This window comes from Coptis chinensis, chromosome 3 (genome assembly GCF_015680905.1).
Source record: "Coptis chinensis isolate HL-2020 chromosome 3, ASM1568090v1, whole genome shotgun sequence".
NCBI classification, from domain to species: domain Eukaryota; kingdom Viridiplantae; phylum Streptophyta; class Magnoliopsida; order Ranunculales; family Ranunculaceae; genus Coptis; species Coptis chinensis.
In genome coordinates, this window is record NC_141458.1 from 93,544,705 (window position 1) to 93,688,883 (window position 144,179).

General features: G+C 35.1%; 9 protein-coding genes, 2 long non-coding RNA genes and 1 pseudogene across 20 annotated transcripts; 8 read left to right on the forward strand and 4 right to left on the reverse strand.

Moving 5' to 3' along the window:
* Positions 1–8,845: 8,845 nt before the first annotated feature.
* LOC147511727 (uncharacterized) lies at positions 8,846–10,363 on the forward strand. The gene has a single exon (XM_086603387.1). The coding sequence runs from the start codon at positions 8,941–8,943 to the stop codon at positions 10,213–10,215; it is 1,275 nt and encodes a 424-aa protein (XP_086459513.1). The 5' UTR covers positions 8,846–8,940; the 3' UTR covers positions 10,216–10,363.
* Positions 10,364–19,870: 9,507 nt separating this feature from the next.
* LOC147511728 (uncharacterized) lies at positions 19,871–21,192 on the forward strand. 2 transcript variants are annotated; one of them, XM_086599412.1, is made up of 5 exons: positions 19,871–20,073; positions 20,156–20,279; positions 20,363–20,416; positions 20,629–20,822; positions 20,904–21,192. In XM_086599412.1, the coding sequence occupies exons 2-5, from the start codon at positions 20,222–20,224 to the stop codon at positions 21,153–21,155; spliced, it is 558 nt and encodes a 185-aa protein (XP_086455538.1). In that variant the 5' UTR covers positions 19,871–20,073; positions 20,156–20,221; the 3' UTR covers positions 21,156–21,192. The 2 variants fall into 2 exon arrangements, with proteins under 2 accessions (XP_086455538.1, XP_086455537.1); XM_086599411.1 differs by having other exon boundaries at positions 19,871–20,279.
* LOC147511729 (protein IWS1 homolog 1 pseudogene) lies at positions 21,157–22,032 on the forward strand (annotated as a pseudogene).
* A 1,622-nt stretch (positions 22,033–23,654) lies between these two features.
* On the reverse strand, positions 23,655–24,319 carry LOC147511730 (uncharacterized). Its single transcript, XR_015217061.1, has 3 exons — positions 24,184–24,319; positions 24,030–24,095; positions 23,655–23,919 (listed from the first exon to the last, which is right to left on the reverse strand). It is a non-coding gene; the product is annotated as an uncharacterized LOC147511730 (long non-coding RNA).
* Positions 24,320–56,134: 31,815 nt separating this feature from the next.
* Positions 56,135–69,830, forward strand: LOC147511731 (Tetratricopeptide repeat (TPR)-like superfamily protein). Of its 5 annotated transcripts, none has more exons than XM_086603389.1 (24): positions 56,135–56,267; positions 56,452–56,560; positions 56,688–56,749; positions 56,859–56,951; positions 57,295–57,367; positions 59,423–59,716; positions 59,789–59,841; positions 59,927–60,058; positions 60,179–60,220; positions 60,304–60,837; positions 60,940–61,094; positions 61,610–62,120; positions 62,838–62,900; positions 63,000–63,101; positions 63,485–63,805; positions 63,938–64,030; positions 64,128–64,229; positions 64,313–64,417; positions 65,812–65,945; positions 66,188–66,371; positions 66,507–66,638; positions 66,824–66,936; positions 67,020–67,101; positions 67,775–69,830. In XM_086603389.1, exons 2-24 carry the CDS (start codon positions 56,491–56,493, stop codon positions 69,422–69,424), a joined length of 5,100 nt encoding a protein of 1,699 aa, XP_086459515.1. In that variant the 5' UTR covers positions 56,135–56,267; positions 56,452–56,490; the 3' UTR covers positions 69,425–69,830. The 5 variants fall into 5 exon arrangements, with proteins under 5 accessions (XP_086459515.1, XP_086459516.1, XP_086459519.1 ...); XM_086603390.1 differs by having other exon boundaries at positions 56,141–56,267; positions 56,473–56,560; XM_086603393.1 differs by having other exon boundaries at positions 56,163–56,560; positions 67,775–68,351; positions 68,433–69,830.
* Positions 69,831–70,266: 436 nt separating this feature from the next.
* LOC147511732 (EamA-like transporter family) lies at positions 70,267–73,769 on the forward strand. The gene is made up of 8 exons (XM_086603394.1): positions 70,267–70,627; positions 70,722–71,102; positions 71,181–71,398; positions 71,716–71,786; positions 71,864–71,965; positions 72,866–72,983; positions 73,067–73,202; positions 73,445–73,769. Exons 1-8 carry the CDS (start codon positions 70,541–70,543, stop codon positions 73,505–73,507), a joined length of 1,176 nt encoding a protein of 391 aa, XP_086459520.1. The 5' UTR covers positions 70,267–70,540; the 3' UTR covers positions 73,508–73,769.
* Positions 73,770–74,953: 1,184 nt separating this feature from the next.
* Positions 74,954–79,456, reverse strand: LOC147511733 (ubiquitin C-terminal hydrolase 22-like). Its single transcript, XM_086603395.1, is given in 4 exon segments — positions 74,954–76,236; positions 77,809–77,933; positions 78,392–78,423; positions 78,425–79,456. Coding segments are annotated over 4 exon segments (1,734 nt in total). The 5' UTR covers positions 79,232–79,456; the 3' UTR covers positions 74,954–75,466.
* Positions 79,457–92,211: 12,755 nt separating this feature from the next.
* On the forward strand, positions 92,212–97,166 carry LOC147511734 (ER membrane protein complex subunit 7 homolog). Its single transcript, XM_086603398.1, has 7 exons — positions 92,212–92,451; positions 92,571–92,614; positions 92,768–92,876; positions 93,782–93,845; positions 93,940–94,056; positions 94,155–94,263; positions 96,723–97,166. Exons 1-7 carry the CDS (start codon positions 92,357–92,359, stop codon positions 96,812–96,814), a joined length of 630 nt encoding a protein of 209 aa, XP_086459524.1. The 5' UTR covers positions 92,212–92,356; the 3' UTR covers positions 96,815–97,166.
* A 480-nt stretch (positions 97,167–97,646) lies between these two features.
* LOC147511735 (receptor-like protein 14) lies at positions 97,647–102,817 on the forward strand. The gene is given in 7 exon segments (XM_086603396.1): positions 97,647–98,174; positions 98,272–98,358; positions 98,482–98,622; positions 100,651–102,215; positions 102,217–102,285; positions 102,287–102,382; positions 102,384–102,817. Coding segments are annotated over 7 exon segments (2,697 nt in total). The 5' UTR covers positions 97,647–97,789; the 3' UTR covers positions 102,738–102,817.
* Positions 102,818–103,642: 825 nt separating this feature from the next.
* LOC147511736 (glycerol kinase-like) lies at positions 103,643–106,364 on the reverse strand. The gene is made up of 4 exons (XM_086603397.1): positions 106,060–106,364; positions 105,748–105,969; positions 104,528–105,502; positions 103,643–104,015 (listed from the first exon to the last, which is right to left on the reverse strand). Exons 3-4 carry the CDS (start codon positions 105,248–105,250, stop codon positions 103,770–103,772), a joined length of 969 nt encoding a protein of 322 aa, XP_086459523.1. The 5' UTR covers positions 105,251–105,502; positions 105,748–105,969; positions 106,060–106,364; the 3' UTR covers positions 103,643–103,769.
* Positions 106,365–116,095: 9,731 nt separating this feature from the next.
* On the reverse strand, positions 116,096–120,482 carry LOC147511737 (uncharacterized). The gene is made up of 4 exons (XR_015217062.1): positions 119,083–120,482; positions 118,879–119,003; positions 117,458–117,549; positions 116,096–116,390 (listed from the first exon to the last, which is right to left on the reverse strand). It is a non-coding gene; the product is annotated as an uncharacterized LOC147511737 (long non-coding RNA).
* A 4,833-nt stretch (positions 120,483–125,315) lies between these two features.
* LOC147511738 (uncharacterized) lies at positions 125,316–136,457 on the forward strand. Of its 5 annotated transcripts, XM_086599415.1 has the most exons (7): positions 125,337–125,672; positions 126,749–126,866; positions 126,983–127,188; positions 127,273–127,300; positions 128,023–128,137; positions 128,511–128,575; positions 136,205–136,457. In XM_086599415.1, exons 1-7 carry the CDS (start codon positions 125,460–125,462, stop codon positions 136,231–136,233), a joined length of 774 nt encoding a protein of 257 aa, XP_086455541.1. In that variant the 5' UTR covers positions 125,337–125,459; the 3' UTR covers positions 136,234–136,457. The 5 variants fall into 5 exon arrangements, with proteins under 5 accessions (XP_086455540.1, XP_086455541.1, XP_086455543.1 ...); XM_086599414.1 differs by lacking the exon at positions 136,205–136,457 and having other exon boundaries at positions 125,316–125,672; positions 128,511–129,448; XM_086599417.1 differs by lacking the exon at positions 128,511–128,575 and having other exon boundaries at positions 125,350–125,672.
* Positions 136,458–144,179: the final 7,722 nt, after the last annotated feature.

Below are 144,179 nucleotides of genomic sequence, written 5' to 3' on the forward strand. Positions count from 1 at the left end.
CGCAATGTGAGTAGCTATTTTGCTATTTCACCGATTTATGGTTTTCCTCAGATCGGAGTATACCGACTAAGGTTTCGCCTATTAATACCGCTCGCTATTATCTTGTTGTGTTGGACTTAGTGTCTTTGTATTATTCAACTTGGTTAAATTTCGTTTTACGTAAATTAAACCGGTTGAACTCAAGAGAGCAATGGCTTCTCTCGTGTGTAAATTCTACGGGATGTCGGGGATGTAGCACAAAACATCTTTGATGTTATAAGCCCATACCGATTGTGCTCGACTTTTAGGATTGGAAACTTCAAGGACGCCATAATGGGGGCCAAGTTGAATGGGGTGCGAAGTTGATCTTTGTGATACCGGGGTATTGTTGTGGTGGTGGGGTAGGAAAGATTGAGCGGTGGTAAGGTGTTATGGGTGGTTGAACGGTCGAGCGAGCTGGGTGGGAAGTCGTGGAAGAATTTGTGCGCAAATGGCGGTCGGGGGTCGAAGTTTTGGAGGTGAGGGAAATCGTTTTGTGGGTTTTGTGGTTTGAATTGTTTTGATATTGATTTGTGGGTTGTTGATGTATGTGTGAATGTTGGAATTTGATGGGGCCGTTTGAAGCTTGAGCGACCATTAATGGCTAGCGGGATTGATTCCTAGATCTAGTTTTGGTGTGGGGTTGGTTTGTAGGATTTGGGGTTTTGTGTTTTACAAATGTTGTTTGGTTTTTGGATTTAGAGTAAAACGCGCTGTTTAGATTGGTGGTTGTGTGTGAGGTGGTGGTGGCCTACGATTTTGGTGGTGGTGGAAGAGAATCAAGTGAAGGAGATGACATCGTTCACCGATTTGGGCTTAAGGCCAAATCGGTTGGGCCAAAAATCTATTTTTTGTGGGCGGTTCTATTTATTTGGTTGGGCCCGATTTTAAGTTATTTTTGGACCAATTTAATTAAGTTTAGTTTGGGCCCGGTTTAAAGTAAGTTTTGGGACCGGTTCTAATATTAGTCTATGGGCCCGTTTCATTTGTATTTTTGGACCCGAATCTACTTAACCGCTTTTGGGCGATTCAAAGATAAAGTTTTGGGCCCGCTTCTAATATTGTTTGGACCACCATTGGACTTAAAATAGATCTTTCCTCGTCTTTACATGTTTAAACTTTCGGGTTCTAAGGTTTTGGGCTTCGCCATTAAGGTCCGAACCATGACCTCGTCACGAGCCCATGAGCCATGCACCTTTGACCTTAGCTAGCCCATGAACCATGGCTATGACCATGAACCTGTCGAACACGAAAACGACAGTTTGACTTTGACTAGGACAGTTTGACTTTGACCATCGACCGTTGACTTTGACGGTTGACTTTGACCTTTGACCATGGACGGTTGACTTTCACCTTTGACCTTTGACTTTGACCATGACATGTTGAGTTTGACCTTGACCATGACGTGTTGACCGTTGACCATTGACGGTTGACTTTGACCGTTGACTTTTCCAGTTTTTCACATATTTGTTCATATGGATATATATAGTAAGAAAATATTGTTGATATTGTATAACTTGGTTGGTCATTATCTAATTAAGATTTGACGTGAGTAGTGTGTAAAATATATAAATATTGGGCTTTGATTGTAGACTTTTTGACTGTCTAATTGTGCTACGTTTTATGTTGTATATTGTATGGACAAGCCATAAAATAAAATGGTACGGAAACCCTCGCATAATTGGTTAGTCACCGCCTAAAAAGAAAAGATTTGACTAAAGGTATTTTTGACACGTGGCGATATTGAGATGTTAGGAGACATTATATTCCTAATACGCTATAATAAATAATGTATGATAATGGAAGCATTGTGACATGACATGATATAATACGTTATAATATATTGATGCAATATCTTGGAGAAATGTATATACACTCCATTATTTTATATGTGAGATGCTAGTATAGCACTGGTGAATATTTGCCCACGGGAGTGTGGCGTTGTGCAATAATATATTGGCACGTGAAAGAATGAAAGTGACTATGAGATATAATTGAGATATTTCTAGATATTATGGCTTAGTGCAATAAGGTAATTGACCGCGCGTATATAGTAGAAATGTTTATGAGTCATTAATGTATGACACCTAATAAATTACATAACGAAAAAATCCTAACCCCGACTACCACAACTCATGTGATTGGCCCTTTCCGGGCGTTTCGATTAAAGTTTGAATGGCCTTCGGGGCGCCCTTCCGGCGTTTCGTTAAAATTTGAATGGCCTTCGGCGTTCCTCCGGCGTAAATGAATAATTAGCTTGATTATTCCGCTCGCAAAATAGAAACGATGATGCATAATATTTTATGCCGAATAGTGGCGGTCTTACATAGATTTGGCTTCGGTGTGAGGATTTACGGTGTCGCGGCATCCCGCCAGGGGTGGTTACGCACGGAGTGGCTCATTATGTAAGGGAGGCATGTGGATGTACATGTTCGGCGTTGGGTTGCGATTGTGGTAGCCGGGAAACTAGGTAAGACATAGATCTGACGTGATTTTAGGGACACACAAAGAAAGCCCCAAATAATCTAATTATGGTAATATGTTAGTTAATGATGTATCTTTAGATAGATGATTGTATATGCTTGGCGGTTATAGTTTAGTTAACCTAAAGCCTCGATGGAGGAACTACATGCCTTATTTATTATGAGTATAGGTTGTTGTGGTGGTTAGTGGGAAGTTAAAGGCGCTCGGTGAGGAACTACCGCCTTTAGTTATTGAACTTAAGGATGTTGTATTAGTCGCCGAAAGTTAAAGGCGCCTCGGTGGAGGAACTAACTGCGTTATGGATTATGTATATATTTGTATAAGTATATGTTGTTTTTTAGGGCTACTCACACCAAAGATTTTTATAATGTCAATTGACCCGATTTGCATGTTTGCTTATCGGGTGTGTTCATTCAATGAACATAGTTGATAAGTTTTGACAGTTTAGTGTTGAAGAAGAGTGGTTCTTTAAGCTGGTTTCATGTTAGCATTAGATCTCGTGTCAGGTTTTGTTTTCCCAAGGTGATATAGATTTTCAACAGATAATATTATTTGCATTTTCATTTGTAAATTGTTTTATAATGAAGAGGACTTTGTTTAAGTTAAAATTTTTATTGGTTTTAATTATCCGCATATATTAAACTGGGTTTTGGGAGTGGAGAGCGTCGCCACACCTCGGAAATCGAAGAGTCGGGAACAAATAATGTTTTTTCCGAATTCTGTCGAAATTCGGAGTGTGACATTTGGTCTATTTCCATTAATCAATGCCCAGACTTATTTTTGGCATGTAGTCGAGTAGGATAGTTATACCGGGGCAGGAAGCTACCAATTCTCAATAAATAAAGGGTTGCTTCCAGTGTCCTTCTCTCTCTTCTTTTACTAATTTCTCTATAAGTCCAAACAGAGCAAATTCTCTAACTTCTTCAATTCACCTCTTCGGATCATATCCCCAACTCCCTCTAAGAAATTTCTATTTTATATTTGGGCTAAATTAGTTATTTTCTAACACCCATTTCTACTTACTCTTTTGTTGCACCAACTGAAATTGTTTGGAAAAATACATTCTCTTCATATATTTTTTGCAATAAAATTAAGTAAAATTAAGTTATATATCTTATTCAAAAATTCAAGTAACCTGATTTATTTGAATTGGTTACGAATACACTGAACAAGATCATCATATGTACTTAAGAATGTGATGCATTTGCCTCCACAATTGAAGTCATATATACAATTTGCTCAATTTACCATATTATAATAGAAACGAGTTTTATTCTTATTAATTAAAAAAGAAAAAAAATGTTTATCAATTATAAAAGTTTTAGGAGGGAAAGATGGAAATGGGATACGAGGAGGACAAAAAAATTAGAAGTTTGTTGTGGCATGAGAAGAAGAAGAAAAAAGAGTAAAAATAAAAAGAGAAAGACAGACACTTCTCTAAAAAAAAAAAAAAAAATCTGCCTAGGTGGACCACTAGTTTTGATTTCGCAATTATATTTTTGTGCATAGGACATGTGTTGTAGTCGTCCCAAAAAAAAACTTATATAATCACAAATACATTTGCTAGTTGCTACTGTGAGCACGTGGGTAGGTGAGCCATTTCATTTACGATATAATAATCTTCGGCGCATGTAATTTACCATGTGCCTGACTTCTTAAACAATCACTTTAAAACAATCACTTAAAATATAGACGAATTGTGACTGAGTTACATTCCAACCCACCGCAATTTGTGGTATTGACTAGTTTTTCTTGTGAGCAAGATCTTCATACCAATTTTAGTTTGTTGGCTCACCTAACGCTTAAACATCTGCTATATAAGAGAAAATTAAAATTGGCTTTCTTGTGCTCCATTTTAACTTACAATAATCTCACGCACCATAGATTTAGCCATAAATAAATAGATAATGTTATGCTCCATTCGTGATTTTTGTATATTACACACAAAGAAATACTAAAAATACATATTTTCTTTTACCTACGACTACTTCTAAAGGTTGTCTTAAGACTGGCAAAAGAACGGCTTGGCTCCCCTATTTCATTTTTATTGGATCCTGTCAGTACCCTCCACTCTCAGCTATTCGTGGCAGACCACATATCCAGACTACAAGCAGGTCGTGCATACGACTTAAGGTCAAGTCGTCCAAACGACCTAGAAAACGTAACCGCTGCAAGCTAGTCAACAACATCATTAATAACAAATCATTACTTCGTAATGGAAAGAGTAAAACAATCATCAAGACAGCGCAAAAAGGGGATCTACGCCTATAAAAGGAGGCGTCTTCTCCATTCTCAAGGGAGGCTGACATTCTCTCAATCTCCAACTCAATTACTCAAGATGAACTACGTCTGACTTGATTCCAGCTCATCAGAGAACTGGATACGTAGGCAGCTCAGAACACCGACTTGAGTTCAGTCAAACATCTTATACAAACCCTATTCTCTGATATTGTAAAGTTATGACTAAAATTTACCTCTACATTGGCACCGTCTGCAGGTTCGTTTTCTTGAGAAAAACATTCACACCATTTTCTCAAGCCCAAGAAACTTGGTAAAACCACCATGGAAGAACAGTCAGCATTCTTCCATTCAACTATCAATGGCAACAAGCGAAAAGTCAGCGTTCTAAGAGATAAGTCTACATTTAACTATCCTTCATTTATACTAATATTTAATCTTTTGATCAATTCGGATAATCTGTGCACACTTCTATGTTGCAAGATATACTTCATATTTACATATCATTTGCAATCGATCCAGTACCAACCCGAGGGCTGCAACTACCAGTCTACCACCATGTCACACATTCCTTTACAGCGAATCGGTGACAATACAAATCCAGGAATCCAGCTTACAAGTCGCTCCTTACCAGGTCAACTAAGGTGTTGATTCAACCAATCTCAAATAAAAATTTCAGAGCATGCTAATATCAATGAGGAAAAACGCACACTAGCACAACTCATCACAGAGCTATATTAAAACCTCAACCAGATCTCATGCAAAAACCTCCGCCAGGTCGTCCATCAGCTCATTCTCAGCCAGGTCATCCATCATATCAAGTCATCAAGTCATCCTCAGCTAAAGTCATTCTCAGCTCAGGTCATCCTCAGCCAGGTCGTCCTCCAAAGTCAACCTCTGCCAGGTTGTCCTCAGCCAGGTCATCCATCAGATCAGCGCATCATCAACTCAGGTCGGACAAAAATAGAAAAAAATGAATTTAGAGGGGAAAACAGTGGATTTTGACCTCGAAAATGGAGACCACAGAGCGAGGCTCGATGGTGACAGCATGCGCGCCGCCGAGATCTTTTTGAATTGGGCTCACACACGTGATTTTGACAACAGTAGCCAAAGTTATGGCCAAAATACCAAAACACATCCAAACTTAATTCAATTAGTTAAAGATCAGCTCATCCTCATCTCAGGTCGTCCTCAAGTCATCTCATCCTCAGATCAGCTCATCCTCAACTCAGGTCATCATCAAGTCAGGTCGTCCTCAAGTCAGGTCATTCTCAGCTCAGCTCATCCTCAGCTCAGGTCGTCTTCAAGTCAGGTTATCCTCAAGTCAGCTAATCCTCAGATCAGCTCATCATCAACTCAGGTCATCCTCAAGTCAGGTCATCCTCAGATCAGCTCATCCTCTGATCAGGTCGTCCTCAGCTCAGGTTTTCCTCAGCTCAAGATGAACTACGTCTGACTTGATTCCAGTTCATCGAGAAACCGATCGTGAGGGCATCTCGAAACACCGACCTGAGTTCAATCAAACATCTTATACAAACCCTATTCTCTGAGATTGTAAGGTCGTGACTAAAATGTACCTCTACAGATCCCTTATGATTTTCCTCTACCTAACCATGGTTCTTCTTTGCCGCTCTTTTCTCACTCCACCTTATACACTATTCTTCTCTCCATTAAAAACTAATTTTCAATTGCAAATCATTTTTATTTGGGATGTTAGTTGATGATTTTGCTTCATGTTTAATATTCAAAAACCAATGTTAGTTCAAGTAATTCTAAAAAGTCTTCCATGTAAGTGTGTGTGTGAAAATGTTGCATGAATTCCATATCTATTTTCTCTTCATTTCTAATTTGGTTTCAACCAATTATTTAAAAACTCCTAATAATATCTTAATTTGTGTTATCCATTCATAATATTTTCTTTGTGCTTTCAATTTGTTGTATTTTTTAGTAGTTTACTGATCTTTAGCTACCAAATCCTTGAATTTGAAGATTCCATAGTAAGAAGAATGGATATATTGATCTTCTACAAATTCCTTTTTAACACAATTAAGCGAAAAATGTGAAAAAAAAGAGTTAAAAGTTGGGGAGAGGGGAATTTTCGGTTAGGGTAAAGAGACTGACTGAAAAAGTAATACATTAACATTTTTTGTCTTTTAGTAGCGTGTTTCCGAGCCTAGCACGTGGTTGATGGGCTCGCTAGCATTCCTCACATACATATATCCTATAACCTTTTTCTTTTGGTAATTTGCTCAAACAATATAATATATCAAAGTACTGTTTGTATAGTCTTAGAGCATTCTCAATGCAAGCGAGAGTTTTTCACCTCCATGTAAGCTCAATTTATCTTGTTTCTTACTGTTTTAGGGAAAAGCAAGGTGAGGCTGTCTAATGCAAAGGTGAGTTTGAATCTCGGACGGAATGTTTGATTCCGTCTAAATGTAAAAATCGAAAAAACGCGCCGGATGGAATGAAACATCCTGTCTGAAGTTAAAAAAAAAATCGAAAAAACACGCGAAACGGAATGAAACATTCCGTCCGGAAAAAAAAAACGAAAAAATTTTAAAAAAACACACACACAAGACGAAATAAAACATCTCATCCAAAGTTCACAACTCAGCTACCTTCTCAGTAGGAACTGCTACTCTCGTTTTCACTTAGTCACAATTGACCGACTTTGTCACCCTTGCATTGGGCAAAGGTTTTTTTCCAAAAAACGGTGAAAATTGTCAATTTCCCTCTATATCCATAATGACTGTGATTGGAAATGCTCTTAAATGCATACTGAAAAACTTATGGACCACGGAAAATCAAGGGAGGACCGAGGGCCAGAGGTATGATATTGTCTGGCGTTGATGGGTATCCTCAAGTATATTCCTATAAATAACACATTTTCCACACCGCTGTTTTGGTCAGTTGGCTCACCAATGTGTTTCAAAGAAAGTAACCTGGATATACAAAGAAGTCGGACCCTCGCTGAAATTTGCAACGTCGTATAACAATCCAGAAAAGCTGGCGTAATACATTACGCAGTAGTTGATCTGGAAGAGTTTCTCTTTTATTACTGGTCCCTGGCTGTAGCACAGTGTTTGTAACTCTAGTCCTTCGTCAGGCATACATACATAGTAACACACCTACAAGCCATCAGAAGGCTCACAACTTCACAAGTCACATTACAAATTAGGCGCACAATGCCCTGAAATCGGCCAGTTCACTTCGAGTCGGTTCTAGACAATCAGATATTCACATTTCAATTTTTCTACAATATAATGATTGATGAGTCATGACTCGTGACTTCAAAAGTTATTCTTCTTTAGCCAAAACAGAATGTTGTGGTCGGGTCTCCCTAGTGTGCCTCTCAAAAGGTATAACCTGATAACCAATATGGTTTATCAGTTCCGTTGTAATATCAAAGCCCATAATAATCAGAAACATTTTTCCTTCAATTTGGTATCAATATCATTGACTTCGGGAAACTATTTGTAATGTACAGAACAAATCTCACTTAGGCAATGTCACTACGCTTATAATTTGGCCTGAAAACCGAATCCTCTACAAACCTGATACAATGATACACTCTCTGCAACCGTTACAACCCACCACAAACATCTACTAACGACTGATGTCACATGATTTTATCATAATACACAACTATAACTATATATGAGAGGAGGGTTTCAACTTTCAACGGTTGCAAAAATTAGATTTCTGTAATCGGTAAAAACGCCCTCCAATCTATTTTAACACTTTAAAGCAAAATAATAAAACTTGAGGTTATAAAACTTGTTATTATTATTGATAATTATTTGTAAAACTCGTTATCATTATTAATAAAATATCTACTTGACTAAAAAAAATAAAAAATAAAATAAAAATAAAAATAAAAATAAATAACAAACAACAAAACAACTTACACTAAAAACGAATGTTAGGAAATTTTAGCTTTTTTTGCTATTAGGAAACTATGCCTAATTGTTTTATTTCTATTAGGGTCGAGTCCAAGCATTAATAGTTGTAATTTTTTAGGGAGTTCAAAATAATAATAATAATGTTTAAGAAGGTTCAGGTAGATTCTATAATAAAAAAAGATCAAACTAGTGGCTGTGATTGCCGATTTAAACATTTGTCTACATAATCACCCTTTCCTGGTCCCTGGAGCGGAAAAAAAAGTTAATAAACCAACTACCATATAAAAAATGAAGAATGGTCGCTGCGTCGACTTCCAAACTTAAAATAGATTCTCATTTTCTGTCTTCGAGCTTCAAATCAATGGAAGAAGCTCGAAATGAAGAAAACCATCAAGTTCTAAAAGTCTTGGAAGCATTAAAACAAGCTTCACAAGATTTACACAACAACCCCACTTCAAAAAACCATAATTCCAACTCACCCGCCATCAAAGCTTTGTTAGAACTTCAAACTGAAGCAGACAACATACTTTCTAACGACCCAAATCTTTCTAACCTCTCTAACCAAATCTCCATCCTCAAAACACTCATAAACAAGCTCAACAGCTCACATGGTCACAGTTTTAGTTCATTTCTTCATCGTAGAGTTAATAGTTTCGAGATCTCCCGTGTTGCCAGTTCTATAGAAACAGAGATTCAAGCATGGATTGATAGAGAAAATATTGAAAACCTCGTGAAATGTTTACGAGAAGATTCAGCAGATGAAGAAGAGAAGATCAAGCTGTTGACTAAATTTGAAGAACGTGTTTCACAAGGATTTAATTTAGATTTACAAGATATGGTATTGAAATCTAAGGTGTTTTCAGTTCTTGAATCAGTTCTCTGCAGCTTAAACTGTTCTAAAAGGATTAGAGAACGAGTGGCGTTTGTTATAAGTGCTTTGGTGCAATTCAACAAAGATGTATTTGTCGGGGAAGTTTTAATGGGGTGTACAGTTAAAGTTTTGATATCTATGGCATCAAGTTGTACAATACAAGTGCTCTGTTCTCTTATCAGATCAATTAAATCACCACTTGTTGATGAAATCGAATCGAATGGAGCAATACCCAAGCTTATAAACTTGTTAGATTCTAAAGAAGTATCAATCAAAGTGATCACACTGGATTGTGTACTTGAAATTGGTTATTTTGGAAGAAAAGAAGCTATTGAAGCTATGTTAGAAGTTGGTCTAGTGAAAAAACTAGTGGAGCTGCAAAGATCAGAATTGGGTGGGGATTTAATTGATATGAGTGGATATGAAGAAGAGAAAGAGAGTAATGAGGTTTGTGTTGGTGGAGTTGAAATGAAAAGTAAAGGGAAGAAAGAAAGTAGAGAAAAGAGGTTTTTACAAAAACATCCATTTGCTAGCTGTGTAGCAAGATTTGCTGTACAGTTAGAAGTTGGAGAAGGTTTGAGACAGAGAGAAAGAAGAGCATTTAAACAAGAAATTGTTAAAAGAGTTAGAGAAGCTTGTGTTTCTGATGCTGAATTTGCTACCATTGTTGCTGAAGTCTTGTGGGGGTCTTCACCTTGAACTCCTTGAAGTCTTGAAGAGAGAGACAGAGAGAGCTATTTTTCTTTTCTTTTCTTTTTTTTAAAAAATTAATTTGGTGTAATCATAGAGGATATATATTTTGTGCTGTGTATAATTTGTTGGAAAATATAATGAAAAGTTAGTGGAATTAGAGCTTTGATGACAAAGTTGAAATGATTGCACTTGGGGAAGCAAATTGTTTTAGTCTTCCCTACGTTTTGTTCCATTATTTCGAGACTTTCAGTGTGTAGGACGGCTGATGATGCACAGAGTTACACATTACACAACACATATAGAGATAAAATAGTAATTCACATCTATTATAAATTTAAAATTAGAAAAAATAATAATAGTGGGGCTTGAGATTGTTCAGGCATGAGGCTAGTAGATGATGAAGTATTTGAAACTTTAAGTTTTACTGATTTTTGATAATTTTTTGGGTTTCCAGTGTGGAAATCTGAAGGATTCAAATCCTGAAGTATGTTTCAAACGTTGCAAGACGTCATATTTTGGATTTTATGTCGTGTATATAAACCCAAGGCTCAAAATTTCGATATCGGTTAATATATCGGTGTACCCAAAAACCGAGATATATCGGATATATCGGATATCTCGGTTTTTTTGGTGACAAAAGTTTCTAAAATATCGGATATCTCACCGATATATCTCCGGATCTCTCGCCGATATATCTCGGATATATAGGATATTTAAATTTCAATATTAAATTATTAACAATTGGTCAAAAAGTCAACCGATATATATCGATTATCTCTAAATATCGATTATCTCGATATAAACTTTCATATTCGGAAATTCCGATATATATCTCGAAAAAAAGGGTTCAATATTCGGGATATATCTTGGAAAAATCGATATCGGTGTTTGCTAATATATCGGCGAGATATCGGATATCTCGGCGATATTTTGGGCCCTGATAAACCAAGGTGATGATTTCTTAACTTTGTTGAGGGATGGAAAGGACACAAATTGAGAACAGATTTCAATCTATGCTTGATTGCTTTAACAAAGCCTGGCAAGAGAGCTAGCCTAACTAGGGGGTGATAAAAGGGCGGGGCGCTAGCTCCAAAATCTCAAATCATAAAAGTCTTCAATTGAGGGCGGGTCACCCCGTCCTATTTGATATTGAGGGCGGGTCGATCGAATAGGGTCAAGCGTAAAACTCGAGCCCTTAACCCCTCGACCCTCATTTTGAGAGCCAAATGAGAGGCGGCCTGGACCCGATCTAATTATACTTCACTAGTTTACTATTTTTTTGTTTTTTTTTTTTTTTTTTTAATTGATTTAATAATATGTATATAAGTATACAAAACTAATTCTTATATCTTTAGAAAAAATAGATAGAGATGGTGGAAGAGATGATATTAACTTAAAATATCTACATTTTTTAATACTTAACTATGTTGTTAGGTTGGATTTGTTTTATGTATGAATTTATATACATATCATTAAATCAATTACAAAAAGTCATATATTATATTATGTTATAATTTATCCCCTATTGAAAACTAATTAATAATTTTTTTTATACAATTTAGATAATTATAGTATAATATATAAATATAATGTAAAATAACAAGAAAATATGGTTTTCTTTTAGGGTTTATACAAATATATAGTATAATACATAAATTATCACCTCTATTTTGGGTTTACACAAAATAATCATAATTCACTTTTCTTTTTATATTTGAACTCTTTTACTCAAATTACAAAATACCTCATATGATATGTGGTAAACTACTATTATTAAACATTATTTGTATTGAAAATATTTAGTTCAAATAGGGATAATTGTGGTACCTTACATATATAATGTAAAAAAATAAAATATATCTTATCGAAAAAAAAACCGGGGCCACCGAGGCTTTTTAAATGTGGGGCCGCCTATGCTCCATTCCCAGACCCTAGCCCGCCCTTAACAAGCATGAGGGGCGGGCCCGTCCCCTCAAATCTGTGAGGGCCAACTTTTGAGGGTTTTGACGAGCATTTTTGAGGGCCGGGTCGGGCCGGGTTGAGGGCCTGAGGGCCAAATTATCACCCCTAAGCCTAACGATAGAATTTGGGTTTCAAATTGGTTTGAAATGGGCCGGGCTTGGACTTGGCATTTGCTAAACTTGCAGCGGGCCAGGCCGAAAACCAAGAATTTTCTTAATGGAGCTGGTCCACTGACAACACACATTCCTATGAGGATTTTGACTGTTCTAAAAATCGGTCTAGGCGGCCACCTAGGCGGTGCCCAACTAACTAGCCTAAGCCCTAGTCGTTTAAAAAATTGGTGGACCGACTAGGCGGGTCTAGGCGGACCAATTAGGCAGGCTAGGCGGCCTCTAGGTGGTCCAATCAAGTTTTTTTTTTTTTTTTTTAATGATTAAATGTCGAAAATAAAAAGCCCCTATTTTTGAATGAGTTTAAAAGACTTAAGTCTAATGTAAATTATATGTCACTATAACAAAGAGTATGTTTTTATATGAAGTCAATATTCTTCAACTATTACGCATTTTTTTAATAAGTATCTTTGTTTGTGTTTATTTTTTGAGTTATTGTAAATGATTTTCTTCATTTCTTGTACTATATGTATGCATTACTATATATATCAGGAAAAAAAACCGCCTAGCGTTTAGCTCGTCTAGCCACTGCCTAGAAGGCCTAGGTGCTAGGTGCTCTCCCACCGCCCGACTACCGCCTAGCGTTTTTTTGAACATTGGGATTTTCAGATCTTTCTCTTAAGTAGTCCGATTCCACTTTTGTCTGCCCAATTCCCATAGTTGTTAACCATAGTGATTTTTGGAATTATTAGAATTCTGATATTTCCAAAAACCGAAATTCCGATATACTTTGACTAAAATTGGAATTTTGTTATGAAATCCGTGGGCTTATAAGGATGTCCACCATTGATCTATGTTTATCTTGATAGTCCTCTATATGGTGTTTATCCTGATAACTCTCTATCTGGTATTTATCCTGATAATCCTTTATCTTGGAAAGGAGGTTACCTAGTTGTATATAAAGATAATTTCCTCCTATTTAGACTTACCTCAATGAATAAGAATTTTCTCTATCTCATTCTCTCAATGATTCAATACATATTAAGTTAGTGTAAAGTTAGTGTGGTGTTCTCTCCAAATCGATTTAATTATAACACGTTATCAGCACGATAGTCTCTAGCTTTAAATTAAAGGTATATGTTTTACTTACGATTAATGGTATATGTTTAATTTGTTATTATGAATTGTAATCGATGCTATTGAATTTAAATTCGTATTTTGGTATTAAATTCGTTACTGTCAAATTTAAAGTTTTAAGTCAGGGTATGTTATGTTGGCGTTTATCTTTTAAATTTTTGCCATTCACGACTATTAATCCATTCACGATCTTCTTTTATTTCTTTGTTGGGAACATACCTACTTTACTGTTAATCCACTATACCTTCTCGAATTAGTTCTTGAAATGTAGGAGTCCACTCTTATTGAATACTGATAAATAATTTGGGCATATGTTGCATTATTAATTGCAAATAATTGCAAATGGCGGGTAAAAAAATGGAGAAGGCCAATGATGGAGAGAGTTTCTTAAAAAAACCATCCCCTATAGGGATGAGTGTTTCGAAAAAATCCTAATCCTTAACAGTCCGAAAATCAAAAACAAAAAAGAAGAGAGAGAATATGGGTTTGTTTTTTATTTTCGGACCGTTAGATCTCGGATCCAACGGTGTCGGCTGGTGTACCTATAGGGATATCCTCGTGGTAGACGAACTCTTTTTCTTATCCTTTATGAAGTATAGTATGTGTTAACTGTAGTTGATATTGAGTGTGTCAGGTGATATAGTGCTTGTGTGTGCGAGTAGAAAATGGTTATATATGGATTGTTAGGTGCCACTGCAATTCACTATTCAATCAATTTTAGCCATATATCGTGTCGATGACTTAATTTCTACTGTCCTTGTCATCTAGTATAAGAATGGAATAAATTATTAATTAAATAGTAAAAGACTAGAAGCTCAGGTTAGGATAGTGAGCTGGTTTTCTTGATACAGTGTTAAAGTTTGTCATGGTTGTTGTATAATATATTTGACCTTTGTAGCTTTATTAATGAAAAAGAGCAAAAGAGATTTTACTCTTCTGATCTCCGCCATATGTTTCATGGTAGAAAACTATTCCTGATAACCATTTTCAGAGAAAAAAAAAATCGCTCGATAAAGGGCCTAATAACCAGTGAAAAGACGATGACAACATGTTATATTTTGCTGGATAAAGGGCCTAATAACTTTTAAAGGTCAAAGCCCATATGTTTTATTGATTATGGGCCTTAAGTTAATAAAACCCAGCTCATGACATTAGCTTCGAAATTCAGAATAGAAAGACACTTCTAACGAAAACAGTTGTAACTTTATACTCGGTGATCGGTTTTGCAATCCGCTTATTGCATTAGAAAGCTAACTCAGAGATGTTTCCAACAGTGTATGGCTTTGAGCCTAATTCGTCCAGAGTTGATTCAGTTTTACAGTTCTTTATGGGCCAATTTTTCGTCGAATAGCGAAACGTGGTAATCTGATTTTTCAATCGGATAGGTATTGTATTCCTTACCAAATCTATGTAATTATTTGTTTTATATTGTGAGATGGATTAAAACATAGAATTACATGCTAGGGTTTTTAATTTAAGGAAATTTTTTTCTTTTCATTTTGTTTTTTTTATGTATACTATTGAACAATGATGTAGACCCTAAAGTTCTACGATATATTTGGAACTCGAAGTTCCAAGATCTATTTTTTTAGGAACCTAAAGTTCCAAGAATTAAATTGTTAGGAACCCGAAGTTCCAAAATCTATTTTTTTTAGGAACTTGAAGTTCCAAGATCTAATTTTTAGGAACCAGAAGTTCTACGGTCGAATTTTTAGGAACCTGCAGTTCCAAGATCTATTTTTTTTAAGAACCTGAAGTTCCAAAGATTCAATTTTTAGGAACCTGAAGTTCCAAGATCGTCTGGTTGACTATATCGACTTGGTCATGTCCAACCCATAAGGACTGGTCCGGTTTTGGCCCATTACAATGGTCATTTATGTAGGCCCAATTCGGTTTTATAGCTATTTTGTTTTCAAGAACTTGAAGTTCTAACATAAATAAGGGCTTGCAGTTCTAAAAATCATGTATGTTTAACTCCATGTATGTTTAATCTGTTACAATTACTTGAAAGATGTCAAACCTTACTAAACTCGATTTTCAAGTTCTTTCAATTAGAGGTGACAATTATTTATTATGGCAGTAGGATGCCAAGATCCATTTACAATCTAAAAAACTTGGTGATGCTATTAAAGAAGGAAACAAAATGAGCCTAGAGGAAAAGGCCACAACTCTCATATTCCTACGTCATCATATTCATGACGACTTAAAGAATGAGTACCTAACAGAGGAAGACCCAGCAGGTTTTTGGAAATCCCTGAAGGATAGGTATGATCACCAGAAGATGGTCATACTACCAAATGCAATGGAAAAGTTTGATGAGCAAACTATCATCCTTGGAATGATTTATTTAGTTAATTATATTTTTATTACCAATTCATGGAATGTTTATCGTTAATATTGTGTTTTCTTCATGGATAGTCTAGGCCAGGATTGTCGTTAATATTTTGAATTTCCTTATTATGAATCTTAAGTTTTATTTTTCTTAATATACTTGTACTAGTATCAATCTTTACAAATTTATTTTGCTTTATGTTAAAATGTATGGATATATAAATGGAGAAAAGTATTATGGATATATGTCCAGTAGACTATACCCATAAATGAGAAAGACATTGTGTATCATATCTAACGTTGGGAGCAAGACGCTCACTTAGACAGTATGTACTACATAATTGTCAATTTAATGAGACAGTATTCCCGTCGTTAGGGGGAGAAAAGCAATGGTTGCTATAAGGAACAACGTCAAGCAACTTGGATCACGTCCTCTGTCTCATTAAGGATCCAAACAATGAATGTGACTATATGAGATAAGAAGAATGATATAATTGCAAGCGGTTGCAGAGAAAATGCCTAAGCATTTAATGATATGGTAAAAGTAACCATGAATGTGTCAGCCATAATTGATGTTCCATTTGGACAGGTCCAAACATGGCGGCAAATGAATCTACTATACGCTAAAAGCGTGGTAGACCTATAGGATCCAAAGAGAGTGCTCCTAGGAGAGGAGAACTGAGGAACAATCTTGTCCAAATAATAGCCAGGTAATGGCTGGAGCTCTATAAACAAATAATGAAAATGTGCAAATATCCAAATTCACTGAAATGCCTATATATGGTTGCCCATGGAGAGGCACAAGTACCTGAAAATGAAGAGATTGATCTCAATATTTCATGCATGTTCAGGTGAATTGTGGGATAGGAAAGCACTTGTCATAGATGACATATTTAGCTCTGGTATAGCTATTGGAACATCAAAGGACAATAATGAAAAATAAATGAACCACGTGTTTTGTCGACAAAGGAAAGATTGACCAATATGGAATTTACTATTCAAGCATAATTAAACTCTTTGAAAAATGTGGTGTGGACCTATAGTCAAATCCGAGGTTGGATTCAATATAGTAGCAGCAAATTTGGTTGGTATAAACTTGATTGGGGCTCCTAACGAATTAGAGAAAACTACTGACTATAGATTTTTGAAATGAAATGGACAAAACACATGGTTGTGCGAAACTTGGATTTGGATAAGGATCCATTTCGACTAAAGGAAGAACATGAGGAAGTTCTTGGTCTTGAAACTACTCTACTTGAGTGATATTGAAGCATTTATGTATCTAGCACAATATGTGCACAAGATCAGACATTGCATTTTCTATTAATTAGTTTCTTATCAAGATATAATTGGGCACATACATTTAGACACTGGAATGATGTCAAACACATATTGAGATATTTTTATGGAATAACTTGTATGAAACTATTTTATTCTTATGGTTCCACTAATGACTATGATCTAGTTGGCTATGTAATCTTTGGTTATCTATCTGACCCTCAGAAGGGTCACTCCCAAACAGGTTATGTATTTCTTAGTGGTAATACTGCCATTTGTTGCCATTCCACTAAACAAACTTTAGTGGCAACTTCCTCTAACCACTCTGAAATTTTAGCTCTTCATGAAGCTAGTCGTGAATGTGTATGGCTAAGGTTATTAATTGAGCATATTCGTAGTTCTTGTCAATTACCTTTTATAACAGGTGTTTCCAGCATTATTTATGAGGATAATACAGCTTGTATAGCCCAAATTCAAGAAGGATTTATAAAAGAAGACAGAACAAAACACATTGCGCCAAAATTCTTTTACACTCATCAGCTTCAGAAGAAGAAGTAGATTAAGGTCGAGCAAGTTCATTCCAGTGACAACCTTGCTGATCTCTTCACTAAATCACTACCGAAGCATACATTTCAAAAGCTTGTATATGGGATCGACATGCGCAGAGTTCACCACCAAGCCATATAAAGACTTGTCTTTATTAGGGGGAGTACTAGAACATGAGGAGCATCCTGAAGAATGTGTCCCAGGACATATGCACTGTACTCTTTTTTCTTATCTAGGTTTTATCCCACTGGATTTTCCTAGTAAAGATTTTAATGAGGTAGTATTAAGCAAGTCAAAATGATTCTGAGTAATGTTGTACTCTTTTTCCTTCGCTTTGGTTTTTTTCCATTGGGTTTTCATTTGCAAGGTTTTAATGAGGCAACTGTCATTAGATAGTTATAGAGCATCCAGAAGAATGCTACAAAAAGATGCATCCACCATAATTTCCATAAAAATGGTGGACATCCAAGGAGGAGTGTTATGAAATCCGTGGGCTTATATGGATGCCCACCATTGATCTATGTTTATCATGATAGTGTTTATCCTGATAACCCTCTATCTGGTATTTATCCTGATAATCTTTTATTTTGGAAGTGAGGTTACTTAGTTGTATATAAAGATAACCTCCTCCTATTTAGACTTACCTCAATGAATAAGAATTCTCTCTAACTCTTTCTCTCAATGATTCAATACATGTTAAGATAATGTGGTGTTCTCTCCAAATCGGTTTAATTCTAACAAATTTGTATTTTTCAATTCTAAAGTCTAAACACTACTATTGGTTATATTGTCATTTCGATTTCTTCAAAAACTGAAATATTCAATGGAATTCCGAGATTCCATAATTAATCACGAACTATGGTTGTTAGTGAATATTCATCTGTCCTTCGAAAATTTAATTAACAAAGGGTACTGTGAGTATGTAACTACTTTCTTAGTATACATATGCTCACATTAAGGGAAGAAAAATAGTAAAAACGTACACGGAACACCTCGAATCATTAAACTCGTATCAATCATAGATAAGGTTTATAACTGATGTTAGTACAAGATGGTATGGGGTTACCAATACCATATCACGTTTTCAACAACAACTAAGTCAGCTGGTCACATGATATTGATTTTTCGTTTAGTACATGAGGCAACACTCAACCTCCTTAATTCAAACCAAATCGATCTTGTTTGAATATCCAACCACATATGAATGTGAAGATTGGGTTCGCACACAAAAATCAGTGATTGATAATTCCAAATCACTACATCTGACCACTTAAAATTGGAATAATTAACAATCTAAGCAGCCTGGAAAAAACATAAGCCACGTGGTATTAATATTTCAAAAGAAGGAGCACATATGGGTTGAGCCGCTGAGGCATATAGCTCACCTGCCTTGATAATTATCATTTTGGAAACGATCTTGTATGGTGAGAAAAATGTGCTCCTCCAGCCTAAGAACAAGTCCAATGCAGAGCTACTATAATGGGCTGCTATATAGTACCGCCATGTAGAATTTTTAACATTTTTGGCTGCCCAACTAAATTTGAGAGGTAAAAAACTCAAAATCAGTTCTAATGGTTGGAAGCGTTGAAGATGGAAGTGCTAAAGGGATACGGACGACACAGTTTCTATCGTCCGTCCATTAGTTGCAAACTTAAGTTGAATTTTTTTTAATAGACGACACAATTTATGCCGTCCGTCGAAATCTAACAGACGGACAATAGAAATTGTGTCATCCGCCTCCCAAAACTTAATTATGGCAGCTGCTAAACAAGACTACAAATTTAGTTGGGTATATGACATCATTCAAATTTATGACCTTTTTAGCAGCTGCATTGGAATGATTATTTGGTTTTTGGGGTGTTATATGGCCTTTAGCTAAAGGTGGAATTCGAGCTAAACGAGCTGAGCTTTACCATGTTCAAGCTCAACTCGTTAATTACATGAGCTTTCAATTGAGCTATAAATCTACATTAGTTTTCAATTGAGCTATAAATCGGCTCATATAGTTAAACGAGCGAGCTCAAGCCGAGTTTAAACGAGCCAAGCCCGAGTGGCTCGATCATTTTACACTATAAATATACTATTTGAGTTAAATGAGCCGAGCTTCATCAAGTTCATTTGTTACACGAGTTTTAATTTGAGCTCAAGCTCGGCTCATCAAAGACCATTAATACTGAGTAGTTGAGAATGCTCCCAGTGACCCACGTCGGCCCTTTTTTCTCTCCGGTGGCATCAGATTTTATCTAAAAAATGAATTACGCCCTTTTTGGCGATTTCAATTGTTCGTAGTCAAAATACATAAAAACCCAAAATAGATAAGTAGATAAAAACCTCATTCTTAAATCTTATCTCCATTCTTCTTATATCTTATCTCCATTCTTAAAACCTGGAATTTTTATATCATCGAATTGGACGAAAGAAAATCTCCGGGCGATCATCGAGAATGAGCAGATGGTTCCCAACAGCGTCCGCACATGGCTCAAGCGAGCGAATCCCATGGGTATCAACCGTTACCTCTCCATTATATACATCGACTTCAACCCCTAATGATTCGAGAACTAATATCATAGTTCTAATGTCAGAAACATTAGGAATGTTATGAAGTTTTGAATTTCCAGAACAACAAAGAGTTCCGGCAAGAACTGCCAATGCTGAGTTCATCACAAAGAAACTACCAGCCCCAAGCAAGCCTAACAGCAAGAGAAGGTAAGATAGCTGAATACCCAATTCAAATAATTCACCAATCTCAAAAACCGGGTCGAATCTGATCTTTTCACTTGACTGTGCAGTTTGTGCAGAACCCAACCACGACATTGCTCCCCAAGAGAGTGCAGATACCCAAGGTAATGGCTCATTGACTTTAATACTATCCTCAATAGTCAACATATTCAAAGAAAATTCTGCAATAAGATGACAATAATCATTAGTATCATTGTCTGTCCCTTAAGCATTCGAGAAAATTCGCACTTTCGGAATACTAAAGTATAAAGCATTGCTTTGAGAACCAAGCTATGAGACTATGGCATTAAAATTACAACGAATGTGTCTATGACAGAAACGCTATGGAATCTCAGAATTTCCATTAAGGTTGTGCCTATGTCTTTGCTTTTGGAAGATAGTAATGCTAAGTCTTATTTGTGTAATGTTATGGATACTCTTGGTCATGTTAATTTCTCGGATGAGATGACTGCTGCTTTACGACTTGCTGATGGTGCGGTTTTGGTTGATGATGCTGCTGAAGGAGTTATGGTGAGTGGAGTTTTATCTGTTTATGTTATACACACACACGCCACTTTTGTGTTTAGCAACTTAAACAGGAAGAGTAAGTAGGTATTTGCAGTTGTAAACATGGAATACGCAGAAGCAAAAACTTTGGGGGGTTTGCAAATGGGTGAGACAACTCCAACTTCCACCACCAAACGGCTTATAGTGAGATTAAAACTTCGGAAGAAGAGTGTGAACAATGGTAATCCTCAAGAAGAAAATGGTTCGGTTAAGGATGTTTATGAGCGTGTGAAACCGTCGTCAAACAAGGGAAAAGGCTGTGAAGGGGGTTCCATTGATCATAGAAAAAGAGGATGAAGAAATAAAGGATCTATTTAACATGGGTAAGAAACAAAAAAAAAGTTGAGAAGACGGCTGGGGAGATAGCTTTGTGGGTGGAGAAAGTGATGGCCGAGCTTGAACTTACAGTCAAAGAAGATGGAGAATTGAACAGAAAGTCGATGCCTGCTGTGAATAAACTTATGAAGCTACCACTACTAAAGCAAGTTCTTTCAAAGAAACAGTACCAACTTGAGTTCTTAGATCATGGAGTGTTGGGCGCTTCTAAAATATTGGCTTGAACCCTTACCCGATGGAAGTCTACCCAACATCGCCATCTGAACTGCGATACTGGAGATATTATCTGATTATCCAATAGGTCTAGAGGAATCCCATAAAAGGGAGGAACTGAGGAAAAGTAGTATTGGCAAGGTTATTATGTTTCTCTCAAGTATAACGAAGAGAGTACTGGAAACAAAATGCTTGCGCGAATCTGGTTTACAAGTGGAGTCGGTTCATATTCTGTAATAGTACACGTTATGATGACATGATACATGATGATAATGAGGAAAGACTACTCTACAAGAAGCCAGTGAAAAGACCAGCAACCGGACCTGCTAGATTGGAATACAGAGATGATGATTTTGGCTTGGCTAATTTCCAGCAGAGGCTAAAAATCTAGCCAACCTTCCTCAACGCAATGCGTTGTGAGGCCAGAAGCATTGCCACTGGACTTTGTTGAGTCCTGAATCCAAGATAAACCCAGCAGAATTTTGAGCAAGGGCAGCACAAATGGTCCATGACCAGATCGCCTCAGAGTGGGTAAGAAGCTGCAGAATTTGAAAGCTAAAACAAAAGGCGGCTCCAAGCTATGAATCTCAGCGTTGAAGGTCGGCACAGCTTGCTTTGCATCTAATTAGGCAATTTAGGAAATCTGTACTTTTTTATCATGCTGGGAAAAAATGTTGTAAGCAACCTTCATTGGATCAATTTATATACAGTTATGTTTTATCAACTTAAATTTGTCTTCAGCCAAGTTTTATATATCTTTAATATCTTTGAACAGGTTCAGATCAACACTAGAACTGATTTAGATATATATATCTAAAAGGATCAACGAAGTGGTGCATACCTCCAGAGTCCTCCAAAGTATTATCTGCTCTGTACCACTCTGTAACTGAGAACCAAATCATCGGGTTTCTTCCATATATAAGCTCGAACTGTGGCTAAGCTCATTTCTGGGGACAAGACCTGGAGAAGCAAAATGAGACACATATGACCTTCAGCTTACAGACAGTGAATGTCCAGATACACGGCAGCTAGATAATATTTACTAGCAACAAACAAACCTAAAACTGTCTATCAATACTGAAGTCTGCTTTCAACAGTTACCTATTAAAGTAAACTCAGAGGTTTTCTGCAGCAGCGAACTACTTAAAATTTTCATTTAGACATTAAAAATCAGAAATGAAGTCTCATACACATCATATAGCACACAAAAAGGTGAACTCATATACAAGAGGTCAACTGTTTTTTTCCGATCCCACCCTACATTGCTCTCAGTCGTTACCCATAGAAACATTTTGCAACAAACATTGGTGCAGCTTCAGCACACCCTGCACCATATGCACATGAGTATGTCACTTCAGCATGGCTCTGGCATGTATATTCGTATTTTAGATTATGGTAGTAAGGTCTCAACCGCACACTACGTATCTGCAGTCTATGGGAGTGGGCGAGTGAGCACAACCACAAAGTTTTAAGATCACACTTTTTTCTTCGAGAATCTAACCCTATTTCGTGCATATCAATTTCGATTTACTCCTTTACCTCAGCTGTAAACAACCTTTAGCAAAATTGTGCCCTTCCTTGACTTCACTATTGATTTTTTTTTCAAGTGTAGCTCTGAGTGTTTTATATTTCTACAACTCCTCAGATTCCTTCTGTTGGAGTATTAGACACTCATACAGTGAACATACAAAAAAAAGGTGGTGTGGATTGAACACAATTAGGTTTTGATGTTCAATCTTCAGTGACGTACAAAATTGCACCTATATCGTGTTAAGATTTCATTTTGCAGTGAAATCTTAACACGAGCTAGCACAAACATGAACAGAGCTATTATATAGGATCTAGGAATAGGATCCTGTTTTATCTTGATGAAACTAGGAATTTGATTTTGTTTCACACTCTTTATTCAAATAAGTAAATAACCTAATAAATTACTACAACTCAAATGTCCAAGGATAAATTTAAGAAGTCTTATACAATTAAAATTCTAAAGCTAACTCAGTTCTTACACAATTACAAATCCTATACAATTAAAAGTTTAAAGGTAACACAACACTAACAAAAGTTGTAAGCAAATTGTTTTTTTTCTGCAGCTCAAGATCCTCTTGATGTCACATATCTTCACGGTAAACAAATTGCTCTGCCCGAAGTAGTAAACTCCCCAACGCCTTTAGCACCTCCAAGAGTTTTAACACCCCAAGCACAAATGTCAATATAAATAATTCCCCCAAACACCTGCAACTTAATCATAGCACTGATTATATCCTAAGGCTTCCAATATAATATTTATACTAACACCATAAAATCAGCAAGAAGGGCACTAGAAGCCAACCCAAACTTAAAACAAATCAGCGTCAAAATCGGCAAAGCAACACAACAAGCAATCACTCTCGGCGTAACAAAGTAATCTACTGGGTCAGTACCAAGAACTCTCAATGTATCAGTCTGCTCCAAAACCTACATTGTTCCCAACCCCGATGCAAATGCACTTCCTATACGGCCCAAAGGAGTGCTGTCCAAGAAGACAATTTCTAAATCATTATTAGCTGCAGTGAATAAGAGCAGCAGCTATAAGAAGAGTTAAAGCTTTAGCCAAAGAGAGGAAGGGTTGTTCAGGTTTACCTTATGGATGACGAAAAAATATATACCTCCAGAATTGCTCGGTACAATAGACGATGTATTCTTGCACTGAAAAAGAATAATGGTACAAAGTGTTAATTTTTATTTTACACACTTGATAAATATTCTAACAAAATAATATATTGAAGGGTCTAACCTTATGCGAATATATTGAAGGTTCTAACCTTATGCGTCATAGAAGAATTATGATGTCTGCAAATACAAAGAGCAACCATAGAGAAAAAGTGTTAAAAGAGCATAGAAGAAAACATCCACAGCTAATGGAATATCAAAGTCACACTGGTATGTAACTTGAGAAATAAAAAAATACCGTTTTATACTCTCATTTGATTTTAAGATATTGTATAGATGTAAGTAACTGATATCTATATTTTTCTTTATGCCTTTATTATAGAGGAATTGATACACAGACAGGAATTAAATGAGCAACAGAGCAATCATTTAAGCAATAGTACTGGTATGAACTTACTGATTTTATAATGACACAACAATTTTAATCTCTTTTCCACAAGAAATGGCTAAAGTTGACCCTTTTTTGGTAAAATTCTCAAACAGTCAATGTTGAATCTACAAAGGAAATTTGCTAAAATAGCTTCATATTTAATCGAAGTCGTTTGTTGGCTTTAAAGAAACGTAATCGTTTGTTGGCATCCAAGGAAAACAACTTGCATTCAAATAAAGGTAAAATTGTATTTTATATTCCGTTGAGGATTAATTAGAGTTTTTGAAATTTCATATTTTTATTACACAGCCAAATAGGTACTTTGAATCTTACAGATGCTATGCGCCGTATAATGACTTCAATATCTCAAATCACAAATATCAGTGAAAGGAATAAACATTTGCAAAAGCAAAAAAAAAATTCATCGTGATCTAAGCAAGTATACTAACAATGATGGTATGTGTTTTCTTCTTCAATTTTGATATTTTATTCAAAATGTTTGCCAAATTCACAACAACTTTTTATATTTTAGGAGTTCATGACTTTGGACCACCAACTGAAGAGTGTATGTACTGTGGAGCAATTCTTTGGGAAGAAGAAAGAAATAACAAAGGAAAATCATCTGTTCAACATTCTCTATATGTTGTGGAGAAGGAAAAGTTCAACTTCCACTATTTGAGATCGCTCCCCGAAGTTTCTTAATAAACTCTTAGACTTGCAAGGAGGAATAAGATCTACTAAATTTAAAAGATATATACGGACATACAACTCCATGTTTCAATTTACTTCTGCAGGAGGGAAGATAGATAAGACTATCAATGATGGAGGAGGTCCTTTCGTTTTCAGAATAAGTGGGCAAAATCATCATAAAATTGGATCTCTTCTTCCATTCGAAAATAAGCCTCCTCAATTTGCCCAGTTATATGTATACGATACTCAAAATGAATTGAAGAATATGATGCAAATATTCAATAAATATAATGAACTTCCTGATCCTGCAATTGTTGATGGATTGATCAAAATGTTTGATCAACACAATAAAGTTATCTGATCTTTTAGGATGGCTAGAGACAGATTTAAAGAAGATGAAATGATTGATGTCCGCCTAAGACTTATTAATTCTCGGCAGAGTGATGGAAGACAATACAATCTGCCAACTGGCAATGAAGTTGCAGCTTTAATTGAAGGGGATGGGTTTAATGTTAATGATTTTAGGGACATAATTGTTGAAACTAGAGGAGGTTTGGAGAGAATAAATGAATTGCATCCTAAATTCATGGCTTTGCAATATCCTTTAATGTTTCCCCGTGGTGAAGATGGCTATAGACACAGGATTCCTTATAGAAGATTTCCTAATAGTGAGGAAAAATGAAAGAGTTTTAATATAGATGATCATAAAAAGAGAGATACGGTTAGTATGAGACAATATTGGGCTTTTAGACTGCAAAGAAGGACACTAGAAAGTCGCCTACTCGGATAGGTGGACGCTCGTCAAACAGTCATTGTTGATGGTTATACATGTATAGAAGATCAAAGAATGTGTTGGTATCGAACACACCAAGAAGAAATTAGGGCTGATTTATACAAAGAATGTGATGGATGCAAAGGGTCGCAGGTATATAAGTAATATTATTTAATTTTTAAATTTTATTTCCATTAGCTTATAATTTGTTTTAATCTATCAATAACCCGCTTTTAAAATAAACACAGGTGATACTACAAAGAAGATCAATTGGTAAACGTTTGATCCTTCCATCAACATTTACAGGAGGCCCTAGATACATGATACGAGACCTACCAATATGCTATTGCCATATATGGGCGGACCACCGATCTTTTATTACTGTGACTTGCAATCCAAATTGGAATGAAATTCTTAGTTATCTACAAAAGACCCGGACTATTGCCTAATGATGTTCCCGACGTGTGTGTCGAGTATTCAAAATGAAGTTGGAGTGCATTATGAAAAGATTGCATTATGGAAATCATTTCGGCAGAGTCATTGTAGGTTATAATCACATACCTTTTTTTTTTTTTTTTATAGAATAGATAATGTCCAGTAAGACTATAAATTGACGTAGAGGAAAAACCTACAAAATGTGAAACAATAGTTAATAATTTATTCATAAATGTGGAATTCATGTTTGCTATTAACTGTAAAATGTAAATTTATGTGTTTTAACATCCTATATTTAGACAGGGGAGAACACACATACTTTGAAGTCCGAGCACCAATTGAGCTATGTGTTTTTTATGGAAAATAGTGCATTGTGGCTAAGATAATATATAGTCAAAGTTGTTAGAAACCAGATACGTAATGAAGAGGAGATGGGAGGAAAAAAGAAGGAAGCTACCTTCACCAGTGAAAAAACACACTAACTGTTATTATTTTGAAGTCCAAGCACCAAATTTTAGAAGTAAGAAGTCCGAGCACCCACTCTGGGCATAGTTGGTAAATGCTTCAGAGATACTCAAGAATAACTCCCCAATGAAATGAAAACTGTCCTCATAGAACTCAGCCACAAAAGCAGAACTAGCATCCATCTAACAGAAAACTACCCATTTTTTTGTTGTGTCCAGGTGTCATTTACTTAGTTAATGTACTTTAGTACCCTTTTAAATTCAATTTGTCAAGATTGATGCTTACGGTTTGTCTCATTTTCTGAGTGATCCATCTATTTCACTTCTTAATAGGAAGATATATTTCTTACTTATTGATAAGATCATATACCTTTATAATTATTTAAAGACTGCTACTAAATAAATTTTTCTTTGTTGTGTATAGTATTGTATGTTATTGAATTTCAAAAACGAGGACTGCCACATGCTCACATTTTATTGTTTTTACATCCGGAAGATAAATAAATTTTTCTTTTTTGTGTGCAGTATTGTATGTTATTGAATTTCAAAAACGAAGACTGCCACATGCTCACATTTTATTGTTTTACATCCTAAGATAAAGCTAAAAGTGCTTCGGATATAGAAAGATGATATCAACTGAATTGCCCGACAAAGCCAGTGAACCTCTACTGTATGATATTGTAGTCCAAACAATGATTCACGGTCCGTGTGGTGAGAAGAAAAAAGGGTTCTCCATGTATGGACACTAAGAAGAAGAAATGTACAAGGAAATTTCCAAAGGATTTTTGCAGTGAAACGACATTTGATGAGAAAGGTTTTGCAGTTTATCGGCGGCGAGATAATAAAAGAACTCTGCGGTGGTGGGCGTCAAAATCCGGTTGAAATTGACAATCGAGTGGGTTGTTCCTTAAAACCCCTGAACTTACCAAAGAATTTCAGTGTCACATCAATGTTGAACATTGTAACCGCCACGGATGATTAAGTACTTATTCAAGTACATTTCAAAAGGGCAAGATTGAGCTCGTATTGTTGAAGAAAATAATGTCTATGACCAAGATAACCGTAAGCGGTCGCATACATCAAGTTGATGAGATTAAGCACTATCTAGACTTCGATATATGTATCCGCATCGGGCAAGTTGGAGGATTTATGAATTTGACATCCAAGAGAGATCCTTCATTGAAAGAATGAGTTTCCATCTTGAAAATCAACGGAATATTGTTTTTCGTGCAAATGGGGATCCAAATGAAAAAGACAAAAAACTATGTTCACCGAAAGTGGATGCGTATTAATGAAAAAAGACCCGAGTGGAAGACATCTTACATATGTTGACTTCCCTTTACAATTTGTGTGGGACAAAATGCAAAGGTTTCAATACATTACAATTTCCAAAGAAAAATTTATATTTGAAATTACATATAAAATTTATATTTATTCATAACATACATATTTTTAATTTTTTCGGAATGGAAAAGAAGAAGCCAAGGATTGAAGATTGGAAGAATATTCTATGCTCATCCAACACAAGGGGAAAGATATTATATCGATGCTTCTAAACATTGTAAAGGGAGCTAGAAATTTTGAAGAAATCGAATCAAGTAATGGTACTCTCTATGATGATTACAAGTCACTTTGCCGGCGCTTGGTCTTTTACAAGATGACAATGAATGGCATCTTGCCATTAAAGAAGCAAATGAATGGTCTTCCAAATCCATTCATTACGCCAGCTTATTTGTAACACTCTTAGTGTTTTGTGAGTTATCCAATGCTATTGATATGTGGAACTGCCATTGGGAGTTACTATCCGATGATATCTTAAGGGCTAATCCAAATTTATCCGAATCGAACCGAAAAGGAAAACACTTCTTGAAGTTGAAATTCTAATGAACGGAAATGGGTGGAGTCTAAAAGATTATAAGTTTGATATCCCGTAAGCATGAAGTTGAGAACATAATGATACAAGAGGAACTAAATTATAATTGCAATTTACTTTCCTCCACAAGTATTTACACTTCATGGTGGATTGAATGTCGAACAAAAACTGTTTTTGATGATTGTCATAGCCACCATTGAAAGTAATGTTGGAAGTCTCTTCTTTGTATATGGAAGTGGAGGAACAGGAAAAACTTATCTATGGAATACAATAATTGCAAAGTTAAAACCGAAAAGAAAAATAGTTCTACCCAGAAGCATCATCGGGCATAGCATCTCTTTTATTACCAGGTGGTCAAACTGCCCACTCGAGGTTCAAAATTCCCATTCGATCAGATGAATCTACAACTTGCAATGTTACACTAAAGATGCACTTGGCAAAACTCATTCAGAAAACATATTTGGTCATATGGGACGAAGCACCAATGAGTAAGAAAAATGACTTTGAGTCTGTTGACAAGACATTTAGAGACATAATGTCTGTGATTGATAAAAGCTTGAAAGATAAACCATTTGGCGGGAAAACAGTTGTTTTGGGAGGTGACTTCAGGCAGACGCTTCCAGTTATAGAAAAAGGCTCAAGAGAAGCTATTGTATCAGCTTCAATAAACAGATCCTACTTATGGCGTCACTTCAAGGTTTTTCGTCTTTCCATAAACATGCGTTTGAGTATAATAGATTCTACATCACCAAGTACCCAATCCGATGTAGAATTTAACAATTGGATATTAGCTATTGGTGAAGGAAAACTGCCCAGTCAATCATTATGCGAAGGGGAAGAACCATCATGGATTGAAATACCTGAAGATCTAATTATTCGTTCAGAAGGAGATGGGATAGAAGAGATTGTAAATACTGTTTATACAGAACTTTCAAGGAACTACAAAGATGTAGAATACTTGAGAAGTCGATGCATTCTGACACCTACGAATGCTCTCGCAGATGAAGTTAAACAAATACGTTCTCTCATTAATTCCAGGTGAAATACATGAATACTTGAGTGCAGACACATTAAGTGCGGCATCTGATAAAATCGCAGATCAAGACATTTTGTATCCTACAGAGTTCCTTAACACTTTTCAAATATCAGGGATTGCAAATCATCAAATTCAACTAAAAGAGGGAGCTCTTATCATGCTTATTAGAAACATAAACCAGAGTAAGGGACTTTGCAATGGTACTCGGATGAAAGTGACAAAAATAACAGATTATGGATTAGAAAACCAGATAAAGGAACCATTTATTGCAGTTGTTGCAACAGGGAGAAGGGGAAGTAATCCGTCTATCCATTCCAGTCACACAACGCAAAGCAGTACTTACACAGAAGTCGGGTTCTCTTCTTGAAGGCTTCTTTGATGGCATGGATATCGATGCAACAACTATTGATGGTTCTAATGTCAAGCAAATGGAGAGAACTCTTCCTGATGGTTACTTTGCCAATATGGATTTTGTGACTTACCAAAAAGGTGGATGGTTCAGAAATCAAGCAAGTGAAGGATCCTCTTCCTGAAGGTTTCTTTGAGAAGGATGATGCCCACACAAAGAGGGACGTTGTTGGTTCGAAGTCAAGCAAGTGAAGGGTGCTCTTCTTCCCGAAGGCTTTGATAACAAAGATGCAGATCAACATGCACGTGGCATTGAGCCCTGTTAAAATTGATATCAATGAAGTTCTTCTTCTTAGTCTCGAATCTCCTACATGCGTGTCGATGTTTGTAATTACAATTTGCTCATTCAATTGTGTAGCACTTTGAAGTAATGCCAAGTATTATTGTAACGTAAAAAGTCGGAATATTAACTTCCATTAATAATTTTACTGTGATCATGAGTTTTTAGCCCGGCTTAAAGCCTTTAGGACTATTTTTTAAAGGTTAAGTATTTATGTATCTTATTTTGTATAGTCATGTCTTTTTTTTTCGTTATTCTATCTGGTATTATTTTTAGAATTGTAGTTCATTTGATTCTCTATTGCACTTTGTGTTTGTGTGTGTATGTGTATGTGTATGTGTATCTCACGAATATTCACCCGATTATGTATGCACTATGTTAACTTTAAAAGGGCGCATCTGTTACATAGTGTCTTGATCTGTTTTCATTTAGTATATATCGTTGTTATTTGCGAACTGTATAATGCCATTAACTTTGGAACTATTTGGTGTCTAACATTGTGTCTCTATAATATTATTATATTGATATCAATATATCAAATTAGCAAAGTCTGCCTTTCCGTTTCAGTGCTTGCTTCCCTGAATCCCTAAGCTTTGACACTTCAATTTTTTATTAGTTACTTTATTCTCTTTTTCTTCGTTACTCTATTCTCTTTTTAAAAAAATGTTTTGCAAATAAGTGCATCCAATCTATGTATGTAAGGTATGCGTGTTGAAGTCGATCATATTTTATATTGTGTTAATTTATCTGGCATTGAACTTTTATATCTGTTTCTTCTTAACTTTATCATGTTCTCAATGAGTTGGGCGTTTATGTGTTTGTCAAATTAATTGTGGTATAAGTTATCAATTTCTTTTTCTATTAGCCTTTTTAGATCCTCAGCTTTTCCTTTGAACAACATGAGAAGTCCATATTAGATATAGTCATGTCTCAAATAAATATTGAAATTTTCTAATGTTTCCCATCTTTTTTAAACCTCATATGCAAGTTCAACCATTGCTTTCATTATAATAGATATATACATTTCAAAAAAAAAATCCTCATGTAGGATTGAACAACAATTCTACAAATCCTATCAGGATGCGTCTTTCACATATTCACCGCAAGCAAGGAATAAGAGTTCTCAAGCTACAAACATATTACACAATGTTAATATTGTGTAGCAAAACAATTTATTCACGAAACATAAATTTGTTGTTCTAAAGATAGAATAAATCTTCCAAGCCCAACAACACCTAATGAACTAAAATAGTTGTTTCTTGATCAAGATGAATGTGGACAACATTTTAGAGAAAATATACGTTCTTTATCAGGTATTTGATGATTTTGAAAAACCAATAATTCTCAAGTTTGGTGAGAATGCTCCCAAGAAGCCACATTACCCCACATTACCCCGTTTTATCAATATAAATATATTATTTATTCAAGTGGATTTTAGGCTTTTGAGTTTTTAGCTATCTATGTAGCAAGTCCGGCCATAGGCCGGGCCAAATGGCTAGTATAGTTAAACAAACGAGCTCGAGCCGAACCCGAGACGCTCGGCTCAAATTCCACCCTTTCCTTTAGCACTCCTATTGGACTTGCTCGAAGTAGTTTAGCATATGTTTTAAACTGTACGTTTTCTTTTCTTTATTTAAGATTTAATTATTTCCGAATCTCAAGTGAGATTACGGTTCAAATGGATTCATCGGAGGCTAAGAGCCTAAAATCACACGCACATGTGTGCGAGATATATATATATATATATATATATATTCTTAATTTCACATCACAAATAGCAAGAAGTGGTCACTTTCTCAAACAAATACACGTTTTTTTTTCTCGTTAATATACGCCATATATACACACAGAGACAATGTTGTACTTGTACAACTGCAAGTCAAATACGAAAATGAGCAGCGCCCTTTGGACCAAAACTAGTGATCCGGCGCTTAGGTTCATCAGCTTAATTGTCAATGTCATGTGGTGTACTTTCTAGGCCAACTCGACCATACTAGTAGGGCAGGGATCGGGTCGGGTTTGGAAATCCGAATAGTTTTATAATATTCGAATCCCATTATATCCGAAATTTAATATCTGAATCCGACTAACCCGATCCGATAACACTAAAAATTCAAAAAAAAATCTAAAAAATATATCCAAACCCGAACCTAAACCCGATAGATCCAAACCCGACCCGAATAAATAAATGGATATAAATATCGACCCGAACTATTTGGGTTCGGGTCAGGTCAAACCCGACCCAATATTTCCTGCCCTAAATACTAACATAGTACAAAATGTCACGATATATATCGATATATCACAATATATATCGGTTCTGCAGCCAACTGATATATACCTGAGAAACTCAACTTATCAGGAATGGTAAATTTCAATATTTCATTATATTATCAAATTTACCGGTTTTGTTTCTAGTGGATATTTGGATCACATGTTAGAAAAGGTGGGCAGAAGAAGAGATCGTGAACAATCAGCTAGCATGGGGGAGGCTGACCGGCATAAACGAGGTGGGGATGATGTTGAAGGAACCGATGCTTGGAAAGTCCAGAAGAAGAACAAAGATGCTAAAGAAGAAGAAGATGACCTTTCTACATCTAAGAAGCCATGTGTAGTTTGGTCAGTTGATGTAAGACCCCTATTTTATTTCTACATTATTTGCGTAACAATATTTAGTATTTATGTATTTGATTTTATTTTTCTGGTTAACGTGCTAGTATGTGGGTTTGACTTTTGATAGAAAGAGAAAGGAGGGAAGACCAAATAGTAATTTCGAATAATGTTACTATAGGAAACTAGTATTTGAATTTTGAATGTTGGAATATAGATTATTCTTAATATTTGGAAAGTTTTAAATAAAAAGGAAACAAGACATTAACCTAAGGAACATAATATATATAATACTTTTAATAGAAATAATATTTCATAGTTATGATATAAGAATATTTAGTAAAATAGGAAGTTGAGCTAAATATATGGTGTCTACAGAGAAAGGAGGTTTTTCTCAAAAACACAAACAGCACAGTCAAACAAAAACGAAGAAGAACGGCAGATTTTGCGAGCTAGCTGATAACCCGTAAAAACTCAATTAGATTACTCTAACCTTATTCTTACGGTATCAATAATTTATTTCCTACTCTCACATATATATTCATGCAATATATAGAGTACGGAATCGTTCCACTCTTAACTCTCAAGACTTAAACAAATTCAATTGAACAAACACAAAGAACAATGGTGAGAGTAATGTGTTATATGAAATTTCTATTCTACGATTATACTACGGATTCAATTTATACTAACAAGACATTCAAATAACAAGGTATGAACTAAAATGATTCAATGATAAGGAATTAGGGGGGATTTGAATCCACCTTAACTCAACTTAATTTACTAACGAATTAAATCGTCAGAATCCGAATTGAATCGCTACGAACAATTGGTTCTTCCTAATCCCTAGTGTTCATGGTAATCTCTACCAACTAACATCTAGCATGTGAAGTATTCAACCCCATTCTCATGGTGGACTAATTACTTCTAGAGTTGAATGGGAAATTACTTACTATTCTACGCTAATCAAATCAAGCTTCATCAAGGTTTTTCAACCCCTCTAATGGAGGTTTAGCCGAGAATCATAAGACTATCATTTCTCATGGAATCTAAACAAGACATAATATAAAGATTTGAACTTTACTTGTTTAAACTCAATTCGAAACTACTCATGCAATAATTGAATTAAACTAATAATGACAAATAAGTAAATCTAAGGATTTAAGCTAATAAATAAATGAAAATGAAACTAGATTATGAGAACTAATTAACTTTATTTATCTAATGAATAGAAATAACAATAATGTAATACTGAATTTAAGGCAAGAATAAAAACTAATTAATTAATCTAAAACTAGATCTAGAACTAAGGTTTAATGGCTACTTTTCTTATCCTAACCTAATTTATTTTCTAACCTAACTATCTACCATTAACAAAGAGTCAAGCTCTTGTTTTTATACTTTCAGATCCAAAAATCGTGCATGGGCTTGGAGCCATGTTTTGGGCCAGAGAATCAGGCCCAAAACCCAATTCTTTCAGTCCAAAAAGGCCTCTTCAGCTGCAGTTGGCTTCCACAGACTTTTCGTCCACTTCTGCTCCTCTGATTGGGTCAAGGCTTAGACCATTGGAAAGCTCTTTCCGAGCCGGTCGTTTTGACATAAGGTAGGCCCAATTCGAGGTCTGAGTCCAAAGATACGGCTTTGGAAGTTCTCACGACTTGTGTCTTTGTTTCGCCCGGTGTCGACTTTTCAGCTTTTGACCGGGCTTTAGGAAGGCTTTATCTTCTTGAATCTTGGCCTTTAATCATGGAACTCCTTAGTAACCGACCTTTTCTCCTTTATCTCACTAAAGTGGCACATTTCTCACACATAATGGACTTTGAAGCCTGAAATGCATAAAAACACGTAATCAGTGTTAACTCTTAATTATTACTCACATAATTGGTCCAAAAGTATGACTGTTAAAGGGTTAAAACTACAGTTTTGGGCTCTTATCACTAGCTGGGATTGGTTCTCGCGTTGTCGTATTCGATATTTCTTTTTCCCGATAACACAGGAGGTGAGTAGTTTAGTTTCATTTTTCTTGTATATACAAAGAGATAACTTTACTGTAGTACCATGTTTCATTCATTTTTTTCTGCACTTTTCTCTTCAGCCATTATTCATCTTGTTAGTGTTTAAAACTTGTTAGATTATAGGACTGTCAAAACTCTTAGGTGGTTATTAATGGAGGTGCGATCCCCAAACCTCCTCCTCTGTCCTGTAAATGTTGGAATGATAATACTGTGATACTGTGGTGGTGTTGTTATTGTATTTTTGAACTGCTATTTTGTATTGTGGGTTGGTGGATTGATGAACGGTGGTAGTGGGGAGTTTGAGCGTGGTTTGAAAGCTTCAAGGCGATGTTAATGGCAGTCGGACTGATGTTGGGGGATGAATTTTCGAAGTTAGGTAGTAAAGTTTTGGCTTTATTAAAGTGGTGGGGGTTTTCTCCAGGACCAAAACCGCTGGGGTGAAATGGCATGAAGAGGCGAGATGGTGGTGGCCGGATTTTTGTGTTAGTGCGCTGGTGAGGATGAAGGGGATCGGTATCTAGTGCTCCTGGTGCTTTGTTTGGGTTTCTGTTTTAGTTGGGCCGGACCACACCAGTTTGGTTATTTTGGGCCGGACCACATCAGTTTTTGTTTTTGGGCCAATACTATTTATCTTTTGTTTTGGGCCATTTTAATATGTTTATGTGGGCTGGTCCAGAATATTAAGTGAACCACATAGGCCGGGTTAAATAATTTTAAGGTCTGTTTCGGTTAGTTGGGCCAAATCAGTTTATGGGTCGGGGTACTGCTTAAGTTATGGAACCGGGTCAGCTTAGCCAAGTCTGTTAGGACCAAAGTTTGATTTGTTTTAAATATGGGTTTGGGTGAGGACCAGTTGGGATGACCACCGATCGACTGGCTGACTGTTGGTTTTACCATTGACCCGGCCGATCGCTGACTTTTTTTTCCAAAATGTTATAGATTGAATTTTACAGACCAATCCGACGATAGGATGTTGGTGACACTTGTATAAACTTGTTTGTCAGTATCTAATATAGATTTGGCGTTGATCTTGTGTGAATATTGACACGTGAAGAGAGGGAAATTTTAAGATGCATAGATGTATAAATTTGAATAAATTATGTAACGAACATCCTAGAACCTAGCTACCACAACTCATGTGATTTGCCCTGTGTAGAGCGTGTGCAATTTGATTAGCCCTTTGGGCGTTTCAGTGAATCTGAATGGCCCTTCTGGCGTAGCCGAATAGTGGCTTGACTATCTCGTTATTTTAGAACGAGACGCGCGTTTGCCAACTTTAGAACGAGTCGCGCGTTATTTTTATGCCGAATAGTGGCATTACTCACATAATGGTTTTCATGTGAGGGTTACCTAGTATGCGATATCCCGCTTAGGGTAGTTACGCATGGAGTGGTCTAATATGTGAGGGGAGGCATGTGGATGTACATGTTCGGCGTTGGGTAGCGATTGTGGTAGCTAGAGAAACTAGGTAAAACATAGAGACGACGTGTTATTAGGGACACTTGATAAATGTTACTGATATGATATTTTCCTTTGGTGTGGTTATTGATTTAAGACTTTCAAGTTAAGTTTCAATTTATGCTATGATTATTACAAATTGTTTTGCAGGAGAGTGGGTTAAACTAATTATTCTTGCAGAGAGGACCCACTTTGCGATAGAGTATGCATAAAGGTAAGTACTAGGATACCATACGTTTGATTTACTCTTAGTTAGAAGCTAAGGTGCCTTTATGAAGGAACTAACTACCTTAAGCTAAGGCGCCTCAGTGGAGGAACTACCTGCCATATAAAGAACAAAATTTTATGTATATCTAAATGGTTTTTCTAAGGCTACTCATACCAGCATTATTTATAATGCTGACCCGATTTGCATGTTTGCTAATCGGGTGTGTTCTTATATGAACATAGTCGATCAGCCTAGACATGGTTAGTTGATGTTCGAGAAGGTGACGTGCTGCTCGTGATTGATGTTAGCATTTATTTTTAATAAGATGTCGTTTCATTTTCCTCAGAGATGTAGTGGAATTTGTTGGGGACATATGTTTTAATTTATTTTTCCGAATTCTTAAGTGAGGAAGTTTGTAACTTAATTTTGATCGCAAGTTTTCATAATGATGAGTTGATTGTTTTGAGTATTTTATTATTTAGATTTCATAATTGTTATTATTCATTAGGGTTATGAAATAGATTGGGTTTTAAGGTTGTTGTCACATCTCAGATATCGAGGAGTCAGATATCATTTATATTATCTGATTTATTGAAATTCGGGGTGTGACAGTTGAGCTCCATCAACAATTTGTTACTGCTGTGAACTAACTTGGAATTGACAATATGAGCTTTGACAAATAATTCCTTTTCATGTCCTATTTTCTAGATACAAGTGATTCTAGTTGTCTTGAAGATGTTTCTTTTCTATTAGAATATTACCTTGATTTTGTTTATTTATTAGTTAGTGACGATGTTCGCCGCTCTGATTGCATAGGCTATTCCGAAGAGAATCCTTGATTGATGAATGTTCCAGGTATTATCCATATAATATAACTTTGCAAATATATATTTGGTTGCACATGCTGGCGAGTTTCAGTAGTTTTTCCAAGGTCAAAATTAGAACTTGTTGCTCTACATGTTAACATGACATTGGGTTGCAAACAAATGTGGTTTTTATAGGTTTCAGAGTAGTATATAATTCTTTTGTTTTCAGGCAGGAAATATTCATCTTCCCTTCAATCAGAGCTCCACCTTAACAATCAGCACCTTGAATTACTACAATTTTCTTTATTCTCAATTACATAATGTTTCAGTGGGTTTTGGGCAAGTTCCTGTTGCCAATAATTAAAATCTAACATCAATAACTACGAAATGACTAACAACCAAGAAATGAAATTAGATCTAAGCAATAGATAAATGGCAAAATCGAATTTGATCAATAATAAACTACTTGATTTATCTAATGAAGCAATAACAATATTTTAATACTTTAAATTAAAACAAGGGAAATGAAAACTAATAAAAATGGAGATTCAAAACTAGATCTAGATCTAAAAACTAATCTAGATCTATCTCTTTCTAACCCTAAACTCCATTAACATTAGCTTCCTAACCTAGCTCCCTTAACAAAGAGTCAAGCTTTTGTTTTTATACTTCCAGATCCAAAAATCGTGCATGGGCTTGGAGCCATGTTTTGGGCCGGAAAATCGGGCCCAAAACCCAATTTCTTTAGTCCAAAATGGGCTCTTCAGCTGCAGTTGGCTTCGACAGATGTTTCGTCTACTTCTGCTCCTCTGATTGGTCCAAGGCTTCAACCATTGGAAAGCTCTTTTCGAGCCGGTCGTTTTGACATAAGGTAGGCCCACCACGCAGGTCCGAGTCCAAAGATATGGCATTCGAAGTTCTAATCGACTTTTGCTCCTTTATCTCGCTTAAAGTGGCACATTTCTCATTACATAATGGACTTTGAAGCCTTAAAATGTATAAAAACACGTAATCAATATTAACTCTTACTTATTATTCACATAATTGGTCTAACAAAGATGATTATTAAGGGGTTAAAACTACAGTTTGGACTCTTATCAAACCACCCCCAAACAAAGATTTTGTTTGTCCTCAAGCAAAGATGAGAAATTAGAATAAGTGACCAAAAATAGAGTTCTAACTACTCTCGCTTTACTGAAAAGCGATTGCATTGACCATATGCAACAAGGCTTTTAAACCACTAGGAATTCCCTAGTGGACGAAGTTATAACCTCGTGAGAGTTTTCTAGTGAAGGTACTCACAAACTTCATCTATACTACAATGACTAAGAAATAAAACTATTGTTTCCTCATTCATGTCTCAACTATCTATACATCTCACTAGCAATTGAATACAGAATAATCATGTCGAAACCTAAGCTAATATATACATAATAATCAATCATCTACGAATAAACATATATACAATGAGTAATGCTATGAAATGCTTAGCAGGTCCGTTTCTGAAAACTCGGAATAGTGTCCTTAAGTAGGTCCTCACATAAAAGTCAAGACAAAAATCACTCGATTTTTCCGCTCAAGTTCATACTCCGATTAATGCGGTGGGCACACTTTACCTAATCTCAATGACACACAAGGAAGCTCCTGAGTCGATCAAACACAACCCACACTTTACTATCACACTAACCTATTCCTAATTGAGCTAGAGGTCTTTATTAGGTGTTGTGGGATTTAGGAGATGGTTTAAGAAGGAAGGAAATGGATATACAAAAGGACAAGTCTGAGATAATAGAGTCTTCATATTATATAACTTAGAGAAAACCTTTGTCATTTTTTTGCTTTCTATACTTTGTTTCCATCATTAGCCATATTTTTCTTTTTTTTTTCTTTGGCTTTTGACTCCTTTTATTCTATTTTTGGAGTTTTTATTTATTTCTATTTTTCTTTTTTTTCTTTTCTTTTCTTTGGATGGAAACTTCTTTTCTTTTCTCAAACAACCGACTAATTTTTGTTTACATTTTTCTCTTCTTCTTTTCTTCACTCATTCTATTCTCGGACTTATTCTAGATTGGGTAAGTTGAATTTTTTATTTTGTTTTGTTTTTGTAACGGGTAAAGGAATTGTGGTTTATGGAAGGCTAAAGAAAGGCTCGAGGGGCTTACTAGCGGAAAATAATTCATAGGTTTGAATTTTTGGCTATATCGATCCAAAAGGGCCTAAATTCTCGCTTAGGATATGGCATAGTGATCAAGCAAGTGGACGTGTGATTTCTCTATCCGGATTTTACTTCTCCCTTGTGTCATTTCTCAAATATTTCGCCATATAAGGCTTTAGGCTATATTCTCACAGGATTTGTAGAATAAGTACTTCTAGCCTAGATTTCAGAAACTTACTACTAACAATCATAGATACTCATATAATATATTTATAGATAGATGCAAAGATTATTACCTACATATTAACCTAAGTTTCTAACAATTATTCCGATGCAAAAGCTACGCGAGACTTCTAGATTGTTAAGAGCATAGAAAGAAAACAATACCAATATTCCTAAGTGTATAAAGATAAACTTATTTATTTATATTTTTGAAATTTTTAACTTGAAAACAAATGCATATTATACATATCTATATCCTAACAGATGCCTTAATTACACGTGTTTCTATGCCCCCCAAACAAGAAACATGCTTTGTCCTCAAAGCATTTAAATAAAGAGGGTAGAAAAATACCATGGAAATGCGGAAATTCGAACATCCGCAAAACAAGCTTAGAATATACTAATATAGGAAATATAAAAAAAAAAACGCGAACTCTATAAGAGTTCCACCCATTATGGGGTTAATGTAATTAAATTGCTTGGGACATAAGCGCACAATTAATGAAACTAAAACTTACCTCCACTCCAGCGCTTACTTCGTCATCCTCCTCTTCTATAAAGAAGTGAGGTTCCTTCGCATCCCGCCATGCCATTATAATTTGCCAAGCTTGCCGCCATTTATCATCTACGGATCCTAACCCCGTTAAAGCCACTTGGTCGGATGGGGTGTAAGGTGCAACCCGATGAGGTTGTATCCTCCACCCTTTCCAAGTCATTGCACGGAAAGATCGAATAATAGAATTGGTGGATCTCACAATGTCGACCCCAACCCAAATTGTCGTGAAACGGGCACAAAAATAGGGAAGAAACATAGTATAATACGGCAAACTAAAATAGGCATAAGAAGATACTTATGCCTCATGCTATGGGCTCGTGCTAAACTAGACATCAAAGTTCTGGGAAGGTCATGGCACATACGCCCCGTGGCTAAAGCAAGGAAGACGCCGCAAGTGGCATCATTCACGTAAGAAAAAATGTCATTCCCCTAAAATGTTTAGCATGATCCAAAACATAACAGCCTTATGTTCATGGACGTGCTACCAAGAGGCGGCGTTATATTCCCCTTGGTCCTCGATACGGAAAATGCCCGCCCCATAATGACTCATGCAAAAAACTCATAAGTGTAGACATACATATTATCTACCCAATAGCACCATGGGTCTTGTATTTCAAATGCGGGCATGGCAAGTCCAAGAACAAATGCTAGCAAGAACCATAAGCGGTTCCCAGCCTACGTGTGTGATCACCTCACAAACCAAGCACCATAAGTAGTGCTTTGAAACAAATCTTTGAAAGACTGTTCCGATATTATTATAGGAGATGTCATCTCGAACTACGCTTCTAGAACAGTTCCGCGAATGAACCGGAACAACCCGCTGAAAACCGGAATTTTTCTGGTCGACGAAGTCGCGGTGGCCGAGCCCAACTAACTAGAGTCGCTCGTGTTTTAAATTCAGTGTTTGAGCCGAAGTCGCTATGGTGGTATGGTCGGCGGTTAGAGTCCAAGATAGTCGGCGGTCGCTACCAAGATGAGGGCGGTCGCTACCTCGACAAAATTCTTCAAAAAAAAAAAAAAAAGCGCCTCGACAAAAGCGCAGCGCTTAAGTGTACCAAACCGGAGTTTAGAGCAAAAAGAAGGTAAAACTTGGAGTGGAAAACGTTTTTTTTTTTATCAAGGAGCCGAGGTGGGGGTAAGAATAGGAAGTTTAGTGATCAAGCATGGAAAAACCAAACACTTATTCCCCAAACAAATTTTTGAAAACAGGTTTGTAAAAATTTGTTTTAAAACGCGGGTCTTTTAAAGTCGATTCCCTAGACTTAAAGTGATATATATGTATTTACATGCGGTTTCCCATATATCAATAATCTAAAAGTTGTGGGTCTTTCCACAAATAATTAACATGGAATGCACCATCAAAACGTAATTAAGCACCAAGATTTCCTATGACGAAATTTAGTGGAATGAGAGTAAAGCCTTATAGATCTAAAACCTAATCGAGCATACAGTTTCTTCTTTGTCCTCCCAAGGGGAATGCCAAGTAAATGAACATGAGAAAATTGATGGTTGTGGAAGATAATGTGGGATGTGGATAATTTTGAGAAGGGAAAAATGGAAAAAATGAAAAAGTGTCCGGTTTCTTGTCCCTGGGTGTTACTTCTTCACTAGTTGGTTTTAGATAGTTATGAAGCATAGGAGAAACACCAAGGTCAAGTACAAACTCAATGGTTCTTTGAAAGGTAGAGGCGAGGAACATTCGTGGATGGAAGGTGAATGAGTGACATGAGGATGTGAGGTGGGTGAATGGTGTTCAACTAGTGTTCTTAGGTCTATATCATCGAGGCTTTGAGATATGCAAGACATTCCTCAATAGGTGGGTAAGAAGAATCAATCGGGATAGGGCAGGCTAAAAATTCTTCTTCCGTCAAGGCGTCAAGAGATGAATGGATGTCAATAGGAGAGAACTCAAGGAGTCGAAGGAAATCTTCCTCGATGTTATCTACGCCTAGGGAGTAGAAATCAGTGATCCTTGTCTTCTTCCATAAGAGGGGTATCTACTAGTGTGGGGACTAAAGTGTCACCGCACTAATGTGAGGTACAAAAATCTCAATGGACTTCACTTCTCCTTCTATAGGCAAACCTAGTTGTCCCCTCGCTTTTGTCTAAACATGTTAACTTCTACAAAAAGATTTCCAAAAGAAAGAGTCATTGAGCCATCCCGACAATTGATTTGGGCATTGGCGGGTTGCCAAGAAAGGACGCCCTAAGATGATGGGAATGGAATCATGAGCAACTTCGTGTCGAGAATAACAAAGTCGGCGGGATAGTAAAAATCCTGAACTTTAACAAGAATATTTTCAACTACACCCTTGGGATACTTAATAGAACGATCGGGCTAACTGCAAAGTCATTTTGGTTGGTTGAAGTATTGTTAGACCAGTTGTTTATATAAATAAAAAAAAAGTAAGTTAACACTAATCTAATAAAGCAGTTGTTATGAAGGTATCACCTAAGGTGCATTATACAATGGGGCGACCGAAATCCTTGTACTTAACAATTCCGTTATGTTCGATAAAGAGGGATATTGTTGAGTTAAGAATGCTTCGGGGGTATGTTGGTTTTCCTCTTGATTGCACAACTCTTTTAGAAACTTAAGCGTGTCCAGTAGACTTTTTATAGCTTCTAGAAAAGGTAGGTTTATAGTCAAATTTTTAAACACTTCCCTAATCTCATCAAAATTCTCGGCCCTTTTAAACACAACTAGTCTTTGGGGATATGGTGCTTTATCGCTATTTTTAGCGTAGGGATAAAAAGTTTTATTAGTCTTTGCTTTATCTCTAGCCGCTTTTCCAACTAGGTGTCCATATTGGAACCTCTACGTGTAGGGTCTTCACTTTCTATTATTAGGTCTTGTAATGTTTTCCCTTTTGGTTGTGGTTTAACCTGGTACTTCTACAACCAGGGTTTTCAGTTTTCTATTATAAAGATTTGGTATGGTATCATTTTTAGTTTGGCGGTAATCTTTAGGCATAGTCATTTGGTTATCAACTACTACTTAGTGATCACCAGAGGTCCCCTTGGTTTATATTACCATTACCGTAAATACCGCTTTATTTCAAAGGCGGTGGTTGTTGACTTAGGATTAGGCAATTGACTTGGAAACACGCCGATTTGGTTATTATTTTGGTTAAAGACATGTCAATAACCTTTTGGCACAAAGACTGCATCATTTGCATCGTTTGTTTCATCATATTAGAGTTTTGATCATGCCGATCTTTCATCAAGTTGGAGTTTTGTTGCATAATTTGATTTTGTTTCTCCAACAAGGTCACTACTACTTTGTCCGTAGATGGTTGTATTGGAATTAAAGCTTGTTGAGCATTCATGTCTTGATGTTGATAGTTCTCGGGTTATGGGTACTAAACCTCTATTCTTGGTCACCTAAGTTCCCTTGTCCTTGATGTTGAGTTAACCTGGTTGAAGTGTGATGGTTGTGGGTGGTGTTTGTGCATAGACAAGAGGACAATAGAAGTCGGAATGCTTCAAGACTACAAATGCATTTACAACGAAGTAGAGTTAATGTTCATGACCGAGTTGGTTGTTGTTGAGCGAGAGATGGCATCTACCTTTTTAGTGAGGGCATCGATAAGAGTTTTAAGCTTCGGGATCATGTTTAACCTCACGAAGAAGAAGGAGAGGAGGGAGGGAGGAATCGTTACCTCCCCAATTGTTGTTCCTCTTAGATTGATCTTCTAAGAATGTATAAGCCTCCGCTCCTTTACTAAGAAAACTACCCCCGACATGATATCTAGAACCTCCTTATGATAATGTGAAAGCCCCTTGAAGAAAGAACGAACAAAGCGTGTCTTTCGCAAGATTATGATCTTGGGCATTCAATGAGAAGATCGGTGAAACGATTCCGTGCCTCCGAAAAGGATTCATGAGGATTCTCGGGTGAAGAAATGAATCTTGTGAAGCATTTCATCCGTCTTTAGTGGTGGGTAAAATTGTTCCATGAACAATTGAACAAGTTGAGCCCATGAGTCCACGAGTTTGGCGTTTGGGCAGTTAACCAAGACGCCGGCTTTTTTCGGGGTGAAAGGAAACACCCTAAGTTTAACTTGATCCGACTTACGCTTAGGATGATGGAATGTAGTGAGAACTTGGTCTATCCCACGATGTGCTTGGTAAGGCTTCTCGTGGTCTAAACCATGAAAAACCGGGTAACAAGTTAAATATATTAGGGGATTCAAAATCCCCACTAGGTCCGCAAGAACGATGCACGCGACTTAGGGCCATCGTTTAGGGCTTATAAAAATCGAGAGGAGTCTCTTGTTCTTTAGCCATTGATGCAGGTGTAGTGTGTGAAATTCTAGATAGGCGTGTTATATTTATTTCTACGAAAAACAAGCCTGATTATACTAGAATTAAAACTCCTCCGGCTGTAAGAGGCGAGGAGTGGAAGAAGGAGTACCGAATGCCTCCTTGCTACAGCGTTTGAATAAATACTTGATACGCGATTTGGGTGTTTTTAACAAGTTAGAAACACTAAATAACTTTAAGGAATAAAAATTTGCATTTTTCTGTGAAAATTGGGCTGTTTACACTGAATTTTCCCTTGAGGGCACGAGTGGGCGCGAGTTGGGCGCGAGTGCCCTCTGTTTTGTCGAATGTCCAGTGTTTTGGGCGCGGGTCGCGCTCGGTTTGGGCGCGGGTCGTGCTCCAGGGTTTTCAAGTTTTAGGCCTTTTATCGTACTCCAAAAAATCTGAAATTTTTATAGTAATTTTCTAAGACGTCTATCAAGTAGCCTGTAAAATTTCAGATCGATCGGAGTTGTGAAAGTCCCTCTACAGCCCTTCAAAATTTGCGTAACGGTTTTCGGACACAATACAAACAACCGAATGGTTAACCCATCAAAACAAATCCAAAAATTTCCAAATTTTACTGTAGACTCCTGAGAGATTCTAGTTGTTCCTGTAAAAGTTTAGAGCAATTGGAGTTCTACAACCTCTCCTTATTGGATGGTGTTCCAGATATTAAGTGTTTGCAACACTGCAGAAACACACTGGAAACACTCTACTATTTAGGAGGTCAAAACAAATCAAAAACTCATCAAATTTTTACTACAAACTCCTTAGTTAGGATAGATACTCCTGTAAAAATTATAGAATTTTTAGAACTCCCTAAGTAACCTTTACTCGTCTGTTTTTCAAGAACATACGGTGTGAAAACTGAAATGCAGCACTGTAAAGATCGTATTTTTTTCACAAGGTAAAACAACTTTGAAAAATCTGAAAATATTCCAGTAAATCAACAACACATTAAATAATATGTATGAAAATTTTCAGAATTTTCGAAAATTTAGAAATACCTTCACCGCAGTGTTTTTTCTCTGTGAATCCGCAGCCCCTATGCCCCAAAATTGAACAAGACCCGAAAATCAAGAAATAAGAATGAAAAATTAAAAGGGTGGGTGGGTAGAGAATGGGGGATTGCCCCTTGGATTCAAGCAATTGAATTCTTGTCATGAACGAGATTAAGATGGCAGCGGCGCCATTTGATAGTCGTAAAAATAATAGAATCCTACATATTAATGATTTGCAACACTAATACGAAATCCTACCGTTCTTACGTTTAAATCAATTCTTCTTACTCTCAAAACATATTCATGCAATACAACGAGTAAGGATTTCGTTCCACTCTTAAACCCTCAAGACTTAAATAGAATTCAATTATTCAAACACAAGGAACAAATGAGAGTGATGTGTTTGGTGTTTAAACTAAAACTAATTATAAATTTAAGACAACTAAATCTAAAGATTCTAACTTTATGAAATTTAACAAACAATAATTAAAATCTAACATCAATAACTACGAAATGACTAACAACCAAGAAATGAAATTAGATCTAAGCAATAGATAAATGGCAAAATCGAATTTGATCAATAATAAACTACTTGATTTATCTAATGAAGCAATAACAATATTTTAATACTTTAAATTAAAGCAAGGGAAATGAAAACTAATAAAAATGGAGATTCAAAACTAGATCTAGATCTAAAAACTAATCTAGATCTATCTCTTTCTAACCCTAAACTCCATTAACATTAGCTTCCTAACCTAGCTCCCTTAACAAAGAGTCAAGCTTTTGTTTTTATACTTCCAGATCCAAAAATCGTGCATGGGCTTGGAGCCATGTTTTGGGCCGGAAAATCGGGCCCAAAACCCAATTTCTTTAGTCCAAAATGGGCTCTTCAGCTGCAGTTGGCTTTGACAGATGTTTCGTCCACTTCTGCTCCTCTGATTGGGCCAAGGCTTCAACCATTGGAAAGCTCTTTTCGAGCCAGTCGTTTTGACATAAGGTAGGCTCAATTCCGAGGTCTGAGTCCAAAGATATGGCATTCGAAGTTCTCACGACTTTGCTCCTTTATCTCGCTTAAAGTGGCACATTTCTACACATAATGGACTTTGAAGCTGAAAAATGTATAAAAACACGTAATCGGATTAACTCTTACTTATTATTCACATAATTGGTCTAACAGTATGATTATTAAGGGGTTAAAACTACAGTTTTGGGCTCTTATCAGGAGGCGCTGGTGAAGTGAGGAAGAAGACCACGCACTGTTCGTGAGTTTTGTTTAGGTGGGTTTGGGCCAAGCTAGTATGTGGGTTTGTGGGGTTTTTTTTTTTTTCTTTTATGGGCTTAAGTTATGTTAGATTGGGTTTGGGAAAGACTAAACCCTTTGGGCCTTAGTCTTTGGGGTTTTGACCAAAGTTGAATGTTGACTGTTGACTGTTGACCAAAGTTGACTTTGACTATTGACCAGTTGACCCAGTTTGACTTTTAACTCGGATTATGATTTGGTCTATTAGGATAGGTCTAGGGCTATTAGCATGCTTGTCTTTAGGCTAAGACCCTTCTATATACGTGTGTACGTGTATTAACTAATATGTGATATTTCAGTATTTTATGATATGTAACGTTATGACACTTAGACATCAATCTAATTAATAACGCATAAACAATAATACGTGAAACAAATTACTCGTCCGTTCTCTGAAATAATATATGCAATAAAGTTCAATAACGCGTAAACAAATTTACTGCACCCGGCCTTTTAGAACTCTCCGCCAAGTTTTGGAAATGAGTTTTATGACTGATGATGTCATATGTTAGGTAGGCATTTATTGAATGTGTCATAAATGGCCCGTTAGCGTTATAAATTGGTATTCATTGAATGTGTCATGAATGACTAGATTGTTTGGACTGCCCTAGAGAGGAACTAAGGTATTCGCCTTGCGGGTTAGTTGTATTCCTTGATTGTGCGAGTGTGCTTGGGTTTACATTTGAATCCCTATAGGATATCTACATATGTTATATAAAATTTCTAACTTTTTTTGCAAGAGGGTAGGACTTAATAATATTTTGTGCAGGGACGCGGTCCTACCCTTATATAGAAGTGGATATCGATAAGTTGTAATTCAATTACTTAGTTATTAAAACAAGTTATTATAGCAAGTTAATATAATAGAAGTTTTGCTTGGAAAGAAGCTATGCCGGTTGAAATGACGGAACTACCTGTCTTCCAAGCTGAGAATGATTATATTATGATATATTTAAAGTGTTAGTTGGATAAGTAAAGATTGAAAATGTTTATATGTGGTTAGTCTACTAATACCAGCAAATTCCATTTTGATGACCCATGTTTGCTTTGTTTTGGCAACATGGGTGTGTTATTGGGAACATAGGTGGAAGACAGTGGAACCGCGGCGTGTGATTTGGATTCTTGCCTGGAGTAGTCTGTTAGTTCTTTTATTAGGTCTAATTCTTATTGAAATGATGTAATAACGTAGTTTATATTTTTCAGCATGACATGAGAACATGGTAGTGAGGACTATTATTCAGAGAGTTTGTTTGATGTTTTGTTTGGACGGGAGATAGCTTAATAAAGTGATGGTGGAAACTTCTGGGGTTTATTTATTTTCAAGTGGTTTCTTTTATGATGTGGGTTTTAGGTTTTGACATGTGTTGTATCCACCCCATCATAGCCTAGGTTTTTAGACAATAACATATCGATGTTTGAGATATTTATATTTCAAATATTCATTGTGTAATTGTTTAGAAATTCGGGTTGTGACATGATGGGCTACTCCATTCCAGGTGTAGGAGCTTGTTGTGGTGTAGTGTGTATCTGCTACTGTAAAAGAACACATTATTAAATAATTTTGAACAACAAATTTCAGTGCACTTGCCACTAGTATATCGTCCTCCCTATACCACCAATTTGTGTTGGTAAATTCTGATATTTATCTCTATATACCAAGAATCCAAACTTCCCACACCTCATTTTACCCACTTTAGACATATGATATATATCAAATATATCAGAAAATGGGTTGTCCGATAAATTACTCTGGCACGATATGTTGTACTATGTATATTAGTATGAGTGTTTTTTCATAGTAAATTCATAAATAAACAAAAGTATAGGGGCCATTCTACTAAGCTAAAAAGTAAATTTATTTTATTTGTTAAAAAGTACATGTGGGCCACATGTGTTTCAGGAAAAGTATGTTGAATCTAAATGACATATTTGCCCTTATTATTAAATCAAATTTTCTTGAATTTTTTTATTTGAATTTTTATAATTTAATAAATAGAATAGGGGCAATTCCCCCAAAAAAAAACTGTTAAAGAGTTGCATAAAATGATATATTTCACTATTGCGGGACTATAGATGGGGGGCGCAATTTTTAAAATAGTTTAAGATATGACGTATGTTTTTTGCATAGCAAATTCTTAAATAAACAAAAGTATGGGGCAATTCTACTAAGCTAAAAATGAAATTTATTTTATTTGTTAAAAAGTACACGTGAGCCACATGTGTTTGGGAAAAATTATGTTGAATCTAAATGACATATTTGCCTTTATTATTAAATCAAATTTATTTGATTTTTTTTATTTGGATGTTTGTAATTTAATAAATAGAATAAGGGCAATTCCATCAAAAAAAATTGAAGGGTTACATAAAATAAACTTTACTATTTAAAAAATCCACCTCCACCTACAATACTACAATAGTGAAAAAATAATAAAAAATGAGACTCTTGGTCACTTTTTCCTCGACGATTTTATCCTTATTTTATATTATTAATTTATAGAGCACTATAAATACATGATTGTAATAACTGTTTTATTGTAGGGTCAAATATGTAATACAAAAGTAGTAGGTGGGCTCCATATTAACATTTCCACACAACATGTTCCTTTCCGCATGTGCTGATGTCATCTTTGACTTTTTAACAAAACCAATTATTTTACCATTTCTATTTCCATAAATTTTACAAATACTAAAACTCTATTTTTACTTTTTTTTTCTTCTTCTATCTTTTATTTGTTTCCATTTTTATTATTATTTTTTGTTAAATTATCCTTTTATTTCATGTTTAAAAAATATATATATATATAATACCTTTTTTCGCGAGCCAAAATGAAGTAATAATAATAATGTATTATAATGTCATGTACAAATTTTTTTAAAGTTTTTTGTTGTATAAATATATTAAAATTAATCCAATATAAATTTCTATATGATACATAATATTTCGGTTTTTGACAGAATTTGGTTGACAAGTTCACGCGTATAAGTACACGCTCATAGAGCATAGAGCATGCATAATACTAGTATATTTAACTATTGTGAGACTTTAGATGGTCACCGTGATTTTTAAAGTAGTTTAAGATGATCAGAATCAGCAATGGGCTTTAACCAATGCAAGTGACAATAAACATTTTCACCTCAAAGGCTTGAAGTATAAAGTATGTATAGTGGTTATTTTTTTTTCGATAAAGGCAATAAAAAGAACAACAAGTGTAATTGTACTAACCAAAGAGATCTTCTTTGATTGAAGTGTTGACTAAGAACTGTCACTAGCATGAACAACGTGACAAAGGGGAGGAGTTATTAACATTTTTGCAGATTCTCTTCCTTTGTTGTATATACAGTGCTGGTTCCAACTTGTCGGATTCTTTTAAGCAATGTTTTGAAAAGAATAACTTTTGTTGCAATGATCGCAAGTTTTAGTACCATTGCATGGAATCGATGTTTTCAAAGAAAAGACCCATCTTTCCCTCTTCCATATACACCCAACTGGTTAGCCTAATTGGTTTAGGAAGGTGTTGGTGTGTATCTACCCCCAAAATGTCTTGAGTTCGAATAAACAATAAAAACGATAAAAGTATCCTAATTCTCGATCTTTACCGATTTTTTCCAATTTTTTTTTATGATAGACAATTTTCTATTCTTTTATTTTCTAAATTGCAATTATTTGTAGGATATCGTAAGATATAACAAAGCTTTACATATATATATTTGTAAATTTTGAATTTGATATATGTTCAAATAACCCTGACATGATGCACAATAACGCACTGCATACTATTATGTTTTAATTATTTATGGGGTTTTCCAAATTTTTTCCCAATTTTTTTAACGAATTTGTACAAATTAATGATTTCATCCTTACCAAATTTATGCCGATTTCAAAATTTGTGACTATGGTGAAGTGGGGAATTTTCAGTATTTGTTCCCGCACATGACTTGTTCCTGATATACCTAGGTGTTGGCCTCCAGGCTTAGGACTGGTTCCAACCACCCATCATTAAGTCAATAATAAATTTTGGACTGCATTTTGGTTACATTTGTTTTTAGGTAAGTGTTGAATTATGATCGTTATATGTGCATCAATTGGAAATTTCTGCATCAAATAAGTGCTTACGAATCTAGCTAGAGCTATGGAGGCAATTTTATAAAGTGATTAGTTAGTCTACTCATTTTATTTGCCAAAATTAATTGGACAACAATCTACAGATATTTTAATGCATTAGGAATGCAAAATTCAAGTTAAATGTTGTATTTTAAGAACTTGTCTGTTATATGAACTCCACTTATACAAACTCTAAAAAAACTCCACCATGAAAAACAATGAATTAGAAGCTGATTTTTTGTGGAGATGGTCTCCCTATAATATAGATCATCCTTATAAAAAAATTAGCACATTTGAAGATGTCTAGACGTATCAAAATTTGATTACAATGTTATAAAATTATCCAGCAGTTCAGTTTTTTCAAATTTCAAAACAACTTGTGACAATGTTAAACATTTTCGTTTGGGCTGATTTTTTCTAGAGAGATTCTCCATTATGAGAAAACTATCTTTACAAAACATTAGCCCTCAATTCATCTTATTAATCCACTTTTGATAGTGGAGTTTATACAATGTGGAGTTCATATAACATGCTCGTTTTAAGATACATTTGAAACTCTATTAATTTCAGTTTAATGTTGTTTTTGTTTTTTGTTGAGAATGAATCTATTTCATGTTATAGAAGGTTCCTTCTCGCGCGTCGTCTCTTTGTTCTTTGTTTGCATTGGGATGGTTCAAGAGTTTATAACTATCTCTTCTTGCAATATTCATATATAGTTTGCAACTATTTGGATATTGTTTAACTTTAAAGGCCAGAGATTTCACTAGCATCTGTATTATTCCCACTTAACCTCTTAGGATCGAAACAAGGCGTGGGGGTTTTTTTTTTCTCAAAAAGGCATCGGTGTTAGTTTACATACAGAGATTCGCACTACTTGATGTCAATCCGCACACCCCAAACTTGATGCAACATTTTTATCTCATTTTATACGTTTGCCGCACACGTTTATTTTTAAATATTGGGTTGAGAAATATGTTTGCAATAAGAGCCAGTGGGTTTAGTCTGAAGATCGGGAATCTAACGTACTCCAAAAGTTTGGGATTCGTGGACAATTAGAAACAATCAATGGAGTCTTCAAAGATAAATAGATCTCTAGTTGTAAAATTACACGCATTGAATTAAGTTGTACTTATATATAGTATCCGCTTTCAATGATATCTAAGTGGAAAAACTACTGCACGTTTTCCATTTTCATTTTATTTTGTCTATTTTTTCAATGTGTTGTCATAAGAGATTTGGCTAACCCCCTTCGTTTATTAAAAAAAATGGAAATTTTCAAATTAAACTTGGCGTGGCCGGAGGAGGGTAGATGGAAAGGCGCCTAGCTTAGCTAGTATGGATGACAGTTGTGCCATGGTGTAGTCTCACTTCATTTAGGCAGCTATCCATGATTCTAATAACTACGTGTAATTATCATCTAAATCATAATTAACGTCAAGGCATTTTCAAGGACAATTGGTTGAGGGGTAGGTGAGAACTCCACAATCTAGTGTACTCAGCGGGAGTAGTTTCAGAATGGGTGACCACATGGGAATTGAAGTCTAGTTGAAGCAAAATCACACACTATCAGAGGTCCACAGTACTTAAGTACGGACAATATTGACATGCATGACATGATGGGGCGGATCGTTATATATAATCACCACAAGATTCCTAATACATTTTGTAAATACGAAATTACTATACTTATAGGAAGTGCAAAATATGATCAGATAAGATCTAGATTAATTCAATTACTATATATTAAGCGAAAATATAATAACTCAATTCTCATATAGAACACAAATTTATAGAAACTTGAGTAAATTGTAAATTGTGATAATTAATTAAGATTGAAAGCATTTACCGCTTCACAAAGATATATTAGAGGATGGTTGTATGAACTTCATAGTTACTCCACTCCTAAAAGTGGACTTACGAGATGAATTGTGGGCTAATTTTTTGCGGAGATATACACCACATGAAGGAGAACACCCCCACAAAAAATTAGCTCAATTGAATATGCTTAACCATGTCAAAAGTTGTTATTAAATTAATAAAATCTAGGCCGTTAAATAATTTCATAACATTCTAAACGATTTTTTGACAAGGTTGTACATCTTCAAATGAAGTGATTTTTTTGGAGGATGATCTCTATGTGTGGAGAACATCTCCACCAAAAATCAGTTTTTAATTCATTGTATTTAGTGATGGAGTTCATATAACCATTCTCATAAACTTCACCGCTCTTATAGTCGTCATTTTGGATAGTCCCGCTCTTAGAAGTACATAGTTATTTTAAATTAAAATAAGTACGTAAGTAAAACTTCACTTAGAAATTGAATTTAAATATAATTTTTGTGTGGATATGATGTACTCACTATAAACATCATCTCCACAAAATTGCATCTCATTTGAAAACCTCTAACATATATAAAAATTGTTGTCATCTTTAAAAAGAAATCTAACAGTCTATAAATACCGAGTTTTTGCAGTTAGATGTTTCCAAATGAACTGAAATTTTGTTGAAATGATCTCTATGTACGGGATGGCTACCTCGACATACAGAATTGACATACATAAATGACATATACATTCTAAAAGCGGACTTGCACATTGAACTAAGGGTTGATTTTTGGTAGAGATGACTTGCCTACATACCATGGATAGTATCTCCACAAAATATCAACTCAATTATATTGGATGTCTCTAGTCTTGTAAAAAAGGTGTTTAAATTATGGACCATCAAATAAAGTTCTAACTTAAACTCAACTTTTGGTAGGGTTAGACATGTTCAAAAGAGCTGGTTTTTTGTGGAGATGATCTCTATGTTGTGGAGATCACATCCCCATAAAATCAGCTTTTAGTTCATTGTATAGGTGGGTATGATTGTTGAGCAAGTTTTTGAAAGAGCCGGTGCGTATACACGGGTCTACTTTATAGTATTCAATATAATAACATTATGGGTATTTGAGTATTATGTATCATAAAATTTTAAATTATATTCAATTTAATATATTTATACAAGAAAAAATTGTACACAATAGCATATCAATATCAATTAATATATCAATATATTAATATTAAAGCTCCCACAAGGGATATTTTTCTAGCTCTATTGAAATTCTACGTCATCAACTCCTATTAAAACGGGAATTCCTCTCTTATTGAAAATATAAATTCTAGCATTTCTAATTAAAACATGAATCTTTCTCTTATTCAAAACGGGAATCACACTTCTAAATTAAAACATGATCCCTCTCCCAATTAAAAAATGGTTTTTTAAAACTTAACTAAAACAATTTGTTGAGAAATTAAAACGAGTTTTTAAGACATGATTAAAACAATTAGTTAGGAAATTAAAACGGGTTAGCAACGAAAACAGGAATCACAATTTATTAGAAAAATTTCAATATGTATAGTTATGATTATTAAGCAAGTTTTTAAAAGAGTCGGTGCGTATGCACGAGTCTACTTTCTAGTTAATAATTAAAGCTCCCATAAGGGGTATTTTTCTAGTTCTCTTAAAATATCACGTCATCAACTCCTATTAAAACGAGAATTCCTCTCCTATTGAAAAAATAAATTCTTACACTTTTAATTAAAACGAGAATCCTTCTCCTATTATAATAGGAATTCCTCTACTATTGAAAAATAAAAATAAAAAAATCAAACACTTATAATTAAAATGTGAATCATTCTCCTATTAAAAACGGGAATCACACTTCTAAATTAAAACGGGATCCCTCCCCCAATTAAAAAATGGATTTTAAAAACTTAATTAAAATAATTTGTTGAGAAATTAAAACGGGCTTTTAAGACTTGATTAAAATAATTTGTTAGGAAATTAAAACGGGTTAGCGGCGAAAATATTAATCACGATTTGTTAGAAAATTTATATATGCATAGTAATGATTGTTGAACAAGTTTTTAAAAGAGTCGGTGCGTATGCACATGTCTACTTTCTGTTTTATATGCATAGTAACTCACTTTACTTTCTGTTTTATATGCATAGTAACTCACTTTTTTTTTTATATTGCAATCGAGCAAATAGATTAAATCTTCTCACCAAAACAAAAAAAAAATATTAAGTCTTACATTTATTTGATTTATATATGAACTAATAAATTTTCAAAATATATTTCGATATGACTAATCTCAATAATTATATACTTTCAAGCATAGTACAAAATATCGCGATATAAAATAATATTTGTCGATATCTATCGAGATTTCAGAGAAAGATACATAAATATCACGATATGTTCAGAGATATATACAATTGCAAATGCCGGTGAGATTTCAATGATATTTGGGAATATTTTACGATATTTGGGGATATTTTGTGTATATAACAATTTTATTTAATATTTACCATTATATTTCAAATCAATATAAATAATGTATCATGATATATCAATAAATATCCACAATATTTATGATATTTGTCAAAATTTTAGATATATCTACGATATTTGTATGTGAAACAATGTCAAATATCCCCAAAGAGAGAGATATATCTACGATATCCGAGAAATTAAGTATCGATAAATACTCATATCTTATATCCTGTATTATGCTTTCAAGTCCTAGGGGACTCACCTCCATCATGCCTTCGTTCATGTTCCAGTCTATTTATTTTTTGATTACCATCAGTGTTATGAGTTTGGTGTTGTGGGGTGGCAAATTAAGCACTATTTGAAATAAATAAATATATTTTTTTGGTAACTGAAATAATTAATTAATTAATTAAGGTAGTGCCTAAAACAGTTAATTAACCACTAAAATTTGGAGCATAAGAAGAATCTATACACATGATAGTTGCAAAGGACCCAACACGTGATAAAACAAAATACTCGGTCATATCGTCATTTAAACATCTGCTTGACACGTCTCACTCCTTCAACGGCCCTCTTTTTTCCGACCCATTATTTTTGTTTTGTCTTAATGCATGGGATTTTGCTCTTAAAAGCCCATCACATGTTTTTTGATAGAAATGAAAAGAGAAAAATAAAATAAAAGAGCTTGCTTTGAAGAGAGTATTATCAAGCTATAGCTACAACGAGAGGTCAATATTCATCAAAAATCTAAAATTCTAAGGTAAACCCAAAACCTCTTATCCTATCTTCTTCAACTCCCTTTACAGATTTCTCTATCTTCACTTCTTCATTTCTCTTCATAATGTCCATGGTCGTCTAACTTCATTGTTACATCAAACATAACTTAAGTTTTTTTCATGACTTAAATAAGAAATCTGTAACTGGCGTTTGATATTTTTCTCTAGCTACTCCTGTTCTTTGTGAAGATTCGCATATATTAAGTAATGGCTCCAAAGTCTGGAAGAGGGAAGGGAAGCAAGACTAAAGGAGAGAAGAAGAAGAAGGAAGAGAAAGGTTAGTTGACTTATTTGTTCTTGGTTGTACAAATGCACAAACATATATAAATGGACTTTGTAATTTGTTGTTGTTTTTTCCTATCTAAATTAATATGGTTCTTGTGTACCGTTGAATTTGGTTGCAGTTGTCCCTAGTGTTCTTGACATCACTGTTAATACCCCGTATGATTCACAAATTATACTCAAGGTAATCTCTTTGTTTTTCTTTACTTATTTGTTTCGATTAATTTGATTCTAGTTGACTTAATTAGTTGAGTGAATTTAATTTTTGACTATATATATATGAACAATTGCAGGGAATCTCTACTGACAAGATTCTTGATGTGAAAAAGTTATTGGCTGTTAATGTGGAAACTTGCCACCTTACCAATTATTCATTGGCTCACGAGGTTAGTTCTTCAATTTCAAACGTATGTAGAGAGTCAGAGAGTCTTTTGGTTAGTTCCAATTCAAAGGCACTAATTAAGGCGCACTAGGTAATACCTGTACCTTGTGAAAATGGACCTGCAGTCCTGCACGCATGGTGCACCTTCTAATTAGGGGACTTGTCAAATACTTTCCCCGAAGGTGCTGTTGATTAAGATTTTCGAACTAGCCACGTGAAGTGCTAAATCTTAATTGACATCGCTATATATCAAGTGCCCGGAAGTTTGTATATGCAATTTATTTTTGTCAATCCGTACTGCTAATTGGGATTAAACTAATGATAATCGAGTAAACTTTTTGTGTTAGGTTCGAGGACAGAGATTAGGTGATACAATTGACATTGTTTCACTCAAACCATGTTTGCTAAGAATGGTTGAAGGTAAGTGACGTTCTTACCTACAAGTATCTACATATGTTTCAATGTTATCATCATAATTGTAATATGACGTCATTAATTGTACTTCCAATCCAACAACCATCGAACGGCTACTGAATATATAGCAATTGCCATTAAGACGTCGTCTAAATAAATGGTCCCTGTTTTTTTGGGAAAACTCCACGAATATCTTGATGGCGACGCTTTTATTTTGTTTAATCGCAAGTGTCAAATTTTCATGGACCCATTTCTTTTGGTCTTTAGGGGTGAGTAAAATCAAGCCCAGTTTCTTTCCCTGGCATTCTTGCCGTGAATGATGAAACACAGATACTTTTGATAGTTTGATTGTTTTGAATGGAACGTCGCTTTATGGAGGCACGGACCATGGTGCGTTCGACCTTGCTTATTTTGACAAGTCAATTATAAACAAGAATTAGCAGCCTCATTTGGTTATTCAAGTTCAATTGTAAGTGAAATAGACATACAATATTTGACTGAGCAGCAAGCAAGTAAGCAAAACCATTCAACCGCTTAAGAAAAGAATTTGAAATGTTCAAGCCAATTACTAAAAAACAAAAACGCTCTTCAAGCCGTAAACTAAGGAGAAATACTTGGGTATCACGTCGTAAAGAATGATACCCATTGAACATTTTATATTAACATTTTTTTATCAACTTAGAAGAAGCAAATAGAATCTATGGGTGTCAAAACATAAAATATTGGAATTAAAAAATGTGAACCCCATGAATGGTTTTATTTTTTATCGTCCTCTTGTTCTTGGTACCATATATACGAAATATCTTTTAAGGATCAATAATCAAGCGTAGCAAATTATAAAAAAGTGTTAATAATGATAACACTAATAAAACAAAAATAGACTTGGGATTCTGGATACAGAAGGAAAAAGGTTTATTTAGCTAGCAAACACGGTATCCACCTGACCGTCCCTGAAAAAAATGGAACTACCTTGCATTGGAGAGAACTCTGGACTTGCAAGAATCCAAGTATCCAACTGTAATAACAATGTTTTGCACTTTTATTTTGCTGGGTAATGTACTAATGTCCTTAGTCCAAGGCATTAAAAGGAGAGAGACGGACAAGCCCTGGGTATTTAGAAAGAGTCGCCATTGAGGCATTTCTGTTTTAGCCTTTTCCAGATAAAGCACATATATAGAAGTAGAGAATTATTGGGTGGTCTTGTTGTTGAGCAGACGAGCAGTTAGTGCTATTTTTCATGTGAATACTCTCTGAAATTTCACACTTACGGCCAGGAAGAAAACTGTTGCATCTGCAATGAGTCAATGACTTTCTTGCGAGGTTTAATAGAATAGAATATGTATCACAAAAGTATTATCTTAGAAACTACGATAAAAAAAGGCGGCTACTTAAACTTAGAAACTATCGAGTTCTTCACGTACATGGAGTTTAGGGTGTTTAGCTTGGTTGAGTGTTGACTTAGCACAAGGACGTATTGTTCAATGCAATTCATAAACCAAAAAATTGTATAAGAAAAAGAAGATTAGTGTACTCAACGATGGCTTGTCCAAGCTAAAATGGAACCCTTTTGAACGACATTAAGTGTAAATTCAAAACATTTAGATACACTTAACCGAGACTTGCATAGATTACTAACGTGTGTGCGCTACCACCTACCAATGAGCATATTTGTGTTCTTTTGGAGAATAATCGTGGTGGGTTAGGGTGATATGTGACAAGCACTCAATGAAATAAGTATTGCATTTAGTCAAACTAAACTATCGTCTGATTGTTTAAAATATTAGCATAATAGACTTAAGATATGATTCCTCGAAATAATGGCAGCAAAACAGCAAAACAAAATCGCACTAACAATTGTTGTCCTGCCTATTGAATACACCAAGCAACAGAAACTGTGTGTTGATTAATTATTGAGCTCTAAGCTATTCTTAATTGTAGACGTCAAGGTCGATTATGACATGACATGTAATACTGAACGTCGGTAATATTTCTATTTATAATAAAATATTTGTGTGATATATCGTGGCATTTTGATGTAACTAATTTACTGAACGTGTGCAGAGGAGTACAGTGAAGAAACCCAAGCAGTTGCACACGTGCGAAGATTACTAGATATAGTTGCATGCACGACGTGTTTCAGCAAACAGAAAGATGGAAAACCCGAATTTCGGGGAGGCAAAAAGAACAAAAACCAGACTTCAACTTGTAACGGGGGACATGTTTCATCTTCAGAAGTATCTATTTCTTCTTCTTCAAGTTCAGACACATTGGACATGGTTGCTATTCATCCTACACCAAAACTCTCAAACTTCTATGACTTCTTCTCTTTTTCGCATCTTACTCCACCAATTCTATGTAAGTTTTCTTCTTTTTACTTTTCATGTTTCATTTTTCACTTTTATGCTAAGTGTGAATATTTTTCTCTAGTTTTGAAGAGATTTGATCGTAAAGATGGTGATGTTGATTATTTTGAAGTAGAGGTAAATAGTGCCACGTGTACTCTTGGTTTTGTTAGTGTATTGGAAACAATGTAGTTTAAGTTGATTGAGTTGTGGGGATTTGCAGATTAAGATATGCAATGGGAAGTTAATCCATGTGGTGGCATCAGTTAATGGTTTCTATACTTCGGGGAAGCAATTAGTTCAAAGCCATTCACTTGTTGATTTACTGCAGCAGCTTAGCCAGGCTTTTGGGAATGTGGGTACTACAAATTCTCTTTATTTCTACATTGCTTTTTTCCTATTTTCTCATTGGATTTGAGAGCTTTAGTTAGCCTATTTTTAGTTTTTGCTGTCTGATTAGTTTTATCTGATGCAGGCCTATGATTCATTAATGAAGGCTTTTATAGAGCACAATAAGGTGATTGTCTTTTTCAACTTTTGATATCTTCTTGGACGACTTTATTATTTAATTTTAACGTAAAACTCTATATTTTGTTCCAGTTTGGTAATCTACCATATGGATTCCGTGCAAATACATGGCTTGCCATGCCGACAATTGCTGACTCTCCATCAAAATTTCTATCGCTTCCAACGGAAGATGAAACATGGGGTGGCAATGGCGGTGGTCAGGGACAAGATGGTAAACATGATCACAGGCCTTGGGCTGCTGAGTTTTCAATACTTGCAAGCCTTCCATGCAAAACCGAGGATGAGAGACTGGTTCGTGATCGGAAGGCTTTTCTTCTTCACAGTCTATTCGTGGATGTCTCTATTTTTAAAGCTGTTTCAGCTATTCGCCGGCTTATCAATTTTGGTACAAATTCAAAAGATTCTTCAGACTGCCAACCAGGATCTATTCTGTATCAAGATAAAGTGGGGGACTTGAATATTACAGTAAAGCGGGATGTTGCTGATGCAACCTTGAAGTATGAGGGGAAATTAGATGCAAGTTTTGCACAGAATGTATCCATTAAGGAGGTTGCTCAGAGAAATTTACTTAAAGGGTTAACAGCAGATGAGAGTGTTGTTGTGCATGTAAGCTTATATGAACTCCTTTTGCTATTTGGAAATTGTTGATATCATTTTATTTTCTGTCCGTCACAGTATGAATACTGAGACACGGTAGTACTCTTTCAGGATGGCTCGACATTGGGTGTCGTTGTCATTAGACACTGCGGTTACATTGCAACTGTGAACGTTGTGGGTAACAAAAGAAAGGGACATCACACAATAGAAGATATTGAGGTTCATGATCAGCCAGATGGAGGTGCTAATGCGTTGAACGTAAATAGGTACACAATTTCAATAGATATATATGTCCATGCATGCCCAAGTACTGTAGGTAATCCATTTTGGAACATTGTTGGGCTTAGCAAGAGACGTTTGTGCTTTTACTTGTCTTCAAATTCCAAAAATCTGGAGGGCCATGGGTGATTTGGGACAACTAAGGATCTAACTAGTTTATGAGAAATATTAAATCTAATGCAAAGGAGTGAGTCAGTATGTTATACTAAATTGAATATGTAAATGAAAAATTATTCAAACCAATAAAGTCTCTGTTTTGAAAATTAGTGAGTTGAATGGTTAAAAGAGGTTGGCTATAAGGTCTACATTAATTTTATTTTTATTATTACTATTATTTTTATTTTTTTTTTTTATTCATTAATTTTGCTGTACATGATTATGCTATGCCAGAGTTATCATTCAGTGGTGTTACATCTCTTCATTGTTCTTTAGTATGTAGATCACACAGTTTCATTTTCGTAAGTCTTGCACGCACTCATTTGCGTAATATTATCGTGTACAGCTTGAGGATGTTGCTTAACAAGTCATGTATTAAGGAACCATCCGAGTCTTCTCTGGCCAGTTTGGATGATCTAGAGCCTGGTAGGTGCTTAGTGAGGAGAGTACTCAAAGATAGTCTGACTAAGTTAGAGGCGGAGCCTGCTGTTCCTCAAAGGTCAATCAGATGGGAACTTGGTTCATGTTTGATGCAACATTTGCAAAAACAGGAAACTTCAACCAGTAGTGACGCTAACGGTAGTGGGGAGGAGGAGAATAAGGAAGAACCAGCTGTTAGAGGCCTAGGGAAGCAGTTAAAAGCATTGAAGAAGAGAGAAAAGAAACCAGAAGATATAAGTAGTGTAGCTGACAAGGGAGAGGATGTAATAAAGTTTGGAAGCATTAGCATAGGGGAAATAACTGATTCAGGGGAGCAAAGCAAGAGTAACTCTACCTCCGAAGCTGAAATCAAGAAATTGATCCCTGAGGCAGCTTTCTTGCGGTTGGAAGAAACTGGAACCGGTCTTCATCAAAAGGTATTTTATGTTGTCTATATATTTTCTTCTAAAAGAAAGTATTTTGTCATTTTATTCGCCCTTTCTCTGTTAAATATTTCACTATCTCAACTTCCAGTCTTCACATAGTATTTCCATTTCAAAGCGATTTTTTTTTTTTTATTTCATGATTTTGCTTACTCAACTGAAACGCGGAACAGGGTTTTTCCATCAAGTCACAATTACCAATGCATTATTCATACAATTAGAAAGGGGAAAAAGCTTGGGAGTAAAGAATAGGAAATTTTCCTTCCCTACCTCTGGCTTGGTGAACATTCTATGGACCTAAGAACCTACTGTAAAATGACTCTTCTTGGGGAGATCCCCTATGCATAATTAACCATCCGATCTGTTAAAGCCTGTCAAATCCAGAGAAAATAGTATTTTACAGAAGGATTATTGGCCGAGATTTTTTAAACCAGTCTACTTAAAAGCTAGAACTTTTAATTGTTAGATTAAATATGTTGTCTTGCTCTATACTGGAAATCTGATTAACGAGTAGATTTTGTACTTAATATAAGTTCCGACTCCTCTGAGTATGATAAGACGTTCATCGATTTTATATTATGGGAGGAGTGAGTATGAAAGGGAATATCATAATAAAAATATCTCTGAAACAAGTTCTAGCTGTTTTCTCTTATTCTACATCATCTATTATCATTTTCTGTTACAAACTGATTGTGTTTTATGTGCAAATAGACCTTGGATGACCTAACTGAGCTGGCACACAAGCATTATGATGAAGTTGCATTACCAAAGCTGGTAATGTTATTTTCCCTGTATTTCTTTGTTTTATATACAAATGAAATCTTAATATCAAATTGAAGCTAAGCATATGAACATAATTCCTTGTGTTTGTAGGTAGCAGACTTTGGATCACTTGAACTTTCCCCAGTTGACGGCCGCACACTCACCGATTTTATGCATCTAAGGGGATTACAAATGCGTTCCTTGGGTCGTGTGGTAAGTGAACATTCTTTTCTTGTGCCACCTTTCTTCTCTCCTCCTAACTCCCACCCATTACAGCTACTTGAACTATATATAAAAGGCTTCCCGATGCAATCTTCATACTAGGATTTCAACATTATGAAATGATTTATAACTAGTGCCGATAAGTTCTGGCTTGGATAGGCCAAAGCTGAGTATAATCTTGCTCAACTTGGAGTCTGGATGAATTCTTCTTTAGTTTGGTAATATGTAATGTATATTCAAAATCTGTATTGACCAGTTTTCGAAATATGTTACCCAAGAACATCTTCTGATTCCTACGATGGTATACTATCTATGCATGTATTCCCCCATACAAATTTTAATATACTCTGTTTTTCGTTTATCATAAAATGCAGGTTGAACTTGCAGATCATTTACCTCATATACAGTCACTTTGTATCCATGAGATGGTTACACGAGCCTTCAAACACATAGTGAAATCTGTTGTTGCTTCCACTGAAAACATATTGGACTTGTCTGCAGCCATAGCCTCATCTTTTAATTTTTTGCTTGGACCCTGCATGGCTGAAATAAGTGACGATAAGAGTTGGGTTGAAGACCAAATGCTTAAATTAAAATGGTTAGAATCCTTTCTTTCCAAACGATTTGGTTGGACACTAAAAGATGATTGTAGAAATTTGAGAAAAATTTCCATTCTAAGAGGAATTTGCCAAAAGGTACCATCTTCTGTTCTGTCGTGAATATTTTGTCCAGTTTTTATTATTACTGTTATTATTTATTTATTTTTTACTTTCATATATTTGGTTTCTTTTTTTACTTCAATCTTCTAATGTGGTCTTCATATGCAGGTTGGAGTAGAGCTTGTTCCGAGAGACTATGATATGGATAATCTAAACCCTTTCAGGAGCATTGATGTTATCAGTATGGTCCCTGTCTGTAAAGTAGGGTTCACAACCTTTCTCACTCTCATTAATCTTGACATTTCAAGTAGAAAATAATAATCTAACATTACCTGGGTACGCAAATGATATTCTGCAGCATGTGACATGCTCAACTGCTGATGGGCGAAACCTACTAGAGTCATCAAAGACAGCTTTGGACAAAGGAAAGCTAGAGGATTCTGTCACTTATGGAACAAAGGTATTGTGTTTATAGTACTGCACATCTGTTATGATATTTAGACTTACATGGCCCTGATATCTTCTGTACAACTTGATTTGAAGGCACTGTCGAAGATGATAGCAGTCTGTGGCCCTTATCATCGATTAACAGCGAGTGCTTACAGTCTTCTGGCAGTAGTTCTTTACCACACTGGAGATTTCAACCAGGTAACACAATCTTTAGGCGTCTTAGCGAGTTCCGCTTCAAAATATTATTTTGATTATTAAAGACTGGCATCCCCAACTCAAAATCAATTGGTGACAAGTGAAGCGGCCCCAGGATTTATACACACTCCCAATGTGGGATTAGTAGTCTCAACATGCCCCCTCACATGTGGTATGACTTAAGACTAACACGTGGACTTTGATTTGTGGGTGACGTGGAGCACAAATGGGCCCTTTTGGTGAAATGCATAACCCTGCTCTGGTACCATATTAAACATCATGGCATCCAACAAGAGTGGAGAGGCCCTGGGACCATAGCTAGTAATTCGCGAATTATAAGGTTTGGCGAATAAAACGAATAATTCGGCGAATTTTTGAATGATACGGTTTAATTCGCGAATTGGTTGGGCGGGCTTATAATTGCCGAATTATTCGCTAATTATTCACGAATTATAAGGTTTGGCTAATAAAATGACATTTGTATTATTTTTTCATGAATAAAATTGTAAAAATAAAAATAAAAACGTTATATACTTATATATCAAAATTTTAAATGTAAAATATATAGCATTTTAAAAAAAATATATTCAGATTATACCCGTTTAAAACCAACCCGAATATTTAAGTATTATTATTGAAAATTTCGAATCTTAGGCGAATAATTGACGTACCGAACTTTTGCCGTCCACGAATTTACTAGCTATGCCCTGGGACTTATATATTGTTAGGCAAGGCTCTCAATGTCCCATTTCACGAGGGTCTAAACTTATCATCTCAACATGCCGCCTCACATGTGGCGTTACTTGAGCCTAACACCTGGACAACAAACTTGGGTGATGTGGAGTAAACGGGCCCTTTGGGCCAAGTACAATGACCTGCACTGATACTATATTAAAGATGTACATTTGACTCAAGACCAATTGACAAGTGGACCCCCCCTGGGTTTATATACGTATTTGCTAGGCTTTAGAATCCCAATGTGGGATTAATAGTCTCAGTCTCAACATTGATAATCAGCAATTGGATTTTCTTATTATTGTAGTCAAAATTTAAAGAAAACAAAGTTATTCAAAGGAGTACAAGCTTGAAATAATAATAATAATGGATACCAAATGAAAATAGAAAGGCTACTGTAATTTGTGCATGCTTGAAATCCATCCTGTAGAACCCAACAATTGCTTCTACCAGAAATTTCTTAAATTACATCAATCATTGAAATTGATGCACTCTGTATTCCTGACTATTGCATTCTCCATCTCAATCTATGCTACTCTTCTTTGATTTGCTTACATGCTGTCTTGACACTTTACAGAAAAGCATTGCACTAAATATTATGTGTTGAATGTATTTCCGTGTTTGAAAGACTTTTTTGGTTAATTTCATCGTGTTCTCCTTAGGCAACTGTTTATCAACAGAAGGCTTTGGATATCAATGAGAGGGAGCTCGGCCTGGACCATCCAGATACAATGAAAAGTTATGGGGACCTTTCAGTATTTTACTATCGTCTCCAGCACATTGAGTTGGCTCTGAAGTAAGCTAAGAGCGATATGTCTTTCTACATCATATCAGTCTTTCTATGGCGATTATCATCATTAGGCCCTGGTTTTAAGTCATTCTGTAAATTCTGTAGAGTCTTGATATTTCCAGAGTAGGAAAATTTCGTTAGTATATTAACTTCTGTGTTAGAAAGTACTTTAAAGATCCAACAAAGTTTTCTGTCTTTGAACTCGTGATGGTTCTTGTTTGACCAGATTTATTTTGCATTGATGACAGGTATGTCAATCGGGCTCTGTACCTTCTCCATTTCACATGTGGACTGTCACACCCTAATACTGCTGCAACATATATAAATGTGGCTATGATGGAGGAGGGCATGGGAAATGTTCATGTTGCTCTCAGATACTTGCATGAAGCTCTCAAGTGCAACCAAAGACTGTTAGGAGCTGATCACATTCAGGTACTTGTACATATATAGACACATATTATTATATTCATTGATATGTCGTGTCTGTGGTTGCATTCCTGCAATCACAGAATTTTAAACCAGATTACACCAGTTTCTTGAAACTTACTATCTTTCTTCACTTAACAGACTGCTGCAAGTTATCATGCCATAGCCATAGCTCTTTCTTTGATGGAAGCATATTCTCTTAGTGTGCAACATGAGCAAACTACGCTACAGATACTTCAAGCCAAACTTGGCCCAGAAGATCTGCGTACTCAGGTGATTCTTAAACCTGCTAAATGTCACATGTATAAGTGCCTTACAGTGAGGCCATATACTTATAAATTTCACTTGCCATTGATTGAAATAGGATAGGCAACTAGGCATGCTTTTAATTAAGTTGCATGTTAAATGACTAATACAAAATATCCTCTGAACATTAATCTTCCATGTGGTTCATTCAGGATGCTGCTGCATGGCTTGAATATTTCGAATCAAAAGCTTTAGAGCAGCAAGAGGCAACTCGCAATGGCACTCCAAAGCCGGATGCATCGATTGCGAGAAAAGGTCACCTTAGGTATTGATATGGTATTCCCGACTTACTTTATTTGAAGTGTTTCATTTTTTTGGATTTCAAAACATTTGACTTTTCTTTTGCAGTGTATCAGATCTTCTTGATTTCATTAATCCCGATGAAGAAACCAAAGGAAAAGATGTTCAGAAGAAACAACGACGAGTGAAGGTATTTCATATTCCTCACAACAAATGTCTTTCTTCCTTCTGTGAATTCTTTGAATGGATTTCTTTTAGAATATCTCTTCAGCTGAAATTCCAGATCCCTGTTTAAGCACAAAGCCCAACTTATTACGGAATTAGTTCCATGATACCAAAACCCTAGAGAGAGTAGATATCGTAGTGTTTAAATGGAGCTTACTGAAGATATGGAATCAAATGACCTCCTCTTTTATAAGGAGAATTATCAATGTTTTGTGCTTAAGCCTTGACCATTAAAAAAGAAACCTAAAGTTCTGTTTAGATGTTTACTATCGTCCCATGTGGGATGTTTAAAGCCTTGTAGTAAACTATAAAACTCTAGAGCATCCAACTCAAACTTTGGTGTTGAGTGGAGAGGCCCAAGAACTTTTGCACTTTACTGCAAGGCTTTAAACGTCCCAGGTGGGACTATGTACTAAACATAGCCATATAAAATCCAAGTCTGACTCAAAATTAGAAAGAAAAAAAAATACAGAACAAAAAAAGAACAACAAATTTTCTATAAATTTCCAAAGATTCTGTTGGAAATTTTGGCTCCCATTCGACAATGGAAGCTTTTTGTCAAAGCTTAGATAAGAAGATAGAGAAGCTTAGAGAAGCTTCTTACTGGTTTTAAGCTTTTTTTCTCCATTACCTATTAGGTTTTGCAGATTACTGATAGAGATGACCTAGCACAAAGTGATCAGATCGCCGACATACAGCTGGATGTTAGATCAACCTACACTCCAGGCACGGTGGAAAATAGCACAGAGAAAGAAGAATCGGATGCTACTGTTCTGGAACAGCTTAAAGAAGATGGCAACATGAGTACAATGGAGCTAACCTTTTCAAATGAAGTACTCGAAGAAACGACGTCAGATGAAGGGTGGCAAGAAGCAAACTCTAAAGGAAGATCTGGAACCATTGCGGCACGGAAGTATGGCCGCAGACGCCCATCTCTTGAAAAGCTAAACATAAGCACCCGTCAAACACGTGACACGGCAGATACCGCCAACAGGAGAACCATATCTCCAATACAGAAAACAGCTCCTAAAACCACTTTAGTTGACATATCTGCTACTCAAAAGTATTCAAAGACCGCCGATATGAGTGTTGGAGAGGATCCAACTAATTTGCAGGCAAAAGGTTCAGGCTACAAGAAAGCCCAACTAACAGCTACTCTCAGTGCAATGGCTTCGAAGTCTCTGAGTTACAAAGAAGTTGCTGTGGCACCTCCAGGTACTGTTTTGAAACCAGTATTCGAGAAGGAGGAATTGATCCAGGAAACTGATCAAGTGCAGGTCGACATTGTTCCAACAGAAACATCGAAGGGGGAAGATATCAACAAAACTGTTGTAGAAACAGCACCATCTGAAGAGGAAAAGCACAAAGGCACTAGCACAAAAGAAGCTACTGATCCAGAGCTGGCAGAGGTTCCATCTCCATCTAATAGTGAAAAGGCCGCATCAAGTAATGGAAGTAAGCTTTCTGCTGCAGCTCCACCATTCAATCCAGGGGCTGTTCCTTTGATGAGTCCTACATTCAACTCGATTGCTGTAACAAGTATCTATGATGTAAGTGCCAACCCTGGCGTGGTTGCCCCTCATCATATGGAAGTCCCTCCAGTTGTTGCAAGAGTCCCCGCAGGACCTAGATCACCCATGTATTACCGAAGTGGTCAGTCTTTCCGCATGAAACGTGGTTTCCTAAACTACCAGAAGCACATTACTGATCGAAGCGGTCTTCAACCTCCTAGGAATATGAATCCACATGCACCAGAGTTTGTCCCTAGAAAAGCTTGGGCACTCACTCCTGCAAATGGCAGTTCAGAAGATCCAACTAATTCTATGACTGATTTTACAGAGCCACCTAAGGAAGTGAAAGATGATGAGAAGAACAGTGTCGAAGGTAAAAGTGAAAGAGTTAAAAGCAGAAGTAGCAAGTCACAGAACTCAGAGTTGGCAAGGCAGATACTGCTGAACTTTATTGTTAAGTCAGTCCAGAGCAATCTAGATTCATCAGATGACACTGCAGCTCCTGAGAGTAACAAGAAATTGTCAGGACACTCTTCTGATCCAATTGAGAGGGATAGTGCAATAATCAAAATTCACTATGGCAATGAAAGTAAAGCAGAGGTTGGATCTTACTCCACTGACAACCAGCAGTCTAGGAAAGTAGATGTAAATAAGACTAAGAATGGCGATGGAGAAGGATTCACAGTTGTCACAAAGAGGAGAAGAAACCGCCAACAATTTGCGAATGGAGTAAATGGGTTGTACAGTCAGCAATCAATCTGCGCTTCCGTCCGCTAATGAGAACAGGGAAGGCCCAGAAGTTACAGAGTATATAATCCGGTCCATATCGTCAGATCTTGTCCAACAGACAGATTTCTCTGGTTGATGGACATTTCACAGGTGTTTTGAAACATCGCAGAGAGGTTGAAACGAACTCAAGTTCTAGTTCAAATTTTCGTACATGTTTGTTGAGTTTTCTACAACATATTATGTAAATTAAGGCTCTCTAGATTTTTCATTCGAGAAATAGAAATCTGACATTTAAGTTTTCAGTTCTGAAGAGGGCAGCTACATGTCTTCTTCTAAACCTTGATAGAAAGAGAAAGCAGAGGCACCTTCCATTCCCTTGAAAGAACATCTCTCTGTATAACAATTCCCATTTAATTATATTCTTTCTCTTCTTATATTATCAAGTTTTTGTAAAGAAGTTTGGTGTGCATGGCTTATATCATTCCTAGTGAAAGTAAAGTAGTGTCAAGATTCTTTTGCAGCACCCTAGATATTATTTGAACTCGATGAATAACATTTCTTGAATAAACACTAATAATATATGCTCTATATTATTGAATTCACGTCTAAAGTTCATTTTCAATGCAAATAAACTTCTGTCGGTGATTAATTTGCTGCAACTAGTAGTAGCTGGACGTCCACAACATTTTGCTGGTTTGTGGGATTTCTGAAGCGTGACTTGGTGCTATTGTGGCATGAAACCATTTGCCGGCGCAACTACATATGCTAAATAGAATGGGACATAAAGGCAGGCCAAAAAAAAAAAGTTTTCATAATCCTCCAAAGGTGGCCAGTTGACCACATATCCAGTTATTTGTTAACGTTTCAACAACAAACTCTTGATAAAATTGTAAAAAAAAAAAAAAAAAAAAAAAAAAAAAAAAATCACAGAGAGTAGCTGACATGTCAAACAATCAAACTATCCAAGTGGCAACAATTAACATGACAAAAAAACTGACCACATGAGTAAATAACGGCAATATAATAACAAAAATAACTCTCTGTCCCTTTTTCTTGTAATAAGAAATCGTTGACGCCAAGTCTATTTCTTTCTCCCATCACTCAGAATTAAAAAAAGAGAGAGAGAGAGAGATCTGTGGGTTTGTTTGTTTGTTTTGGTTAGTTATGAAAATGGGTTGGAGATATAGAGCTGGATTGTTTCTAATTGCAGCTGTGGTCATAATTTGGGTCACTTCCGCTGAAGTCACTCAGGTTTAATTAATTTCTCCCCATTCCTTGATTCTTTATTTACATTTATCGATTTTGATTATTAGATCGAGATATAATATTTTTATTTTTTATTCAGGGAATATTTACAGACTATAAACAACCATTTGCAGTTACATATTTGGGAGCTTCACTTATGGTTGTTTATTTACCAGTATCATTTATTAAGGATTGGTTATGTAGATTACTAAAAAAACGTTCTTTGAAAAATACTACGGTGCCTGAACTTGATTCTCCCATCTCATTAAATGGGATACACAAAATTCTCGAAATAGAACTTCCTGTTGGACAACTGGTGAAAAAAGATAGTGAAGTTGATCTTTCTTCTTATGGAGAACAAGTGCCTTTAGTTTCTAGGAACAAAGATGATGTCAGTGTGGCTAATGTAGAGAAAGAGCTTACCACTAGGGAAATCGCTATGGCTGGATTTTATATTGCTCCTCTTTGGTTTATAACAGAGGTGAGAATCTGGCATTGCTTCACATTTCACAATGTATACATAGACTACTTGCTGATGATGTTTATTTTTATTGTGCAGTATTTTTCTAATGCTGCACTTGCACGTACAAGTGTTGCGAGTACAACTGTATTATCGTCAACTTCTGGACTATTTACCCTCTTTTTTGGTGCATTTCTGGGGCAAGACTCTTTAAACATAGCGAAAGTAGTAGCTGTGTTTGTCAGCATGGCTGGTGTTGCCATGACAACCCTTGGAAAGACTTGGGCTGCTGATGAATCACAATTGAATTCGTCTTCGTAAGTTTCTTTTGCTCTGTAATTTTGCATGTAAACTCGACGCCATCAAAACTTGTTTGGAGCTATAAGCATAAGCCACAGAGACTGGCCAAATGTAGTATGGAGGAATTTGTCTATAATTTATCTGACATTATGTGCATTTGGTCAATTTTAATTCACCCAAGCATCAACCAAAATCGTATCATTAAAGGAGATAATTGAGACCAAAATATTGTCTAGATAACTGTAAAGTTCAACACTTAGCTGCTTATTTGTTGCAGATAGTGATTTATAGCTTATATGATGTGTGTTTGTGCATATTAAATATATTTTTTCAGGAACGGGAAGCGTTCTCTTGTGGGGGATGTGTTTGGTCTTCTCTCAGCTATGACATATGGGTTATTCACTAGTAAGATACGTTTCTCTCACACTGTTCTTATTTCAGTACATATATTGATTTTGACATTGTCATGTAAACAACTGTAGTACTTCTCAAAAGATATGCTGGAGAGGAAGGAGAAAAGATCGATGTACAGAAGTTATTTGGGTACATTGGGCTGTTTACACTTGTTGCCCTTTGGTGGTTGGGTAAGTTTTTTCTTTCAAGTGGTTGTATCATGTATGAGTCGTGATAGATGTTTAAACCTCAAAGTTTCTAAAATGACCCTTTGAGCCTTATTTTCAAAATGGTTTTGTCTATTCTGTTTGTGTTATTTCGGTGCATTTCTTGCAATATTCTGTTGATAGTTAAGGAGGATTATTGGATATATATACCTATCAAACAGAGAGAGAGGTGAGTGTTGAACTAATGCATAACGACTTGGATGGGAAGTGGTAACTAAGTCTATTCTGTTTGTGTTATTTCGGTGCATTTCTTGCAATATTTTGTTTCTAGTCATTATGTGTCAGTATTGGGTAGTCCATATGATAACTTACAATAGCTTTGGAGTGGAAACTAAAGATTTGCTTTTAACAACTTATGGTTGAATTTCCCATACACTAGTAAAGGTTATGCACAAAAGTACAAAAACTTAACGATTGCATAAAAAAAGTGTCACCACAGTTCTTGAGGTTGGGTTCATTTTTTCACTCTGACAATGTGAATGCAAAGTAGTGGAAATGAAATAATATAAAAAACAAAGCAGAAACGGAACTTACATGGTGGAGGAATAGGGTGGTGTACATGTGACAGTGAGATGTACATCTTAGCTTACTAATTTGAATTTTTATAATACTATGTTTTTCACCTGACACCAATTGGTTTTTTGATGAACTCTACGGAATTGCAATGTCAAGCTAGTCAAGTTGAAGTATCTTGTTAGCACAGGTTTTCTTCCTAACATACATTTAAGATTCAGTGAACCTCCCATTGACATGAAATAAACCATGAAACAAGAAGGATGGTACCATGCTTGTAGATGAACAAGTTGTAACTCTCGTTGTTATTGCATAAGTTAATAGTTAAAGAGTTATTCTCCTCCTTTTCAGTATGGCCACTTACTGCCTTGGGTATCGAGCCAAAATTAACATTGCCGCACTCTATAAAAATGGATGAAGTTGTGCTTGCTAATGGCTTTGTTGGAAGCGTACTCTCCGACTACTTCTGGTATGTGCGCAGAGCAACATTTTTAAACCTCTTGCAATGTGTATTCAACTTTTTTCTTCTTATTTTGAGTTTCTTCTTCCTAGGGCATTATGTGTGGTTTGGACAACTCCCTTGGTTGCCACATTAGGCATGTCTCTCACCATACCCCTTGCCATGGTGGCTGACATGTTGATCCATGGGAGACACTATTCAGCAATATATATTCTTGGATCCGCTCAGGTACTAATGTCCCTCCCATTCGATGAAGAAACATATTTTGATTGTGTTTTTGCATCAGCCATCCTTTTTCATGTTGAGCAGCTGAAGCAAGTCCTTTTCCTTTCCCGTTCCTTCTAACAAAATACATGCTATCAAGTGCACACTGTAACTACCATCAACAAAATCTGGTGTCATTTTAAATCCGTTTTTGGTGTGTATTTGTCATTTTTATGCGGAGAATATTTGTCTTATCTGTCTTGCAGGTGTTCGCCGGATTCGTGATAGCCAACCTTTCAGATAGATTTTCCAAAAAAATAGGGTTGTAGCATTCATACAGAGTTTTCAGAATGTATTCATTAATGCAGCACTTCAATGATTTTTTGAGTATGAGGCGAATGGATGTGTTGAAGAAAGCTTCATTGAACAGGTTTAGGTGTTGTAAAGATTTTTATTTTTTTGTTCCTTTTTTTTTATAAAATTGTTTTTTTTGTAATTTTAAAGCATTTACTAATGAAAAAGTTGTTCAGAGTGAAAGAAATTTGTGTAGACAGATTTTGATGTAATGTTATAAACTTGAAATTTTGAGTTATGCTTCATCTTTTCTTTATTAGGCATGAATAAACATTGTTGATAATTGAAGGGGTTAACAAAAAGTTTGTGGTTGGTCTGGTGATAGAAGTGTTAGAAAAATGGATTTGCCCAAATCGGGTTTCACTTGAAAGAGTACGGAAAGAGAAAAAAACCATTTTTGAAAAGGTGCATTGGTTCGAAATAGTATATTATGCGAAAAGGTATGAATTTTTAAAATAGGCACTTGTTTGAAATAATATTTTATGCCGAAAATGTGTGATTTTTCAAAATAGGCACTAGTTCGAAACAATATTTATGTTGAAATTGTGATTTTTTTCGAAACATGTAATTTTTCAAAGAGGTGTTTAATTTTTTCAAATAGTCATTATGCCCAGTTTCGAAAATACACTTCTCACCTATACATAGTGGATGAATTTGAAGAGAAAGACAACATATCACACATTTTTTATTTTTCTCTTCTCCTGTTCTTACTCAAATATTATGTTGTGTTCGCTAATTCTATAAAATTGAAGTGTTAGCTTTTTTTTATAGAAGGAAATATGTTCTATTTTGGGAGACAGTTTTTCATCAACCTTCAAACACCGTGGGAGAAAATCTGTCTTAAAGACATAGTAGTTATATACTAGGCTCAGATTTAACTAAGAAATACAAAATCACTTACAAGATAAAATATTTGTAATGTTTGGTGATTGGTAAAGAGTAATTACAATTAAATTGTATATTCCTAACTTTACACAAAATTTATAACATACTCCCCTATCTCATTTGGTAGAATTGTAGAAAAGCGTTTAACCAAAAAAAACGAGAATAATCGAGGGCGGTTATACTTCTGACTATGGGGCCAATGTCACGGATTGTTGGCAGATTCACAGATGTACGCTAGTGGGACATATCCATTATTATGGAACCAAGATGACGATTAGCTCTTCTGGAGCTGTTCGCCCTCCATCCTTTTGATTTTTGTTTTCTTTGTAATTCATTTGATGATTGTGACTGAAGAAAGTCAAACCCATCATTCCTACATTATTATTATTGAAACAGTGTAAATTGGAGATATGGCAACCCCACATCTGGGATCCTCTGAAGTTGGTCATGTCAGTGTCAACCTTAATGAGTTCATCGGAAAGGGAATATTTGTACTGCATACATTTTGCATGGCCTCCTTGAGTATGCAATCCAAGTACGAAACTAAAATTGATTAGAAATCCTTATTGAAAGGAAAACGAAAATTATAACTGTACATTTCCAAACGTCAATCTGTAAATCAACTTCAAAAAGGGTAAAATGTATAGAGATTAAAATCTCCAATCAAATTGTGAGAATGAATATGCAGCAAAAGTTTAGCGTTCGTCAAACTACACCTCCAAGTATTGGAACATCAAGGAGATCCTCAAGAAGAAAAGGAAATAAGGTGAACTCCACTTTCAGTATGCGGGAAAAAATCAAATCAAAACCATTTCAATTGAGCCCCCAGTTCATGGAATAAGATTTACCGACTGTCAGAGTAGCACACAAACTTAGGCCCCTTTTTTCAACTCCAAACTATAATTACCCGTCGAAGATATATTCAGAGACCAAAATGTTTCTTCTTGTATGATCAGTGACAATTAGCAACTCAATGGCAGTGCAATGCCATATATGCGGCTTTTGATGAATATCAAAACTGCCCAAAATAATTTCACGTACATTGCCCATCAGGAAGTACCGAGCCTTTCACTTGCTTTGAAGTAGAACATCTTCTGCACATAGAAGATCATGTAAGCTTGTGTAGCCCTCACAATATTTTCGCTAACTTGTCCTATCCATGAATCATCACACTTGTACCATCGATTGCTTAGCCGTAGATAGGTCACATAATGCCCAGCATCCAGTTTACCTGCATGGGTAACTACGGCAAATAACTCAAACTCTGAAGGCAACTCAGTTGAGATATCTGACTCATCCTCACCAAATGTGAATATTCGGTTGCCAAATCTACTCCTTAAGATCGAAGAAGAGAGATAAGGTGACATATCCAAGGAAAATGGGAACTGCAAATAGCGGTCCACCTTCCTTGACATATTTCGAGATGATGAATGCTCAAATCTTTTTATGTGAAAACAAGAAACTAGAGGCAGCTTTCTTATGGACATCTGTTTCAGAGATTCTTGTCTTACTTGGCACTGCTGGCAGAAAAATTTCTGGTCAGAGCCTAGTCTCTCAGGTCTTGTAAAGCGGTCTAAGCAACCCATCAACGTAGATATTCCACTGTGTTGACCAGAAACCATGGACTCTGTCTCACCATTATATGCATGATGTGACTTTGCAGAGGCCTTTGTAGATCCCCCCTGACTTGGTTCCAAGTCCAATGAGATGTCCACACAGGGGTCATATGTCGTAGATGTGAAACCACAGGCCGTACAAGTGACATCGGATCTCAAAATGCCAGAGAACACTTTATGAGCAATGCAACAGTCTCCATTGCCTGCGCTGCCAACCAAATATAACTTATCAAGTTCTCTTTATACCAAATAGCATCCTCAAACTGAAAACTTAATAATTTGTTTTTCACATGAATACAGTTCAAAACTTAAAATAACTACTTTAACAGGTAGATGACATTAGAGAAACAATTGTTTTAGCATAAATGATGCGAAAGAAAGTCAAGTCCTGGGAGGATTGTATACAACAACTAAAATGAGAACAATATCAAAATAGACAGAGGAGTTTATAAGGATATCTGGGGAGTGGGTACCAAATGAAATCACCACAATATGGTGTTAAACATTATGTTGCCCATTTATAATTTATCTATTGTCATTACACCTCTCAACTTCGTTAATGGAATTTCAGTTCTTAAAGCTGCAGTCCTTTTGTATAGAAATAAAATGGCTTTGAATTCAATTTCAAAAGATTCAAATAGTTCCATCTAATGTACCCGGATAATTTTCACAATTACGGCAGTTTAAAGGTAATCATTGCACCCAATCGAGCAAAACCATAGAAAGCACTAGATTCCATGCACAAGGCAATGTTTTGAGAATAGGTGTGTCTCAAAATTTCTAGAGTCAATGCCAGAATGATAATTGCTGATTACCGACCACTCCCTGATGTCCTAGGCCTACAAAGAAGAGACATAAACTCACACTGTAATGCTGACCCTACCTGGTAATCAGCATTAGATGGAAAGGACATTTATCACTCTATAATCCTTAATCCCTCAGAAGTTATTTAAGTGATATAGCTACAAGGACAGGTAACTGGGTAGCTACTTGTCGTCATATCTAATGCATTGAACCCCACATTTTATAAGAAACTCTTGAATATGACTTTTTGGAATTTAATTTTGATAATACTAAAAATGGTTTTTGACTGAGTATAGCAGAGTAGCCACAAACCTTTACAACAACTGAACTTTTGACTTCTCTAAGAAGTTGGTCGATAGATAATCTTCTGAGAGCTTTAGATAGCTCTCCTCTTTGCTACATAAGGATTTTGAGGTAATGCCAGGAACTTAAATGGATTATTGAAGTTCAAAACAACTTTGCAACTTCCTATAGTCTTTCGAAGAGGTAGAAGCAGTATATTTGATAGCACGATCCTCATAATCCATAAAGAAAACGGATTTACCTAAAAACATGCGAAACAAGGAAGTGATTATACATCTGGGTGAAAAACTGATATCTCAGATAAACCAACATTTGTAGGTTGATTTCACTAGAAGGCTGATTATGTTGTATTCTATGTCTTCCTTTAAGAGCATTATCATAAAAAACAAAGTGAATGTATATCTGCAATACAGGACTGCAGCTAAGCACGCATGTCATTTAAAATGAAAGAGTGACGCGTGTCATTCAAAAGGACACATTATCTGCAGTCTGTGCATCTCCGCACCTATTTAGTGTGACACTCATATATAACTGTACGAACAAGCTGGAATCTTTTAGTCTCTCCAAATATTATAAACAAAAGAAAAATCATTGTGTAAAATGTATAGAGGTAAATCTCCATACAACAGGAAATGCTAACAAACAGCCACAATTGGGCTAGAAGTTACCTTGGCTTTGGGGTTTGCCTCGCTCCTTCTCCGCCTTTTCATGGATCCCATCCAGCATAGAAATGAAAAACTCATGTGCATCCTGCTGTTCATAACTTGCCAAGTTGGCTGCATGTTGCCACCAACTGTAATAAACCCAAAGTTTGTGAAGGATCAAACCCTAATGCAAAAGTCAGAATTCTAACAGAATTCCATACATCAAACCAAAACCTACATGAAAAAAATCCTATTATTCTACAATAACTTAAGATTATAAAATTCCAATTATCGTAAAATAACTTAAGACTATAAAACTTATGAAATAAGTTTCCTATAATTTATATGATCTATTCAGAGATCAATTTTATACATGACTAATTGATATACATATATATATCCATAGAATAATAAATTATACAAAGCAAAGACTACAACATTGTCCAATAATAATAAATTAACTCACTTAAAAAATCAAACATATTTCAAAAACAAAACAACTATCATTTCCCACTAAAGCAATTACATCATGTAAATTTCTATTCGTCTCATATACATTCTTCTAGACACCAAAATCAATACTAAAACGAAAAACATAAATCTTAACCTGTAAAGAAACTTGGCAGGACTATAAGGCGTAACGATCCCCCGAAAAAACAGCAGAGAAAATCGCATCCATGTCACACGCCAAACACAATTTCGATTTCTTGCTCTCATTACTATCATTCCCAACAGTACCATTACTAACAACATTTCTCTTCTGCTGACAAAGATACCGGTTATGTCTATCACTCAAAAAATAATTCCTCAACGGCGGTGTATGTAACAATGCTTGCAAAACCGAATTCATAAAACAAGTATTCCCAAGATTATTCAATCCCCTCAATCCCCAAGGCAATGCAGTAGACGATTCACCCTCTCCACTATCCAACGCGCTCGAACCTTGTCTCATTAACAAATGCTCTCTAGAATCCGGTAGCCACGGTTTATACTCCACTCTCCTTCTCTTCCTTGCCTCAGCACCACGCAACACGGGGCCACCAAGTGTGGACGCCTCCTTCTGTGCTAAAACAACAGACTCATCGAAATCTTGATCGTATATCTGATCTTTACAAGTAGAACAAAAGAGTTCAGCCCTATCTACATCAACAGCAATGTCATGACCAGGTGACATTGAATGAGCGTGAATCGAGGCATGAGATGAAGATGATGGTGAGTCATGATGACATGAGACGGTGGCACATGTTACACAAGCGTAGAGACGAGAACGAGCTGAAATGTTACATGAAGAACAACGAGGGACTTCGAATGGGTCGCGACGAATCTCGGCTCGGCCTAGTGGTTTGAGTTTGAGACATTTTTGTAGGATTTTGAATGGGTGTGAACCGTTTTTGGATTTGAATTCTGTTAGATGTGTACATGGTTTTGGTATTTCATTTGTAGACATTGATTCAATTTTTAACAAAATAATCAAGAAATAGATTTGATCAAGAATTGATTCATGGATCAATTCTTGATAAATTGGTTTTTTTGATCATTTTTAGATCTTCATTTTTTTTTTTGACTGAGTTTGGAGAGAGAAGGAATTCAGATTTTATAATGAAATCTGATTATAAATGTTTTTTGTTTTGGGAATAATAATTCGATCCAAAAAGAGAGGAGAAGAGTGAGAGAGTTCAGTTAACTTCAGAGAAAAAGTATCAGAAATGCTGAATTTTTTTTCATTTTCTTGACAAGTGCGAGATGTCTGTCGAGATTTCCCGATATATTGAAATATGTTGCTCACAGTTGCTGCAATGGTGGCCCAGAAATCTATTGCGACTATGCCGTCGTGCTTACGGCTTGCTGCGTACTACTGATAACCACATAATCCTATTCGAGATTAAGTTGAGGTTCACATGTAGTGGAGATCCTGGGTAATAATGGGTTAGGAACTTATAATCCTTGGTAATAACGGTAGCAAAGACTCTCCATTTGTTTATTACATAATAGCATAATAGCATTCCCATTACAAGTCAGTGTTTTTCACCTCTACGTAGGCTTGATTTCCCTTCGTTGCTACCATTTTGATGAAAAGCAAAGTGAGGCTGCCCAATGCGGAGGTGACTTTGAATCTCGGACAGAATGTTTGATTCCGTCTGAATGTAAAAATCGAAAAAACGCGCGCGGATGGAATAAAACATCCTGTCCGAAGTTAAAAAAAAATCGAAAAAACACACGAGACGAAATGAAACATTTCGTCCGGGAAAAAAAAACCGAAAAATTTTTAAAAAAAAAACATACACACACAAGACAGAATAAAACATTTCGTCTGAAGCTCACAACTCAGTGAAAATCTCAGTAGCAACTTTGTCATCCTTACATTGGGCAAGGGTTTTTAAGTATTCAAAGGTGAAAACTCTTAATTTCTCCTCATAGTGACTTGTATTAGAGCATTCCCAATGCAAGTCAATATCAAGGGGAATTAAGAAATGTTCACCTCCAAATGCTAAAAAACTCTTGCCCAATGGGCAATGCAAGGGTGACTATGGGGGTGACTTATTCACTAAGTCAAAACGATAGTGAAACTTGCAACCGAGATAGTAGTTGAGTTGGGAATTTCCCCGGACGGAATGTTTTATTCTGTCTCACGTGTTTTTTAAAAAAATTCCGATTTTTTTTCGGACGAAATGTTTTATTCCGTCTCACGTGTTTTTTAACCTTCAGACATGATGTTTCATTCCGTCCGGCGCGTTTTTTCGATTTTTACATTTAGACCGAATCAAACATCCCGTCCGAAAATAATAGTCACATTTGCATTGGGCAGCCTCACCTTACTTTTCACCAAAACGATAGAAAAGAGAGAAAATTGAGCCTACGTAGAAGTAAATATAAGTGACTTGCATTATCTTTATATATATATTATAGCTCTACCTTTTTCAATTGAGAAAGCGTTTTTAAGGTGTCCACGTGTAATGACTAATTAAGAAAAAGTAGGAGATAAAATACAAAACAAATATTTATCTTTATTCTTAGATATATATTATAGTTATATTTTCACCGATCTATTTTTTGGCAAAGACTTCAGTTTTTTCTAAACTCTATTATTAATTATAAAAAAGTAGGATATAAATAAAGAAACAATTCCAAGAGTTCCACAGAGTCTCTAACTTTTCCTAAACACTATAACTAATTACGAAAAAACAACTTCATCTAGAGTTTCACAGAGTCTCTAACTTTTCCTAAACAATATAGCTAATTAAGGGGAAAAAAATGAGACAAAAAACTAAATTGCTAAAAACAATAGTTTCCACCGAATACGATTTTCCTAAAACCCTTTCGATTTGATCGTCCATCCACTGTGGAATGTAGACATTTATTCATAGTTAATGATTCCAAAAATCACAATTCTGACCACAATAATTACGACATATTCCAATTCCTTAGATATATATTATAGTTATACCCTCACCAATCTATTTTTTTGAGCACTTGGAGAGACTCCAGTTTTTTCTTAATTTTATTACTAATTATAAAAAAGGTATGATATAAATAAGGAAACAATCCCATTTATAGTTTCACAGAGTCTATAACTTTTCCTAAACACTATAGCTAAATACGAAAAAAAAAATCTCATCTAGAGTTTCACAGAGTCTCCAATTTTTCCTAAACAATATAGCTAATTACGAAAAAAAAATATGAGACAAACAATTAAATTGCTAAAAACAATAGTTTCTACCGAAAACGATTTTCCTAAAAGCCTTTTGATTTGATGCGTCATCCACTGTGGGATTTAGACATTTATTCATAGTTAAGGATTCTAAAAATCACAATTCTGGCCACAATAATTATGACATATTCCAATTAAATTTATGAATTTATAATTTTTCAACACTATAATATAATTTTTCAACTCTATAATGTTATATATTCGGCGGAATAACGAGATTAAGTTAAAGTGGACATTGGATTTAAATAAATTATATACCAAATCAAAACAAATTACATGTGAAAAATTAAATTATACAAAAAATAACATCACAAAATATATAATAGAAAATGAAAAAAAAAATAACGGCAAAACAATAATGACAAATATTTTAAAATATATATAATACTGAATGAAAATAACGCCAAAAACAATTAATGGGGAACCAAAACCTGGATACAAATACATCGAACTAAACCTCAAATAATATTTAACGTGAAATCGGAAACTGGATGCAAATACAAGTATTAAACTAATCTTAAAAAATAATTAATAGAAAATTGGAATATGGATACAACTGCATTAAACTAACCTCAAAGAATAATTATCGGAAATCAAAACTTGGATGCAAATACATCAAACTAACATAAAAAAATAATTGTCGGAAAATCGGAAATTGGATGCAAATACATTGAATTACCCTTAAAGATTTAATTAATGGGAAATCGGAAATTAGATGCAACTCCATTGAACTAACCTAAAAAAAAAATTAATTGTAAATTGGAAACATGATGCAAATGCGTAGAACTAATCTTAAAGAATAATTAAGATTAATCGGAAAATCGGAAACCGGATACAACTGCACTGAACTAATCTCAAAAAATAAACTGGATGCAAATACATTGAACTAATCTCAAGAATAATTAATGAAAAATCGGAAACTGGATGCAAATTCATTGAACTAACTTCAAACAATAGTTAATATGAAATCGGAAACTAGATGTAAATGCAACCTTATCAAATAATAAACGAGAAATCGGAAATCGGAAACTGGATGCAAATGCATTAAAGTAATCTCACATAATAATTAACGGAAAATCAGAAACTGGATGCAAATGCATTGAACTGACTTCAAAGAAATAATTAACAGGAAATTGAAAACTGGATGCAGCTGTATTGAACTAACCTCAAAAACTAAATAACGAGAATCAGAAATCGGATGCACTTGCATTGAACTAGCCTCAAAATATAAATAACGAAAAATCATAAACTGGATGCAAATGCATTGAACTAACCTCAAAACATAGTTGGGTTATATGTTGTGGGAATGTCTCGATAAGTACAGTTTTGCATTTAAAATGGTGTTTATCTTATCTTTTTCCATATGATTGAGAACTCATTGCTATTCAAGTAGCTTCAATATATATGAACTTCGCCTTACTAGACAATCTCACAAAACTTCAATCAAACTTTTATTATTAAACAACAAAATGAAGTTGAATTGAAGGGTTTTATCAAAAGTGAGTTTTTTTTTAATGGAGAGTGAGGTTTTCACATTATAAAAAATTTGGATGAGTGATCAATATAATATTAATATATAATAGTTCTGTATATTTGCAAATATTTTTTAGAATAATTAATATAACAACACCCATTCGTAGATAATCTTTGAAGATTCCACATAGTGAGTAATGCATATAATTTAAAGAATAATCGATGGGAAATCGGGAACTGGATAATCTTCGATGATCCCACATAGTAAATCAAGCATAATTTAATTTTTATGTCATGTTTGCAATGACACTACAGATTGATCAGTAGAAGTTGGTATTACAGACTACATTGGATAATTAAAAGAAAATCAGAAACTAGATTCAAATACATAACTGAGCTCAAAGAGTAATTAACGGGAAATTGGAAACTTTATGCAAATGCAATAAACTAAACTCAAAAAGTAATTAATTAGAAATCGGAAACTGGATGCAATTGCATTAAACTAACGTCAGAAAACGGGAAATTAGAAATTGGATGCAAATCCTTGAAAAATATTTAACGGGAAATTGGAAATAGTATGCAAATACATCAAACAAACCTCAAATAATAACTAATGGGAAACTGGATGCAAATGCATTGAACTAAACTCAAAAAATAATTAACAAAAAATCAAAAACCGAATGTAACTGCATTGAATGGAATAATTGGTGGGAAATCAGAAACTAAATACAAATGCATTGAAATAACTTCAAAGAATCGGATGTAATTGTAGCGAACTAACCTCAAAACACAAATAATCATAAACTAGATGCAGATGTATTGTACTAACCTTAAAGAGTTATTAACGGGAAATTAAAAATTGGATGCAAATGCAATGAACTAATCTCAAAGACTAAGTAACGAAACATTGAAAAATGGATGAAACTGCACTGAACTAACCTAAATGAATAATTAATGGGAAATTATAAATTTAATGTAACTGCATTGAACTAACCTCAAAAAATGAACTAACCTCAAAAAATAATTAACAGAAAATCGAAAACTTAATGCAAAGATATTGAACTAACCTCAAATAACAATTAACATAAAAACGGAAATTGGATGTAACTGTATTGAATTAACCTCAAAGAATAATTAACTGAAAATCAGAAACTGGATGCAACTGCATTAAACTAAAATCAGAGATTAACTAACGGGAAATCAGAAATTGGATGCAAATGCATTAAAATAACCTTAAAGAATAGTTAAGTAGAAATCGGAAGCCGGATGTAACTGTATCACACTGACCTCAAAGTATAAATAACTAGAAATTGTAAACTATCGAACTAACCTAGAAAAATAATTAACGGAAAATCAGAAATTGGTTGCAGATGTATTGAACTAACCTCAAAGAGTAATTAATAGGAGATTAGAACCTGGATGCAAATGCAATGAACTAATCTAAAAGACTAATTAACGAAATATCGAAAACTGGATGCAACTGTACTGAATTAACCTTAATGAATAACAAATGAGAAATCATAAAGTGGATGCAATTGCACTGAACTAACCTCAAATAATAATTAACGGGAAATCGGAAACTTGATGCAATTATTGCATTGAACTAACCTCAAAAATAATTAATGAGAAATTGGAAACTGGATGGAACGTACTACATTGAACTAACCGTAAAGAATAATTAATGGAAAATCAGAAACTTGATGCATATGTATTGAACTAATAACCCTAAAACATGTTTGTATTACATGTAGGGGGAATGTCTCGACAAATATAGTTTTGTATTATAAGTAGTGTTTATCATAATTCTTTTATTATGATTGGAAATGTCTTGCTCTTCAAGTAGCTTCAATATTATTTTCACCACATTTAGTATTCTCACAAAACTTCAATGAAACTTCTATTATTAAACCTAACAACAAAAAGAAGTCGATAGGTTTTATCAAGGTATGGTGCTTCCTTTTTATAGAGAGTGGTGCAAGAAATTTGAATGAGTGATTAATATAATTTTCATATCTCATAGCTAACTAACTATGCATATATGCATAGTTGCTAATATTTTTTTAGAATAATTTAATATAAGGGCACCCGTTCGTAGGACGGGTTCTAAAGCTAGTGAATGCTCTAAAGGTAACAAATTATTATTTCCCCTCAAAGTGACTTGCATTGGAAATGCTCTTATTGACAAGAACTTTCTACACATTTTCAGAATCCGTGGAGTAACGCTGGTTATTAGAGCATTTGCAATGCAGGTGATAGTTTTCCCCCCCTCTATCACCGCCACCTCATCACTTTTCACCCCCCTTTTCACCAACCCGGTGAAAAACAAGGTGAAGTTGTGCAATGCAGAGGTGATAAAAAATACTTGGACGGGATGTTGGATTCCGTCCCGGAGGTTTTGATAATGAGACGGAATGTAACATCCCGTCGATATTTTATAACGAGACGGGATGTAACATCCCGTCTGATGGTTCAATATCAACAGACGCGAACAGGCTCCATTTTCACTTCATTTCCAGCCAAAATTCCGATTTTGTAGCCTCCATTAACAACCTTTTAACACAAATTTCCATTCATAATGACTTCTCCACCCCCAAACCCATCCCCACCAACCTCACCACATGAAGAGCATTCCCGATGGTTTGGAAATGTTAAAATTTCAAAAAAAAGGGACAAAAAGGATCGTCGTCGAGAACGCGTAATGTGGGCGAGGAAGACGAAATTGAACTTGGGTTTAATTTTCCACCGCGTTGTGAAATCGAGGAACACCCACCATTAAGCGTCAACATCGGGTCCGACACGTGTAGCAAATCGAGTGGCGAGTCTCAAGTAAGTTTTTGATTTTTTTTTATGTTAATTATTATTATTTATGTTAGTTTATATCAAGTTTGTTGTTGTGTAATTAGTTTGAATTTGTCGCATTATTTAAAAAAAAAATAGTTGTAATTATATCGTATTGCGTGTTTGTTGAATGTAGGAAGTACACTTATGGAAAGTGCGTTGTGCACTTTCAAATGTTGTGTCGTGGTGGCGTTGTATGAAATCAAAAACGGATCCTAATTTTGTCACGGTTACCGATATTATATCCGCCACACCATTTGAGAGTTTTTTGAATTCTAATTTGGGACAAAATGATCAGGCGTTGTTGTTTGGGATAGTTGAGCGGTGGTGGCAAACTACCCACACATTCCATTTCCTATGGGGTGAGCTTGGGATTACCCCTCTTGATTTCACAATGCTCACGGGTATCTCAATTGGTTATGGAGATGTCGTTCCTTTTGATGAAACTTTAGAGGTTTTTACTACGGCGATGAGTTTCTTTGAAGGTTTTGATTTGGTTTAAGATGATGAGCAAGACGAGGTTTTGAGATTATCGGCCGAAAGCGGTTTAAAGGGATGAGCTATAAATATGAGTTGGTTTACTTCGAGATATTTGAATAGACTCAAGGAGAAGCCGAAAAACTATCATATTGGTGAGGAGTCGATCCACGAGTATGTACGTGCCTTCCTCTTCTACTTTGTTGGTGCGGTATTATTTGGATATGCCGATAGTTATTTACGTGATCGGTGGATGGCCACCGCTCGGGCGTGACGAGAGGATGTGGGATTATGACCGGGTCAATCCATCTTGGCATACCTTTACCGCTGGCTAGACCTCGCAGTTGAGACGAAAACCACTAAAGGCAATTTGTGCGGCTTTGTTTGGATTATACCGGTAAGTATTATTTATTAAGTTATTGTTTCATTTCATTTATTTATCTAATTATTAATGTTGACATGTTTATATATATATTGATATTGTATTTTATCTATTGATCACAGTATTGGTGGTACAAACATTTTCGTGTGATGCATCCTGTGTTGAAGAGGTTGGAAGAGGATGAGACTCATGACCTGATTCCACGTATTCAAGCATGGGGGCTTCATCGAAAGTGGCGGGGGGGTATGGGGACCTATCGATAATATTCATAACACTCGTCGCCAGATTGAGCTTTTAGGAGCTAGTCGAATTGAGTGGCAACCCTGGGCCGAGTCCTTCATCTTTCAGACCCCTTATGCGGATATTCCAGATGTTCCAGAGAACACCGAAAATACCGTAGACTATCATATATGTGACATAGAGCAAGGTTTCTTTCTCAAATGGCTGAATGATACTTATAGGGTCATCATCGTGATGGTACCTTGGGGACGATGTTGGTGGCAAGTATCCGGAGAGATTGTTATACCTTACCCACCACCTATAGATATGACACCGATATTCTTCCCCGCCGTTCTTTCACACTATAGAGCAAACCCAAATGAGTGGCCGACGATCGCCTTTCAGTTTTACGGGCTTAATATGACTTATATTGGAAGAGGGTTGGTCGAGGTCTCTTGCTAGGTGCGTTATACCGGGCACCAATTTTGAAGGGGTTACTTCGGAGCATTGAGGCCCGACATTCATTTCCCGGGAGGAGTGGAGTTGCCGCAGTCCGCGGCCTGTGGTGTTTCATGATATTCAGATGCCGCAAAGAACTCCACAGATATTTGATGATGATGACCTTTGGCATTGGAGCATGATTACTTCTCAAGGGCAATATATGAGAATACCTATTCCACCAGTAGATGCCGCAGTGGTAGCAGATTTGTCGATCTGATTCGCAAAGTTAGCGAGGTTAGTATGATTTGAATTTATTTATGATTTGTTATTATTAGTATTCACTATAACCCCTAACTTGCATTTGTTTTGTTAAACAGGATGAAGTAAGGTCAGAGCTCCTTAACTACAGCTCTCTCAGTTATGCCATGCGTGAGTCCTTCATGGAGTCCTCTCGTCGCAGTTTTGAGTACTTACAAGAAGAACGTATCGAACTTTGCAGCTTCGAGAGACGTGTGCAAGAGTTGGAGAATGCCGGAAGTGGAGTACCTCAAGCTCAAGCTCAACCGTAGAGGCGATAACGACGTGGGGGAGAGCTCTTCTTCGACCGAGCCTTCGTAGGGGAGGAGGTCTCGATGAGATATTTTTTTGTAGTTTGTAATAACCGTGGCGCCATTACTTGTCTTATGGCGTTTGGGATTGTTGTTTGTAATGAATTTTTGATTAGCGGGTTTTTTTTGATGAGTTTTGGATATGAATATGTCATTAAACAAAGGAGGTTATGTCCAATTTTTTTTAGAAATTATAAGTTAGTTTTTTTACCGAGTTTCTGTGTTAGACTTGGGTGTTGTTCATGATTGTTGTTTGTCTTATTTATTATTTTCAAAGTATATTAGCAGGGTTTGGATATGAATATGTCAATAAAACAAATGAGGTTATGGCAAAAAAAAATTAAAAATTTATAAGTTCGTATGTTTCCAAAAATGGAACATTCGTTTCGCTCGTTTCACTCGTTTCACATTCGTTTCACGCATTTCCTGTCTTTGTTGAAACAGAAAATTTTGAGTTTGGAATATCACTCATTTTTGCAGGTGGTTTGGTTCTGACAGGTTCTGACAGGAATAGTGTATGGGGATACCGAGACGGAATGTAACATCCCGTCTGGTTTTTAAGCCCTCCTTCCTACACATTTTACTATTCCAAACAATGCAATTATGGATGGGGATGGTGGCCCATTTGGAATTATTGAGGGTACATTTGGATACAATGTGTTGTCACTTGGACAGTGAACAAAAATCTAATAAAATGTGTTGTCAATTGGTAAGTGGACCAAAATCGAAGTATCACATGTGACCTTATCATATGTGACCTTACCTTTCATATTTCGTTTTACTTTTCTTTCTTTTAGATCAAACAAACAACACAGCCATCTTCTTCCCCACAACCAAACTAAAAATAGGAAAAATGTCTAGAGAAGAAAGAATTGCATATAACTAAAGGTTATGGGGAGGATCTAGTAGTAATAGTTCGTCTTCTTGTTTCACCGGGTCGTCTTCTGGTACTTCTGCTGAAGATGACTACATGGAAAGAGTAAGAGATGAGCATAATGATATGATGAGGCAAAGGAGGAGGAGGAGGTTGCAGTTATTATCCACTGCTGGGGCATTAATGACTCAAGCAGCCATTGAAATTGAAGATGTGGATACAGACAAACGCGGTGGATCTGTGGAAGGCGCGAGAGTACACGCTTAGAGATGGTGGTGATTTCAAGAAACAAAAGATAATGAGGGATTACTTCACAACACCTTGTAGGTGGCCTCCTCATAAGTTTAGACGAAGGTACAGGATGACAAGAGAGCTTTTATGTATATGTTGCATACCGCTGCATCATTCGACGATTACTTTAAAGACAAGGTGGATGGATTGGGTCGGCAAGCAATTTCGGGTTACAAAAGGGACTAGCCTGCGGTTGCACAATTAGCAATTGGTTGTTCTTCCGATTCAACGGATGAGTATTTACAAATTGGAGATTCCACAAAGAAATGTATCTATGAAGCGTTGGTGCAAGGCAATTATCACGGCGTTTGAGGAAGAGTACTTGAGACGACCCAAGTGAGGCGCATAATCGCTAGGATATATTAGCTGAAAATGCGCAAGGGGTTTCCAGAATGCTTGGATCAATCGACCGTATGCACCGGTGTGGAAGAATTGCCCAAGTGGATGGGCCGGAACACATGTAGGGTACAAGAAAGAACCAACTTTGATTCTTGAAGCCGCTGCGCACAAACATTGTTGGATCCGGCATTGCTTCTTCGACCTACCGTGTTCGCATAATGACATTAACGCGCTTCATCGTTCTCATGTTTTGAATCATTAGAGCAAGGTGAGGCTCCCGCTGTTGCATTTAATGTGAATGGTAATGACTATGATATGAGATATTATATTGCTGATGGTATTTACCCAAAATGGGGCACATTTGTTCAAGCCATTCGCTATCCAAGAAATAAGCATGAAAAGATCTTTACTCAACGCCAAGAAGCCGCAAGAAAGGATGTTGAAAGGACGCGTTTGAGTTTTGCAGCACGATGGCATATTGTTAAGGCTTCATGCGTTGTCATAGTGTTGTTGTTCTTGGAGATATAATGAAGGCATGCATTATAATGCATAATATGATTGTTGAGAATGAACGTGAAAGTGGAGTTTGGAATTGGAAATGTCGAGGAAAGAAACAATACCGCTCTTTCTTCGGAAGATGATGGTTTTCATTTTGTCTATCGATGATTGAAGCAAGAAATAAGATCGAAATGAAGTTACACATCCTAATCTTCAAAAAGGACTTAGTTGAACATGTTTTTAATTGGACTGGCATTGAAGAAACAGCAGATCCGGTACCAATTTATGATCCAAATTGGTCGGATCCAGATGAGGGAGAAGGAGGCGAAAATTAAAATGGAAATGAAAATGTATTTCCTATGTATTTCCTAACGTGAACTATTAAGTTCCAACGTATTTCCTATGTATTTCCTAATGTATTTCCTATGTAGTTCCAACGTATTTAATGAGTTGTGTTTTAATGAACTATATTACAATGTATTTTAATTTTATTGGTAATTGTATTTCTATGAAAATAATTATATTGGACAGAACATACATAGTGCATTAATTAAAAAAAAAACAGTTAGATAAAAATACATAGTTCATTAATTAAAAATACAATGAAATTAAAATACATAGTGCATTAATTAAAAAGACAGTGAAATTAAAATACATAGTGCATTAATTAAAATACATAGTGCTTTAATTAAAATAAAATACTAGATAATTAAAATACATAAGCTTAGTTAGAGCTAGAACCACCTCTAGCCCTTCCCCATTCAAAGACGATTTCAGCTTGTTGTTGCTCGATTATAAAAGCGGTATCGGGATGGAGGACACTTGTATTGGTCGCTAAAATCTTAGCTTCATATTGCATCTTTTTGAAGCCGATTTTTTTTTCCAATTGAACCTAATTTTTTTCTGCTTGAATCCGATTTTTTTTTCTCTCTTGCCATCACAGTTCTTTGACCATATGCAAGTTCCCTTTCCCTAAGTTCTAAGCATTTTTGTGTTTCATTTGCATCCTGTGAAAATGTATCCTCTAAACGTGTAAAGTAACCCTCCAACATACCAATTGATTTTTCTTGGTTCCTTTTGGATTTGGCTTTCTTCGATCCAAGAGGACGCTCCATTTCTTTTGGACGCTCTATTTCTTGAGAACCCTCCAATTCAACTCCACCAACACTTGGTGAATTAGAAGTTGAATCTTCACCATCATTTTTGCGACCTTTTCCCTTTATGGGGCGGCTTGACCTTGCCTCAAAAACGTTACTCCACTTTGGATTATCCTTGAGTATAACGTAACAATGATCAAGTGAAAAAGCCGATTTTTCTTGTAGTTGGTACGTCATCCTTGCCTCGGACAACTAAAAAAAAAAATTAGACTAAGATAATAATTAGATAATTAAACTGCAATAATAATTAGACTAAGATAATAATTAGACTAAGACTAAAATGGAAATAATAAATACACTAAGATAATTAGACGAAGACGGAAATAATTAGACTAAGACTAAGATAATCAATAAATTCCAAATTGACAACGTTGTAATTACCCGGCTTTGTATTGTTGCACCACTTGCATGTCGAGCCTCCACCGCATTCACAATTGCAACAAATTTGTTCATCATTTTTGAAATATATTTCCACCTTCCGCTAATTGAATCGGGAGACCTATCCGACCCACGTGCTTGATTGAACTTCGTTTGTTACACGATTCCAAAATCCTTTTGCATTTTGGAAAGCACCAACAATGGAGTCTTCACTAATTTTTATCCAAGCAAGACATAGAGCTTGATCATCGGACATGCTAAAGTGAGCTCTCGCTTTTGCTTGAGTACTACCACTTGCTTGAGATGCTTGAGTTGATGCCATTTGATATTTGGTTTTTTTAAGAACTGATTTTAAAGAAGAAGAAATATGATATATGATTGTTGGAAGTGTGAGTTGAAATGAAACAAATGTTGTATATATACCAAAGTTTTTTATTTTGACCGTTCTGACTTTTTGACCGTTGGTACACTAGGACTCCGGACGGGATGTTGGATTCCGTCTGGTGAGTTTTGTAATCCAGACGGAATCCAATATCCCGTCCGAAGTTAACAAGTCAGTGATAAACTCGGTGGAAGGTTTCACCTGGTTTTGAACTCGGGAAAACTATCACCGAGTTTATCACCCAGCATTGCACAACACTTTTGGAGGAAAGTAGGTGATAGTTATCACTTCCCCCCTCTATCACCTGCATTGCAAATGCTCTTACTGAGATTATTGCTAAGATATCTTGTACAGAAACTAGGAATACGAATCAGTGTGATGGACCATGCCCCGAAGGCCAAAGCCCAGTCCGTTTGAACATCACCTTGGAATATCACAAAACATATATATATATATCAGATTTGACAACGTGAGAGCAAAAAAAGAGAAACACCTCGATTGCAACAATGAAGAGATCGAATTCCATCTCAATTAACCTTGTACAATTATTCTTCATCCTCTTCTCTGTAATACTTACTTCTTCTCTAGCTCTATCTTCCACGTAAGATTAATCATCCTTCTCTCTCTCAAACAACCTAATTTTACATGTCTCTCGATCTAAAACTTACAAATTCACTATTCTTTGTTTCTGGTAATAAATTGAACTTTTGGGTGTTGCAGGAAAATTGACGGTTACACTATTACTGGTCGGGTCAAGCTAGAAGGTTTACTTTAATGTTTCTTTATTATTTATTTTGTTTGAGTATTGAATATTTAGAATTCTAGAGGCAGAGCTTGAAAATATCTTGTTTTTCGGTTAATTACTAGAGTGGACATGTTCTATTTTCTGTCTCTGAAACATTTTTTTATTTTGGCAGGTTTGGGAGCAAAGGGGTTCGGTCTTCCTGCTAAAATATCAAATGCCAAAATTGTACTCAATGGGGGCCAAAGGGTTACTTTTTTAAGGCCCGATGGTTATTTTTCATTGTATCCTTTTTCTAATTATGCTCTCTACTAAAGCACATATATCTGTCGATTTTTTTGAATATAAGATTTTACACTCACCTGTTCAGTAGCAATATTTTCCTGTACGGGTTATTTTGTGTGTTTGTGAGGATAAATGTTTATCTTTCTAGGAATCAAAAGGTGAAATTGACGTATATCAATGGTAATGAGTTCTGGTGTTCGTAGCATTCCATGTAATGTTAAATGGGATATTTAAGACCTTTATATCTACTCCTGCCTGTAGGAGATTTGTTTTTTGAGATTCATGTATATGTTGGTGTTAATTGTCACTATCAATTTTTGTTACTGACCCAGAAGGATCTATGTAAAGTTGTTTGCCATTCGGCACTTTGTTTACGAAGGGGTCTGAGGTAATACCCCTGAAACAAAATTGTTTGTAATTGGGAATTCTTAATTGTAGTGCTGTAATTCGAATCTATTTCAAGTAGTGAACCGCCTCCGACTCTTATGCGAGGCCTTGTAACCAAAAAGAGGGCAAGTTTAGCCTTTCTAGTTGTAGTTTTCATGCAAAATCAATAAGAGATTTCCCTAGAGGAAGATTTCTTCCTCACATAGCTCACTTCTTCATTGTTATTATTTTGTAGTTCCTTATTACTTTGATTATGTTTCTATTTAAGTGGATTTAATGATCATTCACTATGATGTTTTTGTATGAACTCTGGAGTACACCTTATTAGGATCTGTGTTGTGAGATTTTCAATTCTTTAGCTTCTCATGAAAGTAGGGTTTGCAAAAGAGGATGTGAAGAGAATCTATGAATAGGCATATAGCTTGTCAAGAGCGTGTCATCATGGCATATTTAGTCAAAATCTTACCACATTTAGTTCATTTTATTGGTTCGATCTTTCCTTAACCTCTCATGTTAGCCATGATGTTCCGGCTGGGACTCATTTAATTGAAGTGGCTGCAACTGGTTATTTCTTTTCTCCTGTGAGACACTTCTCTATTATTCTTAGTTAAGTTGGATCAGTGAATCATCATGAACTGCTTTTAATATTGTTGGCTATAATTTTTACATGTTCAGGTTCGCGTTGATGTCAGTGCTAGAAACCGTGGTAAGATTCAGGCTGCATTGACAGAAACCAGGAGAGGTCTAACTGAATTAGTTTTGGAGCCTCTAAGAGAGGAACTCTATTATGAAGTATGTCTGGATCCCACTTGACTGTATATTCTTGATGATGTTTGCCCATGAGAAAAGTTAGTTGCAACCCTAACTGACTTTGTCTTGTTTGCTTACAGATAAGGGAACCTTTCTCTATCTTGTCTCTCTTGAAGAGCCCAATGGGTCTCATGATGGGTTTCATGCTGGTCGTTGTATTCCTCATGCCTAAGTTAATGGAGAATATGGGTACAATACTTGCAACTTTTTTTAAGATTTCTCTTCCAGTGAGCTACCTACCGGAATTTGTCTTTAACCAAGTCATTGTAGAGGCGTTTTCTTGGTATACCATCAGATTGGTTCCTCTCTCGGACTATTTAGTGTGTCCAAGCAGTGTCTTTTAAAGGGACTGTTGCATTGGACTGTGGAAATGAAAGCTCTCATCCTCAACTACCTTTGTCATATGCTTTGATTATGTCAGGAGTTGTAGTTCATCCTTAGAACTGATTAGTACCACTCCCACGTACAAGCGCTCCTAGTGCACAACTTGATGAATGATTTTAGGGGAATTTTGACTTAACCCTCCAAAATTTGGTAGCGTTTTGATTAAACCCTCCATTTTAAAAATCATTTGAGTTTGCCCCCCACTCCGTCAATTTTGTATGTAATAGACGTTCGTACTTTACATATTGACCATTTTGCCCTTTCTGAAAAAAGAACAAATTTTATTTTATTTTATTTTCCGTTAAAACAAATCAAGTTTGAGATTTACTATTAATTAGTGTAAACCCTCCAAACGTCAATATGCTATTTGCATAAACCCCCCAAAAAAGAGTGGAATTGGATTTGAAAAGCATCCTCGTCAGCTATGAGCAGTCTAAAGTGCTGTTCAATGCATATTTCTTGAAGCACCTTACTGGACACTTGTTGAAGCACCTTAAAACAATTGAAATCGTAGATTATCGAGTTGCAGATGAGGATGAATTACACACCATGAGATATTTACTTGAGAACGCCATCTCCTTGAAGAAAATGAAAATTGCATACCACCTTAGCGTTAAAGAGGATGTAAACTTTCAAATGCTGATTGCTGAGTCATTGTTGAAATTCGCCAAGGGTTCTCCCCCAATGCAGTAATTGAGTTCTCCTAAATCTTGACAGGTGAGTACCGTAGTTTGCTACCTATCCCTCCCTCTTGTACCCACTTAGTAATGTTGAAGTAGGTTTTGATCTTATAGATAACTGTACTAACTGGGATCACAAGACAGTCAAGCATGCACAAGCTTACTTGGGATCCGTTCAGGCTTACTCAATCTTCGTAAATTGAAGTCACATTGATAGAATTTATGTGGCATTCGTTTAGGCTTACTCAAAACCCATTATGTTTCAATGATTACACCTTTTATTTCACCAACAACAGATTATCCCAAATCACATTTACTTTGTCTGTGATTTTTCCGGCCCTAGGGGAGTTTACTCGACTCATTCCCCAGTCTCCCGCACTGCTCAAGTAAGTGTGCGACTTCGTATGAGGGCCTCCTTCCCTCCTTCCCTTCTGCCCACTCTCCGTTCACACGGTTATCAAAGCGGATGAGGAAGGGTGGGCAGAAGGTACACCACGAACCCTCTGTCCCACACATTTATCCAGAAGCAAGTGTAGTTCACCGATTCCACACATTGTTTGCCTTTCGACAGAAACATTTCCCTTAACCGTAGTAGGCGAGCAGGTAAACTATATGGGTTGTTTCCAGAGGCATTCTTTAAAGCATCAAAACTAAGTCTTTCACTGGTAGTCCCCGGGAAAGTTGTCTCAACCTAGCCAAAAAGCGCAATTTCGACTCATCAAGATTCAATCTATTTGGGGGGGTGCTTGATGTCAACCTCGCAATCGTCTTCCTGCGCTTTCAGGCGCGAAAGAGTAGAAAGTAAAGTTCAGTAAAGGAAGAGAGTCAGACTCACCTCGAGTACTACCAACACAGGATTCGCTAACACTCAATTTGGAATATTCACTCTCGAGTTGAATTGTTTATTTGGAAATTAACTAGTGGCTTCATTTCTGTGAAGCAATTTTTAACTTCTGGAAGTATCATGATGATAATACTTTCCCTAGATGTGGGGAAGTGGTGATCCCTCTGAATCTACTTTTCATGCAGTAGTGTTTTCACCTGTTAGAAATCGTAAACCTGAAAATTGGGGGTTTATGCAAATAGCATATTGACGTTTGGAGGGTTTACACTAACTAATATTAAACCTCAAACTTTAAAAAAAAAAAAAAAAAAGTTGTTCTTTTTTCAGAAAGGGCAAAATGGTCAATATGTAAAGTACGAACGTCTGTTACACACAAAATTGACGGAGTGGGGGCAAACTCAAATGATTTTTAAAATGGGGGGTTTAGTCAAAACGCTACCAAACTTGGGGGGGTTAAGTCAAAATTCCCCATGATTTTAATCATTTGTTGTGAAGTCGTGAACAACTATACCTAACTTTTAATATTTAATAACAGTATAAGACTTTCCTATTTGAAAAAGGAAAACTGTACCTAAATTATTTGACTGTCCAATATGCTTGATATATGATAAGTCTGTGTCCAACTCCGGACTCCCTAAATCATATTTGGCAGCTTGCTATTTAGATCCCGAAATTGGAATATGAAATGGAGTTTTCAGTTGAATTAGCAGTCATTTTATTATCTTTAATTTTGTCTTCAGACCCGGAAGAAATGAAGCAAGCTCAAGAGCAAATGAGAAATCAAGGTGTTCCTTCCCTAGCGAGCTTGTTACCTGGAGCTGGAAGGAGTTGAATGTTAAACTCTCTTGAACTTCAGTGCTTCGTATCGAAGGATTACGAGCGAACTAACTCAAATGGCGTGTGGTTGATAAATTCACATAATTACGTATGAAACAAAATGTTTCTCCTCTTGCAAGTTTGTTAAATTATTCTGTGTTGTCATTCCTGAGGTGTTGCCTGATATTTTTGGGCACCTAGTTTGTTTAATGAAACTATTATTTTGAAAAATGTTAGCCAGATTTTGTAGTTAAGCAACACTTAAGATTTCAATGGGGAGTTTGTTGGCACTTTATAGAAGATTAGACTTGTTTGTGATTCTTTTCCAGTGAAAAGTTTGTAACAAAGTAGTTTTTTTAACTTTTTCACACTGCCATTGCAGTTATTGTTTGGCAGTCTTCAATTGTCAATGCTACATGTGTACACTTTAATCTGCGGCACTGTTTACTGATTAACTTGTATGGCTCTGAGAAACTTTAGATGTTGCTTGCTATACAACAATGTCCGAGCTAGTGTTTTCTTTTCTTCTCCTTTTTTTGGTGAAGTGAATTGTTCTGGATATTGTTTACCCTCAATCGCAATGAATCTCTTATTTGCAAAATCAGGTCAATGGATCTCGACCTAGGCAGGTTTTTTTTTTTTTTTTTGTAATTTGGTTCCTCCTTAATGAGAACGTGGCTGAAAACTCCTAAACTCCTTTTAACCATTACATCCTCAAATGGGGTAGAAAGCACTAAGGCTCGAGCCGGCCAAAAGTCTTGTCAAAATATCAAGTCAAGACGTCTTCCTGTGGTTATTTGTTACGCGTTTATGACTGACTTTCAGTCACATATCCATGTCATAAAATCATCCCCACCTCAATTTCCATACAACATTTCATTAGTCTCTACTTTATACTCTTAATATTTTGGAAGCACATTTCCTATATGTAGATGCAGATGAATGGATAGTGAGTATTAGAAAAGCTAAAAGCTCGACTTGTTTTTCTACCATGTGGTCGTGGATTGTTTATGTGTGTTTCTTCTTTGTAATATCTCAGTGCAATAATGGATGCTTTGGTTGTTTAGAAGAAGAAAGAGTTGCTCTATTGGAATTCAAATCTTCACTGAAATTTAATCGAACTGATCCTGATTATTCTCTCAGTACTTGGATCGATGATAAAGGAAGTGATTGTTGTGCTTGGGACCGAGTCGAGTGTGATAAGACCACTCATCGAGTGATCAACCTCTGTCTCGGCTGTTTTACTTACATGCGGCTTTCTGGTAATCCAAACGATTACGAACTCTTTCTAAATGCATCATTGTTTCTTCCCTTTGAAGAACTGCAAGAACTCGATTTATCTGAGAATGGTTTTGGCGGTTGGGAAAAGAATGAAGGTATTATAATCAAACGAGATCTTGGAATACATTCTTTAGGTTCTCTTCTTCTAATTATATAAATTCTAATATTTCTTTACACCCTGTGTAATTGCAGGTCCTCAGAAATTGTCCAAATTAAGGAAACTGGAGAGCTTAGATTTAAGTTATAACAATTTCGGCAACAACATCCTACCGCCTTTTGGTGCACTCACATCTCTTAATCTTTGTTATAGTCTTAGGATAGGTTCTTTAACTTTTAGGTAGATACAGGTTAGACAACGTTTTCTTTATTGGCACTGGTTCTAATTTTGAATATTAATTTTAGATTTGTGGAATATGAGCAAGCTTAAGTACTTGGATTTGAGTTTGAATAACTTCTCCGGGATCATTCCACCGTCAATATGGTCTTTGAAGTCTCTGGAGGAATTTGCAATACAACACAATAATTTCAAAGGTTCTATATCAGGTAAATCTTCAGTAATTAAGCAAATTAAGCTTTTCCTGTTTCTAATGGGAGATACTCCCTCTACACTTGACTTGACATTTCGTGTGTTTGGAATTGGACTCTATTTACGTGTCGCACTATTACTATGATCACGAAATTTTATTTACGTAATTATAATCATATCATTAACATGTTTAGTTCTATTTATTAAGTGTCTTAGATTATAATTACGTTTTTTTAGTGACTACAGTATTGCCTTGATTATGAGTTTGGAAGTCAATTATGTTATTTAATTTTTATTGTTATGTATCAGAATTATAATTAAAATGACCAAAAAAATACAACAAACATTACACATGTTGTTAAAGTTGTTGTTCCAAAAAAATAATCCATTGCATGTTGTTTAAAAAATACAACAAACTATCAATTTGTTTTCAATTTATACATGCCGACAAATTAATCATACGACATATGTATATTGCAGTGACTTCGTGGCATCTCCTAAATAATGAGGTGGATTCAATAAAATACCCAAACCATGTTGGTCAAACACTCAAACCTAATCCATTTCATCGTTCGGGCTTTAATCCATTTCCGCATGATGCGTTAGTTCATCCCAAATAGTTGACTAATCCAAAAAGTAAACATAACTAAATTTGTAAACATGCAAAGGTATAAAGGTAAAATCTAAAAAGATTACGTTTATGTACCTCTTGGTCTCTTCATTTTTGTTTGATTTAATATAATTTTACCTTTATACCTTTGCCATTTCAAATTTATTATGTTTAAGTCAAAATAATTTAAAAAAAATATAAAAAGACAAAAAAAAAGAGACCAAGAGGTTAATAATTTTTTTTTGTAAAAATTATTATAGAACTTTAGAATGGATAAGAATTCAAAAAATACAAATTAGAAAAAAAAGAAAAAAAAACATTAATAATTTTTCAAAAAAAAAATTGAACTGAATGGATACGAATTAAAATACAAATTAGAAAAATAAAAATTAAGTGGTTGTCAAAGTTTATTAAAATAAAATCGAATGATATTTTTTATGTGTGCGTGAAAATTGATAGAGACAGATCTGTGAAAAATCCTTTGCAAAGATTCAAAGAGAAACATACAAAGCACACTTAATTATAATTTTATTTGCTTATGGATTCATTTAGTTATAATACTTAATTATTTTAAACCTTGAATCGCCCCTGCAGTCCCTGCACACTTATAACCCATTAAAGTAGAGAGTTGAAGAAATTTAATTTTCTAAGAGAAAACACATTCCACCGTGGCAATAGATTATATTTAAGGTGGTAATCTATAAAGTGTAGAAAACAACCTTGAGGAATGCATATGCATACGCCATACACATTAAAAAAAAAAAAAAAAAAAAAAGAACGAACAATAACTAACCAAAATATATGCATATTTTGTACAAATGTGTATGCATAATTGCATACGTACTTTGTAATATCTCCAAACACCCAAAATAAACTAACCAACCAATCAAAAAACAAATGAAGAAACAACCTCAACAAACCATTCAAAAAATAATCTTAAAGATAATAGCTCGACCTCTTATCTGAGATTAAAAAAACTAATCTATAAAGCTGATGCGAAGAAGGGTTGTATTTTTTTGAAACAACATACAAAATTTATTATATTTTTGGTCATTTTCGCTAGAATTATTAAAGGATTTTGAGATATAATAAATGTTTTTTTTTTAATTATTATTATTTTGTTTTTTATAGACTTGTCTAGTTTTGTGAAAAAGAAATTTATGAAATGCTACCAATTTTGTGTTAAGATTTATCTATCTATAAACCCGATGAGCATTTAGCTAAGCCGGTCAGCTGTTGAGTAACCTGTCATATAGGCATGTTGGGTTTGGGTTTGACAAATTCCCATGATTAGTTATTTTGGGTTTGCTCTTTTGACACCTGACCTGAATATGACTTTACACGAACCGATCCCTTGCCACCCCTGTTAGTTGATAAAATTAAGAAATTGTTTTGCTTAAATATTTCCACTCATATTCTTATATATGTTAACCAGGATTATGTGAATTGAAGAATCTTCGGCGTGTCAGTCTTGCTAACAACACGCTTCAAGGAAACATTCCTCTATGTCTCAGCAATTTTACATCTCTTACAGGGTTAGATTTATCTGATAATCAACTCACTTTCGTGTCCTTACCTAATCCAAAATTTCAGTTGACGTATCTTGACTTATCAAACTGTAACATTAATGCATCCACAAGTGACCTCAAATTTCTACACGCCCAGTACAACTTAACAACTGTAGCTCTCTCACACAATAAGTTACATGGAAACTTCCCCAGTTGGTTAGTTGAGAACAATACAAGGTTGGAATACTTATTTCTGCGAAACAACTCACTTAATGGACATATTCGTTTGCCAGCTATTCATAACCTTGACTGGCTAGACTTATCGGATAACTGCCTGCAAGGTAAGCTTCAAACAAATATAGGCGGCCATTTGAGCGGCCTGAATTTGTCCAACATTTTTTTCGAACGTTCAGATATGGACACTTTGAGCGGCCTAAATTTGTCCCACAATTTCTTAGAAGGTAGGATTCCTCTATCTCTTGGTAACATTCAAGATATAGATTTGTCAAATAATAGGTTTTCAGGGGAAATTCCACATAACTTTGGTACAAATGCCTCAAACATAAGAACTGAAACTGGATGGGTCGGTGGAATGGGCATAAAAAACTTATGGCTTTCAAATAATAAACTAGCTGGTCCATTATCTTTTCTTTGGAACTTAACTGATTTGAGACGTTTACACGTCAATAACAACCAATTCACAGGAACTATCCCAGCAATTCCCGAATTATATTATCTTGAGAGATTTGAGGCAAGTCAAAACTGTTTATCTGGTAGAATTCCTGCACAGATTGGTAATTGGACAAAATTAAATATGATTAATTTGCGAGATAATCATTTTGACGGTCCCATTCCACAAGAACTTTGCAAATTACCTAACCTAGAACTTCTTGAGCTTTCAGAAAACCAATTTTCAGGTTCCATACCTTCTGGTTTGAACTTATCATCATTGCGATATATGCAATGGCGAGAAAATAAACTCGTAGGAATGATACCGAAGGCTTTACTTAGAAGCCGAGACAAAATAGCGACCTTAGACCTTAGCAATAACAATTTATCTGGAAGAATACCAAAGTGGTTTGGCTTACTCTCACAACTGAGATTCCTCCTCCTTAAAGGTAATCACTTCAGTGGTTCAATTCCTCACAAGTTTTGCCAACTGAACAAGATGCGAATATTGGATCTTTCCCATAACAGTTTTTCAGGATCAATACCTCCTTGTTTTGGTAATTTCACATTTGGAAATTCTGGAGTTGACGAAGAATATCGATTTGGACATCTCAGCTTGAGTTTTAATCGAATTGGCAAAGTTTGGTTTGGTGAATACGTTTTCGATAAAGTTCTTAGAGCTTATCTGAATGGTCCCGAAGAAGTAGAGTTGGTGACAAAGAATAGGCCTAGTTTATACAATGGTGATATTCTTAACTACATGGCTGGGATGGACTTGTCTTGGAACCAATTCACAGGTAATATTCCAGTCGAACTAGGGAGCTCTAAAAGCAATCCATGCTTTGAACTTGTCGCACAATCAGTTTACTGGATCAATTCCGAAGACCTTGTCCAAATATGAAACAACTTGAGAGCATGGACCTTTCTCACAACAGCTTAAGTGGAGAGATTCCATCAGAACTTATTGATATCACCTTTTTGGCGGTCTTCCTTTGTGGCTCACAACAACTTATCTGGTCGGGTTCCTGAAATGAATCATCAATTCGGCACTTTTAATGAAACTAGTTACGAGGGCAATCCATTTCTTTGCGGACCAGCAGTGCATAAACAATGCAACGAGGGCAATACTGTTTCAGGAACACCCACAGTTGCTAAATCCAGTGAAAAGTCTGGGATTGATCCTATCAGCTTCCTTGCAAGTTTTTCAGCTGCCTATGTGATTAGCTTGCTAGCATTTGTGATTGTTCTTTACATCAACCCCTACTGGCGACGAATATGGTTTGATTTCATTGATTCCTGTCTGAGCTTCATGTTTCCGTTTTGGTCAGAAGCTATCTATCGGTAATCGAACTGGCTTTGTTAAGTTCAAATAATTCCATGATAACTTGTTTGAAATAAATAATAGACATGTCATCTCTTTCAAAATATATATGTTAGTGTGCAACTGGGTACTGGTTTTAATTGAGCTTTGCACTGTTAATCAAGTAGAGTATATCATATACTGAAACTGAAATTGTCAAAATAGGTTTTAGTCATTATTCAAAAAATACTTCACGATATAGTTGGATTTAGATTATTGAACCGTTGTTCTTTCTTTGTAGGCCTATTAAGGTATTTCTGTATGATCAATTTCTAAAAATTGAATTGCATACATCATTCTTTATAATCCAAGACCAAGCTATGCAACAAAAATCAGCAATGCTGTTGTACAGTAGATAGTTTTCTTGTGGGTCTGACTCCATCTCGTCACTCATATCCGCCGCCCATTCAACGCAAATCTCATCTTTAACTGGATGTAAAACTGGGTTTATTAGTTGATCTAGCCATTGTTTGCATACACAATGGCATTTAAGGACTGACTTGACTTGTAAATTTGACGATGATGATATTGTTTGGGAGGGAAGCCACTTAGACATTCAGGAGCCCAAGATGCGATGAAATGGTTTAAGGGAAATTGATGATCTCGCCTCTTTTGAGATATAAGAGAATTCGTTTATGTTTAAAGACTAAAATATTTGAAAATGTGTATGAAATTGTGAATCAAAACTCAATTGCCTCTTGCACCTTGGTTTCAGGCTGAATTCTCATCCTCAACAAAACGGACCCTCTAATTTTACCCCATGGTCTGTGTCTCTGTGCTGACTGCCACATACCAGACTTTGAAGGATGGGCCATTTGAGGCTTTCAGCATACTATGGCTGTCTGCCAGACTACCAGTCATAAGGTGTTGTTGAGCATAAGAATTAAATAAGACTGGAAAACATTTGTCACCCATTCACAATAATAGTACCCTAGACATAATCACCTCATTATTTGTGAAAACTGAATCAGAGTTTAGTTCTTAAGTAACATAAACTAGAAACAGGAAGGTAAAGAGTCAATAGGAAAGATCAGCCAAATCAAATGTTCTTGAGACTGCCTTGCACCAGGAATCTGCCCTTTTCTTCCTATGTTCTTCATCCAATTTTGGTCGAAAAGTTGTGTCTTTCTTATTCTTCTCTTCAGCAGAAAATATCTCCTTCTCTGTCCAAACACCAACAGCTAATCCAGCAGCAAAAGCTGCCCCAAGCGCTGTTGTCTCAATATCAGCTGGTCTTACCACTGGACTCCCCAACAGATCGGCCTGTTACAATCGAAATTACCTTTAGCTCCCTCTTTCCATTTGATAACTATAGAAGCTAAATTTGTTAAATTTTAATTTATGGAAAGGAAAGGAAATAAAATGGGTGGTCTACTATGGAATGGAATGGAACAATAATTTTAAATGGATGGACTTAAAAAATTGAAAGAAACAGAACAGTTTATGCATAAAATAAATCTAAAATATATAACGAATGAAGCATGATAAACCATCTCCATTGTTTTGTTTCAGAATGTTCGATATCGGCCATTCTCAAAACACTGTACAAAGATGAAAGAGTGCGGGGGGTTGAGGTGATATAACATTTAATTGAAGACTTTAGGTTGCATCCAAACTTCGGGAGTTTCCTTGGTCTCCAATTTATATGTAATTCCGGTTTATTAAGGATTTTGTTCATTTTAAAACATTTATCATGAAATCCCATTCAAGTATGCGTGAAATATAACAAAGTGGATTGTTTTGTGGGCAATCATAAAGTTTCAATAGCGGCATACCTGAATTTGCATTAAGAGGTTGTTAACAGTTGCACCACCATCTACTCTTAGAAGAAACTCTCCCTTCTCATCCTTTGCTTCTGCATTATCCCCAGCATCCTTATGCATCGAGTCCAACACATCCTTCACCTGAAAACACATACTCTCCAGCACAGCACGAGCAATATGTGATCTGTTCGTAAACCTTGTGATTCCAATGCACACGCCACGAGCATCGTCACGCCACCATGGTGCAAACAAGCCGTTAAAAGCAGGTACAAAATACACTCCACCAGCGTTTTCTACCTTAGTAGCCAATTCTTCAATCTCACTTGCGTTCTTAATTATACCAAGGCTATCCCTCAGCCACTGAACCGCGGCACCAGCAATGGCAATAGAGCCTTCCAGCGCATAGTTTGTTGGTGCATTAGGACCGAGCTTGTACGCAACTGTTGTCAGTAAACCATGAGATGATTTGATCACTTCATCGCCAGTATTAAGCAATATAAAAGCTCCAGTACCGTAAGTGCTCTTAGCCTCTCCTTTTTGACACGACTGCCCCAGCATTGCTGCGTGCTGATCACCAAGGCATCCAGCTATAGGTGTCCCAGTAATAGGCCATCCCTTGGCAATCTTTCCAATTACCTCTGAATTACTTACGATCTTTGGCAGTATTTCACTTGGAATGCCTAACGCTTCCAATGTGGATTTATCCCAATCCAGTGTTTTGATATTCATGAGCATCGTACGAGATGCATTGGATACGTCAGTAACATGCAATCCAGGGGACTCAGTACTGCAACCTCCAGTTAAATTCCACAGTAGCCAAGTATCTATGGTGCCAAAGTAAGCATCCCCTTTCTTAACAGCGTCCTTTACGGCATTCACATTTTCTAAAAGCCATAGAAGCTTAAGAGCACTAAAGTATGTGCTAATAGGCAAACCACAAGAATCCACAAAATGAGTTCTCCCCCTGGTAATTCACTCTCTAATCTCCTATAAATCAATAAACGAAAGAAAACCCAGAAAAAAAAACATCAGTTCTACTCAGAAATTTATAAAAACTCAATCCCATACATGACTTTTATCTCAAAATTCAAGATCTGGGGTTTATTTCAAATTCAAAACAACACAATCTCAAATCCAAATGTCTAAATCTAGCACATTGCTATTGTTCAAAATAGAGTAAACTAACACGAACGCATATTTATAAAAAGTGTATAAAAAGGAAGAAAATCAACCTGCAGATTGAACTAGTTCTAGCATCCATCCATACAATTGCATTATAAAGAGGACATCCAGTAGATTTACTCCAAACAAGAGTAGTTTCTCTCTGATTTGTAAGCCCAATGGCCTTCAATCCATGATCAACATTATGTCCTTCTGCAATCGCTTTGTCAAGCGCTTTTGCCATACACACTCTCACACTCTCCAGTATCTCCATCGGGTTATGCTCAACCCATCTAAACAAAACAAACCAAAACATCAAAACAATGCAATGCAAATCAAAACAAACAAATAAAATATAACTTGTGTAATCAGTAATGACTCACCCAGCTTCAGGATAAATTTGCGAAAATTCCACCTGGTGAGAACCAATAGCCTTGGCATTATGATCATAGATTATAAAACGTGTACTAGTTGTACCTTGATCTATAGCACCAATGAAAGAACCTTCTTTACTCATGTTTAATATTTTCTGTTCTCAAAGTAATGATTTCAAATGAAAAACCAGTATGGATGACGTGAGAAATAGTTCAAAAGATTGAGTTAAAAAGAGAAAAGTTTATAGATATCAGTGGTTAAGATAAAACTTCGGGATAGAAGAAGACTGAGTTTTATATATCAAGAACCAAAGAAAGATAGACATGAAGTTGTTTATATATATAGTAGGAAGAAGTTGGACGAGAGTTACGTGATTGTGAGGCAAAAAGTGTCTTTTGTGTCCTTGCTTTTTGGGGTCTTGATCTGATAGCCATATCGTTTAAGGTAAGAAAAATCTTGTTATTATGACTAGACTAAGGAAGATATGTTTTCTTTAATTTTAAAACGTGGAAAAGTGGATTGATTTGGTGACGGGGGGTTGTGGTTAAAAGTAGGGGTTAGGGGTGGAATTTGGGTCGGGTTAGTCTAGGGATGTCCAAACGGGTACCCGACCTGGCTTGAACCCGACTTTTCAGGTTTTAAACTGGTATTAGGTTACTCGGACCAGTTTTTAGCGGGTCGAGTTCAGAGTCAGGTATTTTATTGAGAAGTGTGACCAAACCCTATCCTAACCCTATATTTCGGGTACCCATCGGCCTCAGGTTCATGTTCGGGTAGGATAAAACCCGGTATAAATGAAGAAAAAAAACAATAAAAAACATCATTTGGAATATATATATCTACATTTTATTCCTTCTTCAGCTATCCACCAATTAGGGGTGGGAATTTGGCCCTAACGACCCTAACCCGGCCCTGACTGACCCGACCCTAAGCCCTATAAAGCCCTCACAACTAAAGCCCTCACAGAGTTTCGGGCAGGGCCTGCCCGACCCTAATGCCTTCTAGGGTAGGGCTAGGGCTAAGGTCCTAAAACATAGGCCCGGTCCTAATTCAGCCCTAACCAAGCCCTAGTTATAGTTTCACATTTTCACTATAAATATACGTACCATAATTGTCCAACTCTTTGTTAAATATTTTCAATTAAAATAACATTGTCATTTGTAATTTATCACTTACACCCAAGGGTACTTCCAATAACTTGTCTTATATAACAAAAACTTGTCAACGATTCTAGCGACCATGAAGAAATGAATGAGCACTAGCCCCTAAATTTAATAAAAAAATAAGACTTTATTCCTTTGATCATCAAATCAAAGTCTAAAACTTATTATTCTCAATTTATTTTTCCATTTACTTCTTATAAATTATATTTTTATTCACATCCAAGCCAAGTCTAGAACTAAAGATTTCCCCACACCATTAAAAGCGAAATCTGAAAAGACATTTTGTAACCACGAAGCCAAAAACAACCTTTGTCCTAAAAATAGTATTTGTAAAACGAAAGAAAATATATAGGCCGACCTAAAACCCGGCCTTAAAGCCTTTAAAGAGGGCTTAGGGTAGGGTCAGGGCTTGAGATTTAGACTTGTGACCGGGCCGACCGACCGACCACTATCTATGACTTTAGGGCGGGCAGGCCGATTTAATATCTGAAGGGCTTTTAAATGTTTAGGGCTGGGCTAGCCCGACCCGGCCCATTGCCCACCCCTACCACCAATCCTTCAAACAAAATAAAACTTCTAATGAACTTGAAAGTAATTATCATCTATATTCAGACATAATTCTTTCATATGCTTTAAAAATAGATGGACTCGGAAGGAACTTTAAAAATAGATGGACTCGGAAAGAACTATAGACACATAATAACGTGCAATTGCCGAAAAAATTGGAAATCTCAACATAAATTTTTCCATAATCCAATATATTAAATAACTCATCATTGTAAACATGAATGAAATCATAATCCAAATATTTCTCTAACTCATTCTTTTATATGAGATTAGTAGTAGGCAATTGAAACCGGATTTGAGGTTTGGTTTCCATTTGGGTTCAATTTCGGGCTTTTTAGTCCTTTTAACGGGTTTAGGGCAAAATTATCGGGTTGAGCTCAGGTCGGTTCGGCTTTAGATAGTGTGACCAAACCCTACCCTATGTATTTCGGTCTAGGTTCGAGTTTTGTCGAGTTTGGGCAGGGTTCGGTGCGGGTTTTTTGTTCAAGTTTCAAGCAAGATGGACATCCCTAGGTTAGCCCAAGCCCGATGGACTAAAACCCGACTTTTGTTGGTCCTGGGCTAACATGTCAGATTCATAGTCTGGGCTTGGTTTTGTAAAATCAAAACCCGACTCGATTTTGGGTTAGACTAGGGTTAGAATATCAAAAAACCAAAAAACCCGAGCCCGTGTGCATTTATTTATGTACTTTTATATTTCTTTCCTTCTATTTTTGTAAAAAATAAGGTTAAAAATCTCTATTCTAGAGATAATAATGTAATCAACAAAGTTAGTTTTCCTTTCAAACAATCAAATCTCTTTGATTTCATTAGAAGATTCCAATTTTGATATTTTTTACCTCATAATTTCAAAAAAAATCTGAAAAGTTTGACCAACCCAATATATTCCGACCCAACCCGAATTGGTTGGGCTAGAGCTTAGGTTGAAAATTTAATGACCGATTAGGGCTTGGTCCCGAGCTCGGGTTGAAGCACTTGAAACTTGGGTTGAGCTCGAATTATGCCTCAACCCGACCCAACCCACCCGAGTTTCACCTCTAGTTAAAAGTGTGAAGTTAGAAATCGGACTTAATGTTGCCTAGCAACAGTCATAACACCTAGATTTTCACTAAGAAATTTATTATTGTAGAGTTAAATTACCTAAGAACGGATGATAAGTTTGAATAATTTGGATAAGGATAATAAATCCGTAATTGTATTAATGTGTTCTATACTTGATATAATGGTCAGCCAAAAGTAAATTAATCGACTCCATGAAAATAAACCTAGCTTGATTTCAAGTAATTGGTTCCAAAAATTTTGCCCCAAGTCCACCTTGAATTTTAATTTTGAATTTAAGGAAAAACACAGGATGATGTTAACAATGTAAATGTAAATTTTATATTGTCATATGTAAATACAAATTTACATATGTCATCAACCCAATTTTTCTTAAATTCGAAATTAAAATTTAGAGTGGACTTGGTGCGAAATTATTATTGGGCTTTGTTCTTGGAAGGTAATCACTAATTTGATTTTATGGTTCAAATTGCTTTGCCAAGGGAACTAATGTGTCTGACAAAATAGAGAACATGCTCATAGAACAAAATTGGGTGGGAATTATGGCTCTAGGCAAGTGCGGTTAGGAATTAGACAAAAAAACATAAAAGGACAGTTTTGCCCCATTTAAGTAATTTAATGTAAAAAATACAAACACTTGTTGCTAATCAGACACGTGTTTCTCGCTCTCTTCTCACGTCCTCTCATTCTCTCTCTCCTCTCTCACACTCTCTCTCCTCTCACCTCTTCTACTTCTAGAAAAATTTTAAAAATTTACAAACAAAAAAAATGAAAAACAAAAAACAAAAAATTCACAATTTTGAAATTAAATATTTAACACAAATTTGAAATGAAGAATTTTCTTTGCAATTTTGATTTAATATTTAACAAAGATATTAAATATCACACATATTTGAAATTTTTGGAAATTAAACATAATTTTTGAAACAACTAAAATTTCAAAAAATAAATACAATAATTTAAAATGCAATTTTACATGTGTATACACATGCAAAGTGGTGTTTGCATGTATGTTGTACACATGCATAATGATGTGTGCATGTGTTTGTATGTTTGGTATATATATGCAGTGCATGTGTGTTGTACACATGCTTAGTGGTATTTGCATGTTTATTGCATACATGCATAACTAGTGGTAGAGCCAGAAATTCTCTTCACCTGGGGAACTTGGAATAGCCCTTTAATTTTTTAAGCCATAACAAAGCAACGAAATCTTATTTATTAGATCGCAAAACAATTAAGCAAAAACAACATTTTTTTTTAATGTTTAAAGCATTACAATTTAATTAAAAATAAATATTGTTTGGGATTAATACATATCGAAAAGTGAACCTCGAGTTTGTAAACATATTTGAAATCCTACCATTTAGGTTCACAAATGTGTAAAGTTAGTTATGTAAATTTAAGTGTTGTCTTTAACACTTTCATTGGTAGGATTACAAGATTGTGAATTTGTAATACACTTGATTACTATGGTTGGAATGTTGGATTTAGTGGTGGGGTACTTTCACTGATTGTACCTGGTATTCAGGGTAGGGCTGGAAATGGAGTTGGTTTGGGTCGGATTTCATTCAAAATTCTTTACCATATTTGGATCCATTCGGATTTGGGTCGGATTTCGGATATCCATATCCATTAAAACATACCAAAAAATATAATATTTTAATGATTTTCATATATAAATGTAAGATATAAATTAATTTTTAGGCATCAAAATATAAATCTTGTTAAAATGATTTGGGTTTTCGGATATTCGAGTCGGATTCTAGTCACAAACATAGAAATCATATCCATCCGTTAAAATGGATTCGGATATGGTCGGATTCGGGTCGCATCCAGTACCATTTCCAACCCTAATTCAGGGCTTGCATAACAAATATTGGGAATAGTTAACTACTATTTGATTGTTTTCTCCAAGTTTACCTGGGGCATGTGCCACAGGTAACCGCCATGTGGCTCCGCCACTGTGCATAATGATGAATTAGAGATGCATAATGATGAAAGAAAAACATACGCAAACTAGTGTATGCATATAAATGTTAGTACATAATTTTGGTCTTTATCATGTATATGCGTAGGGTGGCAAAGCTTAGAAGCTAATAGGATTTTGGAGTCTTAATTAAATAAAATAAAAATCAAAGAATTACATACTAGGAATAAGCAGAGTAAGGAGCTAATGTTATGTAATGTGTATAATACACATGCACAACTAGTAGTGTATGCATGTGAAGGTTTGGAACAAAATTAAGATTTGGTATTTGTCGTGTATATTCTTGCGGCGCGATGTTTAGAAGCTAAGAAAATTAATTTTGGAGTTCTAAGTATAAAAAGAATAAAATAATTATCTATTTGGAATAAAGCTAGAGAGTGGGGAATTGATATTATGTATGTGCAAAGTAGAAAGAAAAACACATGCAGACTAATGTATGCATGTGAAGCCGTGAATATTTAGTACAAAAATTTGGTCTTTGTCGTACCCCATATAGCTGTAAAAACAAAGTTCCAACCTCAAAAATTAAGATTGCATATTGGTACGAGAGTGGTAATGGACTAAACGTACAACTCCAATCTAATATTTATTATACTATTATGATCCATTAATATGAAAAAAGGAATTTCAAATAGGATCTATTTATAAAAAAAAATCAATAGAAAAATATCTCTACAAAAAATAGCACTAAGGAAATATTGATTACATTGAAGAACATAATATGTATCACACTGTCTAAAATTGAAGAAAAAATATAACCCAGATTTAAAATTTTCAAAATTCAAAGAAAACCTAGATAAGATGAATTAGAGAAAAAGATAAAAACGAAATCAAACTTAGATGATAGATGAGTTGTCGAGAAAACAAGAGCAATCATAATTCAGAATGCAACTTGAATAAAAAAGTATGAAGGTTGCGTATGAAATGTTGGGTTTACAATTCCAAATCTCCTATTTCTTGTATTGGGGAGGAATAATGTTATTATTGGAAATAAATTAGCAAAAATAGAAAAAAAAAATTGTCCTGGATCAGCAATTACTTACACTAACCTAGTTGATTTGTCCTGGAACCGTAAATATATCTAATCCGGTAGTGTAGCCATAATTAATTTCCAATCTAAGTGTTTGAGCTTAAATTTTTGCTAAAAAATTGCCCTGAATTTATAGTTGTTTGGTGAATAAAACTTATCTTCATAATGATAGTGAATGTGACACCAAATATAGCATCAGCCCAGAAATTTTAGTATGTTGCATTGCTCAAATAATATGTGGACATGTGGGTTTGCGTCATGTCTCTCTCAATACTAACTATGGTTAAGTTGTTAAACCAGTCTTAATAGGAAATTATCAATTTTTTCCAAATATTTAGCAACATATCAAATAATATCACTACAAGAAAAAAGGCTTTATATCACTGTTAAAAACATTGACAATAAAAACATTGACAAAAAGTCTTTTGTCACTATTTTTTTTCTTCCAAAACCGTGACGGAGTGGGAGTCATTTATTTTTTTCCCAAAACCTTCACAAATGTTTGTTCCAGACTAGTCTCTTTACCATAAAAAACGGTAACAACTGCTCAAAAACCGTCACAACAAATCATATCATTTGTGACGGTTTTAAATAAACGGTTATGCATTCATCCTTTTTAACAGTCATAAAACCATAAAAAACGGTAACAACTATTCAAAAACCGTCACAACAAATCATATCATTTTGTGACGGTTTTAAATAAACTGTTATGCATTCATCTTTTTGAACAGTCATAAAAATTACCATTAGTCATGACGGTTTGGGTAAAACTATAATATGTATATTTTTTTTATTAAAAAATTAAAAAAAAACGGAATATATATATATATATATATATATATATATATATATATATATATATATATATATATATAAAAAGTCCTCATTATTATTAAGGATATTTTTGTAAATTTCATATCAACTCTAGGGTCGTTATGTAAAATTGGTCGTCGGGTTTATATTTCAAACGTCACGTAACCATTAAATTTAACTCCGACTCATAAGTCCACGTTAGGTAAAACGACCCATATCACGAAAATTTGACCAAAAATGTCGGTTAGTGGGTTTCCCCGTTTAATAAAAGTTAACATATTTACATGAGTGGAGTTATTGTTATAGCTAATGAGATAGAATATAGAAGATTAAATTTAGCGGGATGGGCGAAAAATAATCAAGACGCTAAGTCGAATTAGTGAGGGTTAGAGTTAATTAGGACCTTAAGCTTAAATTGGAATATATTGGGCTTGGGCCTAAATATATCGGCCCAAATATAACGAAAATCGCAAAACAGGAAAATCAAAAAAAAATCGGCCAAACCAAAATCGCAAAACCAAATTCTCTTCTTCTTCCCCAATTTCGCACCTCTTAAACCCTAGGAGAGAGAAACCCCAAATCGCTCAAATCCAATCGATTCAAACCAAAAATTTAAACACCCAAACCTTAGAAACCGTGAATTCGAGTGTGGAGATGCAAGAACTCTTGGAATTTAAAATCATGAGAAAAAGGTGAGTGCACGATTTCGTCTCTATTAGATAATTAGCTTTAAATTTTGATGGAATTGGATATATCGATTATGGCCGATTGTATTAAGGGTGTTGAAGGTCGGCGAAATTGATTGGAAGAAGGTGGAGTGGAGTGAAATAGAGGTGGAGTCAAAAACTAAGGAGGGATCTTACTGATTTGGTAAGAGATTTTGATATTCTCTAGTTCTATACTCTGTTTGATGAAGTTATTATGGTTGGAGTGTTGAAATTTGAATGGGATTGTGATGTATTGGAAAAAAATGACAATAATAATTGAAATTGGTTGTTGAATGTCGGCAAGAACCAGAAGAGTGAGTTGAAGCGATATCGGTGGAAGCAGACTAGCTAGGGAACGGTTCTTAAATCGGTAAGAATTATCTATATTCACTCTATTTCAGAGAAGTTATGTTATTTATATACTTGTTTAGGATTAGGTCGATTGATGAACGTTTGATAAGGAACACCCCGTAATTATTTCTAGATTTAAGGTGAATTGAAGAGTGGAATTTGTTTGTAGTTGGAGTTGGGAAAAATCTTAATCGTTAGGGGAATTGATAGGAGTGGTATTGACATAAAGGCCATCTAAGATCGCCGTCGAATATCGCTGAAATGGCTCAGAAAATCTGTTGTCCCGGATTCTTAACGTCGAGATTTCTTCTCGACAACCTAGTTAAGAATTTCCTCGTTGTTCGATCAATTCTAACAACCGATATATGTATATCTTTGTTATAGGAGTGAATTCGAGTTGATTCGGTTAAATCGAAATCTGATTGGTTAAGTGGGCTTTCGGAGCTTGCTAAGTAGGAACCTACATACCAATATATGGTCCCTTATTTTCATGCATGATTTGAATTGTTTAAATAGAAAATAGATAGTTAATTATCAACCATGCATGCATATATGATATTCATGTTTTGCACTGTATTTCCTCGTTATAAACTATATATATATATAGATAGCTTTCGTGTGAAATGGTTTTTTTCAGAAAAAAATCGGGGAATTAGGAGATTTGTTTTCTTTGTTAAAAGAAAAACTAGTTTTGGGAAGGGTTCACGCCTCTTGTCTCGATGGGAGACTCAGATGGATTTTGTATCGCTGGTGAGGATTATGGGGTGTTTGTAACTAGGTGGGAGGTTCCGATTGTTCCCGGGATGGTTGTATTTAACTATGATTTGCCGTTTGGGAATCATCGGTTGCTATTTACTATGAAACTAGGAGTCATAGGTTGTTTTACTCGATGGTGGGAAATCCGGGAACTCACACCTCTGAATCAACGATTTTAAAAAAAACTAAATAAAATAGAGTATTTGAAAACAATCGGTAAATACAAATAGATATTACTATGCTTATCAGGGGATTTAGAAAAGGAATTGTGAATTCCTAAAAAGAAGGAACTTTTGTCGAAATTCGGAGGCGACAGGTTAAGCTCTAGATTCAAACGTGGTGTACACCTTTTCGAGGTGGTGGGCCACCTTTAAAGGGATGCATCACCGGATGTAGTCCGGGAATTCCTTTTCTACTTTTTCTAGATAACCATGCTTATGCGTGTCACATTTGTATGGTGATTAGCTTGTGTGGGGTTACATGCTACCTCGATGAGGTTTTAGGCGAGAGGAGAGAGTTTAGTCCATCGATGTGTGTCGGGATCCCGAAAGCGAACAACGGTTGACCACCGTAAGTTAGGTGACACCAAATCAATTTAGGTAGTCCACAGGGCCCACCGAGCCCTAAAAGCTTTGGGGATTTTTGTGTTGTAAACAAACAACGGCAAACACCCTGGCGGTAAAATCGGAAAAACAACGGTGCATGGTTCAACTCAATCTTGAATCGAGATTGCCCTGGTGGATGGCTGAGTAATCATCCTCACCATTCTAATAGGATCGCCCCACAATAGTTGTATGATGATTGTGAAAACTATATTTTGTATATCAATGAAGCATGTCGAGATGATTTACAGTTAGTGATGCATATATATAGTCAATATTTGAATACTTTTATGGAAACCCCGCATGTTTTAAATGTTTTCTATAAGTAACTATTTATTGGCTATGTTAGTTTTCAAAAATAGTTGTTTGTTCATACTACTTAACATTTCAGATATCATTCTAGCGGATGAGGAGGTTTTCCCTAACCCTAGTGATGATGGTTATGGTGATTTGGGAGGATTTCTTTATGCTTGAAGGACCGAGTCAAGTTCATACTTTCGGGTTGTATAGAGATAGTCTAGTCATTTTGGTTGTACATATATAGAGCTCCCACTCATTTTGATGTATTTATTTGATGTATTGGAGTGTAGTTCATCATAAACATTTTGGGATATGTATATGGGCATCACAAAGGGTGTATAGGTAAGATTTTGTATATATATGGTTGTTGGAAGGGTATTATTGTCCGGTTTTACAAAAAATTTTAGGGTTTACTTAATGTCGATTAAACAAAGGAAACTCTGCAAATTTCGTAAAAGAATGGATAGGTGTCGGCCTCGAGATTCATTCCACGTCCTCGGGATGTGTGTGTTGGGTCTGGTGACAAATATATATATATATATATATATATATATATATATATATATATATATATATATATATATATATATATATATATATATATATATATATATATAAACTCACAAAATTGGGGACTTGCAATAAACTACACACCTGAATAAACTACATACCTAAATATGATCCATTAAATTTCAAGTAACACTCATATATATTGCTCATTTCATTGAAACATTCCAATCCCCTTGGATAACAAATATATATTTGTACTTAATCGTAAAACGTAATGAAATAAATAACACATTTCCCATCTAATTCATATAAATATAATCAGCCTAATCCAAATCCAAATTAAAAAATAACCTAATCTCGTCAAAGTCGATCATCCACATATGAACAAATTGGACAAATCCACAGCGCTTTCCCAACTGGTAGCATTCATTCCTCCAAAGGAACCCCAAAATCCTATCTCACATCTTTTAGCATACTAGCCCACTTGAATCCTGCAATTGAAAAGAGGTGGTGACACTCAATATGACTTGATATAAAATAGCCAATAAATGCACCGATATACAAGGTAACCGAGTAATCTAGGCATGCACAAATTATATATATGATATTTCTTAAGGATTTAAAGTAAATCATTAGTAGGTATGATAGTTGAATGCAAAATAGTTAACTCAAGATCATAAGTACATATGTACGTGAATAAGCAGAATTGCAACTGTTAATATATCTGTAGCGCCCCGAATTTTTCAAACAATTGAATATTTAGATAAAAGAGCTCGATCCATATATTCAACCGTCTAATAAACCAAGACGTGAGTAGATTCGACTCACATGAGTCCAACTAGAACTAAAATATAAAACACCCTGTGAACATCAACATTGCGTTCAAAGAAATTTCGACAGAGTTTCCTTTGTATTTCCAACATTTCATAAATTTAAAACTTGTCATAACTTGAAATTCAAATAATATACTTCCATTTAATATATAAAAAACTTCAGTCATAACCCAACTACTAAAAGATATATTGATTCGTGGCACCGGCTACTTAACCATCTCGACAAATACCAGTTAAATCAAGTAGCTGCAGCGCCCCGAAACCAATCTCTTACTCTAGATCGGTCTTTCACACTTGGAATGCTCATCAACGTCATAATTTCTACCTAATGGATGCATTCTAATATGGATTCATTTTTAACATATTTCCAATCTAATTCATATAAATATAAGCAGCCTAATCCAAAAATCCAAATCCAAATGAAAAAATAACCTAATCTCGTCAAAGTCGATCACCCACATATATGTCTTCAACCTTATAGTTTATCTTCATCTTGAGGATAGTTCATAATACATTATTGAATGAACATAACAAAATCCATTTGAACTTCATTTATCTCCTTGTCGGTGAAAGCCTTTTTATGGCTAAGATTTTTTAGCTAGAATATATATAAGAAACAACAAGTTTAATATTTTGCAAAATAGAGAATAAAAAAAAGTTAAAAACATAATTGCTAAAGATATCAAGCATAATTTAAGTTAAAATGTGAAAAGCATTTTATTTACTTTCAATGGCAAAGGAGAATGATCGCTTATTATGTCTCGCATGAAGCGCATTGCATGAATACCACATTGTTTCCATCTGGTTGCCTAGGGTCCTGCAAAAATATGAAATTGAATTAAGGGGTGAATTGCTTATTAGGAGCAAAATTGTCTTTTCACACCAAATTAGGAAAAAATATGGAAAAAACGCAATTCGGAGGCTAGGGTTTCACAGGAAACAATTGGCAAACAAACACCCAAGGAAGGCAGACCATGCCCTCCTACTAATGATTATGATGTAGAAGAAGTAGAAGCTATGGTGGGGATCAATGATTATGATGTAGAAGAGGCAGAAATATCCTATGAACGCTTTGTTGATCAATGAAGAGAGAACAAGTATAAAGCATTATGTTAAAGCAGCTAAATCAAATGAGGTGATGCAGAGACAGAAGCCTAGGGATCAGGTAATAAGTCTTGGAGATAATAACACAGAGTATTTCTTCAAATTAGTTCAAACAAGGAGGGGAGTAAACAAGATCACATGTTTAATAGATGGGAATGGAAGCACTATAGAAGAAGTGGAAATGATTGGGAATGCATGTGTGCAGTATTATGAAAGGTTATATGCGCCAAATGAATTGCAGGAACTTAACTTTTCTTGTTTTGACTTTACAACACCCAAAAAGGTTGTTAGTTAGACATGTTAGTTAGACATGATTTTGGCCCCACATCAAAGTAAGACGTAACAATTCTAGACATTTCTTTTTCTTGCTATCCACCACGCAGTCTTAGTGAACTTAACGGGATCATTAACTATGGCCTACGACAAAGAAAATGCCACGAAAAATAAAAGATATCTGCTTAAGTGCTTGAAAAAGACGTATGGTACTTTTCCCACTAGTCATATTCTTATAAACAAAGAGAGCAATTCCAAATCCCATAAGAGACACACCAACAATTCTTCCATATTCATGTCTTTCATGTAACAAAGGTTTCAGAGTATGCAAACGACCACAAAAACTCAACCTCATCAAAAATAGAAACGACAAACACAAAATCAGCATTCATCATTGTAGCAGCAACACAAATCAATCCACATTCTTCCTACTCAACAAGAACCACACAATTAAAACTCCACCTACACTTTTATAGATTAATATATATCCTATATACCACATTCATTTTTTATCTTAGGTATGTGTCATTAGTATTAACTTTAAAATAAAGCATGTGGGGGTCCTCAAAATGAAAGTATACATTCATAGAGTATGATTTACTCTATCCATAATACATAATCACATGTGACTAAATAAATTTTTTTAAAAAAACTAATATGGTAGCTAATAACCAAATTGGTCAAGAATAAGTTAAGCATAGTTGTTACCAACACTTACAAAGCATAGCTTAACAAAATTCTATATTAGTTGAATATGCTAAAGAATTACCTGAATATGCATGGAATAACAATTATCTTCCGACTGCGTGAAGATTCAAAGAAGTATACTTGCTCGAAATGTCCACTTTCATAAACATGGAGTTTGCTTTGCATGGTAGCTTCCAAATGAAGTTGCTTCCGTGTTATCATAATATATCTCCATTAGTCAATTGATAATATTAAAAAATCTAAATGGACAAAAGCTTTCACTCACCAGCAGTTTGTAGTAATCTTTCCAGTTCTCCTCATTCAACCCAAAGTTGAAAAGGTTAGATAAATCAACACTAGGATGCTAGACAAGAATACGCAAACTAAAATTTCTATGCTGGTAGTGTAATCAATAAAACAGTTTCTCATCCATATGTAGTTCTCAATGTGACTAGCATCATTATTAACCCTTTCTTGCAAGTAAACCCAGTTCCAATGCACCAACAAACGTTTCAAGATTGACTCATTGTACTCACTGGTCTGCATGGATTTGAAGCTGTAAAATAAAGTTCTAAAGCAGCTACACAAAAGTATTAATTGAAAGGAAAAGGAAATACTTACTTTAGCGTACAATGCAAAAAAGATAACAGCTCCAACTTTGAACTTTGAATGATGATTGCCACCAAAAAATCCCATATAAGCAATTAATAAGACACTAGTAAATCCACTAGTATTTGCATCTAGTTCAGACATTACATTAGATATGATTGCACATACCAAAAGTGAGATACAAACTAGGGTAATAGTAGATGAATGTGATTCAACCTAACTACTAACTGCATAAACTCCAACACCAAAAAGTCACTAGTATTTGCATCTAGTTTAGACATTACATTAGATATGATTGCACATACCAAAAGTGAGATACAAACTAGGATGACAGTAGAAGAATGTGATTCAACCCAACTACTAACTGCATAAACTCCAACACCAAAAAGTCATGTATGATTACAATGATTGTACACATACACAAAGCTCAACAGCCCTAACAATTCTCTTAGTATGTCCCCCAAAAATATGCCAATAGAATTCCAACTAGACATACGAAGGAACCCCTATCAGCCTTAGTATGTCTCTTAGTATTAGTTACATAGACTATTTCACAAAAATAAAATAAAAAACCCATCAGCATTCAAACCTCCATGGCTCCACCCAACCAATTCAAACAAATTTCAATTCAAACAAGGAACGTAAGGAATTGTGTTAATTAAAGTACATGCAATGGACTTTCAAAATACATTCGGTTAATACTTCACAAATAGCTTACTACAAGTAAGGTGGCTAGAAGGTAATAATCAAGACCGGCAATATATATACACCATTATTCTCCCCACACATCATGTATAACATCACACTGAACTATTCAAAATGTGTTGCAACCAAATATTTGTACCAATCTAGCCATTGATTGCAACCTTAATACACACAAAAATAACATACTTCAGAGATAGAAAAATATGTATATCACAAACAACATGGAACACTAGAAAAGCTTGGAACCTAGTACAATTGTCAAAAAATTAATACCCGAGCACAGAGCACAGATCCATAATTACTTTCCCAAATGTTCAATACATAAGCAACAAAATTGAATCATTCATTTCATATCATTCATTTCATCTGAAAAAAAAAAAAAAAACAACAACAATATCATCATTCATTATGTTTCACTTGCAACCAAATCCCATTCACTTGCAAATCCCATTATGTTTTGAGATCTCAAATTTGTGCCTAACAATTAGAAACTAAAGTTAGGAAACCATAAAAAAAAAATAGCAATTACAAAGTACAAGAAAATAAGAAAATAAGAACTGGAAGAAAACAATAATTCATTTAGAAAAAGAAAAAGAAAGTTGGTTACTTAGCACATTATGTAACCAACACTAGCCTCGACACGTACAAACACAAAAACACAAGCTAAAAATAGACATAGAAACTAGGGTCAACATGACTGTACACAAAGGCGACTAAATTTGAACTCAAACAAAATACACATCCCTATCTACTTGACTAGTAACAGTTAAATGTGGAATGGAACAAAAGACCCTAGATATTAATGCTTGGTAGATTAAAAACATTGTCAACATTGTATTCCCCTCCCATCCCCACCCCTAATCACCCACAAAATCAACTTTGAAGTTTCTGTCCATGCCCATACGATAGTGGCCAACCAGTTCCAAGACCTTGGGTAAAACTCCATTGGATTTAACCGGTGGGGAGGTTGTTGTCAAGGTGCAATGAACATTATATTCGATATCACTTTACCAACAACAATTAAGTTCTATAAATTACAGCAAAAGAACAAGCGAAAAAAAAGACCAGTACAAAACAATTATGGCAAAATCTTTTTAAACAAGCTTTTACTGAGAAACCGAAAGAGGGCTTCCCGGGTCTTTTTAGCATTAATGGTACCATAAATGTCTACGCTGAATTGGTTCATATAACTGTCACTCATTTTAGTCATATAATCAAACACTGATAAACAATTGTTAAAACTTATAAACATGAAAGAGTTTTCAATTAAGTAATTGATTGACTATGATGTACCAACACAATTTCAGGGATTCCATGCCAAACCCGACATAACTAACCCAACAAGAAACTCATTTTCTCAACACGTCTCTCAAACTCATAGTTGGCAAACCCTAACCCCCAAATCCGACATCAAATTAAAATGATTACTGAAAAACCAAGTAGAGAAGGAAAAATGAGAAACCCAATACCTTGGAGTCTCGAGGGTAAGCAGACGCAGCCCACTCACACAAGTGACGGAGGAGAGAGGAAGAGAATAAACGGAAATCAATCAATTCATGATACATTTATGACCTTCTAAAGTATTTTGAAGTTTTAACAAAAAAAAATAACTTAAACCCAACGCCCTTAATAATTCCATGGGGACTCCATATCTTACGTGGCATCCAAATTATATTTCTCTTTCCAATAATAAAAAAAAACAAAAATAGAAACAAAAAAATAAATAATAACTTATCCAATTAAATAACTAACACCCGAAATCGTAACAAATAAATAATAAAAATCTTGCCGATATTTCCACAAACAAATTAAAACAAAAATAAAACAAAAATAAAAAAAACAAAAAAAAAAAACAAAAAATAAATAATAATAAAAATAAAAATAAAGACAAGTAAAAATATAAAACCCAACGCCCTAAAAAAATGTTAGGCCCCCAAAAAATTCACCTTCATCATTCTCAATCCCCTCACTTTCTTTTTGTCACAAAATTTCATTTTTTTATTACTTTGGTTTACATTAATTTTGAATGGAGAAAAAAAATTCATATGATTATATATCTATTGACTTAAACAAATGTTTGGATGATTATGTCAAAAAAAAAAATTTTTTTTTTTTAGTTAAGGTTTATTTTCTTTCTTTCTTTGGTTGAATTGTTTGTAGAAATATAAGCAAGTTTTTTATTTAATTTATTTGTTATTTTGGTTTTAGTCATTTAATTAGGTATGTTATTTGGTATTAATTTATTTATATGTTTGCTTTTTTGAATTTTGAAAATAGTATAAAATTTTGATGCCATGTAGGAAATGGAGTCTCAAGGGAGTTATTGAGGGAGTCTAAGTAGAACTACTCAAGAAAAATAATCATATAATACTCTCAAAAAATCTATTTAGACTCCTTTAATAACTCCATAATTCCATATCTTATGTGGCATCCAAATTATATTTCTCTTTCCAATAATAAAAAAACAAAAATAGAAACAAAAAAATAACTAATAACTTATCCAATTAAATAACTAACACCCGAAATAGTAACAAATAAATAACAAAAATCTTGCATATATTTCCACAAATAAATTAAACAAAAAAAGAAAGAAGATAAAGAAAAATAAAATAAAACCCAATGCCCTAAAAAAAAGTTGGGCACCCAAAAAATTCACCTTTATCATTCTTAACCCCCTCACTCTCTTTCTTGTCACAAAATTCTTTTTTTTTTTATCACTTTAGTTGCATTAATTTTGAATGGAGAAAAAAAATACATATGATTATCTATCTATTGACTTAAACAAATGTTTGGATGATTATGTAAAAAAATATGATGATTTGTTTCACAAGTGCACCCAATTCATCTTTTTTTTTGGAAGTTAAGGCTTATTTTTCTTTATTTTCTTTTTTTTTTGATTGATTTGTTTGTGGAAATATAGACAAGTTGTTTTTATTTATTTGTTATTTTGGTTTTAGTCATTAATTAGGTATGTTATTTGACATTAATTTATTTCTATGTTTGCTTTTTTAAATTTTAGAAAGAGAATATAATTTTGATGTCGTGTAAGAAATGGAGTCACAAGGGAGTTATTGAGAGAGTCTGAGTAGAACTACTATAATACTCTTTCTTCATGTGAAAAAGGAAAATCTATAGTAAGAAATAATTCTAGAAACTTCAACTATTTAACTTTTTTATGTGGCGATATCATAAACGAAGACTTAGCTAATTTTTTATCTTCAATCACAAGAAACAAAATTAGATTAGATTGATCCAATTTTTACTCATTTAAAATGAAGTGAAATGAATTCATAAATTAGTAAATATTTTTTTGATATGCATAAGAAAAGAGCAACAAGAACTATCACAAAGTGGTGAAAAAATGAAAGAGCATAGACGGATAATGTCATGGTGGATAGATTGTGAATCAGTATAATATTTATATTTATTGATGAAGTATAGGAAGAAAATTTGGAAAATAATAAAAACAGTAGATTCCTATTATGACCCCCAAGTGTGTTTTTTTCCTTACTATGGTTAATATGGAGTGACATGTGGAATTTGGTATTGGACCCACAATCCCATATGCCCACATACTCTAGTAACTCTACTTTTGAACAACATACTAAATTTAAATTTTCTGCAGACTGGGCACCAACTTAGGTATGTTTAGCTGGCCTAACTGTTTAGCTAAATTAGGTCCAATTCACAGCCATTAAAATACTGTAGTACCAACTCAACACATAGAAACTCCGGTTACTCAGCATGACAGCATTGCTAATAATTCTGTAGCAATATCTACTCCTGAGTTCAGCATCATTGCCGAAAAACTAAATAAAAATGTCCATTGCGTTGTGAAGTCCTTGGATTTGACTTTTGAGGCACACGCAAGAAGGCCAGGGTTGAGGACAATAACAATGGGGGTCCAGCATCAACGCCTCGTTTGCTAGATTGGTCATGGTTGTGAATGTGATCACCTAATTGCACCCAAAGTAAATGTGGTCACCTAATAATCCGAAGCTGATATCAGAGTCATGAAAGTTTCTGGACATTTGGAATTTATTGATGCGTCGTATATTAGCAACTCATGTGGTTAATTGATTAAGCTTGAGACCCACATTATCATCAGTAAAGCTATTTGTATTGCAGTACGCATAGAGAGTTGTTTTTTCTTTAAAAAAAATATTTAGAGGTTAAGACACACCCACACCGGTTACATTTGTAATCACCCTTGCTACTAGAAGGCTCATCAACCTTCGAATGGAACCTAGCCTAAAGGCTCTTGCCGAACTCAACCGCCTCTATTTTTTCCATAAAAACGAGTAATGATAGACCGACACACTTATTTGACCTACTATTTGGACCTACTGATGTGTCAAAAGTCATAATCATTGATTTACATAGAGATACGTGTCCGTGTGTATTGCAATGAAATCCAACGTTATCCAAATAGTTAGTCACAATAGTAGGTCTAAAAAGTAGGTCCGTGTAGCACTACTCCTTGATTTCGCTACTTAGTCCACCTAGCATAGCAGGCTAACAATACCCTGATTTTAGCTCGAAGGCTCACCTAGCCCAAAAGCCCATCACATAATTACACAATAAAAAATCCCAACCAATAATGAACTTTCAACATTTCCCATGAAAAAATAAAAAATGGGTACACAGTCAATTGGGTTAGAAGCTCTGGTGTTAAGCCCACATAGAGTTGAAGATTGGTTTGGAGATAGAAACTTATCAGTTGCCACCCGACCACAGGATTGGGAAATAAGCAAACTTGGGCAAGTCGGTTATTGTTATGTGTCACTGTTCTATATGACATGGTGCCTCTGCAGACGACCCTAAAGAACAAAGCATATATTTAGAAGACGCCAAGTAATCAACCAATGCTCAAATTTCCTAACCGTCGAGCAGCAGAAAGCTAATTACTTGATCAGGATTTTACCATTCCACCATTTTAATCTGAAACTTTGAAGTCCTGATCGGCCCTACACTATCGACGTTGGCTCAGTGATACCTCTTTTCTCGTGCTTCATTCAACTAGCTGGTAGTATCAACTGATTTAGCACCCTGCACATCTTGATCTAGGCTCGAGCTCATCCTTACAATAATCACTGAGGTTGCCCGAAAATGTAAAATCAGAATAAGGCCCCACAGCTTCTCGCTTGAAGGCCTATTGGGCCAACGCATGGGCCTCAACATGGGCCTGACTCATGCAGATTTGCACCGAAAATGGACTAACGAACTTAACTGAATTTCCAAAGCAAAATTTTTTGGATCTTCCACACGATACACTTTCGAGTTTCGAGGCGATGCTTCAAAAGCTAGCAGCTGTTTCTGCAACTTCCCAAAAAGAACTTAGTACTGATTATGGGTGATGTAAATGTTCATGGTCATGGAAGCGTCTATCATCAACTTGAAGTAGTAGACACAGACACATTATTGGAAGTCCCTGGTGTCGAAGAAGATGAGGACGACATTGTATCTCTTCGTGTGGAGAATCTTCGGCTCATGAACGTACTTGAGGAGAATCTTAAACACCTTCAATACCTATCCGAGACTACCTCTGCATGTAAAGATTACGTACTTGAACTTCCTTTTATTATTTAGTTCCTTTTTGTTTTCCTCGTGGAATTTGATCGAGCAGATTTGTAGGCTTGTAGCTCTATTTGAAGAATGTTCTTTTGTAGTTCATTTCATGTATTGGCTGATGTGTTAGAAATGTTAATTTGCTCTGATATAATGATCCCTAGAAACATGATACATTATGTTGTATTTGAGTGAATTCTTTTAAAATGTTCTTTTTAAGTTATATATTTAGCAAGTAAAAATTCCATTGCAATCCAGTATTAGATTGAGTGTTATGGCGCCCAACCTACATTTTTATATATACGGTACTTATTATTCACTTAATGCTTTTCTAACCTACCAAACAATCTTAGCACATGTCAGCTTACATCCATCAGTCATCACTCCTTTCCTTTGCTTATTTCGGGGGAGGAATCTCCTTATGTCTCACATTCGTTTCAGCCAAATGCAGAAAAATGTATAGTTATTATTGCTCTCATTTTTCTTTTACAAATATGTGCCTACATTCTTTTTATTTTCCAAGCATGCCATTGTTTTCTGCATTTGGTTGAAACGAATGTGAGAAGTAGTTTCAGAAGGTTATCTTTAATTGAACACTGTCCTCTGCTCTTGGTTCATGGCCTTTTTGGAATTTGAAGGGTATCCTTTAGGACTGTATTATTTTAATGGAGGAGGCATGTTTTTAGTGGTTGAAACTATGAGCAATGGAAACCTCTCCGAATAGGTACACTTAGTAGTATCCAAAGTGCTTTGGCTTTGATCAAGGTCCCATGGAACCCATGGAAATACTTATGCAATAGCAAATTCTCATTGTGTAAACACTTCTGCATATCAGGTAATGCTGAAACACATCATCACAAACTAGCTCATCAAAATGTGTAGTCTAATTGGTGCCTTTCCAGCATATGCTCAGCTTATTTTACACGTATGCTATAATTACTTGTACTTATATATTAAAGTTTGGTGATTCTTGCAAAAGAAGGCAGTTGTTTGGTCACAGTTACTATTTATTACATCGAGTATAATTCCTTTTTATCAACCTCCATTTCATGTTTTTATTCAATTCACAGATCCATACACGACTTCAAGCAGTTGTCGGCTCCGCTAACTTCTTGAGTCTGCTTGAATCACTACATTGGGCATCATTGAATACACCTTCTACGAATATTTCTTTGGAAGAAGCCACAGGTTTTCTGGGTTCTTTGGATGTGTTGCATGCACTTTGTACTGCTTTGCTTCCATCGATCTTCACGACCTTAATTTTATTATAATGTTTTGTCTGTTACTTCTGGTTATTCCAATAGGAACTGATCTGCATTCAGCAGAAACTGATGTTGGTCTAGAAGAACCTAGTTCGTGGGCGTTCATTACTCATGAAAATATATTGACTAATGTTGAAGTGTTGAGCCAAAGTGATGACGAAAGCTATGTGACTGTTGATAAGGAATTTGTGGTGGATGGTGTTGCTAATCTCATTGCTAGATGCATATTCTGCCATCCAAAAGCCAAGGTTCAGAAATTTCTTGTAACTTTTCACTTTGATGTGGACTTATTTGATGGTATCTAATATCTCTAGATTATGGTGCTATTGCAGGGTTTAACACTGAAGGAACTACAGAAAAGTAAGTTTTTACTTAAACCCTTATGAATTATAGTGGCCTCCTTAATAGAGAAATTACTTAATATATCATAGTGTTCTGTTAAATGATAGTCCATTATTTGGAGCTCCAAGGTAGATCTTGAAGGTATTTAGATATTCAGTATTCTAGAAATTTATCACGGTATACATGAACAGAAGTCACCATTGATAAAATGCACCACCCACTAGCAGCATGCTGCAATTAGCCAATAACCCACCAACAAAGTGGGCAGAGTATCTCTATCAACAGATATCATGGAAATTATTTGTACTTGTGCTAAGAAGCTGGCCACAAAATGGAAAAGCATGGGATTCTCGGAACGCATAAAAGATATAGGCCAGGGATAAATGTTGAGTTTGAAACAAATTAAATATCCATTTTTAGGACATTGAGGTGTTCACAGTCATATTCATATGGGTGGATATGCATATGCAGCACAGGATAAAAGTCTTTGAATAAGCATCTGTTGCAACCTTTTTCTTTTTGCAGTTTCCTTTTGGTTACGAGAAGCCGTAATGTCTTTTTCTCAAGTTTTTGATGCAACTGATGATGATTTCAAATAATGCTCAAAATTTCTGCAAGAGTTGAGCATAATCAAAATTTCAAATTAACCCATTTGCTTGTTGACCATAATGCTAGATATTTAGTTTAAAATCTTAATGTTATTGTTTTAAATTAAGTTTTGAGACATGTGCACCATGCAGCTGTGGCTAAAGCTTTGTTCAGCATGAAAAAATTGGGAAATATGATGAAAACTTTTCATGATGGGAGCGGGAAGACCTTTTATGCCATGTCTACCTACGGACTTGCTCTGACAGGGTGAGCCTAATCCAGTTTTTAATTTGATAGTTACTGCTTCCATAAATTTATTTATTTATTTATTTATTATATGAGAATAAGAATTGATAAGAGTATCTTATTACTCTCTTGCCGTGGTCATAGGATTGCAGGTTACATAAGCATCTTGTATTCATAAGAGTGACCGCAAAGGACATGCCAACTTATGGTGGTGTTACAAAGACTTCTTGAGTTGGGAATAAATATTGAAATATGAATACAAAACTTAATGTATAAACGTGTGTTCTCCCTGTGCCGTTTATCCAGTCTGCTTTCTTTTATAGTTGATGCCTTTCTTGTTTTCGTTGATGTTGCTAATACTTAGTATCATATTTAATTATGTCTTTACTTATAGACTAGTGCAGTTGAAGTTAAGAAAGCGAAAACCAACGCATTTTGCTGAAGATAAGGGTATGTCATGTATGTATACATCTCTTCCGTTTCTTCTAGGTACATTGCCTGTGTTTCTGCTTTTTACAGTTTCCCTTAGCTGTTTATCTAAGAAGAGTGATATACAATTAATGGATAGAGGCTTTGAGTTTTCGTTCGCAAGTTGTGTTAATGTTCTTTATAGGAAATGCTTCTTGTCTGTGCTGTCCGTCGTTTTGTTTTTGTTTTTTTTTCGATAACCCCACCATATTAGATATTAAGCTTCAAAATATAAAAGATAACAATCTAGAAAATTTGGTGGAGGCTCTACACCTGAAAATTTCATAGCCCACTGGGCTATGATATGAGCCTCCCCATTCAAAGTTCTACTAATCCAATTACAGATAAGAGGATATTGCAAAGAGTTGACAAAATTTCTAATGTTCATAACAATTGGCATACAGTTCCAGTCTGTAGCTTCTCTATCCTCGGCAATTGTTTCGATCATTGCTTTGTTGTCTCCTAGAAATCTTGAGGCTTGTGGAGAGAGATGTTGCAACAGCTTGCATGCTAGTTTTACTGCTATGAATTCAGCTTTCCTGGGCATTGTTGGCTTTGAACTTGGTAAAAGTTGCACTGAGATTATTTCCGTCAGCATCCTTACTAATCACTCCAGCTGCTTCTCTAAAATTGTTCCCGCCATGTGCAACATCAAAGTATAAAACATAACATAGGCCATATGTCAGCATGTTCTCCACTAGTGGAGCCCTGTATACTTCATTTACTTGATCATCTATCTTAAAAGCCTCTAGATGATTACTCCAAGTAATATGAGTATTCTTCCAAATAACATTATGCAACCAATTTTCAAACTTAACAAAATTTCTATACTTCCATAGTTCATATAAGAGAGTAAGGCAAAACAACCTTCTCTTGCTAAGATCTTCATATGCATTCTCAGTTCAATGAATAAAGAGCTCAATCCATTGCCTATAAGATAAGAAGTCAAAATAATCAACTCTGGTGGAAACATCAGAGGCATGGCATTTTATCCATTCACAGTTGAAGAAGAGGTGAAGATTAGATTCTAACTCCTTGTAACAGAAACAACAAAATAGATCTCCCTTAAACCTCCTTGGCAAGAAGTGTTGTCCGTCGTCTTTCTTCAGAAACTAAGCGTTTTCATGTAAATTGAGCGTCATGTAGGTGATATATAAGGTGCCCAGGTTTCCGGCCCTTGCTGTACAGTCCATCCATATGTTTTTTTATGTTGGGCTTATTGGCCTATACGGGTTTACGTATTAAGAGTCTAAAGACCACTAGCTCTCCAACACTCATAAGTTATGGTGCGTATAGATGAAAGGTGTGTACTGTGAGTTCAGGTGGGACTTGAGGTGAAATTCGGTCCTAGGATTAGTATGGAGGAGTGTTGATTGTGCCATTGATTGTGCTTGGTATACCAGCAATGTTGCAGTAGTGTCTTGGTCGTCAGAAGTAAGTTATTCCAAGGGTTCGATCTTGGCATATAAATTTACACTCTTACTAATATGTATTGAGGATAATGCAAATGCAATCAAAAGTTGTTGCCATCTGAAAATTACGAAAATTTTATTGTATTTAGCATCCTTCGCATGACTTTGGAGTGAGAACATTACAACGTAATGATTAATGACCACCCTGTGACCTAGGGGTGGGCAATGGGCCGGGTCGGGCTAGCCCGGCCCTAAACATTTAAAGCCCTTAAGATATTAGGGCGCGGGTGTTTTATATGTCACAAGGAAACCTCAAGCCCTCGACCACGACCTCCTAGCCCTCTTTAAAGGCTTGGCCTATATATATTTTCTTTTTTACTACATCGGTTTAAAACTTAATCTACAAACTCAAAATCCAACCAATCTAAGAATAATCTAAAGTCCAAAATTTAAAATCGCACATCCAATCTAATGAATCAAGTTATGGTGCGAGTTGAATTTGTTTTTCCTCAGACTCAAAACCTCACTAAAATTACATTTAACATCAAATAATGGGAAATAATTATATTATCATTTTAAAGAAGGTATATATAAAAACAAAAAACATAATAGTTTTGGTTAAGGTCCTAGGTTAAACTATTTGTAATATCATAAATTATTTCTATAATAGATTCAAACAAATATAATATTACCTTTCTTACTTTAAAAAGCCATTGATATGGAAATGAAAATATTGGCTTTTGAACAGTATGGACCAGATTAAAATGTCATTTTTCCGCAGTTGTTTTTGGTTTTTCATCTCTGAATGTCCGTCAGAATGGTGTGGAAGTTTTAGTTTTAAGGGGATGTGAATAAAAATATAATTTATAAGAAATAAGTATAAATTTAATAAGTTATGGACTTTGACTAATATGTATAATAAAAAGATTTTTAATTGCAAATGCAATATAAAACAAGTTATTGCCATCTGGGTTAAAAAGTGATAAATTACGAAAATTTTATTTTAATTGTATTTAACAAAAAGTCCTTATGGTATGATTTATAGTGAAAGTATGAAATAGGGCGGTTAGAGAACATGTTTTTAGAATCTTAGCCTACCACCGCCTCTACGTAATGATTAATGACCACCCTGTGACCCACCAAATTCCCACCCCTACTGTGACCCACTAATCCCTTAAGAGCCCATTTCTTATCAGGACAAGATTTAGGTTGCGGTCATTTCTTTCTATCAACACAGCCTTTGTTTCTTCGGTTTTTTTTGCACCGTACCCTTCACAATCAGTGTGCTGTGTGCCCTATCCAAAATAATTCAGTAGTGGTAGAAATTTCCTTATTAAAGTTGAAAAAGATTCATTTATTATATTTAAGAAATTTCCGTCAAGAAGTGTTAAAACTTTTTTTTCTTTTCTCTAATTTTGGACCGTTTGTTGAATGTCATCTACTAATCTTTGCCCAGGGGCCATACTGATCTTCTATTGAGAGTGGCCACAAAGGAACAAAAAGTGCTAAAAGATTAAAAAACTTCAGACTTACATATAATTCTATAAATAGAGTTGGTCACTCTAGTGACAAATCAATCTGTTGTCGTCGGTTAATTTGTTGTGTTCTTCTTTGTCTTTCTGTTTTCGTTTTTATAGGTCAAGATAGGTGGGAAAGCTCACACACCATTTCAACTTTTCAATGTCAACCTGGTCGAAGAAGTAAACCACAATATTGAATATAGTGTCATTTAAATGATACTATAGTTCGAGTGATGCAACTTAACTTTCATACACAACTACTCTTCTACCAAAATATCAAATGCTCAGTTTCGCATGTTTCCCATCACACATTTCACATCCTGACCTCTGGTTTGCTACCTACTCACCAGCCAGCATGGAGTTGTCAAAGGGAATTATAGCCGAAAAATTGTGGAATGTCTCCATCCAATATTCTAATTAATATTAATGTAGTATGTTGCGTATGAACTATAAATTAAGTTCAGTTCTTTAAAACTGCCTCTAGTTTGGAGGGAATTTTGTTATATGAAAATTTCCCACCAAATGGAAGTGAAATTCCTGAAAATTTTGCATAGAAAGACTAGTTGCCAAAAAGTTGGTGGAATGCATTTATCTAGGTATTTTACTTTGTTATTATTGTTTCCAAAATTCTATAGCAACACACACTTTTGAACCGAATGAGTGAACAAACTAATGTGGCACTCATTAGGCAGGAGTGCGTATGTATTTCTCCAAGAAGTACTGCAAATCAAGGTCTTTCTGCTTGCCACGTCAGTGTGTTCACAAGTTTCAGTTTATTTTTTGTGTTGCTGTAGAAAGACTCTTATTGTTTACTTATTATCTCGCCAAGAGTTTGGCAAGAGTGTCCCATACTCCCATGCAATTCACCTAGATGGCTGGATTTTACACATTTTATACGAGCAATATACAGAGTAAGGCATATAGGCCAAAAAAACACAAATGAGAAATGAAGTGAATAAATGACCTAAAATACTAGGGCATTATATTTTCTAGCTAGAAAAAAGAAATTAAGAAATACTAAGGGTAAATAAATAAAACAGAGATAGATATCCAGTAGTTTTGGATAAAAGCCCGTAAATAAGTAGATAAGTCTAAAACCCTTGTTTTCGGGAGGTTTTTAAAAACTAGAAAAAAATAGAGTTTTCTCACGAGAGTTTCTGGGGGAAAAACACAGCGAGGGTTTATAAAAAAAAAAAGGAAGAGTTTTACTGAAAAGTTTTGAACGAGGAAGATTATCTTTTAAGCGATGAAGCGTCGGGCTTTTCGGGGTTTAAGCTTTTCGCTGGAAGGCTGTTCGGTTTTAAAACGGTGAGTAGTCGGATGATCTTTTTAAATAATTGTTTTCTGCTACCGTAATACTGGTTTCTTTTTTTTGGATTATCTTGTAAACTCTGTTAAAGGGTGCCGACTTTGTTAATGGTGCCGACTCTGTTAGATACCATTTGTGAAACAATACAATAGATAAACTAGGACGAATTTTAGCTTTGAGCTGTTGAAGTCTGGACACCGGTGGTCAATGGCGTCGCCATCAGCACCAAACCATTCTTTTTTTGTGTGTTTGAAGTATGGTTTTTTATTTGATTTGTGGTAATGTTGGATTGTTAAATTTGAATGTTTATTGATGATGTTTGGTTGTGGTAGTGAAGAGTTGGGTATTGAATTGGTGTTTGGGTTGATTAGGTGAGGGGAAGCCTTGAAACAGCCATTAATGGCGTTCGACCAAGACCCAAACCGTTCCGATTTTTAATGTGTTGTTTGAATGTTTTGTTGTTTGGATTTTGTTGGGACATTGTTGTTGGGTTGAGGTAGGGGTGGGAATTTGGCCCTAACCCTAACCCGACCCGACCAGGCCACTCACAACTAAAGCCCTCATTTGTTTAGGGCCGCCGCCCTAATGCCTTCTAAAGGTGGCTAGGGCTAAGATTCTAAAAACATAGGCCGACCCTAACCAAGCCCTCTAACCGCTCTCGCTTCATACTTTCACTATAAATACACATACCATAATTGTTCAACTCTTTTGTTAAATATTTTCAATTAAAATAACATTGCCTTTTTGTAATTTATCACTTACACCTGCTTTCCAATAACTTGTTTTATATAACAAAAACTTGTCAACTTAGCCAATGAAGAAGAATAAATGAGCACTAAATTTAATAAAAATAAGACTTTATTCCTTTGATCATCAAGTCAAAGTCCATAACTTATTATTCTCAATTTCTTTTCTCACTTATTTATAAATTATATTTTTATTCACATCCAAGCCAAGTCTAAAACTAAAGGTTTCTTTCCACACCATTAAAGCAAAATACGAAGCGGACATTTTTGTAACATAGAAACCAAAAACACCCTTTGTTTGAAAAATGACATTTGTAATCTCAAACCTTTCTCCATCAATGCTCAAAAGCCAATATTTTCATTTCCATATACAAAGCTTGAATCACTTTTAAATTAGAAGAAGGTAATATTATATTTGTTTGAATCTATTATAGAAATAATTTATGATATTACAAATAGTTTAACAACTTCCATGACCATTAACCAAAACTATTATGTTTTCTTCTTTATATCTATTACTTCTTCCTTTAAAATGATAATATAATTATTTGTCATGTATTTCAATATTAAATGTAATTTTAGTGAGGTTTGAGTACAAGGAAGAACAAATTCGAACTCTCGATGTCTTGAATTAGATTGTGGATGTGCATTTTAAATTTTGGACTTATCAGATTATTACTAGATTGGTTGGACTTTGAGTTTGTAGATTATTATACATTTTGTAATATAAATGAGTTTTAAAACCCGATGTAGTAAAAAAAAAAAATATATAGGTCCGTTTAAAGCCCGACCACTTTTGTTGAGGTTTAGACTTGTGACCCGGACCCGACCGACCCGACATTGTTTAAATGTTTAGGGTCGGCTAGGGTTGCCCAGGTTGAGGTGAATGTGTTGGTGGTGGGATTGGGTCTTTGGAGAGCCGTCCTCCAAGCTCCAAAGGTTTGTTAATGGCGTGGGATGCAATTTTTGCAATATAACGAAATCATGAATTGTTAGGATAGGTGTGTAGGGGTTTTTGTGGGGATGAAAACCGCTGGGTTTGTTTTAGTCATCGATGGCCGGTGGTGGCTGCATCGGTGGTGGAGGCGTTGGTGGAAATTTGAGAGGAAGGAGATGAACAGTAGCAAAAACGACTTTGGGCTTGGGCCAAAATCGTGGTGGGCTAATATCTTTTAACTTTTGGATTTTCATTTTTGGCTTAAGTTTAGACTATGGGCCTTAGGCTTTGGGCTTTTGGGGTTAGAAGAGTTTGACCATGGTTGACTTTGACAATTGACCAGAGTTGACTGTGACTGTTGACTAGAGTTGACTTTGACTTTGACCAGGGTTGACTTTGACCAGTTGACCCGAAAATTTGACTTTTTCCTAAAATTATGATTTGGTCTATTAGGATAAGTCTAGGACTATTAGCATGTTTGACTTAGGCTAGGAGCTTTCTAAATATACTTGTGTACGTGTATTTACTGCTTTGATGATTTTTCAGTCTTTTACGATACACACGTTATGACACTTATACATCCATGAAATTAATAACGCGTAAACCAAAAATACTTGAATCAAGATATTCCTTCGTTCTCTGAAATAATATATACAATAAATTTCAATAATACGTAAACAAAACTTACCGCACCCTTTTAGAACTCTCCACGCCTCAAGTTTTGGAATTGAGTTTTATGACTAATGATGTCATATGTTAGGTGGGAATTTATTGAATGTGTCATAAATGGCTCGTTAGCATTATATAAAGGTATTCAATGAATGTGTCATGAATGACCAGATTGTTTGATCGCCTCTAAAGAGGAACTAATTATTCGCCTTTGGCGGTTAGTAGTTGTATTTCTTGAGTGTCTGAAATGTAGGATTAGGTATTCCTTGAATGTGGCGAGAATGACCCGGGGCATTCATTGAATGTGCCATGAATGGCCCGTTAGTGATATGATAGGTATTCCTTGAATGTGGCGGGAATGACCTAAGGTATTCATTGAATGTGCCATGAATGACACGAGTTTTGTGCCCAAAGAGGTGTGAAATATGTGTATGAAAGCCCGGAGATGGCTATGATATTGTGGTATTCGGTGAGAGAGAGGCACACGAGAATGTGTGATTTTGGCAAATGTGTGGAGTGCAAATCGTGAAGTAGGTACTAAAGGGTGGGTGTATAAGAAAAGTAACTGATTAATTGATAAGAGAAATTGATTTGATTATGCGAGCGTGGTTGGGTTTACTTTTGAATACATATAGGATATCTGCATATGTTATATATACAAGTTCTAACTTTCTTTTGCAGGAGGGTAGGACTTAATAATATTTTGTCTTGACGGGCCTAGTCCTACCCTTATACAGCAATGGATATTGATAAGTATTAATTCAAGTATTTAGATATTAAAACGAGTGATTAAAATGAGTTAATATAATGGAAGTTTTGCTTAGGAAGAAACTATGCCGGTTGAGAAGACGGAACTACCTTTCTTCCCAGCTGAGAATGATTAGGTTATGATAGAGTTAAAGTGTTAGTTGGATAAGAAAATCTTTGAATGTTTATATATGGTTAGTCTACTCATACCAGCAAATTCCATTTTGCTGACCCATGTTTGCTTTGTTTTGGCAACGTGGGTGTGTTCTTGGGAACATAGGTGGAAGGCAGTGGAACCGCGGCGTGTGATTGGGATTCTTGCCTGGAGCAGTCTGTTAGTTTTCTTTTAGGTCTGATTCCTATTGGAAGAATGTAATAACGTAGTTTACCTTTTTCATGGTAGTGAGGAATTTTATATTGAGAGTTTGTTTGATGTTTATTTGGACGGATGATATCTTAATAAAGCAATGGCGGATAATTATTGGGATTATTTTAATTTAAGTTGTTTCTTTTATGACATGGCTATTAGGGTTTGTATGTGTAGTATCCTCCGTCATAGTCTGGGTTTTTAAACAAGTGAACTTAGTGATGTTTTGAGATATTTATATTTCAAATATTCACTTTGTTATTGTTTAGAAATTCGGGCTGTGACAAAGGCTTTCTTCTAAATTTCAAATCCAAGGGCTTATATCTAATTTTTCCCCTGAATGAATAAATAACTATAGGAACAAAGAAGTTCGCATACAGGATGTCTGGATCTAGTCTAGGTGCTGCTGGATTATTATTGTGTTACTTACCATGTGTGCGAGTTTAATATGATTATAAACACTCACAAAACACTTCTACTACCACCTCTCTCTCTACTACCACCTCTCTCTATACTTACCATGTTACTTACCATGTGTGCGAGTTTTTATCTTATATGGACAGTCTCTATCCTAGGTGGACTCTCTCTCAAGAGAGAGTGAAGCCACGTGGATGTTGGTTCTTTCGTGGAAAAAACTCAATTACGTTCCTGCCTTCAGTTTCCTAATTCAACTCAAACACTTAATAAGTCACCAAACATAAAAAAAAAAAACTCAATTACATTCCTGCCTTTAGTTTCCTAATTCAACTTAAAAACTTAATAACTCACCAAAAAAAAAAACTCAAACACTTAATAGCATGTACTTAATGAGAGAGCCTAATTAGATTTTCTTCCCAACTCATTGTTAGGTTCAGCAGCCAACCAGCCATGATAGTTCTGTAGAATCCACTATGTATGGATGATATGAACTGCCTAAACACGAATTTATTGAACGGTGAACAGCCGGAGCTTATTACTCACTACATAAAAAAAAAATCATTAATAAAACACGTAAATCCATTGGAAAATAAAAAATACGCTTGTCCGATGAAATGGTGGTTGCTATTTGCTCCCGCTATTATAAAGACAAAACTACCAATATTAGCGTGACTAGACAAGCTATACACTAATACACACGGTACATGGTATCAAAGAAGTTACCGAAAATAAATCTGATGCATGTTTGATCAAATTAAGGAATTTTTTGACCACCGTGTTGTGTTCTCTGTCATCTACAAAGTGAAGTTGCGACAGATGAACTTAGGAGAAGAACTCGATGATGATGATCGAACTTTAGCAAGTTATAACATCAAAGGGGGGCCAGTAATTTACGGTGGTCTTTCGTACGCTTGAGGGATACTTTAGCAAGTTATAACATTGAAGGGGGGTCACTAATTTACAGTGGTCTTTTGTACGCTTGGGGGGAATACTTTGTCTTGATCAAGCGAAGCTCAAAGATGATATGAATTTGAACTAACTTGCTCTGTGCAACAAATTAAGGTTTGCTAGAACTTCTTAATATGATCAGCATGTAGGAAATTATTAATGAAGTTCACAGGCCGGAAATTCCAAACAGTTTGAAAACTTTGACAATATAGTTAGAATTGCTTGAGGTATTTTGAGAAGTAGATTAAAATCTCTATAGTTTGATTTCCTTAGGTATATGTTTTTTAAGCATGTATTGTCTCTTCTTTGCATGACTCCCAAGTATATAAAGTGATGCAAGAAAGAACAATTAATAATTCTCATATACACTTTGAGTCTTAGTTTAATGCATCTACTTTGCTATTTGACACGAAGGATTTGTACATTGTAAAACATATTGTACAGATAATAAATCATTGTTATGCCAAGTGAATTGTTATGATTAACACATATTTTATTAAAGTTGATTTTGGGGTTTGATTTTGCACTTATGTTTTGTTTGGTTGTTGTCTGATGGAGATGACAAAATCTATGGGAAGTATACAATGCTTTCCAGAAAATATAGGATCGGCCTGGTCGATTAAGGGAACTTCTATGAGCACCTACAACTGATCTATGAGCACTGCAACTTCTTTGTAGAAGTATAAAACCGCTAGAAACTAATCACATCCCACACTACTATTGTTATGCGTTGTTGAATCAATTGAAACTCAACATGAATGTACCAGGGAATTATGAATGCAAGGGTTTTCAATGTCTGATGCTTGGTTGTTATTTTTAGGTCCTCATAGGGTTGGGCAAGAAGAAAATGTCATTGGTACTTTCAGAGTTAGTGTGCAGGAGTACTTTGTAAGTTGAAAACTTATGACGGTTTTATTACCATCACATCGACTCTGTTATCTATTAAATAAATTATACTCTAATGGGAGGTTTTCCCCCACTATGGAGTGGTCAAAGCTAATTACCTTATGATAAAGGGTTGTTGTGTGGGACCGAAGAAGCGTGTCGTTACTTTGAGACAGTCACTGTTGAAGCAGACCTCAAGACTGGCCTTGGAGGAAATCAAGCTCAAACTCATAGACACGCACTTACTTAATGGGAGGTTTTCCCCAACTATGGAGTGGTCAAAGCTAATTACCTTATGATAAAGGGTTGTTGTGTGTGACCGAAGAAGCATGTCGTTACTCAGAGACAGTCACTATTGAAGTAGACTTCAAGACTGGCCTTGGAGGAAATCAAGCTCAAACTCATAGACACACACTTACTAAAGTTTGGCCATGGTAGAAGTCCAAGTTCTATGACCAAGTCAAGGCTTAGAAATTGCAGATCGAATGTTAATTACCTTTCTGGTTAGTTCTAGCAACTATTGTGTTTAGTTTGTTTTCTGTTTTATACTTGGGCTCTGATCTTGAGTTACCTTATTTAGTTTTGGGCTTTGATCACAATGTGACTTATGAGCAGTTGTATCAATAATACATACTATTGAAAAGTTACATGCTCTAACTTTAATTTCTAGAGGACTGAAATTGAGAGATAACTAAACAATTGGACTTCTTTGAATTGCTTTAAAGTCCCTTCATAATACCTAAGAAATGGAATTGAATATTGGTTTTGGTACATAGCCATCTATGTACTAGAAAATGTAAGTCATCAAAGTTTTTATGAGGATGAATGGATGTAAGAAAACATTATTCTTAAACTTTTAGTTTGCAAAATAATGTAGAGAACTACCTTAATTATCACCCCATTGTGCGTATATCTATTGTGTTTGATAACGGGAATAATTTCGGCAATGACATACATAGGCAACAATAGATCTGAAACAAAACAATAGATGAAGAGACAATGAATTTGTGAATGGTAATCTGATGTTGTTAGTCGGCCTGTTATCATGGTGTTTCGTGGCCGTCCTTTGTCAAAAACCATATAAAGGTTTCCTTATTGGTGGTGGAAAGTTAGTATTAGATAATCACGAGCCTGACTCTTGAAGGAATAAATGTTATATCATTATCATGATTTTATTTTCAATTTAATTCTTAATGGCACATGTTGAATGGGTTGTGCGTCCTACTAAACTTCTTGCACTATTAGAAACAGAGAAACTCCCATCAAGTAAAACACTGTAAGAGCCCCGGCCATAAGGTCGGGTCGAAAATCTTGTCTATATACTAAAGCATAGACCTTTAATAGAGGATTTTCTCTCTCCTATATGGCACTCTAATATGAAAGATAGTCTTTTCTACTTGCCTACAACTCCATGTACATGGAACCTCTTTGGAGAGTTTGAGTGTATTTCCAATTCTTACATATTTAATCAAATAAAAAAAATTGCTAAAAAATAGGTGATTTGTAAAAGGTAATTTTCTATCACGAATCAAACACTTTTAGTGTTCCAATTCTTATATATTTGATCAAATAAAAAAAATTGCTAAAAAATAGGTGATTTGTATAAACTAATTCCCTATTACAAATCATACAATTTTAGTGTCTATGATAAAGCACCGACTTATTTCGAATATATCTTTAACACGGCCTTAAAACATAGTTAAAAACAATTACACATAAAATAATATCACAAAATATATAATAAAAATAAAAATAAAAATAACGGCAAAGCAATAATGACAAATATTTAAATATATATATATATAATACTTAATGAAACTAACGTCAAAAAACAATTAATGGGGAACCGAAAACTGAATGGAAATGTATCGAACTAACCTCAAATAATATTTAATGAAAAATCATAAACTTGATGCAAATGCAAATATTAAACTAATCTTAAAAAGTAATTAATAGAAAATTGGAATATGGATACAATTGTATTAAACTAACCTCAAAGAATAATTAACGAAAAATCAAAACTTATATGCAAATACATCAAACTAACATAAAAAAAATAATTGTCGAAAAATCGGAAATTGGATGCAAATGGATTGAGCTAACCCTCAAAGATTAAATTAACGGGAAATCGGAAACTAGATGCAACTGCATTGAATTAACCTTAAAGAAATATTAATTATAAATTGGAAACATTATGCAAATGCATGGAACTAATCTTAAAAAATAATTAATGGGAAATTGGAAACCGGATGCAACTGCACTGAACTAATCTCAAAAAATAAACTAGATGCAAATGCATTGAACTAACCTCAATAAATAATTAACGAAAAATCGGAAACTGGATGCAAATTCATTGAACTAACCTCAAACAATAATTAACGGGAAATCAAAAACTAGATGCAAATGCAACTTTATCAAATAATAAACGAGAAATCGGAAATCGGAAACTGGATGCAAATGCATTAAACTAATCTCACAGAATAATTAACGGGAAATCAGAAACTTGATACAAATGCATTGAACTAACCTCAAAAAACAATTAATAGGAAATTCGAAATTGGATGCAAATGTATTTAACTGATCTCAAAAAATAAATAACGGGAATTGGAAATTGGATGCAACTACATTGAACTAACCTCAAAATATAAATAATGGAAAATCATAAACTGAATGCAATTGCATTGAACTAACCTCAAAACATAGTTGGGTTATATATTGTGGGAATGTCTTAATAAGTATAGTTTTGCATTTAAAATGATGTTTATCTTATCTCTTTCTGTATGATTGGAACTCATTGCTATTCAAGTAGCTTCAATATATATGAACTTCACCTTATTAGGCAATTTCACAAAACTTCAATCAAACTTCGTTTATTAAACAACAAAATGAAGTTGAAGGGTTTTATTAAAAATGAGTTCTTTTTTTTAATAGAAAGTGAGGTTTTTACATTATAAGAAATTTGGCTGAGTGATTAATATAATATTAATATATAATATTTATGCATATTTGCAAATATTTTTCAGAATAATTAATATAACAATAGCCGTTCGTAGATAATCTTTGAAGATTCCACATAATGAGTCATGCATAATTTAAATAACAATTAATAGGAAATCAAAAACTGGATAATCTTCGATGATCCCACATAGTAAATCAAGCATAATTTACTTTTTATGTCATGTTTGCAAAAACACTACAGATGGATCGGTAGAAGTTGGTATTACACACCACATTAGATAATTAAAAAGAAATCGGAAACTGGATTCAAATACATAAATGATCTCAAAGAGTAATTAATATGAAATCTGAAACTTTATGCAAATACAATAAACTAAACTCAAAAAGTAATTAATTATAAATCGGAAACTATATGTAATTGCATTAAACTAACGTCAGATAATAACTAATGGGAAATTAGAAATTGGATGCAAATCCTTGAAAAATATTTAACGGGAAATCGGAAATGGTATGCAAATACATCAAACAAACCTCAGATAATAATTAATGGAAAATCGAAACTAGATTGCAAATGCATTGAACTAAACTCAAAAAATAATTAACAAAAAATCAAAAATCAAATGTAACTGCATTGAACTAACCTCATAGAATAATTGGTGGAAAATCGGAAACTAAATGCAAATGCATTGAAATAATCTCAAAGAATAATTAACGGAAAATTAGAAACCGGATATAATTGCATCGAACTAACCTCAAAGCATAAATAATCATAAAATAGATGCAGATGTATTGAACTAACCTTAAATAGTTATTAACTGGAAATCGAAAACTGGATCCAAATGCAATAAACTAATCTCAAAGACTAATTAACGAAGCAGTGAAAAATGGATGAAACTGCACTGAACTAACCTAAATGAATAATTGACGGGGAAATTATAAATTTGATGTAACTGCATTGAACTAATCTCAAAAAAAAAAAAAAATAACGGGAAATCGAAAACTTAATGTAAATGCATTGAACTAACCTCAAAGAACAATTAACATAAAATCGAAAATTGGATGAAACTGCATTGAACTAACCTCAAAGAATAATTAAGGGAAAACCAAAAACTGGACGCAACTGTATTAAACTAAAATAAGATATTAACTAACGGGAAATTAGAAATTGGATGCAAATCCATTGAAATAACCTCAAAAAATAGTTAACTGAAAATCGGAAGTAACTGCATTGCCCTGATCTCAAAGCATAAATGTCCGTTTTTTTAGCCTTTTCACATGAGTAATTATAAACCCAAAATGAAAGTGAATTTATAAAATAGACTCTTGCATGTATGCAAATTGTATATAAATTGTAAACTATCGAACTAACTTAGAAAAACAATTAATGGGAAGTCAGAAACTGGATGCATATGTATTAAACTAACCTCAAAGAGTAATTAACGGGAGATTGGAACCTGGATGCAAATACAATGAACTAATCTCAAATACTAATTAACAAAATATTGAAAACTGGATGCAACTGTATTGAATTGACCTTAATAAATAACTAACGGGAAATCATAAAATTGATACAATTGCACTGAACTAACCTCAAATAATAATTAACAGGAAATCGGAAACTTGATGCAACTGCATTGAACTAACCTCAAAGAATAATTAATGAAAAATTGAAAACTGGATGCAACATACTTCATTAAACTAACCTCAAATAATAATTAATAAAAAATCATAAACTTGATGCAAATGCATATCATTGAACGAATAATCCTAAAACATATTTGTATTATATGTATGGGGAATAAATGTCTCGACAAATATAGTTTTGCATTTTAAGTAGTGTTTATCATAATTCTTTTATTGTGATTGGGAATGTCTTGTTATTCAAGTAGCTTCAATATTATCTTCACCACATTGGGCATTCTAACAAAACTTCAATCAAACTTCTATTGTTAAACCTAACAATAAAAGAAGTCGATGAGTTTTATTAAAGTTTGATGCTTCCTTTTTATAGAGAGTGGTGCAAGAAATTTAAATGAGTAATTAATATAATTTTTATATCTCATAGTTATGCATAGTTGCTAATATTTTTAAAATAATTTAATATAACGACACCCGTTCCTAGGACACGTTCATGTGATAAATATTTTCAAGTGGGAGTAGTGTATTCTTTGAAGATATGAAAGCAATCAATCTGTTTTAATGATTTGTATACATTAGTACGTAAGCCGAGCGGTGATGTTTTACTGCTAAATCACCATAAATATAATAAAATTATTATACAAGCAAGATCGAGTTTAAGATATAATTCCATTTGAAAATTATGGATTAATATCATAAACAACAAAGTGAAGAGGTTATCTCAATTTGATACCTTAGTTTTCAAGTACTTATGCACCATAATTGCTGCTCATTAACGTATTTCGATTTATTTTCAATAAAAATATATTCTGATTTGAAAATTTGCCGCTAAATCACCATAAATCTAAGAAAACTATTATACAAGCTAGATCAAGTCTAAGATAATTCTATTTTAAAATTACGGATTAATATATTAAACCACAAAGTGAAGATGGGCTATCTCAATTTGATCTCTTAGTTTCTATATACTTATGGACCATAATCGTTGCTCATTAACGTATTTCGGTTTATTTTCAATAAAAATATATTCTGATTCGAAAAA

What these genes read in the sequence shown, in the direction of transcription:
- LOC147511736 (XM_086603397.1), bottom strand. Translation starts at nt 105,250, where the DNA reads ATGCTCATGAATATCAAAACACTGGATTGGGATAAATCCACATTGGAA. An exon ending in ACCTCTTAATGCAAATTCAG is followed by an intron (nt 104,016 to 104,527) that starts GTATGCCGCTAT and finishes CGATTGTAACAG; the next exon opens with GCCGATCTGTTGGGGAGTCC.
- LOC147511732 (XM_086603394.1), top strand. Translation starts at nt 70,541, where the DNA reads ATGAAAATGGGTTGGAGATATAGAGCTGGATTGTTTCTAATTGCAGCT. An exon ending in CTTCCGCTGAAGTCACTCAG is followed by an intron (nt 70,628 to 70,721) that starts GTTTAATTAATT and finishes TTTTTTATTCAG; the next exon opens with GGAATATTTACAGACTATAA. An exon ending in CTCTTTGGTTTATAACAGAG is followed by an intron (nt 71,103 to 71,180) that starts GTGAGAATCTGG and finishes TTTATTGTGCAG; the next exon opens with TATTTTTCTAATGCTGCACT.
- LOC147511727 (XM_086603387.1), top strand. Translation starts at nt 8,941, where the DNA reads ATGGTCGCTGCGTCGACTTCCAAACTTAAAATAGATTCTCATTTTCTG.
- LOC147511738 (XM_086599414.1), top strand. Translation starts at nt 125,460, where the DNA reads ATGGGTGATGTAAATGTTCATGGTCATGGAAGCGTCTATCATCAACTT. An exon ending in CCTCTGCATGTAAAGATTAC is followed by an intron (nt 125,673 to 126,748) that starts GTACTTGAACTT and finishes TTCAATTCACAG; the next exon opens with ATCCATACACGACTTCAAGC. An exon ending in TCTGCCATCCAAAAGCCAAG is followed by an intron (nt 127,189 to 127,272) that starts GTTCAGAAATTT and finishes GTGCTATTGCAG; the next exon opens with GGTTTAACACTGAAGGAACT.
- LOC147511731 (XM_086603389.1), top strand. Translation starts at nt 56,491, where the DNA reads ATGGCTCCAAAGTCTGGAAGAGGGAAGGGAAGCAAGACTAAAGGAGAG. An exon ending in ATTATTCATTGGCTCACGAG is followed by an intron (nt 56,952 to 57,294) that starts GTTAGTTCTTCA and finishes TTTTTGTGTTAG; the next exon opens with GTTCGAGGACAGAGATTAGG. An exon ending in AATGCGTTGAACGTAAATAG is followed by an intron (nt 61,095 to 61,609) that starts GTACACAATTTC and finishes TATCGTGTACAG; the next exon opens with CTTGAGGATGTTGCTTAACA.
- LOC147511728 (XM_086599411.1), top strand. Translation starts at nt 20,222, where the DNA reads ATGCTGAGTTCATCACAAAGAAACTACCAGCCCCAAGCAAGCCTAACA. An exon ending in AGAGAGTGCAGATACCCAAG is followed by an intron (nt 20,417 to 20,628) that starts GTAATGGCTCAT and finishes TGTCTATGACAG; the next exon opens with AAACGCTATGGAATCTCAGA. An exon ending in ATGCTGCTGAAGGAGTTATG is followed by an intron (nt 20,823 to 20,903) that starts GTGAGTGGAGTT and finishes AAGAGTAAGTAG; the next exon opens with GTATTTGCAGTTGTAAACAT.
- LOC147511734 (XM_086603398.1), top strand. Translation starts at nt 92,357, where the DNA reads ATGAAGAGATCGAATTCCATCTCAATTAACCTTGTACAATTATTCTTC. An exon ending in TGGTCGGGTCAAGCTAGAAG is followed by an intron (nt 92,615 to 92,767) that starts GTTTACTTTAAT and finishes TTATTTTGGCAG; the next exon opens with GTTTGGGAGCAAAGGGGTTC. An exon ending in GAGAGGAACTCTATTATGAA is followed by an intron (nt 94,057 to 94,154) that starts GTATGTCTGGAT and finishes GTTTGCTTACAG; the next exon opens with ATAAGGGAACCTTTCTCTAT.